Source organism: Gymnogyps californianus, chromosome 1 (assembly GCF_018139145.2).
Source record: "Gymnogyps californianus isolate 813 chromosome 1, ASM1813914v2, whole genome shotgun sequence".
Classification (NCBI taxonomy): Eukaryota; Metazoa; Chordata; class Aves; order Accipitriformes; family Cathartidae; genus Gymnogyps; species Gymnogyps californianus.
The window spans coordinates 97,724,029-97,838,443 of NC_059471.1; the positions used below are offsets into that span (position 1 = coordinate 97,724,029).

The following is a 114,415-nucleotide window of genomic DNA, read 5'->3' on the forward strand; positions in this document are numbered from 1 at the left end:
GCACATGCCTTGGGTTCCTTCCAGTGTGCTCCTAAGAAAAGCTGGCAGGTCTGCTCTTCCCCCGCCTGCCTCTAGAGCATAGCTGTCCCTACAGCCACCGGCAGTAGATGCACCATCAAAGGAGGCACATCAGATGCACTGAAAACATCCGTGGGTTGTACAAGCAAATGCTGACCTCTCCTGAAACAGGAGGATGTGAACGGCTTCTTCAACTCAGTAACAAAAATGTAACTTTTCTAACCCGTTTCTGCCTTGGACTGTGACAGGCTTGGGCTGGTGCACCTTACACCGAGTACCTCACTCCATCATACAGATCCCTGCCAAGGTGAGGCTAGTCACAAAACACGGCGCTGCTCAGAACTGTCAGTGGGGTCTAGCCACGGGCAATTAAATTCTTTGTCTGTTTTTGGTAAGACTTAAATTATGGGGAGGAGAGCTTTGTAAAATCCATATTTTGGACAGATGGCACATATCATGTTTCAGCTGGAATAGTCTTGCACTAAAATAAGGCTTTTACACCAAGTGTGTTGAACAGGTGGAAAATATGTTTAACAGCAAGTAACATCCTCCTTTTTTCCCAGTTTACCCACATAATTCAGATAGCAGGTATTATGATCAGTATTCAAACTCACAGTTCCATTCAGCTTGACCAGTAGCAGTTTTGACCCCATGTCCTCGCAGCAAAATGGCTTTCTCTGACAGCCAAAGATAAGCCAAGAGCCAAGGAAAGCCTGTTCTGCCCTGAATTATCTTCTGGGCCTTCCCAGAACATTGCTAACCCTTCTTCTCCTGATAGCCTATCAAGCCCTACCATGGAGCTTCAACTGCTTTGACGAAGCCATTTTGATTATTAAATTACATGGGAGGGAAAAACGTGGATTTCTTCCTGCTTGCTACAGCAGAATCAGGAACATTTTAAAACCGGATTGTCTCCTCTAGGAGAAAAAATCACCAGGGGGGTGGATCTGTGGTCACGAAAGATCTCTCCTTCAAAGCACCCAGAAGTAAAATCGGAGTGCTGCACCCCTTCCGACCCCGCCGAGATGGGTACTACGAAACTACCTCTGCAAAGAGTCTTTACGATGATGCTTTAAAAGCAGAGGCCCTCTCCCTGTGCACGGGCATGAACTCTCCCATCACACCTTCTTGTGAGAGCCAGGAGCCATGCCGGTGCTCTCAGCTGCCTCTGTCACTCCCTGTGCCTCCCTCTCTTTTTATGGCTGGCTGGCCGGTTCTCTCCGGTTGTTGCTTCCCGGCATGAGGAGACTGCTGTTCAGTCAGCGGGATCCTGCAGGGTAAAAGCTGCAAGGTAACTGCTCAGATAAAGGACAGGGCAGTGCGAGCCTGCTGTGGAATAAACGGCTGTCCGATGTGCTTTCCTGTGTTTTTTCAACTTAGTAACGCTTAAACACACGCACTGCAGAACGGCAAGGTACGATTAGGTACCCACGGGCCACGATTTTATTAGGTGCATGGGCTGTGAAGTGCCTGGTGTGTCTGTGTGGAGTGGAAGCACGACAAGGATGCCAGTGCAGACCCCAGCCAGCGCCCCGCAGACCAGCTCCTCCTCTGCCCTTAACCCAGGCACAGGCAAAGCAGGAAAACCCCTGTCAAAACGCCTGCCGTCCTCACCCGCCGGGGGCAAAGCCGGCTGCGTGTGTGCCCGTACGGCTGGTGGTGCCGAACAGAGTCAGACCACGTAGCAGCTCTGGGGGTGGTGGTGGTGGGCAAAATACTTGAGCATTTTGATCAAATTCGGCTAACAGCTTTTACCTTGCCCAAAAAAAGAGCATGGGGAAATTTTTTCAAAGTCCCCAAACTTGTCATTCAGATCTTTTCTGAAGAAAATGTTTCATTAAAAAAAAAAAGTTAAACCAAGTATTTTATTTCAAAATGATCTTCTGTCCCTCCAAATGCCCACCCATATCTGTGTTTCACTTTAGGCTGAAAAGATCTCCGTTTCTTGCAGTTTGGTCACTGGAGGGAACAATCTTATTTTTTACTGTGTCTTCACTTTGAGCAGGCGCTGCTTCAGGAGGTAGCCAGGAAGGGGTGGCTGGGTTATTCTGTAACTGCAATCCCAGAAAACACAATTCTTGCCGGGGTTAGGGTTATTTGCAGCCTCTTTACGAGAGACCTGCATGCTCTGCGTCACATCAGATAGCCTACAAGATTTTTCTACAATGGATTACCTCTGGCAATGTTTTCCAGAGAGTTCATTTATTGCAAAAAGACCAAAGATAATGTCATTCCTGTGCTAATACCTACAACAGTCGTGTCTTTGAAAGGTTTAATTCCAAAATAAGCATTCTAATAAGCCTTATTCTCACCTGATCATCTGAATAGCGCTGAGGTTTCCTTCGCGACTGTGTTTTGGGGGAGCACAGCCCCAGCCTGGGCCCGGTGGCTCTGTACACTGTCCCGGCTGTAGGAAGGAGCAGGGAAAGGAGGGACCGAAATTCCTGTGGGCTTTTCCTCTTCCAGTAAATCTGCACCCAGATAATTTCCTAATTGCCCAGCCGGCATTTGGGAATCACTGCAGAGCAGAAGCTGTTCGCTGCTTTCAGCTGATTTAATAGTAAAGCAGTTGCATGAGGAGCAGGAGCTAGCAGGAGAAAGAGAAAGAAGTTTAGGGCTGGAGGTGGTGCAGAGACTAAGCCTAGGTTCCCAGAGGGCACAAAGAGTCCATATCCGACAGCACCTAATGTAACGTCATTTCTGTCATTGCTTATGCCTGATTCAGCAAGGCACATGCTGACACAGACGAGCCGGGTTTAAGCAGCAGGTTAAGTATGAGACACGAAATCAGATCAGAAACAAAATTCTAAAACCCCCACAAAATTGCTGGGGGATGGTTTGAAAGCACTCCAGAAGATCAGTATGAATTAAAACGAACAATAAATTGCTTATCTTTTTTTATACCCCAACCATTTACGCTCGGAGAGCAACCAGGTGCTGGGCATAACTAGGTGTGGGGCAGGACCCAATCAGCGTCCCTCCGCAGAGCGCTTACCGCCGCTCATTGGCGTCCCCTGCCACCGGGCACATATAAGCTCAGCGCTGGAGCACAGCAAAGGCACTCGGCTGATACGCTGAAGGTGGTAAGTATGGCCTATCTATTACCGAACACGCTGCTTTTCCAATGGCAGACTGCATGGGAGCCATGCCTACTAACCAGGTAACTCCGTTGTCGTGGAGAGGCTTGAAACGAGGAGGAATCTGGTAGCCTCTGCTTCTCAGCCTGTTCAAAGGTTGACTCTGATCCAGGGAGTGTCTGCGCTTTCAGCAAGGTCTGAATAAATCTGAAAACCGGGGAGGTTCTGGCTTTACGCTACAAGGTCAGTCAGGTGGTGGGGCGGGTTGTCTGGAGAGCTTGTGCAGTCTCCATCCTTGGAGGTTTTCAAGACCCAAGAGGACAAAGCCCTGAGCAACCCAGACTGAACTTAGTGCTGACCCAGCTTTGAGCAGGAGGCTGGACTGGGGACCTCCTGAGGTCCCTTCCAGCCTGGGTCACTCCGTGATTCTGTTAAACTGATGTTGCATTTGTCTTGCTCAGTGACAGCAATACCGTTTCTTTAAAATAAAGCAAGAAAATGGCATTTTGCTTTGAACGGGGCAAGTTCGCATGTAACTCTCTCTGCCCTGCTGAGTTCATCTTATTTTCCGTCAGTCTACTTAATGAGTGTCCTGATTTTCTTCCTTTTGAAGTTATCAGTGCAGTCTGATAGCCTAATGATTGCAATCTCCTATCTGCAAAGTACTCTATAAACATTAGCCTATGCTCTTTGTCATGTATTTTCAGTAGCTGCCAGCAGCTGCAGAATTGCGTGTTAGCATGCCCGGTCTCTTGGCTTGCCTCCCAGCTCCAGTGGATATTTCCATTTATCCTTTGTCCAGTCTTGTGCCGTCTCAAGCTTCTCTATTTAGAAGAGAGTAACGGGGCCATTGCAGGATACCTACAATAGGTCAGATGTATTTGACGGATGATCAGATGATAGCTGCAGCTTCAGGAAGGGGTTAGGAGGAATATTGGGACATAAGTAAGCGTTTTGGTAATCAAGAGAGGACTTATCTTCGCTTTGTGATATAAGGTGACTTAAAACTGCACTGGAGGCAGTGTGGGGCCATGTTTGCACTGAACATTGCTCCTCTCAGCCATCCTTGGCTGCAGTCAGACTGTCCACAGTGGCCCCATGCCCCTTTCTGCCCACACTTCCCACCCAGCCTGCGTGTTCATGGGATGTGACTGCTGAGACCGTCAGCAGGGGAGCAGCTCGCTGGTGTTGCGTCAAGGCCTCCAAAAGATATGGGAAGGTCAGATTCTTCCCATCCTTTGGTACTGTTTCAGGTCGTCTGCCATCTCGCATAGACGGTATTGGGGTTCCTACACTTCAAGCAGTTTTTAAGGTTACCTTCAGAACCACAGTGGTTTTAGACATACCTTAATTTAAATATGAATCCAGACCCCGGGCACAGTGATGAAGAGGTTTTAGAGTGATTCATAACTGGAAGGACATCTGTGCAGTCCTGCAGCACTACGCCAGGAATTAACCAACCCTTGAGGAGATACATGAGAAATCCTCCAGCAGAGAGGAATGTAGATGTTGACCTAGTCAAGGGCCAGGTCTTGTTTCTTTGTTCTCTGGGCGCCTAGAAAATACGTCTGTATCCATTTTGGGTGAGCAAACAAATGAAAACCCCTTTCTTGCCTTTTTTTTTAATCAGATGTTAAGGGAACTGAACACGATGAGTAGAACGCAACCTTATTTTAGAAGGTGGAAAGCCAGTAATGCTCTTCCTTCCATGAAGTCCTCCTGCACCAGCCACCTCAGCACGGCATGCTGCCTCCAACCCTTGGCTTTAGGGCCGGGTTGGCTGCTCCTGGCAGGGGTGACGCTGGGGCCTGTGGCACTTCTTGGCGGTGGCAAGGGAGGTGCTTGGATGCTGCTGTTCCCAGGCAGGTGCCTGAGGGGTGTCAGGGTGCTCCTGAGCCCCCCGGGAGGTCGCCCACCTTCACCCAGGGCTGGGCAGGCAGCTGTCCCCGCAGCCGGACGCATGGCGTCGGCTCCCCCTGCGCTCAGCTGAAACGTGAAGTGGCTCTGGGGCTGCAGCCCTAAAGCCGGGGTGCAAACCCCCGCCGGGAGTGCGGCCAGTGGCGCTGGGCCCTCTCCGGCGATTCCCGCAGCTCGATGTTGCTCCTGCAGCTCCGCCGAGATGCCCCACGGGGAAAGATGGGGCACAGGCCGTGGGCCCACACAGCCGGGGCTGGAGGGGAGAGGGGGCTTGCGCGGGGCCCCGCAGCCGCTGCTGGCCTCCCTCAGGGCCGGCACCCACCGGGGCAGGGAGCCACACGCCGGCAAAGAGGGAAAAGACCCGCAAAAGCAGCCCTAAAAATTTCAGCGACCTCCCTCTCCTCTCTTTCCACCCCACCGCAAAATGGTTGAGATGGGCATCACCAGAAAAAAAAAGAAAAAAAAATACTCATAAAATCTAGTTTGCCAACATTTTAGTTGGTAACCGGTGACCTCAGTTGTGAAAGCGTGCTAACTGCCTCTGATACACGGCGGCTTATCTCTTCTTTACCCACAAGTGACTTTTGCTCCTTCCCAGTTAATTCATTAGGTAAACAAGGATTTGCTCAGGGAGTTACACTCAAGGCCGACACAAATCCTGGCTTGCAAGGAAATGAACATTTTTTTTTTCCCCTTTAATCCCTCCCAAGAAGCAACAGGTTTGGCGGTGGTGGGGAAGAGCACTGGGAGGCAAAGTTTGCCAGGAGATTTTTTGTCGGCTGCAGGGTCCAAGCTGTTTTGGCATGACCGCCCTGCACCCTCGTGGTCTCTCGCTGCTTTGTGAGGCTGGGGTCGGTGTCTCTGGAGGAGAAAAGGCAGCTCAGCGCCTGACATGGAGGCGGCCCGGTGTCCCCTGCCTGCCATCCTGCTTCAAGTTTTGGTCACGGGGCCAGGCGGCAACACAAGGTTGTTGACCTCCATCTTCGGAGGTGCCCTAGGGCCTCTGGCTGAGAAGAAAGCTCGGCCACACGCCACGGGCCATTTCAGCCCTCTGCTGTTGCTAGAATAACGGTGTGGTGTATTTCTGTTTCAGGGACAGCCCAACACTCAGGTAGCAAACCGCAGTCCCATCCTCCTGGCTGGTGGGGAAACCACTGGGAAAGCACGGCGCTGACCTCAGGGAGTCCTGCCGTGCTGCTTCGAAGAAGCTCCCGCCAAGTGGGTGAAACGAGCAAGCGAGCAGAAGGAGGATGGCAGAAATGGTAATTAAGGCTGCCCTTGGGCTCACATGTCGAGCCACAAATTAATTAGATAATCAGGACCCAGCCATAACAGAGTGCTGGCTGCTTGCCTGGCTGTTGTGAGTCAGCTGGGCTTCGCAGTCACTGCAGGCAGCCCCGGTGTCCAGGAGGGGCAGAGCGGTGGCTTTATGGCCTGGGATGAAGATGGTGCTCCACAGACCTGCTGGCCTCCGCTACCTGTGCTGCACATGTTGGCTCCAGCATCCTCCTGTCAGCGGCCTGAATTCCCTCCCCGGGGCAGTAGCTAGAGTGGATTTCCCACATCCCCTCCCCTCCACGTGGCAGCGGGCCTGGTCCTTCCGCAGGCAGTCCTCTGCGTTTAGAAATGACGTATTTCTTTGTGCCACTGGTTTCGTTCTGTCAAATAAGTTATGTATTTGTTCTCAATCTGAAGTTAAATGTAGAAGGAAGGCCCAGCATCATGCCCTTGAGAATTTCTACTACAGTAAAGTTAACGAGAGCATTACACATGCTCTAATTGCAAAATGCACCACCACAGTAGTGTAGGAAGATAGAGCAGGCTATGCTACAACAAGCAGGTTAACGCCAACTTTCACCATCAATCGAAGTAAGACACAAGTGTCCAACCATGACCCTACTGAGCTGCAAGGTCCCTTTATTCAGCAAAGGCTGAATCAAGGCAAATTCATTCTGTGAACAAGCCAGTAAAGAAACTTTCAATTACCAAAATCATGTGTCTTTTCTCCATGCACCTGGTTTCCTTAGCACAAAAGGGTGGTTGATGAATTGCAGAGAGGGTCACACCAGAGAGGGTCACACCAAACCTCCATGTAACCCTTGTGTCTGCTATTGGTCAGTAGCAGATGCCGAGAACAAACTATAAAACCAGACTCCTCCTTTTCTCTGTATATGCACCAGCAATACAGAGACACCAGTGCAGCAAATTACCATGTTCACAGAGCGCAGGTACCATTAGAGCCAGTGTGTTTAAAAGCCACTAGTGAACTCGACCTTTGCAAACTTGTTTAACCTTTTTCTGGTTCCACTTTTACCTGCTCTGCTCCCATAGTTGTTCCTGATAATTTCATTTTGCCTTATTATTTGATGCTGAGAAACAAAAAAGTTTCTCAGTCACCTTCTCCAGATCCCCCAGGATTTATAGCCTGCTCTCACCGCCAGCCAGCTGTCTCATTTCCAGTCTGATGAATTCTCCTCTGTTTAAGCTGTTTTACTGTGGAACTTGCTCTGTACCCCCGAGCACCTTTGCTGCCCTTCCCTGATGTTTTGTTTCTATCAGTTCTCTTTTTTCACTTTTAATAAACTCGGATGCCAGAGTAGAGGTGTCCCCTGGCCCTTTGAGGCCCGCTACCACTGTACAAGTATTCTCAAATTATTGCTGGGTAGACTTATCTGCAGTTTCTTCACTGCTAGGGTGAAAAATACTGCTCTTGACCAAATAATTAAATAGAAAGCACCAAATTTTTACTGGTGGGGATGCTTCAATGTACATTAGAGCAGGGGAAGATTTATTGGTGATGGTGGCCAGATGATGGTTTACCATGTACGTGGTACACCACTCCGAAAGAGCAATTTTATGCATCTGTTAGAACTGGGTTTTTGAAATGCCGGTAGGGATGCCCCATGCAGGCTGGCCACCCTGCCGTCACACCCAAATGTCATTTCTTGCCTTCGACAATTACTGCCCAGGTGCCTGCCCGCCCGCTTTTCCTCCCAGGTGACTGTGGGTCTCTGTTTCCACAACACAGGAGCTGACCAAGACGTGCCTGCTCATGAACGGCAGTTGCATGGGAAGTCAGGAAAGCAAAGCTGACAGCACGTGGATTCTTCCCAACTTGCCCAGTAAGTGCACATGGACAGCTGCAACGCCTGCCACCAAGTCTCCACACTCCTGTATGCCCTTGTAAGTAATTCTTTCATGCTGGTTATTTCAGAGTGCAGATAGCTCAGTATCTTTTTCTGAAGATGAAGTACTATTGTTACACCAGGATGGTCATGACCAGAAGTCAGTAGTTTGACAATACGTTACGTTAATGATGGTTTATTTTCCAGAAGGCAAAACCCACCTAGCATCTCCTCTCCAGGAAGAACTTTCTCACGCCCTTTAATCTTGCAAAGATGGGGTTGGCTCGAGACTCAGCTCTGTTTTCCAGCACACATTTGAAAGCACCTGCTAGTTTGGGGCATCTTATTTTAGAAGAATTAAGATGAGCATACTTCAGAGGTAGATTTCAACCAGCGACTTGTACACTTCTGCAAAGCAGACTCTGTGAGGTCTGGTGTTGCACAGCATCCGTGAAGGCACTCCCAACTGCTAGGCACTCGAGGAGATGCAGTAATGGCTCTTCTGGCTGTAGCGCAATGCATGCATACACTCCAAAGCTGTTGTACACCACAGTCAGTAACAGCCTTCAGTCATCAGTCAAAGGACTGCAGTTTGGCTGCTCTTGTTCATTCAAACAGTCCGAAGCTGCATGTAAGGAGACTTGAAAGTACTAGCAATGTCTTTACCGATGGCAAAGAGACCTTCATGAAAACGGATTACCAGGGCCTGGGCTTTTAAATAAGTAGAAAATGGCCCACACAGAGGTTGCCCTCTCTGTGTAAGCAACCCAAGAGCGCAGTGCAAAGCAAAGTGATTGCTATGAGCGGTTCTTGTCCTCACAGCAGCAGGTTTCCTCCCAGGGTGAGGTAAGCCTGCCAAAGTGCCAAGACTAGACTAGATGAAAGGTGCTTTAATGGCCCGGCAAACCAGACCCAGACAAGCTATTAAAGATAAGGCTGTCCTATAAATGTCGGAGGAACTGCGGACACGTCCCTGCTGTGCCAAAGATGTAAAACATGAATTCAGCTCCAGCATGTGAGGAACTGGAGCCCATGGGAGGTGCGGCACTGCTCTGCGTGGATGCCTGCCAGCCGGGAGCCAGCTGGGGCAGCTTCATACTGCCTGCCAGGCGGGATACAGCCAGAGCACAGCCATCGGCGTGTGTGAAGCCCAGAACAGCCTCTGGGTCTGGCCCATGAAGGAGGGAGCAGTGGGGTCCACAGCCTCAGAGCTGTTCCAGCAAACGTGCATCCAGGCACTCACCCAGTGCAATCCCTGCAGCTAGCGCCTGAGGATTGGATCAGCTCTTTTCAGTCAAACTGTTTTTTTTTCCTCAGTTAACACGTTGAGCAGGATAACATTCTTGGTTTTTAGCAACTTAGCATCGGGGTGCCACGGGGCAGGAAGGCAGGGCCGGTGCCAGGGCCCATCCCACCCCCAAGCCAGGAGATGGGCAGCCACAGGGCGGGGGGCACCGGGGCAGCCCCAGCCCCTGGCATCAGGGCACCTCCCTGGGGATGGGGTCTGGCTGAGGGGGCCCATGCAGCATCGCTGGGGCAGGGACTGAAACATAACCCACTGTATAGCAGTGAAGAAAATAATACATTGGGATACGTCACACCGTTTCTTTTACTTTGCAGCAGTGCGTGGAGGGGGTTGTTTGGTTTCTCTGCTCTGGGTCAACCACAGATGGCAGCCGATGTAGCAAAAATCTCTGGACTTTCTGAGGTTCCCATGTGAAACCTGATTGAGTTTTGGGGGTAGAAGCAGAGGATGGGGGGGGAGGGAGAAGACAAGATGTTATTTTAATTAAGAATATTAATTATTTAAATTTTCCCAAAGATACAGAGCTAAACTGGTTCTGGTATCCCTTGAGCCAATTCTGACCTGCTATAACCTCAGCAAGAATCACTTCGTTTGCCAGGACTGTTTTTCCCCTGGACACCTTATGGAATAACATGCCATGAGCAAAAGCAGAAATCTTGGAGGAAAACCGTCCTTGTCCACTGTGATCCTGAACTGATACCAGCAGCTGCAGGACTAGAGTGTCCCCACCACATCCTTTAGGAGCACCAAAGGCGTTTGCCACGGATCCTTGTATCCCCATAGACCTGCTGCCTTCAGGCACACGCACAGAGCTCACGCAGCTGGGGAAGGAAGCTGACCATGCTACTATTGCTTTTGTAGTAAAATATGGTAGTGATTAGGAAAGGAATTCGATAGGAACTGCAGAAAATTTGCCCCAGAGTGAGAGAAAGGCTATTCCTTTCAGGGCATGGTAGCTGGTGGCAATGCAAAAGAGCAGTCCAGTTTCTGCTTCCCGCCTTCACCCTCCCGGCAAGGCTTGCCCCGGCATGCAAGGCAGCACAGGTTGCCTTCCCCTTCCCTGTCCCCTCGCCAGGCTCCACCACTGCAGACCCCAGAGCTGCACAGCACCTCGTCATGCGACATCACGCCTTGCTGGGGTTCAAATAGCATAGTAGCATCTCGTTTACCACAATTACTAGCTGAAGGTAAATAAATGGTCTTGCTTTCTTCTCTCAAGGTGACTTCCTGCAATCTGGATGTGTAATGTAATCTGCAGGTCACTCCCTTGAAAGCCAGGCTCTAGTTGAAGGCCGCCTGAAGGAGCTGGAGTCTCCTTGTGCCATGGCTCAGCCCTGCTGAAATCCCTGAGCATTTCGGTGGCTTTTAGAGCAGATTAGAAAATGGCTGCAGCTGTGGGGGAAGCTCATTTATTGAGTTATTGCCTCACATTTACCAGCACTCAGTAGAGGTTGCGATGTGCACGGTAACACTTTCCAGGGAGGGAGAGGTAACAGCACGCGTGTAATACTCCATCGTTTCTGGGCTTGAGATGTGAGGAGGCCGGCTCCTTTTGGTAGTAAAGACCTGCACTAAACCACTACCCCTGTACTCTTGCAAAGCAAGATGTGTTTATATCACGCTTGCAAAACCTGGAGGGAGGTGTGTGTGTGTCTTTAAGTAAATCAGCATGTCATCCCTGCACCATATGGACTTTCTGTCAGCAGACAGCCATCTGCCTGGCTGTGATAGCAGACAAGGATAACTTGGGTTCAAGGTTCAATGGATGATAGCAGGCGAGAGCTGTGCAAAGGAGAGCTGAGCAATGAGGGAGTGGGGCTTTGTCACCCCACTGAGAGAGAGACGTGCTGGCTGGCAACCGGGGGCAATAGGTTTGTGGCCTCAATAAATGCAGCCCTTGTCAATCTTTTCCCTCCGTCTTTTAAAAAGTTCAAGGACATGAGTTCAAGGCTGCGTGGCAAGATGCATTCAGTTGCATGTTGGGCAAACAAGTCTTTTTCATTCTGGTTGCAATTGCTGTGACGTGGTTCTTGGCTTCTGCCCGAGTCTGATAGACACTAGCAAAACCAGGAGGCTGGATTGCACTGATCCAAGAGCTCAGTTTAATTATTTGCAAAAAACCCCTCCAGAGTCCTCTGTGGCTTGGGCCTTTCTGATGGCTTGGAGCCATCCTTGCAAGTCTGAAAGTCCTGGCCAGGCAAGAAACAGTTGGCCCAGAGATAGCTGAAAATGTGAAAAGCAGAGGTGGTTCTGGGTAGGACAGAGGAAAGAGAAGGAGCTTTATATTGTGCACAGCCTTCTGGCTTTCTCACCCACTACATAAAATCCTGAGGCTTGTCAGCTCTTCTCACTTCACTTAGTTATAGGCCTGACCTAGGGCCTTGCAGAACAAGACATTTCAGAACAGCCCTGACAACTAATTACCTTATTTTTTATGCAAAAGGATTAATAACTCATTGTAAGAGTGATGGAAAACCATAACTAGCTCCTGTTGCCATTAATTGTAAATAGGGACCTTTTCTCTTGGAGCTGGGGGTGTCTCTCGGTGGCCTTGCTAAAGTTGCTGAAACCTCAATCAGATTTTGTCTTGGTTCATGTTGCATAACAGTTGCTTTGAAATGACCTATTTCTCTTTTTTTCTGCATTATTTCAGGCCAGAAGAAGCAAAGATCTTGCCCAACATCCTGAAGAAAATTGGCTGCACCCCAATGGTCCGAGTCAACAAGATTGGGAAGTCCTATGGGCTCAAGTGTGAGCTCTGTGAGTGTCCCCTTTCCACCAGGTTTTTCCGTGCCACGAGGTGAGGGTGAGGGGCGGTGCTGGAGGGGGGCTTCAGGCGAGGCTCTGTGGAGAGGAAGCACAGATGGGGAGGGCCAGATGTGGCGCGTGTTGGATGCTCCCGCTGATTAGGTTACACTGCAGTCATTTGTCAGACCAAGCAGGATGGTTTCAAGCTGCAATGAGCAGGGGGCTAATGGTAGTGGAGGCATCTCTCCTCCCAAACAGCCGCAGCATAAGCTCAGAGCAGAGCTGGGCTGAATTTGGGGATGGGTGGATGATATCATGGCAACAGGCAGGGATGCTGCAGCACCCAGGGTAGCACACAGTGTGCACGGGAGAGACAGGCCGAGCCTTCCCGAAACGTGGTGGCTGGGACGGGGTGAAGGGCATGTCGGGACTCTTCCCGCAGCCTGCCCAGGCGGAGGGAGCAGCTCGGGCTGTGGGGGACACGCACCAACATAGCCCCTGGCTGTCAGGCAGAGCTCCCACGCAGGGGGAACTCTGCTCTGCCATGGCATCGTCTCTGCCAGGTCAGCTGGAGACAGGCCAGGCGCTCCCGTCTGCTGCATCACTGTCCCCGGGGGCAGAGATAGCTTCCCTTGGGGACCTTCCCAAAACGCAGCCCCGGGCAGAGCAGCGAGGGTTGCAGACAGCCAGGTTTATCAGCGAGACGCGTGCCAGGCCCTGGTGCTAAAAGCCAAGCTAAGGCGCTGGCTGTGGGGCCAGGTTTTCCAGCAGGACCCAAGTCCTCCCCCCGAGGGGATGTTAGCGTAGCGCTGGTGCTATCTTATGTAAGGGTTGGTTTTAGCCTGGTCCCCTACAGACATAAGGATGATAAGATTAGGCTATCTCTGTGCATATGGACTTTTCAGTCTCCTTTCCTGTAACTTTTAACCCTATTAATTAATTTCAGCCAAACTGGGCAGAAAGAGAGATGTCTCAGAGGCAGTAAGATTCATGAGTGTCACATAGCTGGGTAAGAAGGAGAGACTTGATGAGCACTCACACTCAATGAAACAGCACAGTGGGACCTTGCGGTCCTGTTTGGCAGCTGGGAATCTGCAGGACAGCCAGCCTCCACCGGGCACATGGCCACATGAAGCGTGCTGTGCTCTTCGACCAGCTCCCTTCTCGGGATCGGGGATCTTCGGGCCCCTAACCCTGCAACCTCTACGTTGCACCACCTCTCACTTCCCAGAATGAGACCTCAGGTGATGGTAGGGAACCGTGGAACACAGGTGGCGGAGGCGGGAGGACAGGTCTGCAATGTCTGGTCCACCTCTGAAGCAGTCTGTCCCTTGGAGGATGTCTTGCTGGGGCAGGAGCCTTAGGGGCGTGGGAGGATTTGGTGCAAACAGCAGCGGGGAAGCCGGGGAGACCCTGTTTGCTGGGATGGTGTCTCCCTCCCCTGGCGCAGGAGCGGAAGGAGAGCAAGACAGGCAGAGCAGCTACATGGTCCTCTCTGAGCTGCAGGTCAGCACTGAGCCCCTTACCAAGCAAATATATGAATGCTTGCAGCACTGCCGCATCAAGGAAGCAGTTACGGTTGGATGTGATTACCTTGTAATCTCTGTGCCTCCAGGGATCTCTGTGTAGCTGAAGTTTTGGCACTTTGCATTATAAAATGTAATGATGAGCACAAGATTTTTTTTCCCCGTTCTGGCTGCTCAGGTATCAGGTTGATTTCTCAGCCTCAAGTAGTTTTCTCTGCTAGGATGAAGTGAATGACACCCTGAAAGCACCCATTTCTCCCTGTTGTCCATAAAACAGAGCTGAATACCATCAGTTCAGATGTAGATGCTCGTCAAAACCTTGGTAAGAAGAGTCCTGCCCCAAGCGTTAGCGGTGTGGCGGGCCTGATTAGGAAGCGAGGTGTGCCTTGCAGTTTGAGCGTGCCTTGGAAAGTCTCCGTTACTTGTTTTTTTGGTAGCTCAGCAAAGAAATGATAATTTTGGCTGACACTTGAAAGTGTTCTTTCTATTGTTTGTTTTTCTTTATGCCACCCCATTCAGGACTACATATCACCCCTACAGAAGGGCACCTTTTTAGATACCTATTAATAACTGCCATGCCACAGGAAAGACCATGAGACCTTGCTGTTAACCCCGACTGTGCCTTGCTCAGAGAAGAGTCCTCATGGCAGGGCAGCAAGGTGTATCGTACCAGTGTGGGACCTTCCACCTAGCAATCGCTGTATGTCCAGATGATTTTAAACCCATCCTGGACTTACCAGGCCTGCCCGCTGCCTTCAGGCTGCTGCAGGTAGATGAAACCTGGCTGTGACACCCTGTAAGCAAATGGTGGATGCGCTCCCCTGAGCAAAGGACCATCCTGAAGGGGAGGAATGGGTGTCCTCAAATGACTGCAGCGAGGGCTGGAGGAGCAAGGAGCTGGTGCTCCCGGCTGCAGTTTGTCCCTGATGGAGCCTCCCCTTTCATTTCCAGTGGCAAAATGTGAGTACTTCAATGCGGGGGGCAGTGTGAAGGACCGCATCAGCCTGAGGATGGTGGAAGACGCAGAGAGAGCTGGGATTATAAAACCAGGAGACACGCTGATTGAACCCACTTCAGGAAACACAGGTGGGAAGGGCAGGGATGCTCCCTCCGCCTGGGTACCAGACAGGGTTGCATCTCTGAGGGGCTGCAGGAGGGGCAGGGATTTGAGGGGCTCTTGCACTTGCAGTTACAAGGTCAGCTTGGGGCCCCACAGCTCTGGCTCCGTCCTCCCCTCAGCTCCCCTCCCGGTGGCCATGGGCATCCTGGGGTGCTGAGGTGCCTCGTTGCTGAAATTCCCAAGGGCCTGCGAGTGTCCCACACCTGCACAGGCGTGCCCAGCAGGTTACCTCATGGCAAGGCAAACAGCCTCAGGACCTGGAGGAGCTGGGGCAACTCCAGGTGTTTTCAGGCTGGGAAGTTCTTGAATATTCAGAGGTTCCCAGAGAGGGTTTCCCTGATGCGCTGGAAGATAAATCATCTGGGTTTTTTTCTTGTCTCTGTCATCCTGCACAGGCACTAGATTATGGTGGGATACAAGATGAAGGGGGCCAACAAAGGAGCCTCCGCCCTTTTTTGCAGCCTGCACAAGACCATCAGTGCAAGTTTCCATGTCCCTTTGCTGCTCCCTGCACCAGTGTCCCCACCACGGCAGGGACACGTGTGTGTATAGCATGCTTTCCTGCAAAAAGGCACAGCAGAGGCTGTCGAGGCACTCTGGACAGAGTTGAGGCCATGTCCCTCGCTGCACTCCCCGCCTCCCCCTCACTAGCCATGCAAAAAGGGGCTCATCTCTAGGAATTTTGCTCCTTACTGGCCCGTTGCTGCAAGCACCCCAGAGCCAGCCCACCTTGCCCCAGCCACCCCCCAGACACTGGGGCGAGGGGACCTGTGTGCCCCCAGGGGCTGTTCCCCAGGTGGCTAGCGCTGGCTCCCTGCCCACCCCGGGGCAGTCGGGGGGGACCATGCTCCCTACAGCCTCTCGCAGGGACACGCTGCTCCAGCCTTACCTTCCTCCTCTAGCTGGGGAGCAGCTGGCTCCGTCCATCACCCCCAGTGAAATTGGAGCAGAGATCCCCTTTGCCTGCTCACCACAGGGTGACATGTGCAGCTTCGTGTGTGTCCCCCCCTCCCCAACTGAGAGCATTTGAGGGGGAGGGGAAGGCACTCCTGAAGCAAAATCACCTCTCTCCTGTGTTTCGGAAAACAAAGGAAGAGGCCTGAGCCTCGGTGAGGGGAGGAAAGTGCTCCCCAGCCTTGCCATTCGCTCTGTGCCACGCTAATAGACTCCTGCAAGCCAGAGGGATACTGCAGCTTGGCTCGCCTGTTAGCGCATCCTCCCATGCTCCCTGGTGCTCCCGGCACATCCCGAGAGGCTCACGGAGGATGCCCTCACCTGTAGCTCATCGGTGAACATTTCTAGGTTACGTTCAGTGGCGGGAGAGAGGAATGTAGGAAGCAATGCACATCAATCGGCCTTGCCAAATGCTGTTGTCAACCAATTCCCTTTCCTCCCCACCACCTAGGAATCGGACTGGCACTGGTAGCTGCAGTGAAAGGTTACCGCTGCATCATTGTCTTGCCGGAGAAAATGAGCATGGAGAAGGTCAGAGCTCTGTACGGTATTACCCCACAGCCGGGGAACATCTCCTTCCCTGTCTCTCTCTGCCTCTCCCTTTCTAGAGATGGAGTGCCCTCTCCTTTAAAGGGTAACGAGCCTTGCCGCACATGCTGACATAGCTTTGTAGTTATTCAGAAGATGTCCTCTTGATGAAAAAAAAGCACACTGTGATGGCCTGGCTGATTATCTAGCGTCAGCGGTGCAGCTGGTGTCACATGTTAGCCAAACACGGTGTATGGCTGCAGAGAAATGGAGGAATATCTGCTGTCTGTGAGGGCAAGGGCCGGATGGAGTGGAGGAGACGCAGGCAGGTGCCAGGGCTCAGCTGCCCATCTTGCTGACTTGCCCTCTGACATCTGATGTGTCACTTGGTCTCTCTGTGTCTCTACGGTTTTCTTTAACCTGGAGACACTTATGGATGGTTGTCTGAGCTGCTCTCTCGAGATGGTGGAAGTCAAGTCACTTGCACGAGAGCTGATGATCAGGTAAAACTGCCATCCCGGAGATGGCAGAAATCTCTGCCTTGGGGAGCCAAAAGTCTCACAAACTGCTCGGCTGAACTCGTGCCAGTGAAGCCAGACCTGGACCCTGACTTGGCTCAAAAATGAGCCCTTCTCCAAAGCGCCACCCTCATTTCAACCTAAATGTCACTTAAGCTCAGTCTGGATCAGATGCCACCTCCAGCTGCCATGGGTTTCACCTCTAGGTGCCCCAACACTCATCCACCCTTCTCTTTTGACCCCCTCTCCCCCCGACAGCCGCATCTCCCAGTGGATTAATACCCTAGGGCTGATTTGTAGTTGCTCCTTCCCCGTGCTTGGTGAGGGAGAGAAGGGATTTCGGGCAAAGACAGCTTTAAGACCTCCTTGCATGCAGGGGCTCAGACCACAGCACATAGGAGACGCTGCTCCCTACCCTGGTTCCCTCTGCCCCTTTCCCCAGGCTCCAAGGAGCAGCACAGTGTTACCTACCTCTGCTGTGTCCCCAGCCTGCCCTCCGAGTAGGACAGGGCACGAGGCCAGGCTTGAATCCATGTGCCAGCTTCAGGCAGGAGGCCTTGGGTGCCAGGAGGATGTCAGAGATAGTATAACCGAGAATCGGACATTGTATCTCCAAATGCTAAATGTCTCCCGCATGCAAAGCTCCTCTGGCATCTGATGCTGCCATGAGCCTGCAGGTTCGGATTACCATCGCTACATGGGATCAGTTGCGTTACATCTACTCTCTTCCCTCCCAAAGGTCGATATTCTGAAGGCACTGGGTGTTGAAATTGTGAGGACCCCGTGCACCCGCTTTGATGCCCCGGAGTCTAACATTCGTGTTGCCTGGAAGCTGAAAAGTGAAATCCCAAACTCTCACATCCTGGACCAGGTAAACGCCGTTCCTCCACTGACTCTTTTTCCAAACACGGTTTATAGCGTGTGCTCCAAGTGTGCCTGTGTTTTGGGGCTTCGTTCAAACTGGCAACGGAGGCAGATTTCGTCAGTGTTTTATGGCATTTGCAATTTAATCGCTCCTCTGTAAAGCACGGGGTGGCAGAAACAAAATAAGAGGACACTTCCAAACCTGTAATACTTCTGCCAAAGCCTGGATGTGCGTGAGGCTGGGTTTTCTTGCACAATTCAAAGACTCCTCAAATTGCTTCAGATTTAACTTTAACCTGAAAAAAATCACTTTTTATGCCTGGCTAGCAGCCTCTGTTCTGCCTCAAAAATAAGCCTCATGCTGTAAAGGGCAAACACGAATGATTCACGCCAGTGGTTCCTGCAGCTCTGGGTCTTGTACAGGAGGGCACCTCTCCCTTCGGTCTGACCCCGCTGCTGGAAGGCATCCCCTATAGCGAGTAGGGAGCCCCTATAGTGCAGAAAAGTCAGGGAAGCTCCTTCCTTTTAAGAAAAAGGGAACTCAATGTCTGAATATGCTTTTTCAGAAGCAGCCTGGTCCATGGGGCTGCACACATTTCAGTGCTGTACCTGTGTACCCCCTGTGATAAATCCCTCTGTACAGGTAGGACGACTCTGGCCCACAGTTCCCAGCCCCCTAACTTGCTGCACTGCCAACCACAAATGCCCTTAAATGACAAAGCAACTCTCAAAATTAGATATAGATAAGATACTTGAAAAAAGTTTTCTAATATGGCTTTTGGGGAGGGATTTTTTTGTTTTGTTTTCTGAGCTTTTTAGGACTATTGAGGGGCTGTGTTTTCAACTTTTTCAAGGCAACAGAAAAGGTTAAAATGCTTCTATCTAAGCAGTAGCTAAAATACCAAGGAGCTCTCTTCCCTCCGGCAGCTAGGGCTTTAACAAAACCACCACATCCCACAAAACCTAGCAATGCAGCATATGGGACAGCCGCACCATCCCCACACCGAATGGGCACCAAGTGCCAGAGAGTGAGTGTTTGTGGGCACATTTAACCTTCCAGTGTGGACAAATCCCAAGTGTCCTTGAAAATCTGTCCCAAAGTGACAACCAGGAGGAATACCTGTGACCTGGCCTGGCCAGGTTGCAGTCCACCCCTCACCAGGGAGAGGAGGGGGCAGTTGCATGCTTTGGGTAAAGCCTGTCAGGAGCTATTGCTAGTCTGGTATTTGACCTACGCTTCACACAGTAACTCATGCTGTTCTCTGTTGAAATAAACAGTACCGAAATCCAAGCAACCCCCTGGCTCATTACGACACCACAGCTGAAGAGATCCTGGAGCAGTGTGAAGGTACCGTCTGCGCTGTTAATTCTATGAGCTGAAGATGTGCAGAGGGCTATAGCCCTCTCCGAGAGGCTTATTTTACATCATTTATTGACCTAAATGTCTAGAAACGGCCAAAAGGGCCTCTGTAGGTGAAGGCGCCCTTAATAATACTGACATGCACTGTGTAGCAACTTCTCATAATCCACTCCAGATACACCTGAGCCTGCAGGGCTTCCTGCTATGGCCTCCCATTTCAAAAGCCTGAAGGAGGAGACCAGAGGCTTAACAAATTCAGGCTTCCTTCCAAGGAGGAAGAACCTGTCTCTTGGTGGCTACAACATCTCTGCGACCTGTCAGCTGGGAACACAAGATGGCCCAAGAGGCCTCATTGGGGAATATAAATCCATCAGGGCTGCATCTGATCCAGCACACTCATTTGCAAATCAAAATAGGCTGAAACTTCACAGACTAATGACATTTGATGTGACAACTGGGGGAGGATAAAGGATTATCCCAGTCCATGTCTGTGCAGATACAAGTGAAATTTATTGCCAGTACTGGGAGCACTGCAAAATGTAAACAGGACTCAAGGGTTTTAACTGGAGAGCAGTTATCATAACAGTAAAGCAGTCGGGTAGCAACAGGAACAAGAAAGTTCCAGCCTTCCCTCCACTACAACATTAGATTTGCTCCTACTAGCTGCCAGCAGTGAATTACAAGTCCCCTTTTCCCAATGCAGTTGCAACATAAGGCTCTGAAGGCCTGACTCTGATTCTGCTCGTACCAGTCCTAAATCAGTATAATTTCACTGATGCCAGTGGGGCTACATCTGACCGATATGGGTACCAGGGCAGACCTCTGCCATCTCTCCACTGTGGATGCTAATGCTAGCTGAAAAGTTGTGCCTGTTACTGATATGTGCCGCTATTCATGTGCATGCTTTGCTTCGACCTGCTGCAGTTTGAAAGGGCTGGAAGTGCTGAGATGCTCCCTCCCCCTTAAGCCAGTAGATGCCAAAGACACAGAAATCATGGAGACCAGTGGGAGATCTGGATGTCACCTTCAGCCCTTTGCACTGAGGCAGGATCAACTGTGCTCAGATCCTGCAAGCTCATCTGAGCTTCTCCACAGGACCATGCTTTGGCCGCTAGCATGACCTCTGCCTATCCTTTCCACACACGGGGTTCTAGCAGCCAAGGGACACAGGCTCTGCACCTGCACAGGGCCCTGAAAAAAGGGGAGACAATGCTGGAGGCCTTGCTGAGTCCCTGCAAGCCTCTCTCTTCCCTGACCTGCAGGCAAGGTCCACATGGTGGTGATTGGGTCTGGCACAGGAGGCACCGTCACTGGCGTCGCCAGGAAGCTGAAGGAGAAGTGCCCAGAGTGCAAGGTAAGCTGGGAGGCAGGACTGCCCGCTGGGAGCCGTGGCCCCCCTGGGTTTTCCTGCCTGTGCTTTTGATCAAGCCTAACCCCATGGCTCATCTAGGCTAGCAGTTGTTGTCTCCACCTATTTGTTTTTTCACAGCGAGCTTGGCTTTTGTTGGAAGCCATTTGGTGTTACGCTCAGCTTGACCTAGATCCATCTGAGTGCCTTAGAAGTCAAAGGCAGCCCCAAAGGCAGAAGTCCACAGCCCCATTACTAAGCCCACCCTGCCTCGTGCCCTGCCCTTTGCGGGACACTGTCAGACGTCCACCGCAGAAGTGGCTGGCCCAGCTGACAGCATTACTGCTCCTGGTTAACCCGCCTGCTGAAAGTCTCTGTTCTGGCAGCTCTGAGGGGGCGCAGACTGTGCAAGTGCTTCTCACCTGCCGTTGCAAAAGCCTCCATGCTTTGTGGTTGACACCAGTTGTAGATGCTCATTCTGCAGAGGTTGTTCTTCAAGGCGGACTGGAGGCTTGACAGTTACTGCCTCCCCAGCGTAGCCAGTGTGTGAGCGATCCCTGATCCACCAGAGGGAAATTGAGATGGTGTGGACCCAGCCACTGGAAGACCTGGGCGTGAGATTACCTCACTGACTGCTTGAAGCTGCATGTGGAGCAGTGTCACCATCCCTTCTTAAGCTGTGTGCTGAGGGAGGCAACCTCAGCCCAGACGTAAAGCTATAAGCAACCCGGGAGGTGCCACTGTCAGCCCAGAAAGGATGTCTGTAGCCACAGGTTTCCACAGGTTTGATCTAGCTGGATGGCTTTGCACTGGAGCAGATTAAGGAGCACTCACACTATCCTAAGGGTTGAGCTTTGGAAGTAGCAGCGTCTGCCAAAGGGGTGATGACAAACACCTTGAGAGTGATAACATTTTAAGCCACCAGTCACTTCTGCAGCAGCTGAACACTACCTAGGATCTATTTAAAAAGCCAGTGGGAAACAGTACCCTTCTATCCTGGAAGCTCTCCATGCTGCCAGTGGGTTAGAAATATTAATGAATATCACGGGAAGGAAAACGTTGCTGATAAGGGCGTGGGTAATTTTTCCTTTGAGTTGTATGTTTGACTATTTCTGAACTCCCTTTGTGGTTTAACAAAGCTTCCTTCCCTCAAAGATCATCGGCGTAGATCCCGACGGCTCCATCGTCGCTCTGCCCAGTGAGATGAACAGGACGAACACCACAACCATCGAAGTGGAGGGCATTGGGCATGACTTTATCCCTACTGTCCTTGACAGATCAGTAAGTAGCCATGTGATGAGAGGCCTCTGTCTGATCTTTGGCTTTGCATCCAGCCTGCTCCCAAGTTCAGAGGTAGCCAGCTCTGGCACCCAGCTGTGGCCCAGCCCTAAGGCTACTTGTGTACCTTCCCAGTGCAGAACAAGCTGTTGTGGGGGGATTGGGACCCCATCACTAAAGCACCTCTCTGAGTAAATCTGATTATAACTGACCTACAGGGAGAAGGCAAATACAGGGGCAAATGAGGAATATGCCACAGTAGCAGCCTCCTCAGCTCAGCCTCACCAATGTTCAGAGCATGCCTCTTTCACTACGATCACACAGAAGAGGTCAGTGCTGAGGCTGCTCTTCATCACCCTAGCATTTCCTGAGTCTTTGCTGTCTCAGGCACCACACGCACACAGCAGAAACCTTGCACCATTTATGGGCTGGAAGACAAGATCCAAGCCATGTAAGACAACAGATCATGAACCTTGTACGGCTTCTTGTCAAGTTTCTTCTTGGTGTATCAGTTGCCACCAGGCACAGAGCTTTAAAGCCCTAATTCAAGCTGCCTGTGTTCCCGCTAAGAACAGCCTCTTTCTTAGAAAAGTCCCCCACAGCCTCAGACCCCAGATTCTTTCTGCTTTCAGATGTTGTGTTAACTACATCTCTGCTGTCAGGACATGGCTTTAGAGCCGTGACCTGTAATAACCCAAAACTCTTTTTGTAGTTGGATCTGATTTTGCCCGGCAAAATCTTGACCATTAGTGTAGCTTAGCCCAGGACATCATGAACATGACTCCCTCTTCTGCATCCTGACTCTGGACCTGTCAGACATCCCTGACTCTCCAAGGAAAGGGTGCTGGCTGGAAAGGCTAGAGTGGGTGCCTGCAAGCAAGGACACACCCTCCAGACCAAGGATGCCCTGACAAATGCGTTTGCTTTCAACAAGTGTGGAAAGCAGCTCAAAGCTGCCAGATGTTGTAGGCATCAGCACCACAGCATGCTTCAGAGGGTCGGGACAGCCTGAAATAGCACCACCAAGACCCAACCTTCTTGCTTTCTCTTCAGGTGGTTGATCAGTGGTATAAATGCAACGACAGAGACTCGTTCCTCATGTCTCGCAGGCTGATCAGAGAGGAGGGATTATTGTGCGGTAAGCGCCAATGACAACAGTTGCTTCTCTTAACAGACTTTCTGAACCTCATCCTTTTGGGACCAAAACACTTTGGGGCAGGTGCTTTCTGCATTTTGTGTCTGCTAGGTTAACAGGGCTGAATGGCCATACCCTGAGCTGGTGTGTAGGTCACTGTAGACTTAAGAGGTGTGGCAGTGAGTCCGTGGTCTGGGATCTGACTCATTGGCCACAATAATTATAGAAGCAATAACTCTCCTCTTACTGGAGCACTTTTGCACATGGAACTGGATCTTCAGGCCTAACCCTGTGTGGTGTAGCGTTACACGGGCTGAAGAGAGGATTAATGGGACTCGGGGCAGAACAGGTGGGCTAAAACTGTCGCTCCGCTAATGACTCTGCAAGGCTGTGCTCTCTGTTGTTGAACGGTTGCCTCACTAGAGGTGCCAGCTTTGGACCAGGAAAGTTTGAAAGTAAAGAAAGTGTAAGATGTTCTTACCGAGTGCTTCTCCCTGTGCCAACAAGCTGCCAGTGATCCCACAGGCTTTCCAAAATGAACAGGTGCCCTCAGACAAACCCTGCCTGTGCCCTAAGAGCCTCTACACGGCTTCAGCGTTTTTTTCAGCCTTCCCTGCCACCAAGCAGATAGCTATAGGTTTGCATCCAGGACCAGACAACGTGTAGGCTTGTAGTTACAGCTGATAAAAGTCCTGAGCGCTCACATCCAGGGAGTTTTGAAAAAGATCAGGCCATTTGTAATGAAACCCTTAAATGTTGATTTAACCTAGCAGGCACAGTCACTGTGTTTCAACAGAAACCACTTGCTGAACTCAACTATAATTTGTGAATAGCTTCATGTTCCCTGAACTGCATTTTTCAGGGCCTTTCCTCATTTGTTTGAAAAATGTGACCCAGTGCTAATTAACCTGCTGTAAAATACGTGCTGCTTTGAATGCAGTGTGTAATTGGCACACAGATAGTGGAATGTGTTTGACTTCCAGTACTCGAACTACCGGTGGAAGAATTGCCTCTGTAAAGCAAGGACCTGCTTTCCCTACGTGCAGCAAACCACATGCGTGCACACGGACACAGGGAGCGTTTAAGTCTTCCCATCACGTTGGCCTGGTATTCAAAGCATGACTGTAATGTTTATGGTTTTTTCAGTCTTCACAATGTATTTAAAGCCAATCTTTGATTGCCAAATATGTCAGCCAGAAGCTCTAGATTTGGCATGGTCTTCTCCTCACCTAAAGGAAGGGTGCAGCGTGGGCAGCAGTGGTATGAATGTCCCCATATTGAACCTTTCAGCCCTTGGCCTGCCCGCAGAGTCACCACAAGAAGCGGTTCATGAAATTCATAAGGTGACTCTTATGCTGCCTCAAAAGCCCGTTGCGAAGAGCCACCATATGAACACGTCCCTTCAGTCCCTACCTTTTCCTGACCCTAAAGCCTACAAGGCTGTGGGGCCGATGATTGTCCTCCCACTCCCAGCGTCCTGAGCTGCCCTGGTGTACGAGGTGCCACCTCTGCTACTGCTTTTCCTGGGTGCCTCTGCGCTGTTAGCCGGGGCAGCGCTGTGCCCCACGCAGCGGGACTGTGGCCCTACGCCCTGGGCAGCCCCGACGCTTGTCTCTCTCTTCTTGGTACCCATCCAGGCGGCAGCTCGGGCAGTGCCATGTCCGTCGCCGTGCGGGCTGCCAAGGACCTGAAGGAAGGTCAGCGCTGCGTCGTCATCCTCCCCGACTCCGTCAGGAACTACATGTGAGTTTCTCACTTCCTCGCCTGCTTTCCAGCATCGGGAGATGGAAATGAGCTTTGCACTGCTGAGCCCAGGTGGTGTGGGTTGCTGGAGAACCGCCCCAATAACTCTGAGTGATAGCATGGCATCTGGAGCGAGCCCAGAGCTGAGAATCTCCCTCGAGCAGCTCACAGGAAAAAAAAATAAACAAACAACAGGGAGAAATAGCATACTACCATAGCAAGCACCAGGGGCTGGGTGTTAGGACAGTTGGGTTTTATTTCCTCTTGTCACTGACTTACTGCACGGAGCAGGAATCAGTCAAGCTACAGTTTTTGAACTTGCATGCCTACAGTTAGGAAGGCAAATAGCTGGCGTGCTTCTAAGAGTTACTGAGCACCCGCAGCTCCCATTGACCTTAAAAGGGGCTAAAAGCAGCCAGCTGCAAAAATCATGGGAGCCCCGGGGCAGTGCTGTGGTCTAGTGCATGAAACAAAGCATGACTTCTTCTGGAAGACTCACAGACTCACTCTTTGTTGGTGATTTCTAGGTCCAAATTTTTGAATGATAAGTGGATGATAAAAAATGGTTTCCTAAATGACATCCAGGAGCACAAGCCTTGGTAAGACAACTTCCGCCGGTATAAACTGTCCTAAGGGAATCTGCTTTCTGAGTCTGGAAATTATTATCTTCAAAGGAAAGTATTATCTTTTAGTATTTAGAAAAAATGCAGTTAAGTCCAGATCCCTCTGGGGAGGCCATAATGTCAGCTCCTCTGTTTTGAGTGGTTAGATATCCCAGTTCTCCAATCAAAGTCTATAAAGGAGACGTTTCTGGCCCAAAGCTGCAGATCCGCTCCCACGTGGCAGTCGTTGTCCAGGCCACCTAAACTCTGCCAAGCAGAACAGCTGAGGTGGACATCTAGCTCCACTCAAAACCTGCTCTCTCTACTCCAAAGCTGATGTTCAAAGGAACATCGGGCAGGCGGGGAGATGGGTCCCTCCTGTAGCAAGCACCCTTTCAAACAGCTCTGGAGGCCTTTTCAGGCAAGGAACAGTAAATTTTCACTTTCCAGACCTGCGGGCCAGAAAAGATGACCAACAACTCTGCTGTCTCTCGGACACCACGGGGAAAGAGTCCCCTCAAGGCAGGGAATCACAGACAAACTGCTGATGCCGGTTGACATGTGGCTGGGCAAATGCCAGTTGTTTAGAAAGCGCCTAGTTTCACTTCAAAGACAGCAGGTATTATTGATGTCACCTGCTCCTTTGGGTTACTATAACCAAAGGTTATTGCAAAATATTTCCTAAAAACTTAATACATTTCCAAGGCCTCTCATGCCCAGTTAGAACTGCTCTTGGCCCTTCCAGCCTCTAGCATTGCCCTGCCTTTTCTGCAAGGACAAAGGGCTGAGACGAGTTGGGAGTTGCCTGTGGTCCCCAGCAAACAAGCGTAGCTTGTCCTTCATAAGTCACACAGGCATCTCTGCCAGACTCACTCCTGGAGGAGCTGCAAATGCTGCGTTTTGAGGACCAAGGATACAAACCAAAGAAGGACAACCGGTAGGCCTCCCCACTCATGAACTTGAAGTGAAGCCCTCAGTAGCTTCCTTGGATTCAGGACAGCTCAGCACCTTGCCAACTGCTGACCTCAGCCCTGCCTCTGGAGTTGTATGAACACCGGGCATAGGGAAAGCTTGGCTTCAGCAAGACCTGGCCATGGTGAACTTGTAGCATTACTGCTTTGGGGATAGGAGTGGGGCAAGCTTTGCAGGCAGGCAGAATATCCCTGCGTGACTGGTCTCCTCTCTACTGGCCTTGCCTCCCTGAGCAAGGCTCACAGCCGCGCAGCAGAGAGTAACAGCTTGGTGCTGCCATTTGTCTTTCAACAGGTGGTGGAACATCAAGGTGCAGAAACTGAATCTCTCAGCCCCTCTCATTCTCCTCCCAGAAGTCAGCTGTCAAAAGGCAATTGAGATCCTCCAGGAGAAGGGATACGACCAAGCTCCTGTTGTTGCTGAATCAGGGTAACTATTTTTACTCATTACAGAGACGGCCATTCACATAGGAAAAGCAGCCGTGATGAAGCTAAAGAGAAAGTCCCATTTACTGATCCAGTGACAGGGCTCTTGCATTGGATTCTGTGATGCATATTGTTAAAAAATCATCTGCCTCCTTGTGAAGATTCATCAAGAAAACTCCCTGTAAATGAGCTAGTTAAAGTCAAAGCCAAATCCAGTGCCCACCAGACTCAGCAGAGGTTGGATCAGTGCACAGGCAAGGGGAGGCCAGAGGAGAGGTGAGGGCTGGGTGGGAAACCCACACAAATAAGCAACTGGAGAGCCCACAAGTTTTCCTTCTCTCAGCTGCTAAGTAAGTCCTGGACTGCAATAGCAGACTTTAACTACTGTTAAACCAACAGCTTGGTGATGACAAGGATCTTCTTGTCCTGCTCAGATGAGGAGAAATCTGGTGCCTCCCGCTGACAGCAGCAGCAATTTAGTCACTGACTTCAAGGGGAGCAGTTCAGCCCCTACATGAAACGTGTGCCCTACCTCAGGTCTGACCTTTTGGAAAACTCCCTGTTCCCTTACAGGCTTATTTTGGGAATGGTGACCCTCAGCAACACCCTCACCTCAGTGCTGGCTGGAAACGCACAGTTCTCAGACCCCGTTACAAAGGTCATCTACGACCAGTTCTCAAAGGTACTGCTAAGGCTGTGGCTGGTGTCAACCGCTGTCCAGGGATGGGGAGAGGGGGAGAGGTGCACCACCACCCTGAGGTGTGAGAGGAGCTGGCAGAAGAGGTCAATGAAAAGACAGAGAGGTGAAGGTAGAGAGACTTGGGGAGAGCGACGGTGACATCATGGAGATGAGAGTAAGGACGGGCACCTGCAAAAACGCTGCTGAGCCTGTGGGGTTCAAACATGGGAGCTTTCACACCAGGAGCAAAGCATGTGAATGTCCACCTCCAGTCTTACATTGTCAGAGGATTTCATCCAGCTGGGGAATCAGCACCCTCTGGAATCGGAGCCCAGGCATTGCCAGGGCTCAGCAGGGCTGGGGCAACAGGCACGGGCTCTGACGGGACACAGGGCAGGTCCTGTGGGTGTGCAGGGCGGGGACGCCGGGGTCGGATGGCCATCAATGGTCCAGAGATAGAGTGAGGTAAATGGATGGTGTTTTAGGGGAGCTGGAGCCATCACCTCATGCTGGCCCTTTGGGCTGGGGGGAGACGGTGCTGTATTTCAGCTACAGCAAAGCCAGGTTTTCAGGTTGCCTGCATCCCCTCCTATCTCTCCAAAAGAGTGCAGGTGGGTGACGTGCACCTGATCCTGGTCCAGCTGGGTGCCACCCTGCCCACTCACGGCTACAGTCAGAGGCAGGAGTCAGGCTCTACACCACTATCCTTTAAATATGAAGTGAAATGTAAAATGTCTCTTTTTGTTCTGTTTAGATTGGCCTGGAGGACAGCCTCGGGAAGCTTTCCTGCATCCTGGAGAATGACCATTTTGCTATCGTTGTACACGAGCAAATGCAGTGTAGGTATCTGCAGAAGCACTGTACGGGCTTTGCACAAATGTTTGAGGGGGGAAGGGGAGATTCTCAAACTGAGCTTGGTAGGTATCAGTGCAGCTGTTCCACATGTGCAGCCCCTGAGCCTTTGCAGGAAGGATTTCTGCCCTGTGGCTCTGCAAAGCCCTGCAACAGCCAACTATTCACCCATTTCCTTTCCTGACACCACAGGGATGAGGGGAGAGGGGAGAAGCCTTAACCACAGCAGCCTGCGATCAGCACACTACTGGATAAGTCCTGCAGGAGCGCTTCCCAGATCCTGGCCATGGGAGTTGTGTTGTCCCCCCCATGCAGGGGTGACGCTGAAGCATCCATCAGCTCCACCCCCTCCCCTCATCTCATGGTTTCCCATGGAAACCCACTTTTGGGGATGGGAAGGTATTCATTATGGGATTTCATTTGGTCCCCTTTGACAGCCAAGGTGGACTGTAGGTAGCAGCTTGGGGTGCAGTGCCTTTGCTGCACAGCTGTAGGCTCAGGCCTCTAGTATTCATTTAGTCTCTTGACCTTGAGTTCAAATCACTGCCTTGTTGGCTGTGGGCAACAGAGGAAACAAGGGGGAAGTTAGGGATCTCCGTAGACTTAGTATCCCAAGGGCAAGGTTGAAAGGAGCATTTGGGCACATTAGATAAAGCTTAGGTGGAATTCAGGCATGTAAGTGCAAGGGAACAAACTACACAGTCTGCATCCCGTTGCTTAAAGACCTGCTGCTGTGCATGCCCAGAGGCTGTGCCACCTTCTCTGAACACCCCTGTTCCCACTTGCCACCCCTGGAGATGCAGCCACGAGACATCCTTATGTCTGTGTGCCCCAAGGGGGCTGGGTAAATTGATATGCTAAGGGGCTTTGCATGCTAGGTGCTATCAGACACCTACCCTGGAGGTCCAGGGTAAAGTTGAGAAAGCTGAAAACAAATGTGTTGAATCATGAGCAAGCCCTGTGGCAGCGGCACGTGAGTCAGGAGTCAGGAGGCACAACGCACACTGATGCGTGCAGCCTGAGGCATCTGCGTATGAGCCTTACCCGGACCATGGCTGGCTATAGGGATGCTCTGCCAACTCGGGAGCACCGTTAGACTAGTCCAATAAAGCAGCTGTACCAGCAGCTTTGGTTTATTCTCAAACCACTGTACAGCCACCCCCTCCCTGGTGTAGCAAACCGGCTCAGTAGAGTCACATGCAGTAGGACCACGTCGGCACAAGGGTTGCTGACACATTGATGGCAGCAGGGATCACACCTTGTTGCTCCCCTGACCAAAACAGATATGGTGGCAGGTGCTGTTCTGCAAATCATCTGACCTAACACACCTTTCCAGTAAAATTATACTGTAAAACTCCTAGAAGTACAAATTTGGCCTTATCTCGAGGGAGTTGCTTTGTTTAAAATGTTAGCGACATGAAAAAGCAGTCAGAAGACCCATGTTTAGTTCTTCTGAATTAGAGCTGAAGAGTGTAATTATACTGATTTTATGGGATTACACGTTGAACATGCAAAGCATTCCTATGGTGAGCAGCATGCAATATTGCACTGTATCGACTGCCAGCGAAGGGCTGCCTGCTGAACTAGGGGCCTCCAAAACCCATCGTGCGCAAACATCCAAACCCCTCTGCTTGTATCTCCGTGGCCTGCTGCCCTGAAGCCCCAGCAGCTCTAAAACTGGCTTGCAAGTCCGGCTATGTTTCCACAAAACGTTGCAAACAAAAGTCTCTCACTCAAAACTGGCTTTGATGCACATTTCCAATTCTCTCCCCAAAAATAATGCTAGGCAGAAGTTCCTTTCTTTCTCAGCTATGTCATCATAACATAACGAAAATCTATTTTGTATCACATTTTGATAAAAATTATATGGTATCCGCAAATTAAATGGTACCCACCAAAAAATATCAGCCAGCTGTACAAAGTGCCTGTTGCTCTGGTTTTCAAACAACACCCATTTTCTTTTCCAGAGCTGCTGTTTTAATGCCGTCACAGTTACCCCCTTATTTATTACTTTCTTCCCACACCTTCAGAGCTTGCATTTTATCTCGTGTTTGGACTCTGGTGGCTAGTTTTATTTTTATTTAAGAGAACATTTCTCAGATAGTTAAAGCAATTGTTGCAATGCTGTTTTATTAATGGTGGTGTAGGACCTTATGAGAACAGAACAGAAAGTGTCTCACTGCTGCTTTTAAAGACTCCCATTAGTTTGGCCTGAAAAGTTTTGTGGTGATAGAAGCAGGACTGGAACAGAGGTTGGGTAAAAACAACTGGGGAATTAAGTTTCCTGCTCTGGTAAGGAGTGCATTATCTGCAGCTAAAACCTCCCTGACGTGATCCCAGTAACCCGACTGAGGCTGCATCAGTCATTTCTGTTGAGGCAGAGCAGAGACAGCTGCTGGCTCCGTTAAGGTTTTCTCTTAATAAGCGAATAGCAGCCTCTGCACAGCTGTGGGTGTTTTTTTCTTCTTTTTTTTTTTCCACTAAACTGGCATTTTCTGTGCTTACAGTCAATGGAAATGGCAGTTCCTTCATGAAGCAGATGGTGTTTGGTGTGGTCACAGCGATGGACCTCCTCACTTTTGTCAGCAGAAATGACAAGAAGTAGCACAGCAGTTGGGCTGCACCCACCTCCGCTCCTCCGGCAGGGCCAGCTGCTCCCCCCAAGCCTGAACCACCCGGCCGAGGGTGCTTTCTGGTCTAGTCCAGCTGATAGTTCCTCAAAATAACTAGGTGAAAATTGTAATGTAATAACCATTTGTCCACTAAATGCCACACAGAATATCACTAAAGAGAAGATAACTAAAGAAATTGCGTTTAATAGCCATGTTTGGTTACATGGAGCTACCCAGGGCTGGAGAGGTAACGCAACGGGAGGGATGGGAAGGGGATGGTTGCTATTGCCCAGGTTTGCTAGCAGTAGCTACCTATGCACTGCCGGTGTTGTATCTATCATCTGCTGCGAGTTGTCCTGGTCTTACCAGGGCTGGGGCCTGTCTCCACCATGAGAAGCTCCAGCCCTGCTGAGGGCTGAGGGCAAGCCACATCGCGGCTGCACCCTCCTGCTCCTCTCCACCCCTCGCGGGGAGGGCTGCAGGCACCCCCCAGAGACCTTCCTTCTCACCCCCGGCTCCGTTTGGGGGCCAAGGAGGCAGCTTCTTCCTCCCTTCCCTGGGGGCGAGCGGGAGAGGCAGAGCCCTGGAGGAGCGATGAGGAGGGGAGCGGGTGGGACATGGCACCCTGGTACGCGAAAGATGGGGAGCTGGGCAGGCACGGGCAGGAGGGGTGGGAAGGGACGGCCGAGGGCTGTGACAGCCGGGGGGGACGAGGTGCTGGGCAGGTGGGGAACAATCACTCCTGTAGCGGCAACTGGCCTTTGGAAAGCACCTTCCTCACCTCCAGGGGAGCTGGTGGCACCGGGTGCCTTGCACACGGGTCCGTGGGAGGGGGCAGTGAACCGAACCCATTCAAGAAGTAAAGACTCATTCTCACGATACAGTAACTGGGAGAGGGGATATGGCTTCATCCCGCTGTCCTGTAACAGTCATCTCATGAATATGCATCCTGAGAGCTCGTTATCAAGGTGTAGAGGGGAAGGAGAGGTTGATCTTAATTTTGCTGTCAGAGTATTATGTTCCAGGAACTGATAACGAAGGTCAGAAGAGCAATTTGCCGTGGCTGCAAAAAACATAAATAAAAGCAAATGTGAAAGGAGGGCTGTGGGACCAAACTGAAGCACCATTGAAACCTGGTTTGGGGGAGTTGCTTTCAAACGATGCGAAGAGCTTTGCAATCTTTCCATAAGTCTTGGGAGCTGCTCCAAGGTGACAACAACCAATTTTGATTTTGACTTGCTGCTAAGGGGCTAGTCCATACTTTCAATCTAATCTAGTTTGTACAAGACTTTTATTAAATTATAGAATGCTGAAGTATTTATATTTAGGAAGAGTGTCTCTGCTGTCTTTTGTTTCCTGAGTGACACAAGCTCTATGAGATCTTCTGCGAGTTTTTGCTTGAGTAATAACCGTATTTGTCCAGAAAAAGTAAAAACTGATTAGCTCAACCTCATTGTATTGTATTTATTTTAGCAACTCTGTTGCAAACTGAAGGATATTAGTCCAAACTCATGAATAAGTCTTAAAGTGCCCCACAACTCCATGAAGCCCAGAACTGAGTCTGAATCTGGACCACTTTGAAGCCTGGGACATGCCAGAGCCTTCCTGATGCCCCTAACTGCAGTATGTCCTCCTGTGCAGCAGACCTGGCTGCAAGAGGAGGAGCGGAGTTTTGCCTCCACCCGACAGCCAGGGGCACGTCTCTCTTTGCGGGGAGCTCCCCTTCTTTGGCAGCTGGGACTCTCCCCTCCAGCCCCCAGATCCCCCACCTCCTATGCGAATACCCCAATGGGATGGCTCTTGTCCCAAAGGCAGCTCGTGGGTTTTAAGGTCAGGCGTGAGACAGCTCCTTGGGCTGCTCCAGAGACACAGGCACCTTCGAAGGGGGTGACCTGCCCGTGCCTGGAGACCGCTGCCACCCTGCCCCAGAAAGCACCACCCTAAGTGCACATGGATATAAGACCCTGCACGCTGGGCAGGTCTCTCCCAGGGGGTTAGGGAAGCTTTAGGGTGCCTGGGTCACACCCAAGAGCTTTGCAGCAGGAATGAGAGGTCCAGGCTGCTGCTGCGTGTGCGTGCAAACAAGAGTTTAAAAGACAGCTCTTCTTTTGCTCTAGCAGTGCCCAAGGCTGGGGGGGACAAGCCATGCTAATGGGTTGTTCTCTCAGAAATTGCGTGTGTTTATGCAAAAGATGCTCCATTACTGTGAGTTTGAACAGAAACAAATACATTATTTGATGCATTTGAAGGGAATGCTCACAGAGCAGGCTGCTGCCCGGCGCGCTGAGCGTGCAGCGTGAAGGGCTGTGCGCTCACCTGGGCGTGCAAAATGTGGCAGCTCTGAAAAAAAACAACCAGATGACGGGCTAACAGCACGTAATGACTGCCCCAGACTTCTGCTGCCCTGAAGCTCCTCTCAGTCCGCACGGCCCCTACGGCTCAGTCCGAATCCCAGCGCTCCCAGCAGCAGCAGCAGCAGCAGCAGGAGCAGCAGCGCTGCGGGGCGGTGGCTGCCAGCTGCAGGCAGGCTATGGGACAGGCAGCTGCGCTTCAGCAGAGGGTGAAGTAACTGCTGAATATTAACCACGAATATTTACAACGGCTTCTGTATGTTAACTATGAGTGTGGGAACTTATAGGGTTGGGTGCAAGCTCCGGACGTTTCGGGATTGCTCCACCTGGGCTGTAACCAGCCTCACGGAGGTGCTCCCGGGGCCCCTGGCCCCTGCCCCCGGGGGCTGCCCCCAGCAGGCACATCTGATGGTGGCGTTGCCCTGGCCAGGGATGTCGGCATTGCATCTGCTGTAGTTTGCCACAGATCGTGACCCTGAGGATGCAAACGTGCTCCGCAGCACATGGCCAGGGCAGAGCGCTGCCCCGCTGGCACCCCGGGGTGCTGGCTTGGGCATATGGGGTGGTGAGAGGGATCGGCTGGTGCTATCCTGCCCGCCGCGTCTCTGGCGTGGAAAAGGCCTCAGGAAGAAGGGGAGGAGGTTTCATTTGTCTTGTCTGCAGAAATCCCTGCAGGACCTGTAAACACGTGCCTGTACACAGTGTTGGTGGCAGCAGTGGGACCAAGAGCTGAGTGTTTCACCTGCCACCCACTGTCCCTTCTCCTTGCATCCCCAGGGCTGCCCTCTGACAGTGACAACTCCTTCCAGTTAACTCGTCTTTTGAGTTCATTTCCCTTCCCTCGCCACCGAGGCCCCATCTGTATTTTACATACCCGGTCAGAGGCAGCCGCCCAACTCAGCGTAGCTGAGCGCTCTCAGGCTCTGCGAGTCTCGGGGGTCCCACACATCTACCAGAGGAATGGGGATTTTCAGGCTTAAGGAGCCATGAGAGGGCGGCGGGAGGAGGGCGAGGGCCCGGCAGCATCCCATCCCGGCGCCCAGCTCCGGTGCAGGAGATGGACCCTGGTGCTGCAGCACCAGCCCCTGCTCTTCTCCCGACACCTCCTGCTCTGAGGGGTGCGCGTGTATGTGCATGGGGGAGTGTGTGCTCTCGAAACTCTTGCTGCTCTCCACGGTCCCATCTGCTGCAAGATGTCTCTGCTCTTCATCCCATTGCTCTGCAAGTTTGGGGGGCACATTTCCAACGAGCTTGTTAGTACATCAGGCTAAGACGTTTTCACACCAGGGAGCAAATGGCCCTAGGGGAGCTCAGGCTGCCCGCACTGGTCAGGGCACATGGATTATGCCCGCACGTGAAACTCATGTGTACCTCCTCCGCTGAGATATATGGCCTTGGCTCCCTGCAGCTTAATCCAGAAGAAAACAGCCACACAGGACCTAAAGCACTTTAAACGGTGTGTGTCAAGTGTGCGGCATGGGAGGGCTGCCCTGCCCTGGGAAGCTGCGTGGAGACAAGGATAAAATGCGTGCCCCGAGAAGGTCATGCCCACCTCCGGCTCCTGAGGGAAAGCATTGTGGGGTGCATCACCCCAGAGCTGGCTGCCCTCTACCCGTGCTGCCTCGCTAGAGATTTTAAATCATTTTGCTTTCCCTCTGGACACCGGCATCTGTGCCCCCAGGCAGCCTGCGAAGCGCAGGGGGATGCTGGCTCTTCAGAAACCCTGTCTGAAGTCTGCAAAGAGGGGCGTGGGGAGAGATGACAGACCTGCAGACGGCTGGGAGATGCCAGATCAGTCTGCGGTCAGACTAAACCAACACCACCAGCAAGATAAGCATCTTGCTGGCCCTGCCCAGCCACCTTTTGTGTTCCGGAGGCTTCCCCGCCTCCCCCGTCTTCCCCCACCATCGTGGGGCCACCACCGGCGGCACATAAATAGAGGGCCCACGCAGGCTGCGGGGCGAAGACCGGAGACGCCACTCAGGGTCCCGCACCGCACCCCAGCGCCCATCCTGCCCCGCCAGCCACCCCGCAGGTAACCAACGCCACGCGGCGCCTGGCGGCACGGCCGTGGCCGGGACCCGCGGGGACTTGGCACCGGGCAGGAGGGGAGCGCCTCGGCCAGCCTGCAGCCTGGTTTTCCAAAACTAAGGGGGAGGATGAACATTTCACTAGGAAAAGTGGCCTGGCGCGAACAGGGGGCTGTTCCCGCTGCAGCTGCTGAATGACAAACTCCATGTGGTGGTTTTGCTGGAAATCGGCTCTGTTGGAGAAGCCTGATTTCATTGCTAGGTGGGGTCAGAGGTTTCGGCTGTGAATGGGGCTGCCGGGGTCGGGCAGAGGTTCGGGTGCGCAAAACCTTTGACTTAATGGTGTCTGACGGTGGTGCCCCTGCTCTCTCTGTGTGTGAAGCCCAGAGGAACTGAGCAGCTGAAGCTGGGGCAGCCGGGAGGGAGCTCTCGGTATGGGGCAGCGGAAGGGAGATCCTTGCGGAGCGGCAGCCTTTCCACGGGGAGCAGGTCTGGGCTCCCTGCTGCTCGGCACGGCGATCGGTCCGCTGGGAACGATGATAAAGTACCCGGTAGATTAAAATGTGAGAATGAAACAAAGGGACGGAACAGTAACTTACAGCAAGGATGAAGCAGTTACCAGTAACTTAAACAAGCAAGAGTTCGCTTTAAAAACAGGAAAGCTTTAAAGCCTTTCTTTTTTCAAATTGAGGATGGATGGAGTTCATGCTTTCAAGTTTTTTCTTTATAGTTACACAATTTGGAAATATTTCTGTTTAAAGAAATGTTAAGAAGTAATTGCAAGTAGTTGCATGTCTGCAAGAGTAGGAAATTGGGGCTATCAAATGCACAGCATGAAGGTAATGATGTAATTGTAATCATCAGAGGTGGCATTGGGGCAACCAGAAAAGAGACCCAACCTGGAATGACCCAGTGCAGGAGGGAAGCAAGCGTATTTAATACAGCAGGACGTAAGGTCTCTCGGACAGCGGGAAGGGAGCCTAAAGTGCGGGCTGCAGTTAGGGAAATGTTGGGACTTGAAAAGCTGGCAGTTCGAAAAAAGAATTGTCAGCCTTAAAACAGAGAAGGGAGTCAGCATGAGCTGCCAGGCAGTGCTGTGCATCCTAGGAGGTGTAAGTGGAGGAGGAGGGAGCAGGCACAGGGAGGGGATTTCGTGCCTGTGAACGGCGCTCTGCTTGAAAACGGGCTGGCTGAAAAACTGAAGAAGGCAAAGGGCAGCGTCTCACAGGAGTGCCTGAGATCGGCAACATCTTCCTTATGAAACAACAGCTTCACAAGTTGAAACAGGGATGAGGTGACCCCCTTGGCTTCCCGTGAGGGAGTGAGGTGGCTGGAAAAGGCAGGGAGCGAGCTGCCAGGTGGTGAGTGGCACAGCGTGAGGGGCTGGGGGCTGACACCCAGACCTAGTCCGTGGAGAAGGAGGGTCCCAACTGCAGTAGTAGCCGCAGGAAGAGCCACCAAAGCAGACAGTGCTTCTTTGAGCCCTTTGTGTGTCCATGACCGAATGCCTCCCAGGAACAATTAGTCACTGAAACGTAAATTATTAGCATCAATATAGGAGTGAACAAGTGCCATTTGCTGGCCAGGGCAACCATGTCAAAGCTGTGGGTGCTGCAACGTGGACTTTGCTAACCCAGTGTCCACATTGCAGCCGTCTGAACACCTGGTGGGTGGAGGACACCTCGGTCGAGCCAGGATGAGCTTTTGGGCACAAAACTTTTTGTTTTAGAGCAAACCACCCCGGTCCCAGCAAGCTGCAGATGAGCAAAACCACGGCTAGCGGGCAAGTCCGGGAGAGGTAGCTGCGTCCCACTCGCTTTAAACCTCAGGGAGGTCCGGATCTTGCGGGTTTGGTGTGCCCATGCCCAGCATGACGCCTGCGCCTGTCTCCCCTTTTCTCTCCCCAGAAACATGGCTCTCGCCGGCGCCCTTCGCCTGTCGCTCGCCTGCCTCCTGCTCTGCGGCGCGGCCCCGAAACCCACGTGCGACCCCAGCGCCTGCGCCCCGTGCCCCGAGAGGGACGTGGAGGGGCCGACCACCGCCGCCGCCGCCGCCGCCGGGGGCTGCTGCCCCCCTTGCCCCCCACCCTGCGCCTGCCCGCCCTACCTGGAGAGCGACTGCGAGATGCAAGGCTTCGCCAGCGGCCACGTCCCCGCCGGCCGCTCCTTCTACATCGACTTTGCCCGCAAGCTGTGCACCTGCCGCCCCGGCGGGGACATCACCTGCGCCCCGCTGTGCCCCCGCCTGCCCCCCACCTGCCAGGCCGTGGGCAGCCCCGTGGCCGATGGCTGCCCCCGCTGCGTCTGCTACGACGAGGAGGAGATGGCGGTGCCCGCCGGCACCGTCACCGCCCGGGGCGCCCGGATTTGCACCTGCCCCCCCCAGGGGGGCCAGCTGCAGTGCAGCGGTGGCGAGAGCATGGAGTGAACCTCTCCTCTCTGCCGGCCGAGGGCGGGAGGACGGGGGAGCCTCTCTGGCAGCAGAAGGCTTTCTGCACCGTGGGGCATCCTCGCTGAAAAGCGTTAAATGCTTCAAACTGTCCCCGGAGGACTTGGCGATGAATATGGCCGTGCCGCAGAGCGCTGGCGAGATGCCACATTGTATGTCGTTTATACGCCAGGGCCAAGCGTCTATAGCGGGTGAGCTTTCTTTGTTGTAACGTGTTGTTCCATGGCAGTGGGCTATGAAAGGTTAGATTGCTGCTAGCATGTAACTGAAACAATGCAGTTATTTATTTATTATTTGTAAGATGATTAGGCTTTTGTACGTGTTTATGTTTATATAGTCTGTTTATATAACTCGCTGGATAAACTTCCTCCCGGGGGCCAGGTTTTCGCTTCCTGTAATTCCATCAAATTCAAAGTGGTGGGACCAAAATCAGAAGACTGGCTGACATCCCCCTCTCCAGGCTTTTTTTGAGGCTGGGGGAGTAGGTGGGTTAGCACATGGCTGTGTTCTTAGGAGGAGGCAAACCCCTCTCGTGCCTCCATCCTCCAGAGCAAAGCCATGAAGACCCACGTAAAGGATGTTGGTAGTCAAGGGTCGGACCTTCACAGCCACCTCGATGAAGCAGTTACCCAGGGCTGACCCCGTTGTCAGTCCCTGCTGTGTCCTGTTTCAGCAGGAATACCCCAAATTTTGTGTCAGTGACTGCCTCCTCCTCACTTGTGCTCTCCCCTTGCCACTGCTGGAGACAGACATAGGGTATGGCAGAACTGCATCTTCTGAATGCTTTGACATATATAGATATATATATACACATATATATATAAGTAGGGAGACTGTAATACAAAACATGGTTTCATCACATTAAAAAGTGTTAATTTTGTTCCTTCAAGGGGTTGAATAAAATCAATTTTACCAATGAACTTTTGAAAACTTTACTGATGAGCACACATATGCTTTCCTCATGCGTTAGCTGGTGTTACTTGGGCCAGGCAAGCCTCTCTCCAGCCACCTTGGCCCTGGGTATACCTGGAAACCTTAAACGTGCCCCCTTAGTCTCTTTACTGCTCTGTCTGATGCCGTTCGACTGCAAAAAAACAGTGAACAGATGAGATTCAGGTGAAGGGTTAGAAAAAAGTTGGAGGAAGCAGGGCAAATTTGCTTTTCAAGATGAACCGAGGGTCCCCGTCAATTGGCACTGTCAGAGGCTGACTCTGCCCTGGGCTCTGGTGAGCCTTGGCCAGAGTCGTGAGGGCTCAGCATGTCCGAAAAAACCACTGCACCTCAAAGCTGAGCCTGGGGCATAAGGGCATCCGAGTGGCTGCACTGTCCCCCTCTGCACAGCCACTCCACTGATGGCCCTCGGCTGGTAGCTGCAGGGTGGGAGTGGGCTGGGACCCCCAACCTGGACTTTTCCCACGGCTGGAAGGGCTCTTGGGGACTAACAGGGCCACGCTGGTTCAGGGCCTCGCACTGGGCAGTTTGAGAGCTGTGGTGGGTTGACCCTGGCTGGATGCCAGGTGCCCCCCAAAGCCGCTCTATCACTCCCCTCCTCAGCTGGCAGAGGAGAGAAAATAAAACAAAAGGCTCGTGGGTCGAGATAAGGACAGGGAGATCACTCAGCAATTACCGTCACGGGCAAAACAGACTCGACTTGGGGAAAAATTAGTTTAATTTATTACTAGCCAAATCAGAGCAGGATAATGAGAAATAAAACCAAATCTTAAAACACCTTCCCCCCACCCCTCCCTTCTTCCCAGGCTTAACTTTACTCCTGATTTTCTCTACCTCTCCCCCCGAGCGGCGCAGGGGGATGGGGAATGGGGGTTGCAGTCAGTTCATCACATGTTGTCTCTGCTGCTCCTTCCTCCTCAGGGGGAGGACTCCTCACACTCTTCCCCTGCTCCAGCGTGGGGTCCCTCCCACGGGAGACAGTCCTTCACGAACTTCTCCAACATGGGTCCTTCCCACGGGCTACTGTTCTTCACGAACTGCTCCAGCATGGGTCCCATCCACGGGGTGCAGTCCTTCAGGAACAGACTGCTCCAGCATGGGTCCCCCTCAGAGTCACAAGTCCTGCCAGCAAACCTGCTTCAGCGTGGACTCTTCTTTCATCACGGGTCCACAGGTCCTGCCAGGAGCCTGCTCCAGCACGGGCTTCCCATGGGGTCACAGCCTCCTTCGGGCATCCACCTGCTCCGGCATGAGGTCCTCCACGGGCTGCAGGTGGATATCTGCTCCACTGAGGACCTCCATGGGCTGCAGGGGGACAGCCTGCCTCACCATGGTCTTCCCCACAGGCTGCAGGGGACTCTCTGCTCCGGCGCCTGGAGCACCTCCTCCCCCTCCTTCTTCACTGACCTTGGTGTCTGCGGAGTTGTTTCTCTCACATCTTCTCACTCCGCGCTCTCTGGCTGCAACTGCTACTCCCCTGTAACTTCTTTTCCCTTTCTTAAATATGTTATCCCAGAGGCTCTACCACTGTTACTGATTGGCTTGCCCTTGGCTAGCGGCGGGTCCATCTTGGAACCCGCTGGCATTAACTTTATCAGACATAGGGGAAGCTTCTAGCAGCTTCTCACAGAAGCCACCCCTGTAGCCCCCCCTGCTACCAAAACCTTGCCACGCAAACCCAGTGCAAGAGCACATGAAGGGGATGCGCTGGGGACATAAGAGGACGTGCTCTGTGTGGAGCCGGGGCAGCGGGGATAACTCCTTGCCCTGGTCCTGCACCAGCTGCTGCAGGGATGGGGGAAGCAAGGGAGCAGGAGAGAAGGATGCCTTGAACGGGGAAAATGCCCCCCGCCAGGCGCCCAGCCCACACCTGGCAAGCTCCCCAGTGGGGACGGGACAACCCTTGCGGCCATCCATCCGCCCCGCAGAGCCGAAGCGCTCAGCAGTTTCGCCTCCTGCCTGTGTGATTTGCAGAAAACCACAGTAAAGCTGAGGGCTGGTCTGGGTGAGGAAGAGTGCTCGCTGCAAACCGAGATGTGACATGGCCTCACAAAAGCCACCACGTGCTTCCGCTCAACGTGGAAAACCACAGGAGGCACCAAGTCGAGTCATCTTCGGGCAGTCAGCAATTTCTGCAGCGCCTGCTTTGCATTTCAGAGTTGAGAAACTCATCACTTGCGGCAAGTAACAAGGTTAGGAAACAACACCTCTTCATTTCCCCTGTTTTCCTGAAGTAGGTGTTATTAGAGAAGGTAGACAGTGGCTCCGGATGTAAGCTAACATTGAGCGTGTGACCGTGAACGCACACCTCTTCCACCACAGATTTTATTGCAGCTGAGCCATGGGGAGGGGGTCAGAAATCGCCCTCCCCGAGCAGCGAGCGTGCCCGCACCTCCGTGTGCTCCGGGTCCAGCCGGCTGCCAGGGCTCCCCAGCTCTAGCACAAGCTGAGCCCCCGGCCTCATGCACATCCCTGCCCTGTTCCCAGAGGACTTCTTTCTGTCACGGGGAAAGGGGTGTTACCCAGCGTCCCTTCCCCCTCCGCTCTTCTCCATTTGGTTGAAAAAATCTGTTTGTTAGTTTTTCGTAAGGTTAAAGCTCACTGTCGCCTTACAGACCAGACACCAGCGTGAATGAAGCAGGGAGAAAGCAGCTCCCGTCTCACCTGTTGTGGGGTGGGGGAAAACAGCACGTACACCAACCATACTCGACATGTGAGCATCCTGTGCTGCTGTTGAAGCCAGCAGTGCAAGAAATTCCTCCCATTATAGGTTTTAATTACATGCTGTCCAGGTATTTCCAAATAGCCGAATAAATTCACATCCTGTAGATGCTTGCAAGGTGTGAGTATTTTAGTCCGTGGGGTTAGCTCTCTTTTGCGTCTGCCGAGCATTTAAGGAAATCAGAACAGGTTTGCAAGTGGAGTGATCGGGTTTGCAAGCGTAGCAATTGTTCAGAGGGAGTCACAAGTGATTTGGGCAGAATCCTTGTCGCCTGGGGAGGGTGGTGGTCGGCTGCGGCTGTTTATTCTTTGTCACACATCTTATCTGTCCCACCGCTTCCTCCGCCTTGCGTGACTCATAACCTTTGAACAGGAGAGAATGACCGACAGACGGCAATCCCTGAATAATATTGGTTTTGTGTGAATGCTCTTTATACAGGGTCAGCATAGGAACAAAGAGGAGTTATTCTTCAAACATCTGTGCAAAAAGTCCCCGCCGGCTCCTTTGCAAGCTGCCCATTGCAGGTGGTGAACAGTTTCTTTGCTCTGCCACCATCGCTGATTTGAGGATAGCTTGCATCTCCATCCTCTGCCTGGATGTCCTGCAGGATCTCTGTCTACATTTCATCACATTGAAGTAAGTAGCCGCATCATGCTACTTTTTCCATGAACAGCTGCACCAGCATAGGGAGAAAAGAAAAAAAAAGATGACACACCATTCAGCTGTCAGAATTTATTCACTTATGTTTCACGTCTTGGTTTTTAGCATGCTTTATTTGAATGGGTGTTGTCCTGGATTCTCCAATATTAATCACCCATGCGCTTGTCTACATTTTGGACACAGTATTGCTGGTATTGTTACTGATATTTTTGCAGCTCAGATTTTCCCCGTGGTCTGGACATCAGCGTAGTTTTGTGGCTACCCATTCGCATGGTCACTGTAATTTTGCATCACAGCTAGGCATGTGTTTGCAGGTAAGGAGCCGTACATGTTTCTTAAGTGCAAAGCAGCGGATGAACTCTTGTGCCTCCCTAAACTAGCCCTGAAAATTGAGTCAAAAGCTGAAATTTGCAACTCCTAAAAAGAACTCGTTTTACATATAACGCAATCAAGTCTGGGGGGGTTGTTTGTGTGCTTCAGTGTCCCGTAACTTTGTAAAAGATCATTACTGCTGCTTAGTTATTTGTAGAACTGACAGGGCCTTTCTTCATTGTATTAATGATTTAATAATTGATTTAAATAGAACCAGGTTTTGGGCATCAGTCCTTTTAACATGCCCTCTCAGTTCCTGCCTCATGAAGCTGTGAAATATTAGGGTAAAATATCCATGCGTGAAAGCCCATTAGGAGGTGTCCTTTTGGCACAGCTATACCCAGTGCCAAGAAGTTCAAGTGTTTGCCCAAGTCCTTCTACCTTTCCCAACACCCTGCCAGAAGAAGTGAATTCCTCCCGGGTGGCTCACCAAACGCCTTTGGTGTCCCTGCTGCTCCGCTCCCCCCGCCTGCATCTGCAAAGCCCGGTGCAGGGGAATGGCTGCCTGTCATTTTGTCTGGGTATTACGCTCTTAAATTATCAGAAATCCTGATCCTGTGGCAGGTTCTGCACTCGTGATTTCTGATCAGGATAAGAATGACGTGACAGAGGTTTCCTAGAGGATCCCCTCATTTAACTAAACTGTGCCCACTCAGTTTTGGTAATGGACTGACTACATCCCCCTAGAAATACTTTTTCTTTAAAATTTGGGGGCAGGGAGAGAGGTAACATTTGACACTGTCTTTTGAACGTGTTCCTTACAGGAAATTTTAAGTGTATACAGTTGCCCTGACATGCCTGCTGGCGTGCCAATGATGCAACACGCTAACCAGCAAACGGCACAAGGATGAGAACTAAACTCGCACACACAAATGCAATTGGGTCAACATAAAAAGAAAACTATTATGTTGACCTACACCAGCACACTGAGCTGAAGCAGATTTTTTAAATGCATCTTCTTCCCGTACCCCTTTGGTTCGACATCACAGTGAAAAATCATAGAGGTATTTTAGAAGAAATTGCAAACAATATTGCGTGGTGTTAAGAGAAGTCCCGATCGTTAGATGTTCTCCACGTTACAAATAACAGCCTTTCCTTCTTCCATGTGGGTGGGCAGGGGTGACCAAAAATGTAGATTTGCCATTTAAAACAGGTGTCCTCTGGGAAGAGCAGAGGAGCTGACACTTGGGTTACCTTACTCAAAATTACAGAACAGCAAGCAAGGGGCTGCGTAAGAAGAGGGATTTACTGGTCAGGAGTCTCAGGGCAAACTCAATATATGCACACTTGATGCAGTATATATTTTGCTTCTGAAATTTAAAACAGAAATGGATTTTTCTGACCATTCATTAAGTGTAATTTCTTTAAATTAAGGATTCTGATTATTTAATAGGGATGGTTTTTGCATGTTTCCCTAAGATGTGCATATTTTGTGATGCAGAGTATTAAAATACGCATTTGTATGCCTAAGACCTTTTACTGGAGCAAACACAAACACAAAAAAGCATGCGTGTGACAAAAATGACACACATTCATCTGGGAAAATAACGTACAAATTGTTTTAGGCCTAAAGCGATTTAGCTTTAATGTTGTGCATCTACGCCAAGGACAGCTTACTTTTAGTTATCATTCCAATATTGCATTCATGGCAGCATCCACAACTCAGTCTTGTAAAGTTGTTGGGCTTTTTCCAGCAAAGCTGGCTTTGCATCTCAGAGTGATTTGTGGAATCATTATTCAACACTATTCACAGTTCAAAAGCTCAAGAGAGACAGAAAAAGTCTAGGGCGTGTAATCAAGGATTAATTGTTGCCAGCTTTCAAAGAAAGGAAGGGGGGAGAAAAAAAAGAACAGGAAAACAAAACCGGTTGTTTGAAAGCAGAATTGAGGATCTTAGAGGAAAATTATTATTTCCATAGCTGCTTAAAGTGTCACTGCGTTTACAAGTGACAGGGGAGTACTGTTTCCCCCAGCATCTGAAAAGCTGAAAAGGCAGCGCAGGTATTATCTAACAAATACTAAGCCAGTTCCTCAAAATCTGAGTTTCATTTGATGATGCTTCTCAAAATTTTCAAGAGCTTTCAGGTCTCAATCCAGCTATAGTACTGAGTTAAGAAAGTTAATCAGAGCCAGCTCTGCAAAACAGTCTTTTTGTGTATAAAAAAACCCCCCATCCTCTTGTTCTAGTATAAAAATACAGTGAGACACCAGTAACAGAACTATTCTCTCTCTCCTTCCTGGCCTTAATTTAGATGTCACCCATGGAACCATATATACTCCTAAATATCTTAGAAAAATCAGTACCTGCGCAGCAATTGATTTTGCTTATGTAATCACACATATAAATAAGTGCCCTTGTCTTTTCTGTGTGCTAGCCCCTGCTGAAAGTACGTGGTCTAAATCTTAAAGACCAAGTAAGGTTGTAAACGGAGCTACGCAGAAATGCATAGTAAACATAATTTGATGAACGTTAAGACATTAAGGAGAGTCTCTGCGGTTTGTAGCTCATAGTGAAAGGTTGCAGTGGGGGGGGGGCACAGCAAAAATGGCATGTGTCATTATGGCATAATTACGGCATATAAATCATGGCATAATCACTAGTTTCTGAAGTATGATCTGCAAATTTTTCATGACTATTAAAAATCTAAGTTTAAAAATGCTTGGATCTTAACAAAAATGTCTCTAAATTAAATTTCATTACCACTCACATTTAGTATATGCATCAGTTTATATTTAGGATTCAGTGATCAACTTAAAAAGTGTGCTAGGAATAATGGTCAGGAATAGGTCCAAGGGCCTACTCTTTCTGACTTGTGCTAGTAGTGACACAAAAGTCCAAAGACCAACAGAGAAGGTAAATATCCATAGATCTTCCCCGATTACTTCGTAAGCCCTAGATCACACCTTAGTTGCATCAGGAAGACAAACCAAACCTGACCTACGAAGGTCACGTTGCTTTCAGATTTGACTAGGGTATCTAAATGGTGGTTTGTCATTTTGTTTTTTAACTACACCACAGGCTTAATCCTGCATACCTTGCACACTCTGAACTTGCATGAATTTAAATATGGATTTTAAATAAACAAATTACACAGTACCTAGTATGTGTCCCAGCCTTATTCGTTACTTTTTGCAGAATCCTCATTTTACACTGCCTGTGCAGTTTATTTTCCCTCCTCTTAGCACTGAGGATATTGCTCTGGTTTTCTACAAAGAGGGGCATTTAGAAACAGCCCTAAGTTGCATACTAAAGGATTACCGTTTTGTAAACAGGTGCTCCACAAAAGCAAACCGGCTCATCAGTTACTTATGGCTACGCTTCTAATTCCTGTAATGCCTTCTTGAAGAGGGGATTCATCTTGCAGGGGAATTTGAAGCCAATGGACTAGGAATACACTATACTGGACATAATTCAGGTTAAATAATCTGCTTTACAGGTTTTTTGTTAGTTTGTTTGTTTGGTTATTTTTTTATTCTCTTCAGATTAAGGAAAAAACTGCTCCCTGGCAGCAGTGGCGTTAAAACCATTTCCAATGATACCACCGCAAGTTACTCGCACTACTCTCAGGCACTCTTCTAAGGTCAGACAAAGAAATGATCAAATACTCCTGTGTCTAGAACACATACTACTCAGCTAATCACAGATTAAGCCTTTAAAAACAAAGTATGATCCAAAATCCTTGGGGACATGTTCTGGAGTCGGTAAACAGCTATAAAAAGATCATTTTCTAAGAAAATGGTCGATTATGCTTAGAACTGCATTGTCTTCAGGGTAAGAGGAAATCTGTCGTACAGTCGGTCAGAAAGCTGACAGAGCCCCTGGCCTGGTCACCCGAAGAGTTTTGACATGGCCCATGAAACTCAAAGGAAGGTGCCCACACCCTGCCATGACCCCCATCCAGCTGTTACTCAAGGGGACGTGTCTGCCAAGCAAGGCACGGCATCACGGGGCTGTACCAGCTCCCGCCAGTACAGTCACACACAACCCCTTCAGCCAGGTGTACTGGGTGCAGGGCTGTACTGGTTGGGGATCACACGTGGACGTCGCCATGCCAGATGCTGGGGAAGCAAGAGCAGGAATAAATAATGCTTCAGCGCTCAGCACAAGTACATCTTATCTTCAGAGCACCCGTGTCTGCCTCCATCTTTGCTGAGTAAGACTCGTACACGCTGGATGAAATGAGTTCGAGTTTCGTGCTAGAGAGGAATCACTCCCTCGTAGTAAAAAGGCTGCTCATTGCCTGAAGATTTCCAATCCAGTAGAACATGGTAATTTTAGAAATGCATTACAATCTACCTGGCTAAACAAGTTAACACACGGGACTTGCACAGGGGAAGTCTTTTCAAATAAGCCGCTACCATATATGCTTGGAACCATTACTGAAAGTTTGATGTCCATGCCATTTTAATTAACGATTTTGAAACAACAACCAAAAAAACCCAAAGTCACACACATTATGGACTGTTTACCTGCTAATTCTTTCTTTCATTGAAGCTGCTCCTGCATTACAAAAGCGTAATAAAAATCCCCATACTGGTAAGAACTAGTAAACATTTTTCTTCATTTGCATAAACAAGAAAACCCAAACAAATAAGGCGGCCGAGGATTGTCCCTGGCCAAGAACTGGTTAACTAGTTTGAAACTACGCTCAAGATTTCTTGAAAACATATTTGTCTTTCAGCCAAACAATACTGCTAAAGTAACGCAAATGCTTTGCTTTAAAAATGTGCTTTTTCTGTTCACAGAGAACAGTAGTGTAAAAATAAGTCATCCATGAAGCATATTCTCATTTTTAATTTTATCCTATGATAGATCAGTTGCTTCAAAATCCCTTAACAACCAAGGAAAAAAAAGTTACAGGGTTCACATTTTCAAGATTGTCGATTGTATAGACCAAATCTTGCTAACCCACAGAAAGATTTATGGGCCACTTCTGTCACGACCTGAAAACACTGGATTCTATTAACATGAAGTAAGTATCTTTATAGTAGTCTACAAGGCTGGTAAGGCATTTGGCTGCTTTCTCGCACCTTGCTTTTCTCTGGCAAAAACAGCTGGGATCACTCAGCAGGTCCTAAAGAACTAAGTCACAGAAAAGGAACAGAGGTTATATTTCCAGGTGACAAGAATGAACAAATAACATGATTTGGGCAATCACTTAAAAGCACGTTAGTGCCAATTTCACTACACTTTACACTGGATGATCAAGTTACTTCAGGAGTTAAAAATTAAACAACCCAAAACCTATTTGAAGGAGCTTAGCAAGCCAAGGGCAGGGGTGTGTGGGGGGGGAAGGAATCCACACGGAGTTTGAGTTTGGCAAAACGAACCTGCTTTACTATTCAGCTACACTGAACAGTAAAGAGCAAAGTGTATTCAGCACAAGGCTGATGATTTGGTCATTTGCACCCTACAATTAAGGGTGCATTTTCATGGATATGCTCTGTTTTTAGGAGATGGTGAGAGTTTGAATTTATTATTAGGAAACCAAAACATTTCACTTAATTGTTTAACATGCGAGATTTTCATGAGGGAATGAAGGTTAGTTACATTTCCAACAGGATTTCAAAACTACATTTTGCCTATTCAACTCTAAAAACTAAGCTGAATATAAGGCTGAAAGGTTTAAAAGACTAATCAAAGTAACAGAAGTCAGAAAGACAATAACAGTACAGCACCTAAAAATGGGTAATTCACACATTTTTGACATTTGTGTCTTGCATAGACATATTCATTTTTTTTCTCCCAAGACGACTCAGCTTCAGAAAATAAATCTTAAATCAACGTTAATTACAATTAAATGCATGTGTTCCAATTTTTCAAAATACCAGGGTGGTTTGGGTTTTTGTTTGTTTGAAGTGCTACAAGTCTAATGGTTTTATGAAACTATCATCTCTTCAAAGACTTTGTTTCATCGTTTGGGCTGTCAAGTTCATAAAGTCAGGAAGCTGAACTGCCTTCTAATTCTTTTTCCATGTGATTAGAGAAACAAATGGATATATTATTCACGCATTAAGTCTTTGTGGCCCTACTCCACTCGCATATCCATAAATCTGAAGCTACTTCTAAAGCGCAGGAACTGGGAACTCTAATTCCTCAGCGTAGGTCTGCTTTCTGACCATATTTTGAACATCAGAACAGTATGATGTGGCGCGCACCAGGCCAACACGAATTCCCGCCCTTCTAAGCCTTTCGTCCATACCCTGGTTTCCACTGGAAGAAAACCTAGGTATGCAGGCAACATAAAGTTGGAGGGCTCTCCAAAAGGTTCCTAACAGTGATCAGGGACCAGAACAAGGAACCAATTCTCTTGCAGGTAAATGCAGCCAGACACGCAGCCTTAAGGAGTTTCCATGAGGTCAGCAGGACTCCACTTGGACCCAATATCCGTATCAAGGAAACCCTCCGTACAGCCAGAGCCATGCCTGTCGATTCTAAATGTTTTCCAACACGATTATTTCTTCGGAACAGTCATTTAAAAATATATCCTGATCAATTTGGAATTGATTTACTAAAACGCAATGTTTCTGAAGTTAAACAACAGGAAATTGCCTTGCCTGTTACAGAAAACTTGGAAAAATTGGACCGAGAACCCTGGTTTGGGTTAATGATCTAGACTACATTGAAAGAAACTTTAAAGTTTCAATAATCATAATTGCGGAATTACATTGATTTTAAAAACAAATTAGTTCTATTGCATATGAATATTACTTTAATTGGGGGTGGGGGGGAATTATACATGGGTTTAAAGTTAGGTCCCCTATAAAGACTTTTTAGCTAATGTAAACATACACCTTTCCTGAATAGTGATGCTTTGCTTAAACCAGCAATCTTTCTTACACAGCAAAAAAGGAAGGACACTACTTTTTTTTTTTTTTTCTTTTAAGTCGTGAGAAGAACAAGCAGTTCTGTGCAGTTGTGCTGGTTTTGGCTGGGGTAGAGTCAATTTTCTTCATAGTAGCTAGTATGGGGCTCTGTTTTGGGTTTGTGCTGGAAACAGTGTTGATAATTCAGGGATGTTTTAGTTACTGCTGAGCAGCGCTTACACAGAGTCAAGGCCTTTTCTGCTTCTCACCCCACCCCACCAGCGAGGAGGCTGGGGGTGCACAAGAAGTCGGGAGGGGACACAGCCGGGACAGCTGACCCCAACTGGCCAAAGGGGTATTCCATACCATAAGACGTCATGCTCGGCATATAAAGCTGGGGGAAGAAGAAGGAGGGGGGGACATTCGGAGTGATGGTGTTTGTCTTCCCAGGTAACCGTTACACGTGATGGAGCCCTGCTTTCCTGGAGATGGCTGAACACCTGCCTGCCGATGGGAAGTGGTGAACGGATTCCTTGTTTTGCTTTGCTTGCGTGCACGGCTTTTGCTTTACCTATTAATCTGTCTTTATCTCAACCCACGAGTTTTCTCACTTTTACTGTTCTGATTCTCTTCCCCATCCCACCAGGGGGGAGTGAACGAGCAGCTGTGTGGTGCTTCGCTACCAGCTGGGGTTAAACGCCAACAGCAGTTCATACCCACTACAGAATTCTCACTGAATGCAAAGACAAGGTTTGAGTTCCATATGTTAAGCGATACCTTTGATCACATTAGTAAAGCCTTTTCAGTTTTAGGAATTCATGTCCCTATGTTTTTCTTTCTAATTTGACAGTAAAACTATTCCATATTCCCCCTTTCACAGTAAATTCTGTCAGCTTCACTTTCCAGGTATTGATAAACTAGCTGAAGACAAGGTCGCAAATGTTTCAGAAGAATAAAACTTCTGCTGCATGTAAGGTGGGGGGGATAAAAAAAAGCTAACCAGACAACGGTTTCTTTCTGAAAAATAAACTTTCAGAAGTTTGCAAACCCTGATGCCTGGTTGTTTCCAATTGAGTTCCAAGTGGCACATAAACTACATATTCCTGAGAACCCTCTTCCAGCCAGCTGTATAGATATTAAATTGTTTTAATACCCTCTCTCTTTTTAAGATCTCAGTTCTCATAGTTTTGAAATGTGGGGCAATACCCATTGCCACATTTATCTCCAAACCACAGAAGTTTTGCCCATTTTGGTTTACCCTTCCCCTCACTGCTGGCTACTTGCTACCCCAACAGCTCTGCCGGCTGAGCTGCTTCCTAGACTACCTCGAAGTAGGCTGGGGAAAGCTCTGCTGGTAGATCTGAGGCAGCGACAACTGGTCAGGGAGGGAAAGGAGATAGTGAGAAATGGCCTGTTCCTCCAGCATAGGTTGATTTGGAAAAGCACGTATGTGTCCATAGGCCTGTACACACTGAGAAGTAGACTATTCATCTGCCTATGTGCTAGAAGTACAAGGATTAACGCACTATTAAACATGAACAAGGGTAGCTGAATAAAAACCCCAAACAAACCAACAAATATAACCTACTACATAATGGAAACTGTGGGGGTGATGAAACACTTATGGAGTTAAAACAAAAACAACTAAAAAGAAAAATACAGAATCTGTGTCTCTGTTCTAGTCATCTCCGGTATCCTTTGTAGGAGCAGCAGGTTGAGTGTTTCCAAAGGAGCATGATTTGTACATGCTATCTGTCTTCTTAAATGTTCTGGGGTCAAACTGGATTTGACAATAGCCTTTGAGATAGTTATGCTATGTCAAAGCCTTCCTAATTAAATCTTTCATTATTCATTTACTATGCTCTCTAAAAAACATGGCACATTAGTGGCAAAGCAGAGAAGTTAGAAGAAAACAAATTGTTTAGAAATTACCACTCCAGCTGGAGTAGACCATTACAGCATTTGAACTAAGAAGCAAGATCCTCAGGCAGGAATAAGTGAAAGTCATAGCAGAAACATCACTTGTGTTGAGCGAAACCCAACGCCAATTTTTCAAAATAGCTACTAGTCATTGAAAACTAGTATTATTCTCCATGTATGTATGCCAATGCTACTGACATTTCTTACTGAAGTTTTTCTTCATATCAACTTATACTTGCCTTGGAAGACAATCTTTAAAGACCGGCTTCCAACCATTTAAGCATGTCAAAAAGTACATGCGTTAATCCTACTGAAATCAATGGGACCTAAGCACATGCCTGAGTGTTTCGTGAAGCAGAAGTTAAGTGTTCAATTAAATATTTGCATCTGTCAAGGGGCTTTGTTCAAACACAGTGTCTAAAGATTCTAAAAGCTAACATCTTTTTCCCCGTCACGTTAGAAACTCAACTAGATTTGGTCTAAATCAGAAGGAAGTTCTGGCTTTGATCTAACCCAACATTGTGACAAATGGACAGGGGGAAAAGAGGACACTGATCATACCATGAGACTCTTGGAGTCTGTTATTTGTACGTAATAACAGGAAATACAAAGTTCCAAAAGTAAGTGTTCATGGATAGATAGACACAGACTCCAAACTTTGGGGAAAAAAAGAAATGAACTGTTACCACACACACACACACAAAAAAAAAAAAAAAAAAAAAAGGCGTTTTCATCACTAGCTCTTAGTTTTTAAATGACACACAAGGATTTTCTACTCTAATAAAGCCTGCTGTATATTAGGGTAGTAACCTTCAGATTTGAAGAAATTTTATATAAACCCTTAAGTTATATTTCTTTTTGTATTAGGGGAAAATATTTAAAATGCAATAAAATAGCAGAGTGATAGCAGAATTCATGACTGTATAGTAGGCAACTTTTCATTTTTCAGATTCAGTTGTACAAACTATAGACTGTTAAATTTCTCTAATAACTGGAAAAGTCATGGGTATTTGAATTTACTTACCTGAATACTCATTTAGCAAATATCTTCAGATACAAGTCTAGATACAGAGTTAATGTAATTTGAATATTAGTTTACACATAATATAAATCAATGTTTGACAATATCAAAATCCCATCAAACAGTGGGCCCTTCTTATGCTATTATCAAATATAGTGTATCACTGTGGGATAGCTGAGAATCATAGAATGCTAGTGTAGGCTTGTTTATTAAATTTGGTCAGTTTTCAGACCTTCCAAATAGGAATACTAAATATTTATTTTTCCCCTCTGGAAACTCTTTTTTTTTTTTTTTTCCCCCTCCTGTTTCATACAGTTGTCATCCCAATTCCTAGTGAATTTATAAAAATATTTTTTATCCAATAACCCCAGCAAGGTAAAAATAGGAGCTTTTATAGCAAATGATAAACAGGCTCACGGACTATGAGAGAAACTAAACTTATTTAAATTGCCATACATTCGCTACTGAATCACACATCAACGTTTTCTTTTTATGTGTGTTGCTGTCCACCTCAGACTAGCAGTTTTTAAGGTGCAGAAGCATCTTTCAAATATATGCATCTAACTTAATGATCAAGTTTCACACGCTAGTGTCACATGCTTTAAATTTACATCATCTGCCCATCAAGAGCTGTGTTAAATAACAGCACTAATTGAAACTGCATAATTCTTTAGAAACTGCAGCACTTCCAATTCATAGAACAAAGGGGTGCTTATGTGGTTCTTTATATTACTAGATATAATTTTCTGAAATAAGGAAAAGAAATGAAAAAACACATTTGAAAGAAGTTGCTGCACCTGCAAAAACACTCTTTAAGCTTACTATGAAATACAAAAAAGTGCACCCTTCTATATCTACATATAAAACATATTAGAAATAAAACTTGTGTAAAATGTTTGCTGTGCAAACTATAAAAACAGTCAGTCAGTCCATTCTTTTTCCTAAACATTTTGTCACACTCTCTTGCTTCCTACTGCAGAGAATCGCTGTTATCCAAGACCAGCCCACTGATATTTGTTGTTGAGAGATCTCCTCCATCATCTTCACCGCTGTCTACAGACTCATCCTCACTTTGCCCTGCCATCATAACTTGCTGAACAGCCAAAGTAGCACCATCGGATGACAAAGACTGGAGACTGTCTACATTCATGTTGACTGGAGCTGTAATTGTTACAACAGCACCTGGAGAAGCAAAATTGTAGTACTTTAGCATCTTTCTTGGTTTCTAATTTTAAGTAATACATATTTATATATAACAGAGTTTGTTTCTAATCAACAGGAAGAAAACCTAAGGAGCTAAATTAAAATAAAATAATATAGATTGTCAAACACTTAAATATCAGGAAATGCCAGAATTAAGTTGGCCAGGAATCTTAAACTTAGCTGTGTTATGGACACCCATTACAGCAATTCTCCAATCAAGTCATCACAAGACCATTTCTGCAACGTATTCCAGCTTAATTCACTGCAGAAAAATGGGATTGTTCATAGAGATTCAAGATGACTTCAATGGATAAAGCTGTTGTCAGATTGAGCAGAGGCTGAGGGAAAAGTTGCTACAAACTGGAAAGGAATAAAGCAGCAGGCGGCAGGACAGAAAGAACGGTCCTGAGATTAAAGCAGTTATTTATCTTCCTTAAATTGAGTCTACTTGTTTGATCTGATGCTAAGGATGTTACTTCAGTCAAAGTCTTTCGAGGCTCTATTACATTTCTCTGCTTCTCAGTGTTCAACTTGAAACACATGAGGCATATATAGAATTGCAGATGCTCAGTCCCTCCGACAGTAGTGAAAGGAACATGAACAGGACGGGGAGTCATAAAACTGGAACTGCAGTCCAATACTGCTAATCAAACAGAATGCTACTGATGTGCATACACATACTGAGAGAACTTAGTTGCACATCTAACCTTTGTTCTGTTGTTTCATAACTTTTGAAACAAAAGCAACAGTCTCTCAACATAAATTCCAATAAAATACCCCCCCCAAAACACACAAAAACTTTAAAGAAGGAAAAATTGACACATTTATGTTTTTCCAGATTAAAACCACATTTATACCAAAATATCAAGAAGTTCCTCTCCCCCCAAAGGTATCAAACCCTTCATTTCCCTGTTACAGAGGAATTAACTTTATTATCTGTGGTTTAGCCAGTTCTCCCTACCATCTGACATCGTGAGCTCATTAGATTGCTGCTGAGCAACTCCTGAGGCAATGGAGTCAGGCCAGAACCTCTGAACCGGTCGGTTCTGAGCTGTTTTCTTCTTTGTTTTTGGAGTTTCAGAACAACTGGAATCCAGCATTGGCTGAAGAATTCGCCTTCTAGCATTGATAAACCTAAACACAATCAAAAAGGCAAGAAGTACTTATGACCAGTTGGCTGTAAATTCTCTCTCTCTCAGATCTACAAAGTATGCAGTGGGGGAAAAAAAAAAATTAGGAATGTAAAATCTTCTCCCTACCAGCTTGGCTTGACATTCTTTTTAATGTGTAAAACTGCTCCTAGAACACTGGCATCCTTTGACTTTGGCAAACTAGCTAAGAAAGTACTTCTATCTTTTTGCTGCTAGCAGCATTTTTCCCCCCACCTCAGAGGGGGAAATTCTCCGGACAGCATGACAGATGTACACTTCACGATCTTATTAAAAACTAAGCACCAGAAAACTTGCTGACAGCACAGCTCAGAAAGCCGATACTCCTCTCATTAGGGTTCACCTAAAATCTAGCCCCTGCCTAACCTACTTTGTTTGGTCTGGTTTCATTTATTTCCTTAAGCTCCCGCATTACTTATTTTATAGTCTCCTTGGCTTTCCAAGGTCTGATTCCTGATCCAGGAGACAATAGCAAACACATTTTTCAGTTCTTTCCCAATTCCTTTTCGTTCCCTGATTTTCACTTGTTTATTTTAGCATGCTAATTGCTGCCCTTCCCCTTTCTGCTAGTGAACAAGAAAATACTTAAACCACATCTCACTTAGCTACCAGCAGTTAGCTGAATCAATTTCAATGTAGCTAGCTGTGGCAAGGAGCTGTGACCGAGGATACCATCCCTTGCTAAATCTGACAAAACACATCCAGGACCCATCTTTACCTGCAATGGAATGAAGTAGGGTGCAGCTGGCAGGTCCACATGGTGTAATGCAATGCGCTGCAGAGACATTAGTCGAATCCCAGTACCATAAAGCTCTGTTACTACCGTGTCACACAGGCATAGTTACACTGTTCCACTTTTGGAACCAGTGTACTGCCCCTATCTTGAGTATTTCCCCACTGGACCCCTCTGCAGCCATGCAGCCAGCATCATCTTTGAAATCTGAGGAAGATCTCTGTTGGGACTTAGCTGCAATAATTTTAGGAACCAATACCACAAGCAGAATAGGATGCATGTTGGCACCCTCACTCCTCTTCTGCAGGGGCAGGCGTATTATCTTAAACCTCTAGTGAAGATAAGACATGCTAAAACATGTTGCGCCATGAACTAGAATAGCTGAGGTATTGACACTCTCCATTCGGACACCACTGCTCAGGGGATAGCATCCTTTGATATCAGAGCAGAACGAGTATCTGTTAACAGTAACTTCTTACACATTTGCAATCATGATTACCAGAGAACACTTTTCAGAGCTTCAGGTCACTAAACGACTTTACACTTCAATTTCTTTACTTGCAGAAGAGACATGAGTACTTCCATCTCTTTCAGCAATAGAACAGAATGTAATTCCTTAATGTTGCAAAGTCTTCTGGAGTCCTTATGTAATTTAAATTGCACAAGTATTATTATAACTTACTATAAAAATCATATGCTTGTGTATGAGTGCATAATTATTGTATTTTTATAGATAATTTGTACCAGAAGTAGAACAGTAAGTTCAACTCCAGGTATGCAAGTTATACTTTTAACTATTTCTCTATGTTGTGAGCACGTGGCAACAGCAACAGACATCAAGTAAGACTTTTTGCTCTTACCAATTGTTAACCTGGAGTAGTGTCAGATTTGTTTGTGCTGCAATCTGTTTCTTCTCATCCTCTGTTGGATATGGGTGCTAAACAGGACAAAAAAGCAAACAAAAAAGGCACAAGCTTATTTCATCTCATCAAAAATAAGGACTCTTGTATTACAACTCATCAAAGCTGCTAGATTAAGACCATCTGACTTGTTCAAAAACAAACTTTAGAAACCTCAAACTTTTATAGATAAAAATCATTTAACAAAGAGTGCTTTACTACACAAAACTGATTCTATCCTTGAAAGTGTATACGATACCATTAAACTGCTGATGTGTAATTCAGAAGAAAAAGCTTCTCATGGCTGACAGTCTTTATTAAACAGTGTGATCCCTGGGCAACACGGCATGTGATAAGATTTGATTAGTTATGCTGTCTAAAGGCAATGTCATATGAGAGTACTGACACGCATTTCCTAGTTAAATAAAGCTACTCTGAACTAAACGGATGAAGAGAGTGTACGTAACGTAAGAAGCATACGCAGTTTCCCTGTATCATTTGTCTGTTGTAAAATAGTTGTAAAAGACAAAATATCAATCAACTAAACATTGTGATATAACTTGAGACCCATTTATCCTTTCAGGATAAGTATTTATGCAAAGGAAAGACATTCTATTGAAAGTACAAGTAGATAGTAACACACTTGGTACACATTAGAAGGACTGTTGGAAAGGAGATAAAGCCAGAAAATTTTAAATTCTCCTCTACAAAAAAACCCCCACAAAACACAGACGGAATTATTTTTCCTTGTGCCATGAACCAGGGTGTAGAGAGCATTAAGTTCTCAACACAATGAAATGAAGAAAGATCCCTTTTAACAGTGTTTATTGAGATCATGAGTACATTTGTACAAATGTAACATACTTATTAAAATATTAATAAAAATCAACCAACATCAGACTGTAGAACTACTCCAAATGACTTCAGGGAAAACTGAACTGAGATTACACAAATGACAACAGAATAAATTCACCTTCTTTATGAAGCAAAATCATAAGAGACCACATAAAAGAGTTACATAACAACCTGTGACTCCTGATCATGTTCAGTCCTTACCCCTATGTGCTGAAAAAGCCAAGATCTCATCACATTTGTAGCGTGCTTGGGAAGAACTCCTCTTTTATTTTTCGATGAGCCATCATCTTGATGCAAGATGCCTAGATCTTGGTTTAATTGCAACTGAAGCTGCACATATAATTTTAGAAGAAATAAGGCAGTTAACATAGTAATAGCAGTATTCTGTATCAATGTATGAATAACTCATTTATAGAAGGAAAAAAAAAATCAGGCTTGAGGCATGCAGGTTATAAAAAGCTACTTAATTTGCTAGGGAAGACTTACAATAGCAGCTATCCTACAATAGCATTCCAAAATGTCTTTATCCAGGGAAAATGCTGTATCAGATTTCTATAGTTTCCACATTTCATGTAACGTCTGTTTTAAGAATTACAGCTGTTATTAGGCTGTGTATGTGACCTTGTGTCAGTAGCCAAATGTTGATGTACTATAATTTAGAATAAAATCCACCTATGTAGTACATGTCAGGTTAATGATCTTCTGTACTAATCTACACTACCCTAGGGATCTGATTGCCTTGTCACCCTATGTAGCCATTTGCACACGTGAAGAGCAACTGAAAAACACAATGCTGAATATACTCACTGTGTGCAAACAAACAACTATGGAAGCTGTAAAATAGTACTGATTTAAGATTTAAACAAAGGACTTAAAGGAAAATTAATTATTATTATGTTGGAATTGCAAACAAAGACACTAAAGGTCCTGCTAAATAAATGCATCTAAATTCTCAAAGAGCAAGAAGATATATATGGTAGAACCCTTAATTCACTTTACAACTCTCTATTTTACTGTTTTCCTAAAGGTTCTTATTTCTTTCTCACTTTTGCTTTCTTTTTCACTTCCTATGGATACATCAAATCATTTGCACATCACTTAGCTGAACATCAGGGAATACTTTCTTAAATGCTTACACAGAGATAAGAAGAAACAGCATATAAATTGCATATGAGATTATATTTCAGACAATTATAATGGCAATCATTCTAAATCAGTTTTTTCAGACAGTACGGAGCAATTTCTTCAAGCCACTCATTATGTATATGTCCTGTATGAAACAAGTTTTAAATGAGGTTTAAGCTATCAAATTACAACAAATACATATTTGGAGCATACTTTTATTTCCAAAATAACGTTTTATATTCTAAATAATCTGCTTGTATATGGAGGCTTTATAATGAACTTTCCATAGCTCTCCCTCACTATTTTTCCCCTACCTCCACAGCATTCTGAAACACTGAAAAAGAAGAATTTGAAGAAGGATTTCCTATGGGTGACAAGGAATACAGATCCAAACCTATGTATAGGTGGGTTTGGAGTCTCCTACTAACATCAAGAGCAGCCACAGATCTATATAGAAGGTCAAGTCCTTTTTTTGTTTATAGGCTATAGGCATTATTTTCCACTCAGTATTTTATTTTTTTCATCAGAGGTATAAAAAGCATTTTTCTTCAGAAACACTTCCGTCTAGGAGAGTAATTTTACACATTTCTTTCTGAAAGGTATCTGAGGACAGAACTGCATGCATTCTAGGGAAGAATATGGGCAAGTACATATCTGCTACTGCCAATAAAAAGAAGATAAGAATACTCTAAGCATATTTTTTTGGTTGGAAGGTCAGAAGGAGGAAGAAAAGAGGACAGTGAGTCAGTGATTACCAACAGATTTTATGCTGTGGAGATGGTAGCTCCTCATTCACATTTTTAATTGACTCCAGATTCCTGGAAGATTTGATTTACCACTTCCTGCTCCAAGAGAAAGCTAGCAATGTTTTCCCTAACTGAAGATGGTCTAGTATTCATGTTTCCTTTTCCTTAGTTGTTTCTTCGAGCTCTCCAGATCCAACTCTTAAGAGCCTCCCCAAAAAAGAGTGCTGGCCCTTATCTTTCAGGGTACAATACAATGAGTCCAATGTGAGGATGTCCCATAGTCCCAACTGAGTATTTTGAAGGTTTTATGGCAAAATACTTCTCAACATACATAAATCTGAAATACATACAGTTTCACAGTACTAGTGGTTGCCATCATGATAAGAAGTTGAATTTCTGACAACAGCAGTGTGGCACCATAATACAATATAGTAAATCTATCCAGCCACAAACCTAGTTCAACAATTAGAAAAGTTTTAATCATTGGAAAAGGTGTCTATTTAATTCAGAGGGTTTTTTGGTTTGGTGGGAGTTTGTTTGTTTGTTTGTTGGGTTTGGGGGTGGGGGGTTTTTTAATTTTTTTTTTTTTTTTTTTTAAATCCATGTACCTATATTTCTCTGCCATCAGTAAAAAAAGATATTTAACAGGTAGGAACTATGATGACCTGTCGTGGCAAGGGAGATCTGTCTGGGACCTTATGCCACGTTTGGAGGTGGCATACAACTTGTAACTCCTATAGCAGTGCTTGCATTAATTTTACATTAGTTACTACGTGTGTGTACACAGAGCTCATTCTGACAGCGTGTGAAATTTAAACCAAAACTCTTAAAACCAGTGAGATTTATTTGAACCCAGAATACTATTCTATGAAGCCCATGAAACAAACCTGAGAGTTCTGGATCCGAATAGTCCCAGGTGACAGTGCCTGTGTCACCACTTGACCTTGTGGAGTGACCACAGTGACTGGCTGATACACTGTCCCCCCTTAAAACAAAATAGCAACAAAGACTATAGGTAAGTAAAAGCCCTTCAAATATTATTCTCTTTAAACATAAACACATCAGCACTGCAGACAATACAACAGTTTTGATAATGTATGGATTATTCTTTTCTAGTAAGCATGTAAGATGCGCTCTTTGCTACACTAATTTTTTTTTCCATCTGCAAAAATCTGTATGAAATTTGATTATGTTTCCCTGTATTTTAGGCATTCTAAATCTATTTTCAAAGGAAATGTCATGACTATCAGGCTATAAAACAGTTCATCGTTTTGTTTTAACTGAGCTAACTCTTCAGCCAACAAGGGTCACAACACCAAAACCACACTTACGTAAGTCGACTGGTTCGGGCAGTCAGCTGGGTGACACCTAGATGTTCAGGTCAACTAAGGTGACAGAATCTTGGTGAATGCATAGGGGGTCCTGGGCACTAAAGCCACAAAGCACATATTGTGTCTCAGGATAACCTCTTTGCAAGTATATGCTGTAGGAGCACACTACATTGCTTTGTTGCATTTGTAGTCAAGGGGTTTTACCTGTTTGTTTTAAAACCTTGCTTAGAAGCAAGATAAAACATTTCAGTTCAAGTGTCATCTCCATACAATAGTAGAACAACTTGGACATCAAGGATTCCACAAACTTGTAGGTGTGGTTCCAAACTCCATAGAGCATGAGACAGCTAGCAAGTGCAATATTTTAGATAATGCATGTTTTTGTCAAAGACAATTCTTTTTTTTGGGGGGGGGGGGGGGGGGGGAGTAAAACAATCCAGTCTCTGAAATGTCTTTTAACAAAGGTAGCGTTGCACAGAAAGATCTCTTAATATTATACATGTGTAACTTCCACTCATATATGCATACTTGGTACACATATAAATTAAACGAACATTCAGAAACCAGTAAGGCACTCGACTGCATTATAACAACTTTTCAGGTATTAGAGTTAAAACACATTTTTAAAAGTATTTGTGTATTTTTTGTAACAACTATAAAAGAAATCAAAATGAAGAGCAAGGTGCCAGTTTTTCTTTACTGTGTCATACCTGCTACTGTTGCCATAGTTACATTTCCCTGCTGCAATGCTGATGCTGGCACCATAATCCCTTGGGGACTGAGTGTGCCTGCAATGGCACTTGGAATTTGCTAGAAAAATAAAACAATTAGTTGCTTGCATTTTTTTTTTTAAAGTTTTTTTATTTTTTTTTAAGGAGATAAAGCATGCTTGTGTAATTTTGGCTCTAAAAATACATTTGGAGTCTAATCACAGGATTAACTTCAAAGAGAAAGAGACTTCATTAGAGGTTCATCATTACCTACATTAACTTTCTCATTATCACCAACCATTACCTTTGAAAACCCTCATGAAAGCAACTGTTAGAAAAGATGTAAAACTATCTTGACAAATTTTAGGAGAGAAATGATTCTGGGTACATAAATACTAAGAGAAACAGTTTCCAAAGGCACAAGGGAAAAAGGACAGATGAAATGGACCCTCGATGCTCCTATTACAAGCATCAAAGTTTTAGAATTTTAGTTATTACCTTAATTCCTTCAATTTCAAGATAATGTATTAAGTATTCAAGATGCTCAATATGTTTTATTCTGCTCAGGATACTTCTTACTCAACCCTGACCATGCAAACTCTTACACATTCCTTAATATGTACGAATAATCTCTATTGTTACCAAATGCAAAATTCAGTCCCTCCTGTCTCTACAGAAGACTGTAACAGACATACAAAAACCATCTTTTAAAAGTTGTTTTCGTCTGATTTTAGACTCTCCTTTCCACACTCCCAGACACCAAAACCCAAGTAAAGAGTCCAGACAGTGACGTTTAAAAGTCACTGAGGCTTTTCAGAATACATAGCATCAAACACATTAGTAAGTCAGAGAAGGACCATCCCCTAAGACTAGATATCTAGTAGGTACTCGGACGGCAGGGCTCACTTTCCGGCATCTAACAGCAGAAGCATCAACCATAACATACTAACTGTTGTCGATTTACTTCAAAAAATACAATTGGTTATTGCATTTAGGTAATGTCAACAATATATAAACTGAGGTTCACATGTATAGAAATGGGTACTGTTCATAACTACACAGTTACCCCAGGTGACATGCAATGACATACATCTCAAATATTGCAATTATAATCCATCAGTCATTGTCTATTTGTTCCAGAATACAGATTGTGTATAAAAAGTATCAGCCATCTCAATATTTTAATGAAGCAGACTAAACTAAGGAGACCTTCTTAACAAGGAATTTTTTTTCTTCTCCTTTGTTTATTCTGTTTCCTAGCCTCCTTCCAATAAAATAGCAAATCCAGGCTATTCTGAATATCTCCATTTGTCTTCCTTTTATGATTTTCCTTCAGTTCAGCAGACAAAAAAAGTGACTCTATGTTCTGGCATATTTCAACAAATTTGTCCATCAGGTAGTGGCACACAGGTGTGCACAAAAAAATACAGCTCTTTCTACTCTTAATAACTGATTTTGAGAAAGTGAAAGAAACTGCAGAAACTCTGTTTGCAAACTAACAGCAACAGAAGTGTAGTTATAACTTCCTAAGGAAATCTAAGCAAAAATACACTTAACTGTATTTGAAACATACCTGAGATTGCACAGGTGAATAAGGACTTCCAGGCTCTCCACTTAATAGAGTTTCACTGTTCATTTTTGTCTTCAGGCAGGCAATGTAACGACTACAGAAATCCTTGCAGAGTTCATTAACCTTTTCTAGCTCAAGCAGATGGATACGTAGAACTTGGATTGCTTTTACCATCTAGGGAGAGAAGTGGAAAAAAATTTAGAAACAAAATAACTGTTAATTTAAAAAATATTTAATGTGAGATTTAAGCAAACACTGCTTTCCAGTAACAAAGACCATCCAATTAAAGCAGAGTTACTAATTGCTAAGTGCTGACTAGAGTTCTCTAGCTCTGACCATTACGCTCCTGAAATGTGAAAGGAACACATTTACATACAAACCCTGTATCCTTCCACTGCATAAGTAAACTACCATACAGGGGAAACAAAACATGACAACAATATAATCTTTGTCTCTGTCACATGTGTCACATTAGGAAGACAGAGCGTAGTTAAGGTGTACATGGAGCACAGAATGAGCCTGCATGTCCATGTGATCTTTATCCTCATCATACAACTCTGGGTCATACACCACACAAGACCAAAAGTGAAGGAAAGTAATCCCATCCACACGTATTATTTGGAAAGTGTGGCTGGAACAGGCTTGATAAGCAGTAGTCGTCTTGAGCTACATATCAGAAATATCAGGTTCAGTTCCACATTACACCCTGACCCAGAAAACCAAAAGTGTACAGATGAGTTTGAGATACACTGAGAAGACCCTTCTGTGACAGCATAAATTTGTCACACAGATTGCTAGGGAGGATGAAAGGTACAGGAAATGGCCTGCCATCTCGCCTGTAACCAAAACACAATAGCTTTTATTTTTCTATAAAATTAGAATAAAGAGGTCCCAAAGTTTGCCACATTGTTCAACAAAGCTTAAAGTAATCAAACAGTTCTTCAGTCCTAGAGCTCTGAAGTTCCTCTGCAATTGTATGTCAAAGATTAACAACTCTGGGGTAAAATCATGTAAGAACTTTCAGGTGAGGAGACTGTTTCTCAAATATAAACCATTAAATACAAAGCACTAAACCGAGTAACAAATCCATGTTTAAACAAAAATTGAAGTACAGGAGATATGTACATGATGAGAAAACTTATGCTTACTGCGAGAAAAAGACTCGTAAGCTTGGATAGCTAATGGTATTACATACTGCATAAAAATAGCTTAGGTGATTGTAAGGGTCATGGTAGAACATCAAAAGCTAACAACAAATCCAGATGGTCTAAATTTTCATGAAGCAGCAGGAAATCCAGAACATTCAAATATGTACATAACACACTGGCAAAGTAATTACTTGCTTTATTTTTTATACAGCGTGCCATCCCCAACATTTACTTGCTATGCTAGATCTCAAAGAAAAATATCCTTCAGTTTTATGAAACTGAATAGATCATAATTTTGAAACATAGTGCAGAGCTTGATTTTAGCATTATTTAGAAAAATTTGTCCTATATGAAGGGTCATTTGCCTGGCCAGAGCACTGAATCCAATGACCAGAAATGATAGCTTACTAAGTAATCCACTTATTACTTCTAAATAAAGCAGCCAACTGGGAGCTGAAGTTGCCTTCGTTCAAAGCACCTGAAGGAGATCAAGGCAGGCAAACTTCTGTGTGTACTCCCCTCTCCACCATGACGACTTTAGCTTTCATTGTGACAGATCTTTTGCCTGGTTTTTCAGAAGAACATATTCCTGTTGTGTGACACTCACCCAGTGTAGAAAATTGTATGTTAAAATAAACAAGAGGAAAAAAAAAAAACTGAAGTGGTAACAAAAAAGGAAATCTTATCCTTTCTCAGGGCTACAAAGAAAAAAAAAAAAAAGTCTTTAAAAGCACAGCTGCAGAAAAATCTGAGCCGTAGACTTCAGGCAGTTGACCCAAATTAAAGTCTGGTAACTCTTATGACCTATGACACCAAAAGCCTTTGAAATAATAAGTGCAATGGCCCAGCACTGAGGTATATAAAACAGCAATCTTCTAAAACAGCCCTCAGCAGTGGTTGCTGTTTAAACCGTGTTTAAGTACCTTTAAACACAATGAAGTTAAACTATGCAAATTTAACTAGATTTTAACACAAAACAAAGGTCATCTATGTTTAAAGATATTCTGCTCCTTTCAGAATTATTAACGATTGTTCTGTAATACTGCAATAGCCAAAGAGTTTCACAGACAAAAAAGCTTAAATTATTAAATTCTTCATGTATGGCAGACCAACACAGAGCACACATATTAGTGAATGCCTTAAACATTTGGCTAAAACTGAAGTAACAAAAATATGCCTTTGGGCACATAATATTTGACTGTATTAGAGATTAGTTTTGCTCAGTCAGGAGTTTTTTTTTTTCTTAAACCATTACCCATATTTATATTATTTATTTATCAGCATCTGTTTGGAGGAAAAATAAAAGTCTTTTCTTCAGCTTAGATTTAGTTTCAAATTGATGGTTGATACTTGAAGTGAAAATTGAATTAAAGTCAAAATTAACCATAAACCAAGAATTAGTAACACTATCCAGGTTTCTGCAGAGCCACACACAGTCACACTACTCTTACAGGAAGCTGTGCTACTGTGGTTAGGAAGGCAAACAAAACTTTGTAAATATGCCATGCCTGTCACCAGGACTTATTTACTCATTTACAGCTACACTAATTGTGGCCATATGGCTCCTGGTCTCTTGCAACATGAGTGGACCAAACTTAAAATTTGTTGGCAGAAGTTCACTTTTTCCTTGAAACTAAAAAAAAAAAAAAAAAAAAAAAAAAAAAAAAATCAAGAACTCCTGATAAAATCACCCATGTTAAACAAAGGTAATACAAAGAAATGTTTCCAGACAGATCACAGCAGCAGTAATATTTCATTCTTATGTTCTTAAAAGGCACACCTCAAAAATCTGTAACAACCATGTTTTTGTAATTTAGTGCTACTGAGTAGAATATGCCACAGAACAATGAATTTTTACAACCCACTTGATTCAGCCTTTTCAGCTGTAGAAATAAACCTGGAGCATCATTTCAGAGAAATGCACAAAGACAGAAGTAACCATGAGATATATGTATATCGTTGAAAATCTTGTAAAGATAATGGTAAAGCAGAGAAAGAGTATTGAAAAACTTCCAGTTCTTGCTAAAACTGCTATCCAGAGCATATTCACATATAAATATATCATATATTAAATTTGGAGACATCTTTAACCCTAAAAATGCTTTAGATTGTGCCTGCGTCCTGTCTTTTCAGTGCCTCAAGCATGTGGTGCAAAGGACACAGAACACACTACGCGTTACCTTAGTCATAATCCCCAGCTCACCTTTGTTTATCTAAAACATACACCCACATTTTTTTACAGATTTCAGGGCACATAACATAAGCATATAGCAAATACATATGCGGACAACATATATGAAAGAATCTCCATATACTGACAAGTAATCTCGCTCAAATGACTCTTCTCATTTGCAAAAAACCAATTAAAATATGTACATTCACAGCTCACCTACCTTCCTGAGCAAATCCTTCTGGGGCAATTTAGGTCTTCAGGGGAAGAACACAAATTCTGGGAGAGGGGGTATTTTTTTTTCATTTGATAGCCTCTCTCCCCTATTTTGAGTCCCCAGCTACGAGACACAGCTAGGAAAGGTATGACTAGAGGATTATGAGACAGTTCTGCACATTACAATAGTAAGAATACTTTTCAGAAATGCAAAAGCATGGCTTGTTCACTCAAGAATATTCAAATGACATCAGCTGGCTTCACCACCACTACAGCTTCTCCTAACACAACTGAAAATTCAATAGGACAGTCTTTGAGAAGAGGGTACTGAACCAAAAATCCTTACCCCAAACGAAACAAAAAACTCTGGGATCTTCAAAAAAGGCAGTGTCCTGTTCAAATACAAAAGTGAGAGTATATTTAACACCCCATGTTTTGTATTGTTTCTAGACTTGATAAAGCCATAAGTAACCTGCTCTGACTTCACAGCTGACCCTACTTTGTGCAGGAGGTTGGACTACAGACCTCTTGAGCTTGTAATCCAACCTGAATCATCCTATAGTCCTATGAATGTGGGGAAATTAAAAAAGCCACCCATATATGGGAAGAGTTTACTCTGAACAGAAGCTATACAAGAGGCAGGAACCACCCTGAGGCAAGATGATGTTTCTGCAGTGGCTGGGTTAACAGTAAGCAACAAAGGAGTGTTAAGTACTGAATGTCTTAAGACATAATGTAATCTGTGAAAGCTCTAAAAAGTATCTGCAAACACTCATGCTGAACAACTTCTAAGACATGGAGGAACCTGTCTGTGTAAGTCCTAAGCACAAAAGGATACTAGTGGAGAACAAAGAGAAGTTGGTTGATTGGTTCATTCAAAGATCTGTTTTATCTGTGAAAATGAGACAGAGATGTCAAAGGGTAAGGGGCAAAGGCTAAGAAACTCCAACAGATGATACTCCATGTTATGGGGATACAGCTGAGCACGCTTCCAGAAAGAAGCGTGTGCACTTGGGAACCTCTGGCTAGCAATACAGACCACCAAGATCTGGTTCTTAACAGCAAACATCTCTTCTGGTACTGATGCTTGATATAAGGACTAAGGCGGATGCAAAGTAACAATGCAAAAAGATAAGGAGGAAGTTACAGCTCTGGGAAAGAAAGCACACTTCCAGTCTAGTAAGTAAAACATGAGCACAACCTTCAGCTTCCACTTCCTTCCCACATGGACTAGGATTTGAAAAGGGGAGGTCTGCAGCACTTCTTGCAGCTAATTAGCACTTACATCAAGTTCAGAGAAGATCAGTGGAGGCATGAGCAGCATGAGTGACCAAGAATCAGAAAAGAGAACAAAATTGTTGAAATCCAGAAGATCCCTATAGAAGACATTCCAAGACAGAGCATAGTTCTGGCTCCAATAATATGCTGTGCCATGCATATCTATAAGAGCTAAATATTTACTGCAAAAAATCATAAACTTGTACCTCTCTCTTTTACCTCCCTGAATAGCCTAATCTGTGTGGTCTGTGTCAGTGAAGTTGGAAGGGAAAAGTTTCAAAGTTCTGTTTGCGGCAAATAGTTCTTGAAGAACTGTCCTGGTTTCAGCTGGGATAGAGTTAACTCTCTTCTTAGTAGCTGGTACAGTGCTGTGTTTTGGATTTAGTGTGAGAATGATGTTGATAACACTCTGATGTTTTAGTTGTTGCTAAGTAGCGCTTATCTTAAGCCAAGGACTTTTCAGTTTCCCATGCTCTGCCAGCAAGCAGGTGTGCAAGAAGCTGGGAGGGAGCACAACCGGGGCAGCTGACCTGAACTAGCCAAAGGGGTATTCCATACCATGGAACGTCATGCCCAGTATATAAACAGGGGGGAGTTGGCCGGGAGGCGCGGATCGCTGCTCTGGCATCAGTCAGCAGGTGGTGAGCAATTGCATTGTGCATCACTTTTTTTTTTCCCTCCCCCCCCCCCCCTTTTTTTGTTGTATTCCTTTTCATTACTATTATTATTATATTTCATTATTACTATTGTTAGTATTATATTTTACTTTAGTTATTAAACTGTTCTTATCTCAACCCACGAGTTTTACTTTTTTTTCCTTTCCTTTCCTCCTCACCCCACTGGGAGGGGGAGGGGGAAGCGGCTTCGTGGTGCTTAGCTGATGACTGGGGTTAAACCACGACAAGAACACATAACTACCACAGAAGAGCCACTTTCTTTGTGTATTTATTAGGGACGGACTGAACTCCTGGGAGAGTTTCAGTCCAAAGACAACCACCTCTTCTGACTGGAAGATGAATTTGCATTAAAAGTAAAGACATACCCAGAATGTCAAGACTTCCCAGCTCTCAGGGCAAGCTGATAAAATCTGTCCAGGAGCTAGCACTGAAGCTTCTCAGTTTTCTTTCAACAGATCTCAGAACTGAACTTTGCGTTTTCCTGTGATACTCTCTTCCTTGGAAGGAAAAGAGGCATCTTATACACCTCTCAAAGGAAGAGACAACAACTGAAACTTCACGCTTCAGGGAAGCCATAACACAGTTTTGTGGGGTTTTTTAGTGCTGCAAGGTTTGAACACAAACCACTGCTGACTATTACATGAATGCACATATAGAAAAAGAATAGGAACATAACAATAAATCAAATAAAAAATATTCTCAATCTAGGCCATTTCTGAGTACCTTAAAAATTCATTTAAAGAAAAAAACCTTCCACAAGAAAGTGCCATTTTTTCCACCTCTTTCCAAATTCTTACAATCTCTTCCGAGAAATTCTCGCTCTTCTAAATACGCTGAAGCTTAATACCAAAGTCCTGACCCAATCCAGAAGCCATCAATATTTACAGAGATGTTCTCATCCATTTCACTGCAAACACCCTGTTTTGACAACGTGTCTGACAAAGTCAGACTTGGGAAAGACACTGCAAAACTAAAAGGCCTAGTAACACTATTTCTGTGTTGACCATAACCCTTTGCCATGCCAGTTCAATATCACCAACAGAGGCTGTTGGAGTGGTTAACTAGAAAGAATGGAATCTCTCCATCTAGGTAATAAAAAAGGATTGAAACTTGGTTTATAGGCCAGGCTTAGCAATATATGGATATCCTTAAAATTAAGTTTCAGGTGGATGCTACCTGTGTTTCCCAGTGCTGAAATCCTTATACTACTAATGCAGGAAACCACTAATTAATTTAGAATGGGAACCATAATACCAAAGTAACAAGGTAATCTAGACCATAGCTTACTAAGAGCTACTCAAGTTAGAACACCATACATTGCTCTTAATGGACTTCCCTTCTGGTCAAACTGATCTAATGCCTGTGCTGTCCAGATTGACATTCTGTGGTCCTCTGGATGAAAACTTTTCCTTTGGAATATTCAAGGCTTTTCAAGTGAGTGTGCAATGTGAAACACTGCCAGGATTGTAAGAGGCCCTACAATCAGTATCTGTGACCCTTCACAACTTCTTTTATCTAGTCAATTAGCCTGTAGGCAGTATGGAGCCTGAAATGATATTCTGCTGTTTTGGAGCCATTAGTTTAAGCTCTGTCACAAAAACTGTGCAGTATAGTTGAGTTCTACATGCCAATTCCAAAAGAAGTAAAAGGAAAAAACTGAAACAGCTGAATTAGTGGCCAATTTCCTTACTGTAGGCAGGCCTGTGACTCCTTTCGGATACGACTTGAATGTGGCTTCTTACACTACTATAATGTTCAATTCATCTCAGTTTAGCTCTGGCTTCAAGTTGAACAATTGCTACCGAGCAAGCATTTACACATTATTTGTTTGACTCTGCCGGGCGTCAGATAAAAGCACAGGTGGAAAGCAAGGAGTTGTCTGGCCTACCTGCTCCACCCTTCTGGCTCATTCTAATTAGCAGTCTTCACTAGCTTCTCCTTTCAAGTGAATGGTTGATTTAACATTGGAGTCAAAAAGGGAGGGACAGCAAGAACAGAAGATGTAACAAAGGTACACAATATTAGAATCCCTCTCTACTAAAAAGAGATTTTTAATCTATATAAAAATGTATATATTTATGTGACACAAGGCAGAAAAAACTGCGCAGCTACAGCCTTCTCTGTGCAAGCACCAGTATTTCAAGCTGAAGAAGAGACTGAACACCGTACTAGCTATTTCACAACTTGACAGCAACTCTTCTGCCCTTCTGCTCATTGCCCCTGACAAAACGAACAGGCTGTCAGAATGTCAGCTGTTCAGAGTCCCCAGCCTTCAGGACAGGCAGAGGACAAGTCGCACTCAGATTTCATTTGGTATCTAGTAATAGAAAGTCATAGCTAACAATGCGACCACAGAGCAGGAGTTCAATGCCAAAGATTTTCGATTTTGCAGTGTGGTTTCAGTTTAAGACAGTACTGATCTCAGCAGCCACAGAATACAAGACATAAGCAAATAATTCCTCATCCATCTCAAGCAAAATCAGCCACATTTGTGCAGCCCATCAACAAAGTGAATACCACATAAACCAAGAGACTTTGTCACCACTAAAATCACAAACAGGTCAATCAGCAGGAAGGGCTATTTGAACACAGCAGACCCATCTACAACCAAAGTAAGCTAGATCTGAGAGAATGTTTGTGTACAACCAAAAGCATGTGAAGCAGGCCAAGGCATGTAGGATCTTTGGGAAACTGATCTTTGAAGGCTCACAGAAACCACAGAATAGTTGAGGTTGGAAGGGACCCCTGGAGATTGTTTAATTCAACCCTCCTGCTCAAAGCCAGGTCAATTAGGGCAGGTTGCTCAGGGCCATGTCCAGTTGGGTTTTGACTGTCCCCAAGGATGGAAACTCTACAACCTCTCTGGGCAACCTGTTCCAGTATTCAATCACCCTTACAGTAAAAATGTTTTTTCTTATGTTTTAATGGAACTTCCTGTGTTTCATTTTATGTCCATTTCCTCTTGCCCTTTCACTGGGCACCACTGAGAAGAGTCAGAGAGTCTGTCTTCTTTATTCCCCCATTAGGTATTTAGATACATTGATAATATCCCCCCAAACCTTCACTGCTGCAGGCTAAACAGTCCCAGCTCTCTGAGCTTCTCTTCATATGAGAGATGCTCTAGTCCCCTAATCATCTTTGTGGTCCTTTGCTGGACTCACTCCAGTATGTCTATGTCTAGTAGTGGGGAGCCCAGAACTATACCCAGCACTCCAGACGTGTCTCACCAGTGCCAAGCAGAGGGAAAGGATCACGTCCCTTGACCTGCTGACAATGCTGTTCCTAACACAGCCCAAGTACGTTGAATTTCTTTGCCACAAGGATACATTGCTGTCTTGTATTTGGCTTGGTGCCCACCAGGACTGTCAGGTCCTTTTCCGCAAAGCTGCTTTCCAGCTGGTTGGCCCCCAGAGTGTACTGGTGCCTGGGGTTATTCCTCCCCAGGTGCAGGACTTGGCATTTCCCTTTGTTGAACTCCATGAGATTCCTGTTTGCCTATTTCTCCAAAAGTGACAAAGTACCTCTGAATGGTGGCACAGCCATCTGGTCATCAGCCACTCCTCCCAGTTTTGCAACATCTGCAAACTTGCTGAGGGTGCACTCTGTCCCACCATCAAGGTCATTAATGAAGATGTTAAACAGTACTGGTTCCTGTTTCAATCCCTGGAGTACACCACTAATGACTAACCTTCAACTGGACTTCATGATGCTGAACACAATCCTTTGAGCCCAGCAGTTCACCCAGTTTTCAGTCCATCTCACTGCTCATTTATCTCGTCCATATTTTATCAGTTTGTCTATGAGAACGTTATAGGAGACAATGTCAAAAGCCTTACTAAAGTCAAGATAAACCACATCCATTGCTTTTTCCTCATCCACTGAGCCAGAACTACTACATTCCAACTATTAGACTTCAGATTTGCTTCTGAAAAGAAATTGGGATTAGAGAGATAAGGGAAAACAGTACACTTGTGTTGAATTCAGAGAGTTACAAATGAAGAAAATAACCTGAGGCTTAGTAAGTCAGCAGACCTGCTTCATGCAGAACAGAACTAACTCTCACTTTTGAGTAAGTATTGGAGGCAAGTATATTCAAAAAAAGTCTTTGAAGAAGAGCCGTGGAAAATTTTATTGGTGTCCTCAGACTCACAGCTGATGTGCAAGAAGCGCTCCGGAGGTGTGACTGATAGCGGTAACAAAAACCCAAACATATTACAGAGTGAAAGAGATAAAGAAAGAAGCAATTCCAAAATTATAAGCATTCCTGGCAGTCAACTTTCTAGATACCTGGGTCAAACCACAAGATCCTGAAACCGGTACGTTATTTGGGGAATTCTGTGTGCAATTTATTCTTTAACAACCAAAGGTCCCACAAGACTTTGTACATGTGCAAACTAGCATCTGTGATGAACTGCAGTTTTTAGCCTGGATTTAGTCTTCCTCAGAAACTAATGGCTCTTTAAAGTATTTATCTCCTTCTCCCTCAATAATGCACTTTTTTTTCCCCCCACATTTGCCTGAGTGCTTTCCTGTTCAAGAAAAATCTAAAATGATGGTAACCAGTGGCCCTCAATCTCCAACGATTTCTGCACCCCAATGGAACAGCCATACTCTTCATAGACAGACCATCTCATTATAACCATTCTGAAGTACTTATTTCTGCTTACAAACGTAAGACAATCATTATATTGTGCTACAAGTATTTCATAAATGTAATATTATACAACTCACATTTCAAATAAAAAAAAAATTTAAAAAAAGCAAAGCACCCCACACCACTGCTGTTCACACTAGGGCAGTAACTAAAGAGAATTATTGTTTATTTCCCTTTGCCTTTATTTTTCTTCTTTCATACTCTATTTTTAATTCCTACAGTGACAACAGTCATTCTGCTACAGGGTTTATTCATGGAACTGTTTAAGTAGGTATGTCAACGCTTCTTTCTACTTAGAAAACTAAGTCACTGTCTGTATCAATAAATATTTCTCAGGTGAGCTGCATCAAAATTTGCCCACAAAGATCTAATGATTAAGATACTAAATTGAGATTTTGGGGGTCAATTCTGTTGTAGTTGTAACTTTGGTCAAAGTGGCCAATGCCTGTTCTTCAGTTCTTCATTTATAAACTGAGAATCTTTACACTAATACTGAGAGTATCATTATGTATCATATTATGCGTCCTCCTTTAGCTGCTCTCCCATCATTCTGAAGGGCACCGTTTTGGGTCACCTTCTAACACAAAAACCTTATTTGAGCCTCAAAATGTTTCCAAACTGAAAACAAAAGCTTCTGTAAGACAAACAGCTCCACAGCCAAAGCTGTAGTAGAACTTTTTGAAAGCACTCTTGCAGGTGGATTAGTGCTAAGTGAATTGTGTTAACCTGATCCATCCTTGAAGAAGATTTAATCTAAGGTGACTTTATATTTACATAGACTAAGATAATTGACGCAACGTATTAAGATATTTCAATCCTGGGCACTGTAACCTACAGTTAAAAGGATGCAACAAGTAGCTGAGAAGGTAACTTTTTATGTCTCTTTAGCTAGAGCTGTAAAAGCTTGCCTCACTCTAGAACATACTGTCTTCTGCCTTCTTTACTCTCACACTTGTCTAATTATATATAGAGACTCTTGTAGCTTGATTTTCTATGACACTATTTAAATACTGTCTTCCCAGAACTTAAGTACACTCATGATGGTCATGAAGTGCTCGGAAAGAAATCAAGTTATGCAAAATTGATTTTGCAAGCAGCCTAAATAGTAGCCAAAACTGACCCCTTTGCTACACTGTGCCCCTCTTAACATGCTGTTCACTGCAACACTCCTGCCCATTCTAAACAGTGTCTCAGATTTACTTCTTGTTTAAGTCTTGGTTTTGTTTAAGAGTTTTCTCCAGGTACATTACCTTAGCCTCCCACACAGGATATTATTTGCCCACATAAATCTTTCTAGATATCAGCTTTAAAACATTACCATTTCTGTTGTTTACAACCTCCCATCAATTTAGTTTTGTTTGTGAACTTCCATATTTGAAGTAGCCTTTTCTCCTATGAGGTAGACTCAAGGATGAAGACTTGTTTTATTACACAGTCCCCTTAAAGGAACAGGTTTTCAAAAATGAAACAAAACACTTGACCGCTGTAATTCTAACACTCTTGAATATGATAAAATCTAGTTGCAACATGACTCTAAAGAGACGAAGGCAGGTAGACAGTTTGGAAACTAGCATGCCAAGAGAGGTGTTCTCTAGAGATGTGAGTCAAGAGGGAGACTAAGGGACTGGGAAAAATCACAGCTTCATCACAGGAAGGACTTTCAGAAAGCCTAAAGGAGACAATGACACATAAGAAAAAATTTGTATATGTTAAAAGAGTTTCTAAGCTCATCTTATAACAGCTCTTCTCCCACATTAACTAGACGAACCCTCATTAAAAAAAAGTTGGAAAAAATTTACATCCATTACATATTTTTGATAAATACATATTATACACTTGACACTCTAAAATTGATTTGCAGAGTCAACCTGGCTATGGCAAGCATATGTTTCTATTCATCTCTAATACACTGATCTCAGCCAGTTTAGAATGGGAAACAGCTGTGAAGGGCCCAATGTAAGTTTACAGATAAGAGGGAAAAAAGGGGTCAGAAGAAATTTTAAAAAGATGTTTCTCAGCATTAACATAAAGAAGAATCTCTTGTAAGAAGAAAAATGTGAAGAGAAACTATAAGCACCAGTTGAGATCAGAAATTAGGAAGAGGCGGCAAATGTGATGATTGTTTCAGAAATAAAAGAAACAGCTTATACTTACCAAATTATCAGTTTCTGGATCTTCACAGAAAAAGGGTTTTCCTTCTTTCTCCTGCTTCCGTACAAAATTTTCAATATCTACATCAAAACTAGCAGAAGTTGTGCCTTCTGAGCCTTGTGTAGATTGTTCACATTTTTCAAATAATAGTGCTAACAAGGGAAATAGTGGGTGCCTAGAATAAAAGTTAAAATACGTGAATAAGTATTTTCACTTTTGTGTACACCACTGAAAAGTAAGACATCTAGCTCACGTAAGGTAACAGTCACTCATGTAAGAAACAGAAAGACAAGTCTTGGAAGAGACTGCATGTAACACCACTGGCTATAGCAAAACATGGCAAAAGTTTGGGGTTTTTTCATTTTGATTTACCACACACTCTAGAGGCAAGTAAAGCAGTAATATACATATATTTAAATAAATAGAAAAATCACAAGCTAAAAAGCTATGACATACTATTTAATTCACTGTAATTGAGTGGCAAGAGATACATTAATACAGTGCATTAGAAATGAGGATTAGTATTTACAAATAAGATGAATGCAGATTTAAACTATGAAATAAAGTCTGATAACATTCATTTATTCTTCACTGTGGGCCTTATTTATACATCACAAGTAACTTTACAGAACTGAGAATAGTATCCAGGCTGTACTCAGAGGCCTCCCGTGAAATCATTCTCAGAGCAGAAGATGATTTTGTTAGCACAAGTTTGTAAATGAGTGGATATATCTTTCTGCTTCAGGTTTTTGGTCTGTATTTTTTTTTTTACCTGCAAACTGCTAATAATTTTGTCTTTATAAAGCACTTGAAGTGAAAGAACACTTAACCTCAAAACTGAGCATACTGCTTAGCACAGCACTTAACGCTGGAAAATCTCAAATTAGTGTGTTTATACATCAACATTTAATCCAGTTTGAGCTAATTACTGGGCAACAGATTGTTATCCCCAAAGAAAAGGGAGTAAAGATCGACCTAATTACAGTAAAAATAAAATCTCACATTAAAGATAAAAACTACAGTATAACAAATAGCGACCATAGTTCAACAGTCTGAGTAGCTTGCTAAATTTCACTTGTGCTTTAAAGGCAGCCACCTTTAGAATATCCTTTAAAACTATGCCGAAATTTAAGAAACCCACAATAAAGGGAAGGTTTTTTTCTTGGCTGAAGACTGACAGTGAAGCGAATTTGATCTCATTCTTTCCCTGCAAACTACTGAGACAGTTAGCCAAGAGATCATTTGATTTTAAGCTACTTATTATTAATTAAAAAAAAAAAAAAAAATCCTCTATTCTTTACCCTTCAAAAGACAGAACACGAGTCCATTACTACCTGTAAATGGCCTGCTTGTCTGCATCCATTGGAGTTTGAGATTCTACAGGGGTAGGACTCACCCCTTCTGCATCAGTTTCAGAGCAGTTGGGATCTTGTTCAGTTTTTAACTCTGTTACTACTTGCATCTGTAGAAAAAGAGTACATCATAAGTAAATTTCTATGCTTGACGTAAAATAAGTGTACTGTTTTCTAAGGAAATACCAATGCAAAGGGCTACCAAATTGCCGGAAGGTTGGTATGACTCGGCAGTTACACAAAAAGCCATGGCAGTAACAAACCCCCTCTTTTAATCCTTAACACTTTTTGATGGGTAAAGGTCACTTCAAGTTTCAGCACTCGGCTTTCAAATGGGAAGGACAGATATTAGTAAATTGTTAAAGCATTTTGTCTCTGAAGTGGCTATATTTGGAATAGGCTAGCAAAAAATACAAATTTTTTTGCTCCAAAAAAATTATGGGGATGTCTGCATAAAAAGCCTTTAGGATGAAAACAACAGAAAGGAAAGTTTCTACTCTTTTATTTCTTATTTTTTACTGTACATTACATCAAGATACTGAAGAAAATAGATCCTTAAGTTTTTCTTGCCCATTAAAATGCACATTTTCTTACAAAGAACTGAAATATTCTGTGTCCCTCCAATCTTTCAATTATCAAGAGCGTAACCTCCCCTGACCTTTACTACTCAAATTTACATATTGTAATAACAAATTATTTTAGGAATATCAAACTACTGGAGAAAACAGCAGTAACTGCTACAAATCCATTTAACACACAGTTACACAATCTGCCACCACTGGAAAAACAACATAGAGCCACAGCTTCTACCCAGCACCTCCTAAATTGCACTAGAGCCTGCTAATGCCTTTGAGGTGCTTTGAAAGTGTTGAAAGTGGTTTTCCCATCACCTCCAGCTAAATATCTTTCAGACTAAAAGGTCTTAAAGGAACCTGACCTCTGAAAGTCGTAGTTTCCACCCCCCAACCCAAACTCCTTGGTTTTCTCCCCTTTGAGCACTGGGAACATCTGTACAAAGACAAGAAATCACTGCAATCTTTTTTTTCTACTTTAACTCTACCAAGTTTTATCTCTAGTAGAGGACAGACACTGTTCTAGATATCACCTGGCAGCCAGAATTGACACCTGCGGAAAGGAAGCGTACAGAATGCAATCCTCTGCCCTCTTTTCCTGTGAGATGTACATATCACACCATTCACAGGAACCCTCCAAGAGGAGAGCTGGCCTCCAGAAACTATTAGAGAACTTGACTCTGACAGAATTTAATCTATTTCCACACAACGTAAGCAAAAGGAATTTATACTATTCCCAACAAGAAGTCTGGGAGAACCAAAAGGTTTGTGCTTTATTACCTGTAGGGGCCAAACCACGTCCTAGCAAAATCAGAAACTGAGAAAATGCCAGCGTATCCTACCCAACAGAGCAGCCTGCCTTGCAAGAAGCTTCTTCAGTAACTATAGATGATTTTTAAGCCAGAGTGCTTGCAAAAAAGATTCAACTAATGGACTCATTTCTTGGCTAATAACAAGAAGGAGGAGCAAAATAAAAGGGGATGACTCATACAAGTGATTATAAATGTTGAGCCATACATCTGCAGAGTTTGAAGGGAGAGAGTATGTTCAATTAGGGCTCTATCTCACTAGAAGGAGGAAACAGCTCACTTAAAACTGCAAGCTATTTTCTGTGGGCCATTTCCAAACTACAAAAGCAGCAGACACCCAAATTACCTGTCTACCTTGGTCACTGAGAGCTTAAAATACAAAACAAATAGAAAGAAAATGCTCTCTCCCAATCTGATCTTTACAAAAACCATGTATTACTGTCACTGATGTGTCACAGGATGGCATGTATTTGCTGGGGCAATAAAGTAAAAGATGTAAGGTAGGTGAGAGGAGAGAGAGAAATTAGAATTGCAATAAAAGAAGCAAACAACAGCAACCACCAATAATCCCAGATTGCACTGAAATAAACATCTTTTTATAAAAGATGGGAAAAGTTGCTGTTTCTCTTCTGACTGTTCGCCACTGTTGCCATCTGCTGACAGAAGTACTTGTATTTACTGCTTAGGGCTGACACATAGTAACATAAAAATGGGTCTTCAGAGTACAGGCCACAGCATGACTTGTCTCCAGTTAACAGTATTTTAATTTAGCAATTCAAATTGTTGCAATATACAGCCTGTTGTACAAAAAAGAAACATCATGACCAGACATATCTGAGTATGTTTCATTATTCTAGCTGTTTGTTAACAGAAGTAAGAAACTGGAAGCCAACTGACCAGCTTTCTAATTAGCAATTCTAATCAATAACCTCATTAAAATTAATTCAAGTATTTTACCAGTTTTCAGCCTGCAGCATAATTGCATCAACTTAAATGTAGTCAAAGTAGCATACAATTCTAGATAACTAAAGTTATCCTTCACTTGCTCAAGACCAACAAGTCTATCACTGCGTAAACGTCATCTATCTATTGTAACTGCAGACACATAAGAACACTTAAGTATCATAGACACAAAATATTATGGATGCCCATTTGACTTTCCTAAAAATAGGAACATTACAGCACACAAATCATCTGGAGCAGATTGATAAGAAAACCCCTTATCTAACCAGAAGTCTATTCTTCCAGAAGTCAAGCAAAGTCATGCAAAGATTAGCTAAACCTTTAATAAGTATCCAAGTATTAAAGAATAGCAGCTTATCACTTTGAAGATCTTGTTTTACCAACAAGAACAGATACTTAAACAATGCCAAAGCAGGCATTAAGGAAAAAGTCACTACCTTTTTTCTCTTGCTAACTGTATTTAGTTCATAGAGAAAGAAAAACACACCTACCTGTTGTCCATCTTGATAGTTGTCTATACTTAATGTCTGTGTTGCCATCATGGTTAATAAAACATTAGTTATGTCAAATCATCATAAGTATGAACAAATATTCTTAAAAAAAAAAAAAAGTCAGTTACAAAAGTGACCACTTAGAATCCAGTTCTAAAAGATGAAAAAAAGATAAAGATTTATGCACACCTCCGCCCCAAAAAATCAGCGAGTTTATTGACAACGATAGTTACATGCATTTTCTCAAAAAAAAAAAAAAAAAAAAAAAAGTTGGAAAATGCAACAGGTTTCATAAGCAAGAAGTTCATTGTATCATTTTCTATTTTAATGTAAGCTTTTTTAATAAGAGGCTGAGGTTCTTTCACATTCACAGACTTCAAGTAAACTTACTTTAGCATTTATTTTTGCACTACTTAACTAACTTATTCTAAGGTAATACATAAAATCCAGAAACGAGCAAAGATTTATGTTTCTGTGTTCTGAAAAGGCTAACAACACATTGAGCATTACTGTAACTGAAATAATAATGGTCTACAACCGATGAACCAAACGTAAAAAGTATTAAGGAATACCCTATTACTTATGAGTATGAATCCATATTCTAAAGTTAGGGCCTGAAATTACTTTTAGAAACCAAAGTCTCAAATCACTTCTGACACCAGGAATCTACCATCCAAGTCATTTAAGTCTCAACAAAGAATGGAACAATACCTAACGTCTTTTAAACAATTGAGCCTATGTGATTATATAGTTTCAAAAGTGACCTAGGAATTCAGAAGTCTCATTTGCATAGACATTTGATACTTTGGGAAATATTAATTTTATTAATAGGAGTTATAACAGAAGTAAATATACATATGTTATTCCCTCTAAGCATTAGCTGGTGTTTGGTGCCCAGATGTGTTAGACATTTTTTTTTTTTAAAGTTAGACATCTAGTAATTAAAAAAAAAAAAAATTAGCATAGCACCACCACCAGATAGTTTATCCATCAAATTACTAATTTAAATTCCATTTTCTTGTCAGATTAGCAGCCATTACAACTGAAATCACAGAATTCATTAAGCTATTACCATTAAATATTACCACAGAATTCAATTTTCCTTGACACGTAGGAGTCCTAATATTTAGTTACTATAAAAAAAATGTTCATATTAGAAAAGACAAGAGAGCTCATGCCTTGAAAAAGATTACATCCAGGTATTAATTCCAGGTAATTTTCTGCTCTCTTCCACTTATGTCAGTATCAAAGAACTAAGTTTTAGAATTTTCACCAGTTTAAGATCTGAAACAAAACCTTTTTTCTTTGTAATGTGTTCAATCACTACAAATTTTTCAACTATTTTAAAATCTTTCCTTCACCTTTGCATACTATTACAGTACATGACCATTTTGAAGACCAATTTTTACATTTCTGGATATTTTCCCATACAGATTATAATAGTCTCAAGTAAATGTTTCGTTTAGAAAACACAGGACAAATTTCAAGATTCCCTTCTTTTTTTACTTAACAGTTTCAGGCACAGAGACAAACCTAACTCCTCAGGATAAACCTCAAGACTTAGTTTGCATCAAGTTCTACTCAAAGGGCGATTCCTAAGCATTACTGCAATTTTTTTTTTTTCCTTTTTTTAGAACAGCTTTAAAGACCAGAGAAGTTCACCAGGATGACATAAGCATTACTTCCTTTACAAGTTAGGTTACTGACTTTCACTCACTCATGCTTAAATGGAGCTGTTACTCTTTGGGAGTCTATGCCATTTTACACACAGAAAAGCATCTTGGGAACCACAAATATGAGCAGACAGAGCAGATCTTGGTTCTGGCATTGGGTCATGCGCTTGCAGAGCTGAACAAGTTTCTATCTGTAGACAACATGCACATATCATCTTAAGTAGCTTGTGGAATACTATCTAAAAGGTATGCTACAGTTTGGGAACTCCCATGCTAAAGTATGTTTTTCTCAAGAATACAATTTACAGAGGAAAAGAGTAAAGACTGTGTTTAGTTTTTCTGATAGCTTTAATGAAAGTATTTTCTGGTTCTAGTTTGTCTATCTGTCTTTACAGAACATCAGTATCTCTTTTCTTTGAAACTCCAAAAATATTGCTGATTTCTCCACCAAAATAAAAAAAAATGGGAACGACATCAATGCACTCACTGACAGAAGTACTTCAGATTTTTAATTTTTTTTTTTTTATAGTTATGAATCATTTAATGTTAAAGTTAAATCAGCATTTGCCACAATAGCAAAGTGAGATATCGTTCAAAATACTTTAAGGGGACACATTCTAAAACATCAGCCCTGTAAGCATTTGCCTTACATTTAAACATTTATTTTCTTTCAAAAATGGTAGCTTACAACCAGGGCATTAGTGTCTTTCTGTATTTATAGAGTGAATGTGCACATAAAAAATGCTGCTTTTTTTCCTTCTCAAAAGGCACACATTTCATTTCTGACTGTGATATCCAAAGCACAGACCAGACTACCCTCAAAATAAAAGAAGAGCAGACCAACAGAGAAAGAGTAAAACACTATTTAGTGATTGTTTTAGAAGCTGAAGAAGTTCCTCACAAAATGCTGTTACAGAAATTGTTTGGCTGTGGGAGAAAGATGAAGCTCTTAGTCAGAAATGAGGAAATAAGAGGTAAAACAGTTGTAGAAGAGGAAGAATGTCTTAGAGTTAGCAAGCATCATCATATTAGTGACACAAAGAACAACATGGAGAGGGAAGCAGCAAAGATAACACATGTAAACGGGTGAAGACAATAGGACATGGCAAGAAATTCTGGAGAATCAGACAAGCTGGACCAACCCTTCCTTCCAGATTTCCATAAGGAAGAGACATTCCACATCTGGAAATCCCTCAGGCCACACAAAGGAAGAAAGAGCTGCACAGCTTTGAGCTAGATCCATAGATTATTTCATCAGGAAGGACTTTTGCCCTATTCTCTCCCAGGGAAATGGCTGGAAAGAATTCTACATGGGTATATCCTTTATTTCCCGTAAGAGCTTCCCCTCTGACTCATAATTACAGTAGAAGAAGATTAAGCTATTAGGCAAGATAGCAACTGATGAGATTTAGTGAAGACAACTACTGCAAATCAAGAAGAACAAATTGAGCTAATCACATCCTTAAATTGAGGCAATTAACTGAGGAATTACTTTGGTTCACTAAAGAGAAACATCTCGTCATTACCCAGTAGTGATAAGAAACAAACTATGTTAAACTTTAAGAAAAATAACTGAAAAGGTATTTACACATTTGGCTTTTATAACCTAATTTAGGATACAGCATCCAGTTCTAGTTTGCAGATACACAGCCTAAGCAGATGTTCGTTCTGCAAACGATGTTAGATGAAGCTGGTATCGCCCCCAGATGTTTATCTCTGCCACCCTGCCAGAGCTAATCACTTCCACAGCTCTACCACTGAGCTCACAGAACACGTGAATGATTTCTGATCCTTTTTACATAAAGTCAGTTCGGCTAGTTCAACCCGCTGTTAAAGGTGGCTATGATGTAAACCAGCTGACTTTGTCTGAAGCACATTGCTGTGCACTCATACAACCCCTGCTCTTGGCTGACCTATTAGTGTGGTAATTTCTGGCTCATGTGTGGCGATTATCAACTCACAGCAGGACCATCTTTAACCAGCACAGCTATACCCAATACTATATGGACTAAGGTATCTGAAGTGATAAACATATGACTAAGAACATATGACTTCTGGACAACTTAGCTTTAAAAATGCCAATTATTCTTTTTTAAAGAAATCGAGAGTAGGAAGAAAACTGCGTTTGTGTTATATTCAAAAAGTTACAAATAACAAAAATAACCCAAGGCTGAGCGAGTCAGCCAGTCTACTTCATGCAGAACAGAATTAACTCTCATTCTATTTATTTTGAAAACAAATTGTGAGGAAAACTCAAGGAAATATTTAAGGTCATGTAAACTGGAAGCTGATGCATGAACTGCAATCAGAAACTTCATTGATACCTGCGGCAAAAGGGAATTCATAAAAGCATTGTCTTCTGCAAAACAAAGCGAAAGGAAAAAAATTCAAGCCTTTAATAAAAGTAAGTATGAAGGTAAAACGTAGAGTAGAAAGGAAGCTAAATTAAGAGGAGTAATCATAATTAGAAATGTGGAGACTTCATGCAAGTTAAGGAGTATCTAAGAGAAGAGATTAAAGGTGAGCTGAAACATACACAAAGTGATCACTTAACATACATCACTCCTCACTTGCTCTGCTTACTCCTTCATAATTAAGAGCAAAGGGACCACCCAGTAACATTAACATAAGGTGCAAGTAAGCTGTTGGAGTTCAGTAATATCATTTTTAACATATACAAGCTACAACAGATGTTTGTAAGAGATATAAATAGTTATGCTTCAGGGTATAAACTAACCACTAATTGTCTTAGGGTTGTGAAGAAACTACCCAACAGACTTGTTAACAAGTGATCCTTCCTTCTAATTTTCCCCTACACACGTTCCTTTGAAGTCCCTCAGAGAGAAATGGACGATTGGCAGATTCAGCACGGCTATTTGTTCATTCTTATTTAAATTTAGTCCTGGCACTTGCTCTATAGCATAGATCCTTATATTCACATACAAAGTTAAAAAGAAACAAAAATCAAAACAGCAAGCCTGTTTTGACACATGAAAAGCATCTAGAACTCACTTCACTTTTCATCAAAATACATAATGATATTTGCTTCCAGGGCACACTGCTTTCTAAAGGAGATAAAATATTGGCTGTGAGAAAGCTGCTCACCCCTTCCCTTCAATGGGTTGAAGACGACATTATCTTGTTCCAGCAGAGTGATCCCACTGATGTACAATGTAGAGGACAGAAACCTAAAAACCAGCAGAGAAATATTCAGGAGGAGACAACAACATAGAACATACTTTCTGAGACTGAATGTGATTGAAGAAGATATTTTGCTTTATTATGTGGTTCCCTCCCCAAGTTTATTTAAACTGACAGGATTTTTTGCATGTTTTGCAAATGGTTTTTTGCATTTTTAACAGTCTCTAATCGCACCAACTATCCCATGCTATTATTTGAACTTTCCCTCATCTTATTCCATTCATTCTCCATATTTATCTTTGTCTTTGCTGACACCTCTAACAGAAGGCTACATTTGGATTGCTACCTCGCTTGCTGTTCAACCTTCATATTTTACTCTCTGGCTCACTGTCTGTCTGCTTAGACTAAACAAGACACATCCCAAAAATAAAACTACAAAATGCAACAGGAATAACTCATCAGTGTTGTAAAAATTAAGCATGAAACCAAGAAAGGTGAAAGCCTTTTGTTAAATTTAAATCTCCTTCATCATCATGCTTTGATTTTACCATGGAACGTATTCTAATGATGGCTATGATCAAGTAATCTACTACATGATAAAAACTAACAGACTATAGGAAAGGGCGTGAGCCATTGTTAGGATCACGTGTTCTGTGAAGACAGGTTCTGCTACAGGATTATTCAGCAATTTTAAAAAGCTTTTAAAAAATTACCACTTAAAATTACTTTAATTATATTTAATTTAATAGCACCTGTTTGATATATTAAAGCTACTTTTAAAAAGTAGTATCGATTGTGAAAGCAAAGTAGCAAAGATTGTGAAAACGTACTTAGAAAACACAACTGCTGAAAAGCATTAAAAAAAGCCTGCAAAACTATCTCAGGGGAAGTTCCAGACACTAATGTTGCACAAAGGCTGTCTGAAATGATATGATGGCTAAAACACACAGCTGAGATCTTGAATCAGATTATCTCCGTTTCTCACATAGAGAAAGTTCCTGTGTTCCCAGTTTTGCCAACTGCATAAGAACTGGAATGAAAATAACTCCAACATTTTTGAGAGATGAAGTTGGTATTTGGATTTGAGAACCAAAATTTATCCATGTGTAGCGTAGAAGCAATATTTTTCAGCCAAGTTCACAGAAAAACAAAATGCTAAGGGCCACTCAATACAGATGCCATCTCTGGTTCATGAAACCTAGCTCTAAAAGAGCAGGGAAGATACTCTGAGGAGTTATAAGGCGGTATAAGCTTCAGCCATTGGTTAGAGATGAAATACTGAGCTAGAAAGAGTTTCAGTCCAAACTGATACACCTGGTCTTGAAGCCTCAAGGGACAGATGACACATTAAAAGTTCTTACCACTTTCTCTTAAGCTGTCAAAGACCTATGTCCCCAAAGAATGGGCTTCTCTCATTTTTGCAACTTCTTAATTCTGTTCCGAGAAGACAGCGTACCCTCTTATTCCCTTCTTCACACGCTATTTATCTTCTATAATTTTGGTAATCATTTTCACCCACCTCAGCTTACTGGGCTACTTTCAAATAGAGGACTTCTCACTATTTATAGCATCTTCTGAATGTAGGTGACTGCCAAATAAATCGGGATTATCTGTTCCTTGTCTCTGCTCAGACATAAAGGACTACTTCACCATTGCAAATCTGAAAAACCTGCTCCCTTCATTCAGAAACAACTGCAGCAAAGAACCGATTGTGCTACTGCTGCCAGATCTGGTCAGTCAAAAATATTTCATGTATGAAGAAGCAGCCCTTGCCTGCAAAGCCTTCAGCTGAAACTCTGGAAATAGGCAAGTTTCTAGACAGCGTATGAGATACCGAGGGCAGAAGGAAAGAGGTACTGAAGAAATGTAGGCCCAGGTGAAAGATGCTGCAGAGGACAAGGTTTGGCTGAGAAGGAACCAGAGGACACTGCAGTCATATTGCCTTCTTCCAAGAGACACATGACAGCAATTAAGACTAGAGTCTACCCTAAAACATACCAGACAAGAAAACAAGAGAGATATGAGCTTGCATGTTTTATCCTCTTGCATGTCTCAGTGGGGGCAAGAACAGGGAGCAGATACACCTGTTAAAGGATGGAGACAACACCAAGGCACTGTGGAGCCTAAACTTGGAATTGCTATTGCCAATTTGTTTTTTCCTTTTATTCCTCTTGCAGACAAGCTTTAATAAAGAAGATACTTAACTATGAAACCAAAACCAAGGGCAACTTGCTTTGTCACTTAAAAAGCGTATCACGATTGAAGTTTTTACTACAAAGTAAAACACGACCTTGTTCATTCAAGCGTAGAACCCTCTTTTCAGTCATTCTCTCATTTTGCATGTCAGCTAGTAAGAAACAAAGACCTGTGCATACATTCACATATACAAATATTAGCAGACATTAAGATCAAGATACATTTATATTTTTATAGATTCAAATAATAATAATGAAGCGATATGTAGAGTATATATGACAACATGCCATCAGGGATTCATTCTACCTTTGCTGCAGTGGTTATCTATCTCCATCAACCTGCCTACAAAGAGACATTCAGTAAAATTAAGACAAACAAATCAATATGAAGTTCATGCATACAAGTTTATTAAAACTGTGCTCAATGAGAATGTACTCCTCATCCAGCAGCAAGGTGGCTTCCATTTCCTCTATCTTATGTACTTACAAAGTATAGTCATTATTTAGAATATTACACTTTTAGAAAGATGATGTTCCTGTTCAGGAATATAATGCCAGCCTCAGGGAGTTGCACTACACAAATACAGCTAAACAGTTATTACACAACAGCTATGCTGTCAATTTCCCTGGGAGACAAGCCCTAAAAAGCCACAAAACCAATTTTCGGCTGCAGTAAAATGAGATTTACTTTGTGTCACTTTTTTCCCTTTATTGTTTGGTGGTGCAATAAAGTTATTTATATATTAATCTTGATGAATATGAGATTACATTGAAAAACTGAATGCATATTATACTTCAAGAAACTGAAAATTAAAAATAAATTAAAATCCACCACTAAAGTTAAATTTCTTCAGAAATACAGGCTACACTACAAGCTATCAACCTTTCTTTGCCTGTCGGATTTTGAGCATATATACCATGTAACGCTGACTTTATCCAGCAAGACCTCTCCAACACTATATATACTGCTTTGCTGTCCCATCAATCTTTCATAGCATCCTCTTTTCATATCATCCCATTTCAGAATTTAACAAGCCATACAAAGTATTTATATCACAGACTATCTTCCAAGCATCACCACACAATGTCACACAGCACGACAAACAACAAACCATCTCATGCAAAGATTTGCGTTCCTTTAGCAATTCACTCTTTGTGTAAACTCTGCTTTTGGTATTTTGAAGGAATTTTGGAAATTCTCCTATTTGCAGGTACCAAATATGAAAAAAAGTATTATAAAAAATGTGCCACTTTACAAGCTAAAATTGCATGTGCAGTAACTGATAAAATGGATATTAAGGCTGCATAAGATAATATCGATTTCTCAAGGCACAACAACAAAAGCAGAATTAAGGGCATCTGGGTCTTTTGAAGAACTTCAGCTCCTTAATTCTGCATACATCATTTTTGTTTACACCAGCATATTTCTTGGGAAGCATGCATAATCATGGTTCATGTTTATGGTTCATGTGATCACCAATTTACCATAGTGCTTCTTAACAACAACGAAGAGAAAGATGAGAAATCTTATCCAATCTAGTCATAAAATAATGTCACCTCAGTATGCTAGGTATCCTGCCTCCAGGTAGCTCTTGGCATTGCAGAAGGAAAGCCTCAGGTTGCTCTCCTACCTTCTGCAAAATGAAAATCTCATTCTTCTATTAAAAGATTCTCAAATTTAAGACACTTTGGCAGCATCGCAGTTTCTCCTGCCCATTTCACACTGTAATTTGACCCTGCTTTATTAGCTCCATAAAGTAATAGTAAGGAATTAAGGGGACTAAATAGAAATTTTGGTAAAAGGAAAACAACACTTTGGGGAAAGGAAACCTCCCTTCTTTAATTGCTCCAAGACTCCCCAAGAGGGATTAGGGTATGAGGGAGCAAAAATATTTCCCATCACTCCCTCATGCATCCCCAATATTCACATAGTAAATGAAGATTCCTTTAGGGGTTTTTTTCTGTATTCTTAACACTGCAAACTGAAGCACTTTTTACGGTTCTCGCTTATGAATCCTAGCATACACATCGTAAATCCTCACATATATCTACTTGTCACAGACAGAGAAGTATTTTTCCCCCCCTCTGTATTTACCCAATGTGCTGTCATCATAACGTTTTAGACCCAAAATCAAGAAGATACTACACTATCTGCCTCGCTGCTATTGTGGTAAGAGGACTGCATTAGAAAGACTACCAAAAACCCCTTACATACCAGAGGACATGTATCAGCAATTCCACAGCTGGATCTGATTCTGGTAACAACTTTCCTACTTAATGATATTTAATTACTTTTTCAAACACAATTTCATTGGGGGGGGGGGGGGGGGAAGGAGAGAGAACTCCACCCTCCACATTTCCCCACATGGATCAACAGCAGGTTTGCATATGTACTAGACACAATTCCATTCCTTTGCCATTGAAGCCTTTGGAATATCCACACAAGCATGTAGTGAATCCCTTACTTTTCGAGACACTCATTTTATCGTATCCTTCCAGGCGAATTAAACGAAAGCAACGGGAAATCCTATTTTAATCATGATTTGTATCAGCACCCAATAAACTATGACTGAAATTAATCTTGTTTTGTGTTTATACTTTGCGGTTTCATAAAGAAGACACAGAATAAACACCAATCTCACTATGCCTTTATTGCTGTTGAATACTTTACAATGTTAGCAAGCAGTTTATGTAAGCATATGTAAGTTTTCCAACATTTTTATTATAAAACCATAGAAGTTTCTAATGATTCTTTCTATGAAAGACTAAATTCCTAATGCTACTGAAGTATAGTTAAAGGACAAAGGAGAGTTTTATTTAAGTAATAACTGCATTTAAAATGGACTTAAGACGTTGAATGCATAAGAAAATCCCCTCTACACATTTTTGGCATTTAAACACTTCACCAAGATTAAGATGTTCCATTGTCAACTATTTCACTTTTATGCCCTTTACGATTTCAGAAATAATGAGCCTGTCAATGCAACAAGCATTAACTTGGACTAGCTGAATAAACTAATGTGACACAAAATCCTGGTCCTGCGACCCTCTTGTTACTGACTGATTGGAACCGGATTTGACTTTTCCAGAATCTTCCCTCTTTTGACTCTAACATGGTCGAACATGAACAACTTTGTTTTGCTACTAAGTTAAGGCCCTAAAATGAACTGTTATTTTCTTTTCAAAATGGTGATTAAATAAAAATTCTTCCTTTCCTGCTCCACTTTGTCCACAACTCTTTACTAGTGGAGAACCAGAAGCAATCGGTTCAACTAGCTTTTGCAAGGAAGATGTGCTGTGTTCCAGCCTCTTCTGTTCCTGCTGCCAACGCTCTTCATGTTCCCTTACTTTTCTATCCATGTTCTTTCTGCTCTTCAGCCTCATACTACCCTTCCCGTCATTCCTTCCACACCAACGCACAGCTTGTCCTCTTTCTCACCTCTCGCCCTCTCTTGCTCCCCCCACTTCTGACCATTTGTAATTTTGCTCGTACCATCCTTTTCAGGTTCCTGGGCCTCCTGCATTTCCACCAAGCTTCAATCTCTGTTCCCCACCTCTCCCCGAACAGCAGTCTTCATCCCTCCACAAGTACGACTGCTGCCTAAGCATTCTGGGGTTGGGGGAGAAGCACAGATAAAGACAGACTATTTAGGATTAAACTTACCCATCACCTACTGCTGGGGGATGCATCATGCTTAACTACTTGGTCCAGATGATGACTGCACAGTCAGGTGACATGAAAGGACCAACAGACAGGAAGATACTGGTGTTACATGGAATATTCAGATAATTTAGTTAATAAATATTTGCCGAGTAACATGCATGAACCAGTTTTTCACAAGCTTATGATTCGCTGAAGCTTCTCGAGGAACAGCCATATGCTCCGTGTGAATGCTTATGCTCCCTGCAATGCAACTCTCCCCTCTGCAATGCTAAATTCCAGAACTCAGGTGTTGATATGCTCTTAAATAAGGCAAACAAGTATCTTTCCCCTCCTTTAAATTAACATATTTACTTTCTCTTTAAGTCATTTTCAAAATCCTGAGTCATTTTAGTTTAAAGTTTCTGGAATAACCCTGCTCAAACATATTCATCATGGCAAATTTCAGTATGACTAAGAAATAAGCTATTGAAAACAACACCTCAAAATAATAAAAAAAAAATAACCACGTAACCTTACTCCTGGCATCGCTACTATCATGGCCTAAAATACACAAAAATGGGCTAGAACACATAGAAATTAAGTGATCATAGACTGACCTGGAAGTTCAAGTTCTTTCGTTATAAAAACATACAACATAGCACACATTTTCATTCCCCTATTCCCTAGGCACGTTAAACATGTATAAAGCTCCAATTTCTGTTTTATAATCGCCTCTGTTTCCTTTGAATATAAAAGACTTGGACTTTATTTTTCAGTAATAAGTATTATAATATCCTTTTCCCTTTGTTTTGTTTGCTATGTAACTCGAAAAAAGCTAAGCAGGATGTGAAGTACAGCCACATTTCCTAACGTCCTCTGTCCTCAAGAACATGCAATTCCAAAAGCTCACAAATAAAATATAAATTGGAATTTGGTGGTTTAAAAAAAATTGATCCTTCTTTTAGTACTCCAGCAGTAAGCTACCATATTCTACTTTTTTTGCCTGAATTTACTGTCAGCTGCAGATGACAGTTACAGACCCACAGGTATAGCAGGCTAAGGGGCAGCACATGACTATCACAGTTAGCTCCCATTTTCAAAAAAATCACCTTTTGACTGTCTAAGTACTTAAATGGCCTTCCTGTTTAACAGCAAATACCTCTTTTATACACGTATGTAGAAAAAAATGAGAACATCATGGCCTGGAGTAGTTGCTATATTAAAAACGAACAAGCATGTTCATATGAAGGATGATAAGCAAGCATGTGACGACAAGCAGACCTAAGTGTTCCACTTCTAACACCGACTTCCTTTTTGTCCTTCAGTAACATACACGACTTGGTATCCCCACACTGCTGGCAGGGGAACCAAGTTACTGCCCTTTACCAACTTCATAAAAACATGCCAGTGCTCCATTAACAACAAAGATTGGTATTTCCAGATTCTTGGTGTCGTTATTTTATTTTCTACCCCACCCCTAGCTCCATTTGACGATACCCGTGCTCTACAGTTACGACACGAAACAATCTTATTGAACAAAGTGAAGAACTCGCTAACGAACGTGAATACTTCAGCATTCGGTTATCTTGGCGAGAGCTGTAATAGTCTGGGTGAAATACTTTGGTAACACCTGGCACCAAGTAAGCAAAGGAAAGAACTCTATCAGCGGCTTTTTTCCTTGCTCTTGGAATCCTCTTGCTTAGAAGAGCAGTGAGTTGTTTTACATTTTGTACAGCATCGAGCTGTGGTAAAATAACCCCCCCCAGAGACTTATCATTTGCAAACCTACAGGCTCTTTTTAACAAGTGAGACTGAAGCAACCAGCTGCTGCAAGAGAGAAGTAACATTTGTGGAATTTTAAATTTCACACACACAAAAAAATTCAGTCTTACTTACACCAAAATAAAAATATTAATCTGCTTTATTGTAAGCTTTCACATGTGTGCCAGTTTTGCAGAGGTAACATTTGGCTCCCAGACCACTACATAATATTCTGAAATACAATTTGGACTACATCTCTCTTTATTCAGGACATTAACAGAGCCATTAGAACAAGCAGTTCCACTATCACAGTAGTGGTTTTGTGGATCATTCACCCTTGGCCGTTAGTACAGGGCTTAATAACAGCAAAAGAGTTATTCTTTTCCAGGAAATTGAATTGCTCCTAAACACTTCTAAACTTGCTGTGGTAGCAATCAGAATTATTACGACTTTATTACAGCACTGCATTTACAGTACAGGGAAAGGTATGAGAAAAATACAGTCGGAAAGCAAAATTCTGAAAAAGAAAGTACAGCTTCCAGAAGACATATCCATTTCATAAAACTGAAGTATTTAAAATAAACACGTATATTTCATTCACTCTAAACTCCTTTCGGTTGCACTAATGGAAGACTGCAAGGGCTTAGTTTTAAAATGTTATTTTTATATTCAAAATATAATCTGAATTTTTAAAACTCTATCTAGATTAAGAAAGAGTACAAATCAAGGCTCTAAGTTACTTAATATTAGACTAACATTTTACAGGCCAAAGTGAAATTTCCAAATACAAAATAAAACCCCAACCAACTGTAACAAGATACATAAAATTTGAAGAATTCTCAGTTTTCCTATTAGCACATAGGAAATGGTAACAAGATAAATTCCAGTCCAGCAAAGCACTTTAACTAAACAATAAGACCCACTTCAGATTGAGACAGGTATTACTATTCAATTTATGTAGAGAAGGATACATAGGCACAGATAAAAAATGCATGCCCCAAAATCACTCAGAGGATGAATGAGAATGAACAGTATCAGTCTTCAAAGTCTCAGTGCAGTGTAGTAGCCTCTACACTACCTATCTTTACCCTGCCAATGAAGTAAACGGAGCTATGCCTTTCACCACTTAACTGAAGCTTACTTTAACAAAACTTCATGAAATCTACACGGAAGTTTTCCTGTGGATACTTTAATCATAAGATGACAAGAAAACACGTAAAGTGGTAACAGTCAACAGTAAAAATATACTATACACTTCATAAAATAAACTGAAGATAGAACATACATGGAAAAAAAAAAAAATCAGAGTTACTTCCTTTGGATAGATTAAAAACAATGACATACCAAGAAGTGCGAAACTGTTTCTTCAGACTGAATAAAAGTGAAATGTTTGGGGTTTTCCCCCCCCCCCAAGTTTTTGAAAACTTAAATGTAATGATTATATATGGCTACACACAAACTCAAAAAAGGGTAATTCTGCAATTTTATTTTACAGAGCTATTTAGAAAATGTACTCAAAATGCATTTGCTGTTGCTTGATACTCAAGCAATGACAAGGTCTGGAAATACATAGAAGGATTTCTGATACAATCACAACAATTTGTTTCCTGATTCAGTATAATCCATAAAATTTCTACATGCAGCTAACAGGGACTAACCAGGACTCATTCTTAAACAAGACTTCAGCGCTTACCCCGCTGCAGAAGCTGTATCACTTTAACTACACATATATAACTAAAGGGATATAACCCCATAGCACAGGCAGACTGTAAACAGTTTGTATCCCATAGAGGATACAGGGAACAAGCTGTAAGTGTATTCACAGTATGGAGAATAGCAAGGTGTATTAATTTCTTAAGCTATAGTTGTTAGAATTCCCCTAATCAAACAATCTACACTGGTGAAACTTTGTGCAGAGCATGCTCTAGAATAAAATTATGAACAGTATTACGAACTAACTATATGTGCATGTTTTTGTAAAGACTAAGAAAGAATTCTTTAGCTTTTTTAAAAAAACAATTAGATGAGACATTTAGCATACATTGAAAATGATCTACACTCTCCTGCTATCCTCCATAGGATGCTGGCTCAAGTTTTTTCCAACATCCACAGACCAGAACATATTGTCCGTGCTCCCTATTCCTGTGATCTGTTTAATGGAATGCACACATCATATTCCAAATAGGGGCAAGGACAAAAATGAATCTTGCCTGGACAGCTCTTAACTGCATGTGACCAAAAAAACCCCCCAAAACAACAAAACCCAGAAGTAATTCATTGCATGGCATAAAAATTCACTTATAAGGGTATCATACCAGATCTAGAGTCTCATTCTCCCTCTCAAAACCATACTAGTAATTTACTTAGACATAACTGACAAAAAGGGGTCACAAACTGCAGCAGCAGATTAAAAAAAAAAAAATTAATACCGTGACTCTGTCTCTAAAACAACATTATATGTTCCCATTTAGGACAACAGAAAATATTTAAGAAATAATAAAAAAAGATTGTGATAAGCTATACAGAGAAGTATCACACAGATGTGTTAACTACTTATATTGTTAACGGATGAACTCTGGGCTATACAGCTGGTGTTGTGGGAATGAGGGAAAGCTATCGACTACTCCACGGAGACCCGGGACATGTGGCTAATTGAGGCAATATTTCAGGATAAAACCAGTACTTGATTTATTATTGTTTACACACATCACAAGCAGGGCCTCTGGGCAATGTCAAGTTTCTCCTAATTGCGGCTGTATAAACACTCAGGAAGCCTCGGTCTAGGTGTCAAGAAGCCTCTACTCGTAACCGAGGCAAGAGACAATGAGGTCACATCAAAAATAAATAAATTAAAAAAAAAAAACACAACAGAGGAAGAAACCACCTCATGCCAGAACTGCGCACACTGCCCCAAGTGCCAGCCGCTAACAGAATCTGCTTTCGATGAATAAGAAGGGAGGCGGGGGGGAGGAAAGCACAGCCAAAGACGCGCCAGCTCCCGCTCTCCCGGGGGCCGGGCCGAGCTCCGCCGGACCGCGCCGCCACCGAAGCAGCACCAGGGCCGGGGGCAGGGTCCGGGGGGGGTCACCAGCCCACCCCCGCCGGCACCCCACAGCGCCGGCACGGGGCCCGCGCGCGGCCGCAGCGGCCAACTGCGGCCGGTAGCCCCCTTCCTCCCCCGCCCCCCCCCCCCCCCCCCCCCGGGGCCGCACCCGGCGGGGCCAGGGCAGGTGCGGAGGGAAGGCAGCTGCCGCGGCGGTTTGATCCCCGCCACAGGCGAGGGCTCCCCGGGCTGGGTTGGGCCGGGTCGACGGGGCCTGGCACGGCAGCGAGGGGAGGCGGGGGCGAGGAGGACCCCGGAGAGCCCCTGCCGGGCTATCCGTTCTGCCTTGCCGCCCCCCCCCCCCAAGGAACGCCTGCCAACACCGCGCTGGCCCTTTAAGTGTCACGTCGCCTCCCCCCTCCCGTCGCCCCCTCTCCCTCCTCCTCCTCCTCCTCCTCCCCCCTCCGGCCGCCGCGTCCCCTCCGCGCGGCTCCGAGCAGCGGCCCGCGCTCCCTCTCGCCCCGTCTCCTCTCCCCTCCCCGCGCGCGCGCGCCGGCGCGCCCCCGCCGGCGCGCGCCCACAAGAGACAACGGTTACACGGCGGCCGTTCCAGAATTTTCCTCGCTCCCCCTCCCCTCCCCTCCCCGCGCCTGCCCGCCACCGCCCCTAACCCCCTCTGGGCGAGTTGCGGAGTGCGGGTGCCCCCTCCCCGCTGTTCCGCGTGCCGGGCTCGCCCCCCGCTCCTTCCCCAACCAGCACCCCCCCCCCCTCCCCGGTCTGGTGGTACGCCTGGGCCCGGCCGGCGGCGGCGGCGGCGGGCGCGCCGTGATGGATGGCTGGCTGGCTGGCTGGGAGCGGGTTTGAGTGACAGCGCTTACCTGGGTGCCAATCTTCGTCACACTGACAAGCGGCTGCAGCAATCGGGACCCGCACCGCCGCGACACGCGTCACCGCGCACACACGCACCCGGCCAATCGCCGGCCGCGCCGCCCGAGACGACACCACGCCGCGCATCACGCCTCATCAATATTCACCGCGGGGGGCGGGGCACGCGCCGGCGTAGGGAGGGGGCGCGCGGCAGCCCCGCCCCGCCGCTGTGGCGGCGGGGCGGGGCTGCCGCGCGCCCCCTCCCTACGCCGGCGCCTCCCGGCTCACGCTCATGAATATGGACGAAGGAGGCGGGGAAGCCTGACCGGGCCGGCCACGCCCCTCTCCGGCTCGGTGGGGGGGGGGGGGGGAGGTGAAACCACCTCCTCGGGGTAAGGGGGGGGAGGAGGGCGATACCATGTGGCTCCGCCACGCGGGGAGAGGGCGGCAGCCGTGGTGGCGGCCCCCCGCCGCTCCTCCTCAGCCGGGGCCCGCTGCTCTGCCTCGGGCTGCCTCGCCGCCTCAAGGCTGGGGATGTTGGCCCGCCTGGCGCGGCCCAAGGCGGGGGCTGAGGGCCTCGGGGTAGGGGCGGGGGCGGGGGGGTCCCCTACCTCGGCCGGCTGCCCTCGGGCGTTGGGGCTGCGGGTCGCCCCGCCTTGTGCCCCCGGGGAGGGTGGCGGGAGCCGCCTGGGGCAGGCGGGGAATCACCCCGCGACCCCGAGAAGCCCCGAGTCTGGGAGCCTCCGTGGAGGCAGCCGGGGGTCTCACTGGAGGCCTCCCCGAAGGCTGTACGGGCCTGTGTCCCAGAAACTCGGGGGCGGGGGGGGGGAGGGAGGAACTTCTCCGCCCTGTGTGTGGTGCAACTGCCTGGAGAAACTGCTCGGCAGATCCTTTGCCATGCTGTGACCCTTCCTCCCCCAAACCTGCTCCCGTCTTCCTCCAAACCCCGGTCCCACTGCAGGCTCTGAGTGAGGCAGGACCCTGCACTGCAACCAGCATACCCCCAGGACCTCAGGATCCCACCCGGAGGTCCTGCCGTGACCTGAAGTAAAGGTGCTGGGTGCAGATGTCTGTCTTCTACTGAAACTCCGCTTCCTGTCTCCACATGGAAGGAAATCACACTATCACAGCGGTTCCCTCATGTTTTACCACTGTTAAATATGCCCTGTTTCCCTCAACTGTTAAGTAAGGAGCAGGAGAATCAGGGAAATGTCGTTTCAGACAGATGCGTGCCTTGTGGCTTAGCCATTTTGCTGTTGGGATATTTTAAAACGTTTCTCTCTTGTAGATTCTCTGCTGCGCAAAAGGGCTTGAACGTACACCTTTCAATCAGGTCACTGAGGTGATTGTCATCTCTACCTTGCTCCTCATTCTTAAGACATCTGAAAGATCATCTTAGCAACCTCTCTCTCTCTCTTTGAGGGCAAAGGTTATCAAGGGGGGGAAGAAGCTGATACATACAGAGCAAATCTCATCTTAGGAAGCTCAGCTCAAGACCAAAGCAGGTTTAGTTTCAGGTTTTGCAGTCCTTCTGCACAACAGCAGCTGGGAATCTACATGATTATCCTGTACCCCCATAAACTGGGAATGCCCTACATTTTTTCAAGGTCCGTGCCGCTCTTCATGTTGGTTTAACAGTAGCAAGCCGCCTAGTTTGTTTTACATAACACTGTCCTGGGCCAGGCCACTTAAAGAAGATCTAGCTAATAGTCTGGCAATAGAAACGGCTACTTAAGTGTTCGTGCAAGCCAGGTCTGCCTTCAGTCCTCTGAGCGTAACTGCTGTGTCAAGACCCTGCTCAGCCAACACAGTTGCTCTCGGTCTTCAGGAATCTAGTCACTCTGTGCACACTGCCACCATTTGTCCACTAACAAAACAGGCGTTTCATCCTCTCGCTAGACTGCCTGGAGCCTTTACAGGAGTTCGTTTTCGAGCCATTTTTCCCCGTACAGTCCGAACCACATGGATGTCGGGCTTGTGAACAGAGAAAGAACTTGTACATCTAGCAGAGAGAGTGGGAAAGAAAATGAACTATGCTAATCCAGAGTGCTCAGATGTGTGAATCAGGTCTCAAAGTTCATGTGAATGACTTACATAAACAAGATTTTTAAAAAAATACAACTCTTAGTTTGTCTTACTCACAAGAGCCTCTTTCTCTATTTCTGCTCTTGCGCCGTGTAACAACACCTCTAATAGAGTTCCTGTGGCCAGGCTGGCTTCTTCTACCACAAGTTTCATCCCTCATTATCCCTGACACAGTCATTAGTGACACATTCAGTCAGTGCTTAAAATTAACTGGTTCCCATGCCCAGACCTGCCTTTTCTTCAAATTTGAGTCTCCCTGCAAACCCTTTGTTCTCCTTCTGCCTTGCCTGCACTTCTTTGGATAGCAGTTCACCGATTTCTTCTGAGAAAGCACAGATTAAATTCCAACTAATTTAGTTTCTGTTTAATCTCTTCTCCCAGTGATCTTCAAAGCCTTTCTTGATGCCTTTCCCAGCTTGAATTTTCCTTTCTCCTCCTGCTTCCCTTTGCTTTTCCTTCCCTTCCTGCCTGCCACTTTCTCTTCCCCAGCTCCCCTCTCACACACTACAGGCGTAGAAATTCCTCATCTGCTGTCTTCCCCTCACCCCAGTAGTCCCATCTCTTGGTCTCCTTTGTAATTAAGGTTACTCCATCCTTAGCTCTCCTCAGCCTCTTAGGCTTTTCGTGATATCAAGAAATGTTCTAACTCCCTTGATCTTAAAGCACGTGACTCCCCAAGCACCAGAATTAAGAAAGTCTGGTTCCCCACACATTTGTGCCTCATGGTTTGTTAACTTTAGGGTGTAAGGTGCAAGCTTTAACTGAAATCTCTTCCAAAGTTGTGGTGTATATAAGGTCTCTTTTTAGGCAGTGGATGCTGTTGCCTAAAAGCTCCCGCTGCAGACTCTCCATCATTCAGGGAGTACATGATACATCTTCCCTGCTGCACAATTTATTTTCATGAAAGTTACAGGAACTAAATTATTCTGACAGCTTTAATCCTATCTGGAGTGAGTTGCTAGGTTCAAATATTATTAAACGACATGGATACACCCCCAAATATACCTGTACCTTCATGACATGACCATATAAACCTCGTTCCCATAAAAAAGTAACCTAAAAATCACGCTTGATCTAACTTGTGCCTTCCAGCTGCCCATCTCTAAACTCACTGAATGTACTGTTCCCGACCACTGTTGAGGTCCCTGCTTTTCATTTTATCTTCAGTTCTCTCTGATACAGCCTCTGCAGGCTTGAAAGCTAAGCTTAATTTTTAAAATATCACAGCTGAAATGACTCCAGGAGGTGAAGATTTAAGAAAAGCACTAAAAATTACAAGGCTTTTGAGAGAAGCCTGCAACATTTGGAAAATAAAAGGAGCTGGGAGGAGAGGAGCAGCAGGGGAAAAGAATGAAGAAGTAACTGAGATGAGTGATTCAAAGGTAAACAAACAAAAAAAAAAACAAACAAAAAGGGAAAAGACAGGTACCCTTTTCTTTCTTTGTTTCTAATTGTCCAAACAAACTGTGTTGCCCCTCCTCAGTTCTGCAAAAGGACAAGAGTCCAATACATAGGATGGAAGACAGCAATCATGAGGGAATTCTCCATACTACACATTTTATAAGGATTATTACACAACTGATGTAGTTTTATGCTATGAACTTCCATTGGTATGGGTCTACTCACTTAAATGCAATGGTGAGAGGGCTGCTTTTTTTCTAAAAAAGCAAAAGCTGCATGCCATGGTGAATGAAACGCCATTTTAATATTTTGTAATCACAAATTACAAGTACATAAATATGAGGTTCTGTAATATTTAGGCTTCTAACTGCAAATAACAGAATACTCATTCTCAAACTCCTGTTATTTTCTTCACATTGTATGTATTAAATACGCTTATTAAGTATAGCTCATTACTTAAAGCATTCACAGATATATTTGTAAGCTCAGGACCTTACTTGGTTACTGAGAACAGTCCCAGATATATAAGAGCATTCCTCGCAGTTGGATCAAATATTGCAAACACTAAGCTATGAAGGTCCCATCTCACCAAATGAGAAAAGCACTCTCCCAAATCTAGTCTCTGAAACACACTTTCAGTTGCAATTTAGTGATAGTAGGATTGTGTAAATGTACTGGAGGGCAAAACTGTATCCTACATACAGTTGCTGGACGAATTAGGCTTAATCTGACATCCTTTAGTAATTTCCAAGTTCTAAATATTACAACTGTGTGCATAATATAACATTCATATGCATTTAACCTATTCAGAAAAAGGAGACTTCTCGTGGCTCTTGATTGTGTACTTTGCAACTCTTTCATAATTAAGCTTTCAAAGGAAACATTTACATAGAGGTGAAGGGATGGGCTTCCATGTAGGTGGCAGTAATCTGTATTCATAACTTATTGAATAAAGACTGTAATTGCAGTGATAAGACTGGAATAATCTCAACAGAGCAGGGTTTTCCCCAGGTTCCCATAAAAATCAGGTGAGTTTTTAAGTGCTGATCTCTTAACAGTGGGAGGCCTCTGCAGCAAACCAGTTTCTTCTTTCGTCACTCCAGGGGGGAAAAAGTATGTAATAAGACATGTCAATGACCTAGATGTCCTCTGGCTGTTTGGAGAGCATTCCAAAAAGCAACCTCTGTGCGTCCTGTTTGCAGCCACAGCACGTTCACATCTGCAGCCACAACTTTACGTGGTATAGGAGGAGCCTGGGAAAAATGTGTGACTTATTTTATAATGGATATGGCTTTTAAGATTTTAAAGCTGAAATTAATGAGTTAACTCAGCCTAAATAAATGTCAAGCTTTGCTTGAACTAGATCCTGGAGATCTGTGTAACTCAGCTGGGAACACTCCCTCTGGAGAAATTAAGAGCTCATGGCCCACAGCAGGACTTGGGCTCAGACCAAGAGCTGGCACCGCAGTGCAGTACTACTGGAAGGAGTTTCTGTGTGGGGATCAAGATGCCATCCCTTTGATGAGCTGTTACTGTCCTATGTTTTTGCACCTTCTCTGTTCAGTAGAAAAACCAACGTACTTCAAGCTTCCTTCAAAAAAGGACAAATTATAAATGTCTTATTCAACATTTCTCTTCTTATTAAATCAAATTTGAATTTCCAGAGCTGTACATTAGCTGAATCATTGGCTGCATACTACTCACTCCATCTGTTTATATGGTTGAGTCACTGCATTACCAATATCTTAACACGTTACTTGGAAAGAATGTTGGGCGATCTGGAGGATAAAACCCCAAAGCTCTATAAGATAATGTTCCCTTCTGTATGTTCTGTAGTGCCATACTCTACATTGCTCCCTTTCTGCTATCAGAGATGTTAATTTGAACAAACTGCTATTTTAGGAAAAAGAGCTTATCATAAAAGTACAGCTTTCCCTTAGAAGCTGAAGACTGAGCTGTGATGTAGAAATCCACTGTCACCTCCCCACGTGCAATGCCTTGCCCTGGGAACTGCGCGAGGACTTCCATGGTGATGGAACAAACATCTTTCACAACCCAACGTATCGTTTTTCCACTTGAGATACTATAAACAGATTACCTTCTGAGGGCAAACTGTCTGCTTTTAATGATGCCAAAAGTTGAGAGTATCTTGTTGTTTGACTGCAAAGTTTTGTCAAAAATGCGCTATAATTAAAAAGGCATTTTGCTGTACCTCATTGGGGCGGGGGACCAAAAAACAGGGCAGAGGGGCAGAAAAGCAGAGTCAGAAGGACAGAGGTGGAATTGCTAATAAACATCTTGATTTTTATTTTACGAAAAACATAAAAAGAGAATTGTTTGTATGAATCTCACCATGGAGGACTATGAATGTATTCACATTATTCTAGGAGTTGAGAAGCAGAAAGTGAAACCAACTGAAATAAAAAGAAAACCAGTGAGACTAGTTTTACCTTCCAGACCAGGGGCTAGGTTCAACTCTCACAGAAGTCACTGGAACAATTCCCACCGGCTTGAGTGGGATTTGGATTCAGCAAAGTGAAATGCAGAAAAAATAACCAGGAAGCATTAATGAGAGGTTCTCAAACACTGGTCTACAGAGCACTTTCTTCAGTCCATGGAGACCTGTCTTTCCTCTCCATTACTCATTTACTTCCAGCTGCTTTTATGGGTTTCTGCATTTTGGAGCCTAGAAGAACCGAGAGGCGTTGGTAACAGGGAATGAGAATGGCCGGCCAGCCAGCCTGCTCCCGACACTGTTTTGCAAGTGGAAGAGAAAATAATTCAATTGCTGAGCAAATAGAGAAAAAATAAAGAAGGGACTATCTGAAGGAGTGGAAGGCCATTAAGCTGAGAGGATTACGTGGCCTTCGGCGAGGATTAGGTGCTTTGCTGCCTAATGCAACTGTCTAGCCAGGCACCTGAGCTCCTAGCGCAACGCAAAAGAAAAGCTGAGCTCCACACAGACGTCTGCACTGAGCTAAAAGCAGATAGGAAATGCCAAGGGCAGAAGTGTTTGTCCTGGTTTCGGCTGGGACAGCGTTCCACAAACATTCCCCTTCTCGTCTCTGCCAAGTTGGGATTTGTGGAAACTACCACGCACACCCACCCCTGGGCTGAAAGTAGACAAGCCTGTCTCTGATGGTCCACACTGCAGTATTTATGCCATATCCTGCAGGCCCACATCTACACTGTCATTCCAGATGTGACACACATTCCTACCACCACATCTAGCTGAAGCCCTTCCTCTTTGGAGCAGTCAGGCATCTGGACCAGGCTCTGGATCAGCTGATGGTTGATGTTTGTGGCAGCATTCCCATTAATGCTTTCAGGCTCTTCCTCAACGTGAAGGGCTGTTGTCATCTGAGTACAAGGCTAACACGTGCATGCATGACAGCCTGAATGGACCTAGCTGGCACCCAGTTCTTAAATGCAGGGCAATCCTTTCTTCCACATGTACACATGGGTCAAACTACCTTGAGTCCAACAGTGGCCAGTAGTAAGTGCTTAGTGAAAGAGTGTAAGCAACATGAAAACAACTGGGTCAGCCTTCCTCTGGCATATCTTAGGAGCTCCTGGGGTTGATAGTTTAGCACCTTTCTGAATCAGAAGTTGGAATCAGACCATCATATTCAATGGCCACTGGCAGACTTCTCCTCCATTAATTCCTCTATTCCTTTTTTTGAACCCATTGACAGATTACAATTCTGTAATGTTATTTTGCCTGCCAGTGAGTCTCTCCTGGAGTTAGACTGCCTAAGTCATCCTCTCCTCACAAGAAAGACGAGATACAGGAGACTTTCTGGACATTTTTTCTAAGATTTATTGATGAGAAAACTTTCTAGGAAAGAAAGGATATGTCAACAGCTTGTAGAGCAATAAGGTACAGAGATCCCTATACTGGCTCTGCATGAAATCCACATGCATGAAGTCTGCATGAAGTCCACACCTGGACTTGTGCAAAGCATTTGACACTGTCCCACATGACATCCTTGTCTCTAAATTGGAGAGACATGGATTTGACGGATGGACCACTCGGTGGATAAGAAATTGGCTGGATGGCCGCACTCAAAGAGTTGCAGTCAACAGCTCGATGTCCAAGTAGAGAGCAGTGACGAGTGGCATTCCTCAGGGGTTGGTATTGGGACCAGCGCTGTTTAACATCTTTGTCGGTGACATGGACAGTGGGATTGAGTGCACCCTCAGCAAGTTTGCCGACGACACCAAGCTGTGTGGTGCAGTTGACCCACTGGAGGGAAGGGATGACATCCAGAGGCACCTTGAGAAGCTTGAGAGGTGGGCTCGTGAGAACCTCATGAAGTTCAACAAGGCCAAGTGCAAGGTCCTGCACATGGGTCGGGGCAATCCCAAGCACAAATACAGGCTGGGCGATGAGTGGATTGAGAGCAGCCCTGAGGAGAAGGACTTGGGGGTGTTGGTTGATGAGAAGCTCAACATGACCCAGCAATGTGCGCTTGCAGCCCAGAAAGCCAACTGTATCCTGGGCTGCATCAAAAGAAGCGTGGCTAGCAGGTCGAGGCAGGTGATTCTGCCCCTCTACTCTGCTCTCGTGAGACCCCACCTGGAGTACTGCATTCAGCTCTGGGGCCCCCAACATAAGAAGGACATGGACCTGTTGGAGAGAGTCCAGGGGAGGGCCACAAAGATGATCAGGGGGCTGGAGCACCTCTCCTATGAAGACAGGCTGAGAGAGTTGGGGTTGTTCAGCCTGGAGAAGAGAAGGCTCCGGGGAGACCTTATAGCAGCCTTCCAGTACCTGAAGGGGGCCTACAAGAAAGCTGGAGAGGGACTTTTTACAAGGGCATGTAGTGATAGGACAAGGGGCAATGGCTTTAAAGTGAAAGAGGGTAGATTTAGATTAGATGTAAGGAAGAAGTTCTTCACTATGAGGGTGGTGAGGCACTGGAACAGGTTGTCTAGAGAGGTTATGGATGCCCCATCCCTGGAAGTGTTCAAGGCCAGGTTGATGGGGCTTTGAGCAACCTGGTCTAGTGGAAGGTGTCCCTGCCCATGGCAGGGGGGTTGGAACTAGATGATCTTTAAGGTCCCTTCCAACCCAAACCATTCTGTGATTCTATGATACTATGAAATAGCTTTGGATCTGGAAGCAGTAGAAATAATACCAACCTCATGCTGTGCCCAGGTGAGTTGGTGGGCTGAGAGGCAAGGCAAATTAGCTTGAGACTGAACACTACGCTAGCAAGGCAATACTGCTTCTGGGGTCCAAGCTTGTATCCCTGCCAAGGTCTGCTCCTTCCTCTGAGAAAGACTGGCCCATTCAGACCTGGGTTGGGGATCTGCAGCACAGACCCGCATTGTGCCACACTGGCACATCCTGAGAGGCATGCTCCCAAAGCTTTGCAATGCTTGAGGATACAGACCCACCTCCCCCATGGACCATCTAACCTGGAAGCTGCAGGGCAGTGACTGTTCAGCTCTTTTCAGTTTGCAACATCCTGTTTATTTCCCAGAGCAGGTGCAGATTCTCAGGGAGAGACTTAAGCCTCCTGCCATAGAAATCCCACAGATCTGCAGACCACATGCCTCATACCATTGCTACAGGGCCTTCGGGGACAGGAGCTGCACCCATCCATTACTGAGATTCTTCCTCATCACATACAATATTTATTGACCAGAGCAGACAACGACGGAACGATGGTCTGTAGGATTATTTAAGCACATCTGATCCAGAACCAGACCAGAAATAAAATTTGCCCTGTACCATGCCCTGATTGCTCTCATGCCCCATGTCGAAGCCGAGTCACATCCTGCATCCATCAGAAAGCCCCATACTTCACATCGTGCTTTTAGAAGGAGCTGAAGTGCAGCCCCTGAGGCAGGGTGAATTGCTTTGTGAGCCCAACAGCCCACTGCTGTCACACACTGCTTCCCACTGATGGGACCTTGGTAAAGTTCTCCGGCAGACCTTGGTCTGCTGACCAAGACTCGTCCAGACTAAACGAGTAACCCTGGTCTAGTGAGCAGCACACTTACCAGGGAGGGGGGAGACCTAGGTCCCAGCTCACAGCCCCAGCCAACAGCCAACACAGTCATGCTGGGTGGCTTTTTTTCTCTTATCCAAGGAATTTTGAGCCCTGGAGAAGAGAGCTATTAGCAACTCATTCCCTTTTACTCAAGTAAGGCATAAGTCACATCAGTAAGGGTTGGAATTTTTGTTTTTTAAATCTAGTAAGTGAAGTTCATGTAGATTGCATCTCTTTTCTAATAATCTGTGTATTTTGGTGGCTTTACTTTCATAAATATGGCATTGAACAGGGTCAGAAAGAACACACTGGAATGAGCAGAGGCCTTTCAAAAAGTGCCAGAAACAATACTGCTTATGGCTTTGTAACTGTTCATAGAAAGCAAGAGTCAGCATTGCAGTCCATTTCATAACTAACCCATGCACTCCATAAGTAGTTTAAAGCATCAGAAAAGGCAGCGACAAAATCCGCTCTTCATTGAGAGATGACTCTTGTTATGCTCCCTCACCATTTCAGAGATTTATAGTTCAGCTGCCTCTAGGGTTTGCTTCCCTCAGTCCTACTTTCTCAGTATTACCCCCAAACCCTGTCAAAATTGTGCTTTTGTTTTGCACTGCCTTCTCCAATTCTTTTCTAAAAATGATCATGCTTCTGCTTTTCCAGCTGCACAGGAATCAAAAAGCTGTATCAAACCCAGCATGTTTACCTCAGTATGACATCCCAGGTATAAAATGTGTGCCTATTTCGGATGTCAATCTTCATTATTTTCTTTACTTCAATCAGACCTAGGAAAACAATCACAAAACATGCAGGGGATTTTTTTTTCTTCCTCAGTACTATTTCAGAGTACTGTATGCATCCATAGGACGATGGCATTCCTTTGACTGCTAAGTAAGCATATTCCCTGACTGCACAGTCTCCATAGGCAGTAAGTAGTCAAGCTCCCATGCTGCACAGTTTGTGCGACGGACCGCGTTTGCACAGTGAGATTCAATTCTATCTGCTTGTAGGGACTGTAGCTTGCTTTTTCTTTTTAAAACTCGGGAGCAAAGTTTTACATTATCAAAGGTTTGGTGTTTTGTGTTTTTTCCCCAATTAGTATAACATAAGCTGCATGTAGCCAGAATCTGTGGTGACTATAAATTCCAGCTGCTCCCCTAGTAGACCACGTAGTGGTAGGACGCTAGTGATATAGTTAAACATGAAAAAAATGAAAGCTTTCAGAACCCCCGTTTTCCTGTCGTACCTAGACCCAGCCTTGCCCCTTTCTCATACTCCAGTTCAGTTTTGTATCACCACCTCCACTGCTGACCATACTTTTTTCAATGGGAATATCACAGCCGTAGCCACTGCCAGAATCTCTTGGCAAACGAGCTGCTCTCTGAGTCAGAGCCTAATGCCATTACAAGGTCTGCAACAGCTGCAGCAGTCATACATCTGCAAGTCATTTGAACATTTTATGATGAATAAAAACTATCCATTACATAGACCTATACATTATATATTAACCCTAATACTTATTCAGTTACACTAACAATAACCTTTTCCCTCTGCATGCTGTAAACTTCTTTGGCTACAGCATGTGTTAACAGAGATACTTAGAGCTCCGGTCCATGGTGGAGCAGTCCCTGTGTACATATTACCTAACTTATTCTACCTATTTAAACACGAAATGGGATGATGGAAAGAAAGAAAGAAAGTGAATGTAAAGCTATAAAAATTCACACCATGCATAAGGAAACCGTTTTTATATAATTGCATGAGACTGCATACACTCATACAAATACAGAGGATACAAAACAATGAGAAATGCGGAGGAAGGATGAAAACATGGACTCAAAATGTATAGTTAAGAGATTTGATTATGATACGCACAGATCTCAAACCCATCCAGATGTCCCCAGCTGGCAACCTGATCCTCAACACCATAGCCAAGATTTGAAATCTAAAAAGTCAGAATACTGAAGACGGGGTAGCAGGGCTTATGGAAAAAGAAACAGGAGTTGTGAGTAGTTAAAAACCTTTACAATAATGATAATAAAGAAACATAAATGTGGTTTCATGAAGGAAATATATACACAGCCGCAAATTATGAAGTCAGCCCTTCAGGACATTACATTCCTCATGCAAGTTGCTGAGCCCGCTCAACATAAGTAGGTGTAAAATACACTCACCGGCTTAGTGACTTCAAGGATAGAGTCCCGTATGCGATTCCCTACCAGTGAGTCTTCTACATATGTATACTTTTACAACAGTAAATGCGAACTGGGCAAGACATACCTCCCTATGAGTTTCACCATAAGAGTTTTAAAGAGACAAGGCGAAAGTCTGGCATGACAGAAATCTATCATATTTTTTCCATGAGATTCATCCAGAGCCAGACTTTTACTAGCAACCCATATGCATGTAAATACTATTTCATGTTTGTTCATTATCTATCATTTGCAAACTCTTTTTGGGTTCTCAGAAATACATCTCTATTGCTTCCCCTTCGCTTTTATTCTGTATTTCATGCATCAGTTTAGTGCCCTTCATAATATCAGTATCGCTTTGGAAGCAGAATGTCAATTAACTTGCACTTCCACACGGAGTTAAATGTGTGGATTAGTAAGCTTCAAAATAGCATAGCTTTTAAATAAGAAGCAGCTATTAGAATAGTCTTACAGTTAGAGAATTGACTTTTAGGAAATGTTTTCTTGACTTGATCTGCTTCCTCTGTGCAGTCAGAGGCCAAACTGTTTATTTTACTGGCAATCCATCTTTATTGCTTGTACTGTCTTTAATATTTCCATTCAAACAATCCACATATTAAAAATGAAAAAGAAAATCCTAATAAGGTTACAAACAGTTCATTTAAAGGGGATTCGAAAGGCATCCAGCAGAGATTCTTTTTTTAAGGGTCAGAAAAGCATTACATTTCAGGCCTGAAGAACCACCTTGCCACTGACGAATGGGACGCTTTACTTGACACGGCCGAATCCCCGTGGTCAATTTGTGGAGCACCTACCTCCCGCTTAAAAAAACAAGGGAAAATCCTGACCCTTCTGATTGCAAAGATAACTTACCAAGCGTGACGTGACGCAATGATGTCTTTCTAAGTCAGCAGCCAGCCAGCTGTCTCTTTGCTGCTGCTCCTGCTTTTCCCATGCTCCGGCAGAGCGGAGCTGAGCAGCCAGGCCAGTTGCACAGCCGCTGTCGAGTCAAAGGGCAAGAGCGAAGCTTAGAATACACACGTTGTTTTCACTCGCTTGCTTGAAGCGCTGCCAAATCTCTTAACATTAGCACACATAAATCGGTGAGTATCATGAAGCCCGAGGCCCGAGCAGCTGGAATCTTGTAGTTGTTACCTGAAATCTTAACGTCCAAAAAAATAGCTTCCCCATTCCTCGAGGCTATGTGGAAAATCTCAAAAAACACAATCATAAAAGTACGACTAACATCAAGGAAAAGAACTCCCAATTATTTCCTTCTTTAGTTCTCTTTTTTTATAGTCATCTCAAATTTGCGGGGGTGGAAGGGGGGGAATGGGGTGTCTTTCTCGAGATTTTCAAACAAGCTGGCTTCCCAAGACTGCGCAGAAGAAAGCACTCATTGATTCTAGAGGTAAATCCTAAAGTTATTCAGAGGGGAGGAAGACTATGAAGATAAACAGCTCAGGGCCCAGCAGTAAACAACTGTACAGCAGGAGCTAAGCAGCTGGAGGAAGGGTAGCTGAAGGACCGGTTGATTTTTCTCTGCCCAATGGCGACCTTCAGGAGGCAGGAGTGGGGCAGAGCCGTGATGTTCCTCCCCTGGACAACAGCTTTGAAACGGTTCTTCAGCAAGGACTTGAGAGAAAAAGCTCCTTCTCCATATCCAGCCGCCAAGAGAAAAGGAGTTGAAAAACACCGAATCCTTATGGCTAAAGGGAGGGTGATATAAAAGATGGAGTCCATTGACTGGTGTCCAGAGACAACAACCTGGTATGAATTCCAGCACCATTCCACTTCCCAGCAGCTGGATTTCTCACCAGGGTGGATTGCTGGTTTTGGACACCTCCCCATTTTTTCCCGTCTGTTAACAGTCTTCCACTAGTAAGTATTTGGAACAGTTGTAAAGCTTTTTTTGTATCTAAACGGCCTTGCCATTGCCTGAATGCAATTTCAAAATTGCTGGCATTTCTGCACAGACTATCTGAAGTGTATTTTTGTCATGCTGTTAATAAGCATTGCGTCTCCTGGGAGAACCTCAGCTAGCTCAGAGTTTCTAAACGATGTGCACACTCAACACAGAAGATGTAAGAAAAAAATCTTTCCCATTTTTTGCTAGTTTTTATTCTGAGTTGCTTGCTAAATAGACATGATGTACAAAGTTGGGACCACTAACTCCTCATCTATAAAGTGAGGATGAGAACCCAAGAAATTATGCAACTTGCCAACGGTTACGCAGGCAGCCAGGGGTCTCACAAATGATCCAAAGCCAGTCCAATACCTGAGTCATAAGGACCATCCTTGCTCTCAGTTCCTACATTATCCTTCTGTTTTCTATATTCTGAATTTCTTTCCAGCTCCCCTCACATTTCTCCCAGTCCTTAATAGAATATAGCTCACTTTTAGGGATACCCCAGGAGAGTTTGGGAAACATCAATACGGTTTAGAATGGCCTAGTCTGGCATGATTTAAAACTAGGTTAAGCATAGGAGATGCTTTTTGGAAAAGGAGTGCATGAAAATGAGAAATGAAAGCGTGAAGGGGTGGTTCTTTCAAGTTGCTTTCCAAGCCTCCAGGGAAAAGTAACTATTGCCCCCTTCTTTCATACAAGACATTAGCATTTGCCTAGTACAAGGTATGTTGTGGCTTGCATGTTCCCTCTCCGGTGCTAGATAGATGCTGTCACAGATTTCAGAAACCAAGTGTATCTCCACTGTGCAAACAGCCAAACGGAATACCAAGAGCACCTCATAACCATGGAGAGAGGTAAGACAGAAACAGAAAACGAATCAAAAACTCAACCAACAAAAAAAGAAAGCATAAATAATCTCAATTAGCTCATTTTTTACGTTACTGGATATTAACTGCTTTAGGAACTATCTATCCAGACCTGATAAAACACTCAGATTTGGAAAGGGGTACTGCTATTTGAACCACATGTCAGACTGGAGAAACAAAGACGACTACTGCTAAGAATTTTAGGCATTAATTTTAACTAAGACACGTGGCATGAGTTCTGTGAGTATTAAAGTTAACATGCATATAGGCTGTATTCTGTGATAGTACAGATTTACAGAACCATGTTCCTGTTAATCTATTTTGCAGTTAAAAGTTTGTTGAGAGTGCAGGGGAGACCAAAATAAATTTTGAGAGCTGACCCACTGACTCCATACACTGATTCAAAGTTTGTGGGATACTTTATTATCATAAACACACATGATTAAACTTATGTCCCTAACTATGCATTAACACAGTCTTTTCTATCCCAAAGCTGCCACATATCCTAAGACTTTCAGAGGTGGCTATGAATTTCCAAATGTAATTGAACGTGTGTAGGCAAAAAAAAAAAAAGGATCGCAAAAATATGTGCAGATTGTATCGGGAGTGGTATCATCCTGAGATGAACACTAAGGATAATATGTAAGCACCAAAACCATAGAATCATAGAAAAGATAAATAAGTATTTATAATTCCATGAAATAGAACCACATGAGAGGAGAAGGATGATCTGGAAACTTGATGGGATATTTTGTTTAGAATCCTAAGAGTTTAATTAAAATCACCCAGAGTTTAGAGGAGTTTCTCTCAAAGGAAAAAATTAAAACAAATAAACAAACAAAGCCACAATACAAGAACACCATGGTTGTAAATACAATCACTCAAACATTCAAAGGACCTGTACTGAAGTGCCTATATTACCCTTATTGTGTTAGCTCCTTTTGTCTAACTCTGTATGCAAACAATAGCATACAATACAGAATACCATGGAAGGGTTGTAAATCACAGGCAGACAGCAAACACTTGGGCCAAGAACGATTACAAGATTTTTCTGTTTGCTTTTACAGCAGGACAGCAGGGACCTGAACCTGCCCCGCATTACTGTTGCTGCGTAGCATCCTGAGGAACAGGAGTCTCCCAGGTCCCTTCCCATTCACTACGGAAGATTCCACACTAAAAATTAAGAAAATTAACATAAGCCCCCTTCTAGCGTGTTATACCTTGAAGCATAAGCTATGGGGAGGAAGACAGTCAGAGACCACTTAGGCAACCTGCGTCGCTACAGAACAGAGCAGGATGCGCCAAGGGTGCACTGTGACCACACAAATGGGCCTGGAGTATGTTACACAAGATGAGCCTGAAGGAACGGAGGTTATCTGGTCTGAAGAAGAGAATAAGGGGGACCTTATTACTACCTTCAACTACCTCCTTGGAGAGTATAGAAAAGACAAAGCCAGGCTTGTCAGAGGCATATAGTAAGGATCAGTGTCAGAAAACCAAAAATTCCAATTAGATAACAGGTAAAGGTTTTGCTTGCTGGGTTTTTTGGTTTTTGGTTGTTTGGTTTTTTTTTTAAATCATGAGGGTGTTCAAATGCTGGAGAAGGTGACCAGAGAGACTGTAGGATCTCTGTCCTTGAAGATATTCAAAACTCAACTGGACAAGGTCCAGGACAACCTGATCTAATTGCACCTGCTACAGAGCAGAGGACTGATCATCTCAAGACTTCCCTTCCAACCTTAACTTGCACGATTCTAATGTTAGGATGCTACAGGATACTGTGAGCATGCTTTCTACTCGCTCGCTCACTGCACAATAGTCATTGGTTGGACCCACCAGGAATGAAAACTGTTTGGAACAGACAAGCGACTGCTCTCACCAGCTTCTCCTACTCTTCCTCTCAAAGGCCACAAGATCACAAAATCTCACCAAAGCACTTTCTGAGCTGTGGGATTCTGATCAGCATGAAGCTGAGAAATCCTGCTCTTCTATGCATCTTCAGCAGACTTGGACAGTGGTGACTGTTCTCAGCTCACGTTCTCATTACCGTGAGTAGCTGAAGGAAGAACTGCATGTCATCCCAAGATAGCCTTAAAACTTCTCACCATTTTTTCATCACGTTAAGAGGAGACTCAACATAATTGTACAGGTAGCTTAGATGATGGCACCTCTTGCGGGGGGAGAAAAGACTAAGGGCAGGTTTGTATGGCTTATGAGTTTGCAGGAAACCAGACCGAGATGCACTGAATATGTTTTGATTGTTGAAAGTTGGGGACGTACTGTGGAAGATCTGTAATTGCACCCAGTTAAAAGTCTCATTTCCAATTTATAATAAATCTTGAAGATAGCCTTATCGATTGCAGTGCTTATCATGACTGGATGCCAAAGGAAGCACCAGGAGGACCAAAAAAATCTTGACCTTGTAATAACTAAAGTGATCACCACAAACTCTGCTTGCGTTACTACTTCTGGACCTTGGATTAGTGGGTTTTCTACTGCTGTCCAGAATCTTCTGGGCTCATAAGTTACTTTTGAAAGACCTAAATGGAAGGAAATTACGAGAAGCAATTTTATTAGCAGTTTGCTACATTAAAAAAAAATTCAAAGGACCTCAAGTTTGAAGACCACTCCCTTTGACAAGGAAAGTAGTTGCTTCATCTTTTTAATGAGAAGTTAGTGGATTCCACTTTCCAGATTTTCATGTACTCCCACAGTAACACACTATTTACATTGAAAACCCCGCTTCTGAAGTTTATGGTGTTTATGAAGAGCTGGTTTTCACAAAAACTAAGCTGAGACTTAATTTCTTTCACATTTGAGGTTTTCCAGGAATTATGTTAATATCCTGGATTATACATTCTTTAAAACAAGGTCCCTGACTGTATTTGACAAGTGCCTAGCACAGCAAGACAGAATTACTAACGTTACAGAATTTGAGCATATTGTATCACATCCTGCTTGAAATTTAAATGCTAGCATATGACTCAAACACAATAACATCTGATAATAGCCAAGTACAAAAAAATGAAGCCTTTTTCATTGAAGTCCAGGAAAACACAACAGTGGGAAAAAGTCTTGGTGCCCTTCCTCACATTATCTGCCCTTCCCGGAGCAGACTGGTTCACTGAACAGAACAAACGTAAGACATGCAGCATATGTACCAGAAGAGTTATGAAGTTATTTGACTTCCAGCTTGATTTTACAGGTGCAGAAGAGATCACTGGAAGACACCAAGACAGGATTACACAGATAGGAAGGGCATTCACCATTAATTTTTGCTGTAATTGTGAAACAAGGGTAGCAAAATGCCTAGCCCAAATACAGATTAGAATCTCCTTAGCTAGAAATGCAGCTACGGAGAGCACAGGAGTTGACTGAAAGCAAGACACACTTCTGTTTCAACCCACTCCTCCTTAGCTGATTAAGTCAGTGTTTATAACACCAACCCTCCTTAGAAATAAAAAGGGCACTAGGTGAACAAGTCTGACTCCAAACAGCTAACAGTCACAGCTGCTGTGGGTAGATTTAGTAAATACATAAGCATATTAATGGACTAAATTTAACTTTTGCTGTTTAGATTCTATCTGACAATTTGCAGCCTCCTTCCGTAATCACAAAACAAATAGTTAGGAACACAGTGCAGCACCAATGCAGATCTAAGCTACAGGGTTCAGGTTACTACAGGGAGTCTCAATTAACAACAAAACACAGCAGCTTTACTGGGGCCTCCGGTGGGCCCTTAATAAAGGAAGACCCTTTTCCTTATTCTTTCATGTTTTTAATGTTAACAGCAAATTTCTTTCCCTTTTACAAGTACAGTGTATGTGGTACCACTGGTGTCTCAAAGTGACTTTCTGCTCTTTATTCCTAAGCACGTGGATTTATACATTTGCTGATTTTTAAATTTCATAGTTAAGAGTCAGTAATATGCTTTTTAGTTTTTACAGGACAATAAAATTGCTTGCCAGAGGTTTCTGACTTAAAATTCTACACAGCAGATTGATGTAGGCCTCTTGATCCTTCTTACCACATTTTTGCCAAGTTAGAGTATAAAATATCTGTTCTACTAATTGCACCCAGGGATTTGCGTCCAATATCCAGATAGACTCCTAAAGCTGACTGTTTTCCCTTTGATCTTGCGTATTCTGTTGCTTGAAAGAATACAGACAGGTGATGGAAAACACTGGAGCTATTGCAAGTATCACCGCTCAAAGACCAATTAACTCCAAAACCCCCAAAATGAACAAGAAGCCAAAATGGAACTAAACCCACAACAGCTGGTGGTCATCAAGGCAGTTTTCCCAGAGGGCAGAAGACTGTTACTAATAGGATGGAAATACAAAATTTACTGAGAACAACTGTAACTGCTGATAACATATATTGAGAAGTGCCTCATTTCTCACATTTTCTGCAGAGCAAGAGTGAAGCGGGACAGCAATCTTAACTTTTATTGTGGAAAAAAAAAAAGCGGGAACCAAAACACAGTCCCACTGAACAACTAGTACCAGGAGCTGATTTTACCATAATGCTATTTTCATTACATTTAAAAATAACATTCAAGTGATTCTACCCATAGAAATACATTATTTTTCAGCATTTAATCAATGTAGTATAGTTCACTAGGAACTGCCCACTGAGATTCTTTTACATTTTAAATTATTTCAATTACTGCAGAACCTGGATGCTAGAACCCCCAACAGAAGATTAAAATTGTATGTTCTCCTTTTACAACAGCAGAGGTTTTGAGATGTGTCAATCACATTACATAAACTTACATTCCTCTACTAACACAAAACATACACTCTTGCCACAGGAGACAAATACTT

General features: G+C 44.4%; 2 protein-coding genes across 6 annotated transcripts; one reads left to right on the top strand and one right to left on the bottom strand.

Moving 5' to 3' along the window:
• The first annotated feature begins 6,089 nt into the window (after positions 1–6,089).
• LOC127020380 (cystathionine beta-synthase-like) lies at positions 6,090–30,700 on the top strand. Its single transcript, XM_050902904.1, has 16 exons — positions 6,090–6,274; positions 8,041–8,195; positions 12,097–12,203; positions 14,669–14,803; positions 16,243–16,322; positions 17,577–17,708; positions 18,980–19,049; positions 20,324–20,415; positions 21,565–21,690; positions 22,741–22,825; positions 24,460–24,565; positions 25,093–25,164; positions 26,434–26,568; positions 27,138–27,246; positions 27,998–28,082; positions 30,603–30,700. Exons 1-16 carry the CDS (start codon positions 6,263–6,265, stop codon positions 30,698–30,700), a joined length of 1,599 nt encoding a protein of 532 aa, XP_050758861.1. The 5' UTR covers positions 6,090–6,262.
• A 20,997-nt stretch (positions 30,701–51,697) lies between these two features.
• On the bottom strand, positions 51,698–95,191 carry PKNOX1 (PBX/knotted 1 homeobox 1). Of its 5 annotated transcripts, none has more exons than XM_050909773.1 (12): positions 95,146–95,191; positions 83,590–83,672; positions 78,812–78,913; positions 75,959–76,086; positions 74,628–74,799; positions 62,334–62,504; positions 60,761–60,860; positions 59,607–59,704; positions 57,050–57,178; positions 55,955–56,031; positions 54,154–54,326; positions 51,698–53,171 (listed from the first exon to the last, which is right to left on the bottom strand). In XM_050909773.1, the coding sequence occupies exons 3-12, from the start codon at positions 78,860–78,862 to the stop codon at positions 52,960–52,962; spliced, it is 1,311 nt and encodes a 436-aa protein (XP_050765730.1). In that variant the 5' UTR covers positions 78,863–78,913; positions 83,590–83,672; positions 95,146–95,191; the 3' UTR covers positions 51,698–52,959. The 5 variants fall into 5 exon arrangements, with proteins under 5 accessions (XP_050765730.1, XP_050765891.1, XP_050765812.1 ...); XM_050909934.1 differs by lacking the exon at positions 95,146–95,191 and adding an exon at positions 89,485–89,517; XM_050909855.1 differs by lacking the exon at positions 95,146–95,191 and having other exon boundaries at positions 83,590–83,956.
• Positions 95,192–114,415: the final 19,224 nt, after the last annotated feature.

Excerpts from the sequence above, each read along its gene's own strand:
- LOC127020380 (XM_050902904.1), top strand. Across the intron at positions 14,804-16,242 it reads ACCCACTTCAGGAAACACAG|GAATCGGACTGGCACTGGTA; the intron begins GTGGGAAGGGCA and ends CCCACCACCTAG. Across the intron at positions 24,566-25,092 it reads GACTCCGTCAGGAACTACAT|GTCCAAATTTTTGAATGATA; the intron begins GTGAGTTTCTCA and ends GGTGATTTCTAG.
- PKNOX1 (XM_050909773.1), bottom strand. The coding sequence starts at position 78,862 with ATGATGGCAACACAGACATTAAGTATAGACAACTATCAAGATGGACAA. Across the intron at positions 76,087-78,811 it reads ACTATCAAGATGGACAACAG|ATGCAAGTAGTAACAGAGTT; the intron begins GTAGGTGTGTTT and ends CTTTTTCTACAG. Across the intron at positions 59,705-60,760 it reads AACTATGGCAACAGTAGCAG|GGGGGACAGTGTATCAGCCA; the intron begins GTATGACACAGT and ends TTTTGTTTTAAG.